The sequence below is a fragment of the Argiope bruennichi genome, chromosome 4 (genome assembly GCF_947563725.1).
Source record: "Argiope bruennichi chromosome 4, qqArgBrue1.1, whole genome shotgun sequence".
Taxonomy (NCBI): domain Eukaryota; kingdom Metazoa; phylum Arthropoda; class Arachnida; order Araneae; family Araneidae; genus Argiope; species Argiope bruennichi.
Genome location: NC_079154.1, coordinates 133,813,543 through 133,957,721, shown reverse-complemented (window position 1 = coordinate 133,957,721; position 144,179 = coordinate 133,813,543). Strand labels below are relative to the sequence as shown.

General features: G+C 29.2%; 5 protein-coding genes across 5 annotated transcripts; 1 reads left to right on the top strand and 4 right to left on the bottom strand.

Annotated features, from left to right (window-relative positions):
* Positions 1 to 3,712: 3,712 nt before the first annotated feature.
* LOC129966177 (INO80 complex subunit B-like) lies at positions 3,713 to 21,845 on the bottom strand. Its single transcript, XM_056080580.1, has 9 exons — positions 21,707 to 21,845; positions 17,592 to 17,775; positions 12,517 to 12,569; positions 10,104 to 10,291; positions 8,595 to 8,649; positions 7,597 to 7,697; positions 7,388 to 7,444; positions 6,522 to 6,640; positions 3,713 to 4,119 (listed from the first exon to the last, which is right to left on the bottom strand). Exons 1-9 carry the CDS (start codon positions 21,747 to 21,749, stop codon positions 3,969 to 3,971), a joined length of 951 nt encoding a protein of 316 aa, XP_055936555.1. The 5' UTR covers positions 21,750 to 21,845; the 3' UTR covers positions 3,713 to 3,968.
* Positions 21,846 to 25,545: 3,700 nt separating this feature from the next.
* On the bottom strand, positions 25,546 to 35,869 carry LOC129966463 (uncharacterized). Its single transcript, XM_056080888.1, has 3 exons — positions 35,181 to 35,869; positions 34,781 to 35,075; positions 25,546 to 25,748 (listed from the first exon to the last, which is right to left on the bottom strand). The coding sequence occupies exons 1-3, from the start codon at positions 35,736 to 35,738 to the stop codon at positions 25,546 to 25,548; spliced, it is 1,056 nt and encodes a 351-aa protein (XP_055936863.1). The 5' UTR covers positions 35,739 to 35,869.
* Positions 35,870 to 46,955: 11,086 nt separating this feature from the next.
* On the top strand, positions 46,956 to 48,917 carry LOC129966462 (uncharacterized). The gene is made up of 3 exons (XM_056080887.1): positions 46,956 to 48,066; positions 48,166 to 48,609; positions 48,664 to 48,917. Exons 1-3 carry the CDS (start codon positions 46,956 to 46,958, stop codon positions 48,915 to 48,917), a joined length of 1,809 nt encoding a protein of 602 aa, XP_055936862.1.
* Positions 48,918 to 55,090: 6,173 nt separating this feature from the next.
* Positions 55,091 to 97,934, bottom strand: LOC129965382 (protein SSUH2 homolog). The gene is made up of 11 exons (XM_056079216.1): positions 96,701 to 97,934; positions 88,787 to 88,879; positions 79,600 to 79,675; positions 77,662 to 77,791; positions 67,267 to 67,327; positions 64,860 to 65,050; positions 63,835 to 63,929; positions 61,385 to 61,477; positions 59,616 to 59,724; positions 56,752 to 56,853; positions 55,091 to 55,486 (listed from the first exon to the last, which is right to left on the bottom strand). Exons 1-11 carry the CDS (start codon positions 96,834 to 96,836, stop codon positions 55,340 to 55,342), a joined length of 1,233 nt encoding a protein of 410 aa, XP_055935191.1. The 5' UTR covers positions 96,837 to 97,934; the 3' UTR covers positions 55,091 to 55,339.
* A 4,780-nt stretch (positions 97,935 to 102,714) lies between these two features.
* On the bottom strand, positions 102,715 to 119,566 carry LOC129966642 (pre-mRNA-splicing factor CWC25 homolog). Its single transcript, XM_056081142.1, has 9 exons — positions 119,328 to 119,566; positions 117,736 to 117,908; positions 114,976 to 115,121; positions 112,966 to 113,065; positions 111,688 to 111,757; positions 109,010 to 109,183; positions 106,298 to 106,692; positions 103,901 to 104,053; positions 102,715 to 102,894 (listed from the first exon to the last, which is right to left on the bottom strand). Exons 1-9 carry the CDS (start codon positions 119,343 to 119,345, stop codon positions 102,777 to 102,779), a joined length of 1,347 nt encoding a protein of 448 aa, XP_055937117.1. The 5' UTR covers positions 119,346 to 119,566; the 3' UTR covers positions 102,715 to 102,776.
* Between the last annotated feature and the right edge of the window lie 24,613 nt (positions 119,567 to 144,179).

The window sequence follows — 144,179 nt, the reverse complement described above, 5'->3', positions numbered from 1 at the left end:
TAATGTCAAACAGTATGTAATTATAAAACTATTTGAAATGTCAGGTTTTTTTAAAAAGAAATCTGCATGTCATAATACAAATTTTCAATAGTCTCTTTTGCATCTAAAAATTTATAATTGCATCTATAATTTTGCAATATAATTTAACAAAAAAAGAAAAAGCATTGTTTTATAAAAGCATAGAATATCTAATACAAAGTAAATTTCAAAATTATCAAATTACTTAAATTTAACCGATTGTGTAGTAAAAGTGATGAAACAACAGTAAAGCCCTCATATGTTTATACACAGAAATGTTAGTTGGTAGATAAAGAATTTTTTTCATTGTAATAGTTAGTTACATTAACTAATATCTAAACAGAAGGAATTGTGATTCAAAATATGTCACAAAAGAAAGAAAAGCAGACATTCAACCTTCAAACAAAAACTTTATAAAAGGTCCAAATATATTTTCAATTTTTTTTAAAAAAATAATTTTTTTTTTTTTTTATGATGAAAAAGAATCAAAACAGCAACATTATGAGTGCACTTATGGAATGAGTTATATTATTGCTATGAATATACATTTATTATTATCATACATTTCAATTCCATCTCATTAAAAACTATTCAAATTACAAATATGGGCTTCTTCTTCTTCACAGGTTTCTAACAACTATTTGACAGATTTCTTTCATTTTCCTAGATATTTTGAAACTGGAAATAGCAAAATATTTATTTTAAAAATAGAATTACCTACTTATTTTCCAAGATTTTTAACAAGCATTAACAGTATTTTTATCTAAAGCATTACAATGCAATGCAATGCAAAAAAAAAAAAAAAAAGTATTCCAACTTTTATAGAAATGTGAATATAGAAAGACAGACACCAAAAATTAAATTAAAAGTAGATTTATAAGAAATTTTTACATTAACCAACTTTAAAAGAACCTGACACCCCTAATTCCCCGCCTCCTACAATTTCAACAAAATTTGCTTTGTTTTTCTGAGATAAATATAAACTGCTTAGAAGATTTTTTTATTATTTATTTATATATATATATATATATTGCCTGTACAAAAATTTACAGATGATTTTTTTGTTAAAAAAATTGCTAGTCTTTTTTTTATATAAGTTTTCCCCGATTTTCAATATTTGTTGATCAAATTGTTTTTCAAGAATCCTTTAAATGAATTTCATGGAATTAAACATCCAATTTTGGATATCTAAATTAGTTTTGGAGGAAAAAAAAATTGTACTCAAAAATTTTTGTGAATTTTTTTTAGAAAATATCTGGTATTTCGCTTATATTATTTTTAAAAAAAAATTCTAATCAATATTTTAAGAAATCGATGTTTAATTCCATTATTTCTAAGTTTCCCTCTCAAATGTTTGTTAATGTAACTTTACACGATTTGAATAAAATATAAATTGAAAAAAAAATTGAAGAAAGTAAAAGTTTCTAGAAAAAAGTAATGGAAAAAAATGGGTATAAACACAAATACAAACATTAATCTATACAAATATTAATAATCAATATTTTTTACATAAAACAAAATTATATTTTAAAAAGCAGTTGAAAATTCGACTTTGTTGAAATTAAAATGTTTCAGTAACATGCATAGCCATTAATTTTGTAAATCACTAATGATTTTAGGAAATCTGACCTATGCATTCTACACCATAATAAAATAATGTGCCTTCCTGTTAATTTGTAGCGTTCTCAAATTTAATACAATTTTTACAAGAAATATATTATGATGCAATTTAAAAAAAAGCTGACTTTCTTTTCAAAACAGGTCGAAACTAGATGGGCAGATATTAACACAGAAATATGATGAAATGATCAAATTTACAAATGAAAATTGAATAAATTATAAAGATTTAGAAAAGAGATTTATTTTACTTCAAAATAAAGAATTTTATGCTTTCCAGTAAAAATATAAAATAAAACAGTGGAATAGAAACAGTGTGATTCGTGATACTGTATCTGTCAAAAAAAAACAAAAAAAAACCTTTCTATTTTATAAAATAATTGTCATATCCTTTTGAAATTTTTGAAACAGGTCCATATTTTAAACACAAAATTCAAAAATCAGCATTTTTATCACTTCTAGGGTACATTAAATTCCTTTAAATACATATAAAAAATCAAAATAGGCAAATAAAACATTTATAAAATAAAAGTGAAGTAAATAATATACATGCATAATAAAATAAAACAGGTCTTATTAATGTTTTGTATAAAACTGGCATTTTTAAACTAGTATTTTCTTATTTTAAATATTAAGATATTTAAATTTATTAATCCTTTTTTTATTATAATTAAAATACAAATATAACTATCTATACATTTGCAAACACTGTTATAATACAAAAGTTTACATACTATTTACATTATTTTACATAAAATATATAATAAAAAGACTATACATCATTAACTTATAAAAATAATGTGTCAAAGTATAGAAAACAGAGGAAATAAATTGTTTATATAATGACAAATGTAAATCAAATGAAAAGTAGATGAATTAAAGGAACAGTTAATTTTAAATGTAAGCCATTAATAATACAGAAAATTCATGACTCTTTCTATAAAGTTAGGCCAAGAAAACGTCAAAGGTAGGAAAATACTATTACTGAATATATAATAAATATTATATTATATATATATTGAAGAATTGTTTTAACACCTTTCAGTACACTATCTAAGCCTTCTTTCTATCTCTATAAGAATAAAGTAACATAATTTGAAACATTTCAGAGTTTTTCGTTCTCCTTTGAAGGAGTACAAGCTTGTTATCAAAAATTAAAAAGTGGATTTAAAATAACTGAAATACACATAACAAAAAGAAGCAAAATCAAAATTTGCTTGAAAAATGTAAAATTAATTTGTAAATAAAACATATTAAAGCTACTTTAAAAAAATGACCACCAATATAAAACCAATAATGATATAATAGTGCATATAACCTAAAAAACTTTATGGTGGTCAAAAAGAGAGACACCCCCCCCCCTCTGACAATTAAATTGATATGCAATGGAAAGTGCTAAATTGTCTTGTACATACATGCACATATACTTGTACATACATATATGCACATAAGCTTGCACATATATAAACGATCAATCTTGCTGTTATTTAAATTGGAAAAAGTCAAAACCTATTGAAATAAGTTTTAGAAGTAAGAAAGGAGTTTTATACATTATTTACAGTAACCGATTAAAAAATAGACCTTATATTTATTTATGAATAATCTAGATATTACAAAACATTATATATAATACTGAATTTTAGAACTGAAAACAAATGCAACATAGTAAAGTAAACAAATTCCGTTAGTATACAAATATATATTGTATTAGCTTTACAAGGAAATTAATAGAGTAGAGTAAGTAGTTTAATTAAGATAAATGAAAAAAAGTATTATTTAAAAAATTAACAACTACTTTAAAAAATACTTTCCACTGAAATGTAAAAATTGAATCCTAATGGTAAAAATTATACTTTCATATAAAGATATATATAAAATCAGATAAGATGCAACTTCAGCACAATTTAAAAAACAGCAATGAAAATTCAATTTTTAGTTATATCTGGCTATGCATTTAGCAAAACAAACAGAAAAAATTGTATTTTCTATACATTAAAGTTTATTTATCATGTAAATTATATAAATATATAAGAATATCTTCAAGACAACATCAATTTAAGCAGTGCATTTGGAAATGAAGAGTGAAAAAAGCAAAGTTTTCACTTTAATATATATAAAAAATATTGTTTTTACAAATGAAATAGCTATACAAAAGCATTGAATTTTACAAATTAACTAGTGCAAAGATGAAATAAAACTGTACAGTTGCACATATCTGATGCTACAGATATCCAATTCATCTATATAAAAAATTTACATATGAACATGACAATGGCATAATCAATTTAATACAATATCAACAGATAATATATTTTTAAATTTGATCAAACAAATTATGTAACAGTTATTGGTTGGTTGGTGGTAGTGTAAAGTAGATTTTTCTTGTAGCAACTTAAGCTACAAAGTGGAACTCCAGTTTTGGAACATGAGTACTTTTTTCTGTTTCCACATCCCTGTATACCACACAAAATTGGTGCAGGAGACCTATTGTAAGAAAAAGAGGCTTAAGTATCTTCTAAAAAAATCTACAAGTTATAGAAAAACATTTTATAAATGAATCAAATAACACAAAATGAAAATTTTTGCAAATCAGTCACATAACTATTTATAATGGCAAATAATTGTTATTCAATTATTTAATGTTCTTTAACCAATAATAGGTTAAAAGGTTAGGTTATGAAAGAATAAGTTAGTTTATTATTTAACCTACAATCAGAAGGTTATGTAATTTAGAATGTGTATCAATAAAGAAATAGGCAAGCAATTAATCAAAAAATAATGAATAAAAAAAAGCTTATAGATTTTTTTCCCCATAGAATAATATTACCTTACTCAGAATTTTTAATTACAGACTGAATTCCTCAACACAAATCTCATTCAATATTTTGCTATTGATGGCACTTAATCTTCGAAATTATAAAATGGCCACATAGTAATAAATAAATAAAATAAAATAAATGGAATTCTAGTCCAAAACATTCCTTCCTCTAAATCAAAATTATTCAAAAGTTCATTAAAATTATTGTCAAGTTACACAAAAAACACAATTAATATAGCTGAAAAGCTATTTATCTCTGATACAAAAATACTCTAATGTTATTGAGCAGAAAACACTAAAAATTTTATTAGTTTTTAATCACTTATAAATATAATTAAAATTCTTAAAAACCTTTTTCTGAATATCTATTTACAGGAGGAAACTATTGAAGAGTTGCATTTTATTCTTTATGTTTTTTACTAATAGTATGCCAGCTAAAAACATCACCATGCAAAAAAGTTTTAGAAATATTAAGGGAATGAAGCAAAAATGATGTCTTGAGTTCTGAAAATGTTCATGCATTGCTACGAAAGGAGAAATCTTTTAGCTATCCACACAAAAGTAGATTTAGAAATTTTGGAAACTTCAGCAATATACATTGTGAAACCCCTACTTTAAAATAAACTAGTCAATTTAGTATAATCTTTCTGCATGTTTTAAACTTAATCATCATTTTAAGAAATTTTAGACAATTTTTTTTTTTTATTTTAGTAATTTTGAGAAAAATGAATATTTCTATTTATTTATTTATAATGACTCCCGACTGTAAGGCAGCAATTATAAATGTTATAGTAATCAAGTGAAAATAATCAAAACAAATAAGAATTTGATCAATTGTATTTTACAAAATGCTTATCTAATTTTTTATTAATAAAATGTATATTTTTTTACATATTAATTAATTTGGCAAGTAGGCTATAACATTTCCTTAGTGAGCATCTACAGACTCAAAAAACATAGTACCCAGATCTGGTATTCAGCAAGGAAGACAAAACAAAAGTTACAACAGATAACTTTTAAAAAAAATTCCCTGAAGACCTTTACAATGTAAATGCTACATCTAGTTTGAAAACTGGTGAGTGGGAATGACATGAAAATGATATAAGGATGTACAATATTTTTTAATTTTTAAGCATGTCACCAAACTTTTTAGTATTCATTCCACAAAAAGAAAAGGGGGGGGGGAGTGAGGATAAATAATGCATAAAATAAACACTTTGGGAGAAGTATCAACAAGAATATCAAATACATTATAATCAAAATAATATTTATAATTAAAACATACAAAATGCAAAGGATAAAAATGTAGCCATTTATCTCTTGATATTCAGAAAAAGCAGTTAAAATCTCAATTTTCAGTAAAATATTCTAACAATATAGATATTTTTGTTTAAGCTGTCTTACACCAAAATGAAAATTTAAATTTTTGTAACATTAGAGTATCAAGAAAACAATTCTACACTATCTACCTATAAGTATATGGACACCCATGCTAATGAGGTAATTCTACTGTCCTGATCTATGTCATGATTCCTGTGCTTGAATATCATGTAGGAAACAGCATTATCATTATTTGCATGCAAGATACTATGAAATTCAGAGCTGCCTGACTTCGAGAAAGGTGCAAATGTTGGATATCATAGAAATGATCAATTTTTAAGGGACATAACATTAGAGTATCAAGAAAACAATTGAGTGAGTTAAACATTCCAAATTGACAGTGGCTTTTGTGAGTAAGAAGTAGAAGGTGAGTGGTGGTTGATAGAATGTGCTTCAACCTGGCAGACTCACAAAATTGAGAGACAAAGACCGACGAGTGCTGTCCAAATAAGTTTGCAAAAACTGCGCTATGGCCGTGCTACCACCTATAAGCCTTTGATTACAAAATCCAATCACACTGCTCAGTTGAGGTGTGTAAGGCACATCAAAATTGGACCGAAACTGGTTCTCTTGAGAGGTCAATTCAAATATCCTTCATATTAAAATCAATCTTTTAGTTTTAACATTATTAACAGTGAAACTTCTGTACTGAGATTTATTTAATTAGACACTAAAATATAATGCTTACTGTTTGGCCACTTGAGGTTTTAGAGGAAAGTTGAAACCTTGTGGTATTGACAGAGAACAACCTTTTATTTCGCTGTTAATATATCTCATCCTAGGAACATCAGCCTTTTTAACCACTTTCTACCAATGGAAGAATACATTAAAATGAAATTTTGTAGAAAACAATTAGATTATTTAAAAATAAACTTTTATAAGTTGATATTTTTATGAATACTAAGCTTTGAAACTCAAGTTTATGAACAATTTTATTCAAGGTTCTGAAATTAATGCAATGATTACTTTGAATTTTATTATTAAAAAAAATTAAATTAACGTTGGAGGATAATATAAAAGATTTTCAAAATCCTTTTAGAAAAAAACTCAATAATTAATAAAAATTTCAAAAATAAAATTTAAAAAACTTTGTTATCATCAACTTTCTTTACCTTCTTTCATATTCAGAAGCTTAGATATTATTTGGTTATAGTAACCAAAATAAAAATCAGCAGAACTACATTTTAAAAAGTCAATTGTTTTGAAGTAAAAATGTGTTTTAAAATAATAAATATGCCAACAGAACTCATTATATGCAACATAAAAACATGTTAAAGTTACAATGTATGATACAGCAAGAGAAAATCATCTGTAACATTGGGACCTTAAAACTTGTTATGGATACATTCTCAATTAAGAATAAAAAGATTTGAAATAAAATGTTTTCTCAAATTATTTAAAAGCATACAGACAATTCCGCATTGATTCACGATTAAAAGATTGTATTCACTTTCAAACTACTATTAAAAGTTTGAAACTCAAACCAAAATTTATGAATAAACAAAAAAATAACCCCAAAAATTTTTATATGCCCTAAAATGCACAATTACTTACTTTTACTGTTCTTGGTTTTGCATCAGATTTCTTCAAAAGTCTTTCCAATGTTTGTTTCTATAAATAAGAATTAGTGCAATGTATAACATATTTAATAATAAAAAAGAACATTCAGACAATTTGATTTGAAAAATATTAAAATTCTAAAAGGTTCCTGAAAGCAAACCTATGAGGTTTAAAATAAGGACAATATCAATCTAACATAATACCTTATCCTTCTGTAACTTCTCTTCTGCTTGTTCCTTTCGCTTTTTGGCCTTTATAATCTTTTTCTGAATCATCTCTTCGCTCAGAACTACTGTTTCAGCAACTGATAAATTAAACAGAAGAAATTTCTAGATTAGAACCATATCAATATATACTGAATAAAGGAATATAAATAACAAATATTTTAAGTGATAAATAAAATTTTTAAACCTTTCTTTTCATTTTAAGGCTTTAAAAACCTTAGCAGAATTTAATTTTAAAAGGGAAATTTTTAATGGTGTGTCAGAAGTAATAATTATCTTAATATTACTGAATATTTATAAAACAAATTTTACTGAAATTTTTAGGATTTTGATAAAATTATCTTATAAATACAAGCTAAGAGAAACTTACTAAAGACAATGGTTACTCTACAAAGAATTCTCCGCTATTTAGCAACATTCGGGAGCACCTACATTATATACTAGTCTAAAACCCCACTGCTTTTTAACCAGACTGAATTTTGTGAAAAAGTTATACAACACTGCCTTGGTATTATTGAATATAATGTACATGCATTTAAAAGAATCTAATTTTTTTTATCATATTTGTTACTGCATAAAACTACATCACAGATTTTGATACTAACCATGTTATATCAAATTATCATGCATTATCTTTGCCTGTAACAATGTTTTCAATATCATCACACAAAAAATATTACCTTAACTCTTTATACTTCTAAATAAATTAGAGAATAAGATTTCACAAACTCAGATTTGGAAAATTGTCAGGCCATTATAAAAGGTTTGTTGATCTGGGAATTATTATATCAACATGCGAAAAAAAAAAAAAAAGCAACAACAAATTGTAAGCACAAATGAGATATTACAATTGTTTCAACTCGTACAGAACATTTCCCCCCATTGCAACAAAATTATATAGTATTGTGAATAATAATAACGATTACAGCTTCTAAATGAATTTATTGCCAAAGTCAGAAAATAAAAATTTCACTTACCCACAGGTGTCAATTCTTCCTTCTCCTTTTGAGCCTTACTTTCCAATAATGAACGCTAAAGATAATACAAACAAATAATTTTATAAAGTTTTTAAAAAGAATTTCTAAATTTAATTTCATTATACAACTCGCACCTAAAATGACCAAGTTTTTCATTTCCACTATTAGTTTTATTTCATTTCAATCAAATCACTTCTATAACTATGTATGAAAATAAATTAAACAGCCTGCCTAGGCACCTTAAATATTATTTGAGTTTAGGTCTTTGAACACTTGGATTTTTTTTAAACACAAGATTTAATGTGTTCCCCCTTCCCCTTTCTTTTCCCTGAAGGCAAACAGATTTTATATAACTGCAAAATTACTTAATTAAGCATTTAAGGTGTTAAATAAAGTTTCATGAAAATTAAATAGTTTAATCTGAAATAATGGAGACTCAAAAAGAGAATAATGATATATCAAAGAACCGATTAAAAAAAATCAAAGCATAGTATTGATCAAATTTTGCTGTAACTACTGTAAACATGCATATAAATTCTGATTTTTAAAAATTAGCAAAAAGTGAGATTATTTTTCCATTAGCTCTATAGCAGCAAGAGAATGTACCAATTGGAACAAATGGCGCAAAAGTTGTAATCTCACATCAACTTCATGTTATACAATTGTAGTACTGAGCACACTTACAATAGATGTCTGCTAATTATTATTACTGCAAAAAACTGTTGTCAAGTTAATGGAAATTTACTGATATAAAAGTCCTATTTTTTCAAAATCAGCATTAAAAGAATAAATAAGCAAACAAAGTCTTAGTTTCAGCAATATAAAAAAGTTACATAAAGTATTTTAATGTCAGACATGACACAGTCTTAAAAATAAATAAATAAAATAAAACCAAACATAAACAGTGTGAAATAAAATAAGCATAATTAATTGAACAATAAAATAATTTATACAAAAAGTGTTTGGCATACAAAATATAGCAGAATTATTACTTAAAGTTTCAAAAATATAGTAGAATTATTACACTAAAGAAAATTAATTAATCTCAAGATTGATAAAATTCGTTTCTGAAAAGGCTGAAGTTTGTGTTTTCACAGAAATATGTCATGTCTATAATTCCACTTTAACTAGTAATAAATGCTTCTTAGTTACAACATTCATAGAGCATTAAAAAAATTTATAAATGTGAAAACAAATCACTTATATTTTTCATAAATATATTATAGAAAGAAAATACTTCTATTCCAAAAGTAACTTTCTACAATTTAAAATAGAAAAACAATTCTTTTTTACAACAAATTCTTCCAGAAATAATGGAAAAATTAGTAAAAATGTCAAAATTTTGATTGGTTTTTAATTATTTAAAAAATTAAAATTATTTTGATTACCTAGTATCTGTAGTCAATATAATTGATAAAAAAAATTAATAAGAATTTCGATCTAATATTCTGTTTTATGGCACACAAATCTTTAATATGTTGAAGGTCAGAGAACAGAATCGCAACAAACCTGACGGGCTGTCATTAAATTCGGATCTTTCATACGTCTTAATTCATCATCTACCTCCTCTAAACGTCCTGCTTCCAGAGCTGCTAGCCAAGCTTCTTCTTCATCCATTTTCTTTCCCTTTTTGGAGGAATTACTAGCATTTGCTGAAGAATCAAGTAATGGAGCAGCAGGTGATGCACCTACTACATCTAAGACAAAATGAATAAATTGAATTTTTTAAAGTAAAGTAGAGAGGGGGGTAAATAACAAATCTGAATCAGTGATTTAAAAAAAAATGTCAGAATGTTAATGTTCTAAATAAATGTTAAGAATTACTTTAATATCATTTTTAAGAGATTTGATGAAAATTCATTATAATGTAAAAATTGCTTTTAAAATTTAAATCTAATTTTGAATTAATATTTTACTAAATAAATTAATTGAAAAAAACAACAACTTCCAAGCAGTAAGTAAAACCTTCATCAAGTAAGCTTCTCCTGTAAATGCCTAAACTTAAAAATTAATTACCAAAAAATATTAAAAATTTTGAATTTGTAACATATAAATAAAAACAAAATCCACAAGTAGTAAAAAAAGAAGAAAAAAAAACATTAATAAAATATAGAAGTATATACAAAGTGATATAAAATAAATAAACTGTTAGAATGAAAAATTTTTAATAAAATTAATATATTTTTATTTTAAGCAACCAGCATATCTCTTAAGTATAATAAAACAGTTAGCTAATTTGACAGGTATTCTTATTTAGTAAACAAAGAAAATATTTCTTAAAGAAAAGTTACAATTTATGAGCAAAATAATCAACTTGACTAAAAAGGAATTATTCAGAGAAAAAGTCATTAATATATATATATATATATATATATATATATATATATATATATATATATATATATATATATATATATATATATATATATATATATATATGATAAGCAGATGCAGAATGACAATAAAATGAAGATCATTTATATAGTACTATATTTAGACTTGATGAAGCACCAAACTGACTGGCATTCGGCATCCTTTATATTAAATATATAAAACACAAGTTAACATGGGCAATTTTTCTACGCACTTCTAACTATAGCTTGTACAGCTTATATGTAAATATGGCACTACAGTCATATATATAACTTGCAAATGATTGATAAAGATTTATAATGCAACAGTCAATAGTGATTAATAAGAGAATCTTTAAGCTTTATTTAATTGATATTATGAAAGTGAAAAATTATGTAATATGTGATTATATTATTCTAACAAAAATGATATTATGAAATGTAGTTAGATTATATTTTAATAAAGTTTACAAGAATCAATAAATTAAAAAGTGAGTATATTATTTGTAAAAAAATTACATTCTATTTTATTCAAACCATGATAAATCTGCTTATAAACATTATTAAATAGATAATTTAATCCTCACATCAAACTATACCAAAGAAGACATTAAAGAAGACCAATTTCAATTTAACTTAATCAAATAATTTACATATGGAGAAAAAATAATATAACAAAATTGCATTATCGAGAGAGATATTTCCAATTAATCAATGAATAATTAATTGCAATACTTAACAAGAATACAGTGGGTAATCTGCAATGCATTTTTTGGAAAATGACTAAAATATATAGCAAACAACTTATAAAAATAAAACAGCGTTTATGATTTGTAAATCTTGCAATCTGTTAATTAAATGTTATGTTTTGTAAATCTTGCAATTAAAAAGATAACATTGTGAAACCCAAAGTTAACAAGAATAGTAGCAACAAGTGGCAATGTAAATGAAACATATTAAGAGTGACAATTACAAGTAAGTTTACACATCTATGAATATTTGGAAATAGATTGAAATAAATGCATACATAACTTTCTTTTGGTGTATTATGCAAATGATTTCAATTCTCCCCAATTTTAATAAATGCTTTTTTAAATGGCTTACCAGCAATTAGCCTAAAAATAATTAGTAAATCTGAAAAAATAATGCTCATTATGAAAATCAAGCAAAAGGTGATTATCATTGTTATTCAATTATATTAAACAGAAAGAATTCTATACTTATTTAGATTTTTAACCTATTTTAAACTAATAAAATTAATTGGCTTCACTGTAATTATCTGCTATCATATATTTCCAATTTCATATAGGGTTGGAGAGAATTTTAAGAGGTTTTTTTAAATAACAGCATGGGAACAAATTAATCATAAATTTTAAACATGAATTATTTCTAAGTTGTTTTTAAATTTGTTTTAACAATAGATAATAATGACCATCTTACAATAATATTTCAGAAAATAATATAAAGTTTCAGGATCATATTGTTACATACACAATGAATGAAAATATAATAACTAGCAAATAAATGTAAAATGTTGCAGACATCAAAAATACAAAAGAGGTTTTATTTACCTATGTTAGCAGACTCGTCACTAGAAGCTTCATTAATCTCCGATTTGCTCAACCTAAAAAAAAAATGTTTTTAAAAAATAAGATTTCAACAATGATAATAAACCCTAAGATCATTTTGATCTTACAGTTTAACCATAATTATCTTACAATTTTATCATAATTCATAATAACCAGCATTAACTGCCTTAATAATTACATTCCTACAGATAATATTATGAAAAGGATTACCCAAAAGTGAATAAATTATTTTCAAATTTGAAATATATCTGTTTTCTACTTTAAAGTCACAGGCTACGTATTAAAAAATTAATACTCCACTTAAAAGAAAAGAAGAAAAAAACTATCTTCCTGCAATATATTCAATGTAAAGAATAAAGAAACAAAGTTTTAAGAAGTTTAAGTTTAACAAGTTTAAGTTTAAGAAGAAACAAAGTTTTAAGTTTATTCAAAAAGAACATATAACTAATACTGCTTTTGTTATGCACAATCTAATCTTTTATGAAAATTCAATTATTATTAAAAATGACATATTAAATGGTAATTTTTCTTTCTTTTTCTTAAAAAAGAAAACAGCAAAGTAGTAGTAAACTTGCAGAAAAGCAGATAAAAATATTCATATTAACTCATAAAAATTAGTGTTATAGCTTATGATGAATCAACAATCACAGATACCAAATCAAACACAAAGATTAGTTTTTGAGACAATCAAAACAAGCAAAATATGTAACAAAAGAGGAAAACTAATTTATGCAGATATTAATATTTTGGAAAGAAATATTTATGCCAGAAAAAGACAATTCCCAATAACCGATTTTTGAAAACATTAATATGTAAAATACCTAAATAATATTCGTAAAATTTTAAAATAATACTAACAAAATTCTAAGATGATCACTGTCATATTTTACTTCAGTTCTGTTCCCTAGGGAAAACATTTAATATATTATCCGAAACACAATATTCTTAGCAGATAATATTAGACATATAACAATAATTTTACATAATAAAATTTTTTCTTTTTGCCAAATATGCCAAATTTCTAATAACATAAAATAAAGTTAGTATGCTGATAAATAATAAGACAATATTCAGGAGGTTTGAAAGTATTCAAAAGGTAATATAAAATTAATAAGATGGCATAAATAGCTGTGACACAGTTTTCATTAAATGTAATTAAAAATAAAATTTAGAAGTTTGCTAAGTACTTATTAATAATCACATTATTTATTAGATAAAGGAAAAAATAAAATATAATAAAAATCACGAGGAAGAATTACATATGTATGTATGGAATATACTATAATTTGTGAATGAAATTAATTACTTAGAATTAGGGATTGCAATACCAGTATACCGGGATACCGAATACCGGTATTTTGAGCCATTTTACAATTTTGTAATACCGGTATTCACAAGTTTAAATACCGGTTTTACGGTATTTACTAAAAATTTTTAAAATTGTCTCCACTATATGTTCAGGGATTGCCAACATAGCAAAATAGTATACGTTTTTGTTTTTAATGTCTCCCTAACAGGTGAAATTAATTAGCTAATTAATTGCTTAAATCTAAATTAGCGAAACATGGATTATCCCTGAAAGAAGATATTGTATCCATAACGACTAATGGAGCAACAGTTATGAAAAAAGTTGGAAAGTTGATTGCTGCAAATCAGCAATTGTGCTATGCTCATGGAATTCAATTAGGAGTAATAGATGTATTATACCAAAAAAATAAATAAATAAAAAAACAGAAGAATCCAAATGCTGTGGATATAGAAACTTCAGATTCCAACTTTGAAAAGAGTGAGAGTGATATTGACAATGAAGATAATGACAATGTAATTGTTGAAGAAGATATTGTTAATGAGGATGAAATATTAACCCATGAAGAATTGCTCCCTATAATTTATAAAGTTCGAGAAATTGTTACGATATTTAAATTTTCCCCTACAAAAAATGCCATATTACAAAAATATATACTAATTGAAAATAAAACAGAATATATTTTAATAATAGATTCTAAGAAACGTTGGAGCAGTTTACTCCTAATGATGGAACGATATTTGAAATTTAGAAATCCAATCCAAAAAGCAATAATCGACTTAAACCTGTAAATTAATTTTTCAGATAGTGAATTCGACTTAATATCCAGAACTATATCAGCTTTACTTCCAATAAAACTGACTATAGAGGCATTATGTCGGAGAGATTTTAATTTATTAACAGCTAATGCAACAATAAATTTCATGTTGCAGTCATGAAAGAACAGCACACATCACTATCTGAAGAATTACATATTACATTGAAAAATCGCACAGAAGAAAGGCATACCGAAATAGAAAATGCCTTATGGTATTTACATAATTATAATGATTTTAAAAATGAAAAAGAAGAAAAGAAAATAATCAATTCAAATCTGATTAAGTTTATAGTAAATTTTCTTAAAATTTTGTACCCACAAATCTATTTACATTCAGAAGAATTTGGTTCAGTTATCAAAGATTATGATGACACTAATGTCGATAGTGAAAAGGAATTGTCTCTTGAGCAAAAATTAGAATTAGCGACAAATAAAAAAAAATTCAATGAACCAAAATACAATACAGAAATCAGCTATATCCAAAGCCATCTGACGAGAAATTGATTTATTTGAAGATGAGGGATTTAGAGGTAATTACTTGGAAAAAGTACATCGTGTATTGGTAACAGTATCGCCAACTAGCTTAGATGACGAAAGAGCGTTTTTGACAGCTGGTAATTTTCACACAAAATTATTTTTCAGGCTTAAAGACAATACAATTGATGCATTATGTTTTTTAAGATCACATTTCAAAAATTTGTATTAGTACCACAAACTGAATAGTGATATTTACACTTTTTTTGTGATTTAAATAAATAAGTTGTTCCTTTACTTTTTTGTGAATCTTTATAGACTGTTATAATTTATAAGCTACATATTATTTTTTGTGATATTTACACTCTCTTACAAAATTGGCAAATAAAACAAAGAAACACCTCTGTTTTCTTTCTTTTCCTAAAATTTCTAATACCGGCATTAAAACCAGTATCCCAGTATTAAGATCTAAAAAATACCGAAGACCGGTATTGAAATTTTGGTCCGATATTGCAATCCCTACTTAGAATAAATTAATACTAACAATGATTTGCACTCATAAATTATGATCAAATTTTAATACATTTGATTATATAATCATATTTATAAAAGTGATATTTTTTATCATGAAGTTATCATATTAATTAGAGAGCAAGTAAATGAGTCTTAAAAATTAGAATGGAGATCTTCGAAAAGGAATTTTTAAAAAATCCTTTTATTTACTAAAAGATAAAGTCCAAGGTTCATCAAAACTATATGAGCAATCTTTCATTCAAATGCATCATCAACAAATTTAAAAAATAATGAAATAAGACTAGAAAGTAAACTATATATAAGATGATTAGAGAAGAGGAAAAAGACTATTTTTACAAAGGAAAATGAAGTCATAATGGTTTAGTGTTATAACATATTAAATAGTTCTGTAGGGGAAAAAAGAAATAATTTTATTGATACAGTATTTGTATTATTCAATAAGGAATATATTAAGATTTATTTAATGCCATTTATATTTTTCTCTTTAGTTCAGCAAACAACAACTTTACCAACAGCAAATCTTAATGACATTTTCATATTTATAATTATTCATTTTGAATTTAAAATTAAAAAACTACTATTTTTATAAGTGTAAAAAGAATTTGTTGATATCTTTATACTATAAGCATTAGTGAAGGATAGTAAATATGCAAAAAATATTGACAACAAAAACATGTCAATGTAACCTACAATTTCAGTAACATAATTTTAGATGATTATGATGACATGAAAATCATGAGAAAGGATATTAATAAAAAACCATATTAATGGGGAAAAAAAAAAAAAAAGCCTTTTCATTCAAAATATTTTACCTACAAACTAAACTGCGAAATGATTTTTCAGAAATTTAAAGAGCAATTATATATTTCTCAGATGAAATATATGTAATTATCACAGAGTTTTATTTTAAATTCAAAGACAAAATGCTTTGCAATTAAAGTGAATAAAAGAATATGAATGACATTCTGAAATATTTTCTTTAGTTTGACAATGGACAAAATATGAGCTAAATTAACATCAGACAGCAAAAAATTAATAAATACTGAATTTGCAGGTATAGAACCATTTTGTGCCCTTTATGTATGTTATAGGATAATAATAGTAAAAAAAAATTAAGCGTAATTGAAAGAGATCTAGCATTTTATAATATACCATTTTAACTGGAAAATTAGCTAGCATTTTCCAATCAGCATGATATTCATTAGGCACTTTAGAATGTGAATTCATGCACCTTTTAATGGTAATTAAAATGCATTAAAAATAAATTTTTAATGCATTTTGCATTTATAAATAAATTTTTCTAAAACTTTTCTTCCTTTTTTATAGGCTTTTGATAAGTTATCAGATACCGATAAATAAAAATAATATACTATTACAACATAATTTTCATGTTAATATCTTTACAATGTAAAATAGAATTATATAACTATTGTTTAAACTAAAAAAGTCATTAATTGTAAGTTGTGTGTAAAAAATTGTTAAAGAAAGAAATGAATACTGAAAGAATAATAGCATTTTATATGCATATGCTGTTAATAGTCTCATATGATGTATTATTTATCACAGCAAACCTTGTTGAAGTCAAAATTGAACAATAAACTATTTTCTAACTAGCCAACAGGTGTAAGGGCTGCAATAAGTCTAAAAAATATTAGTCTATTTGGAAAATGATCAATGATTTTTCATTCAGCTTGGCAACACATTAGTCTACACAATAATAGTTTCCACATTAATCAAAGCACAAGTACAGACTTAGAATACAGATTAAAAAATACCATATCTTTTTTAAAGATAAATTTAAGCACTTTCAAGAAATATATTTATTGTACTTATTACTTTTCCCATCACTAAATCAAGCAACTATAAGCAAATGCATTAAAAACACATTCAGAATTAATGAAAAGAAAAAAGGGGATAAAATTTTACCTAGCTTCCCCAAATGTTTGGCCTCCAATTTTTATTTTAAGCTTCAAACCTGGCTTAAATTTTTCGCCCGGAGTTCCAGGACTATTGCCACCTGATCCATCATCAGCATCATCAATGCCTCGTTTCTTCTTATGTTTCTTATGCTTGTGCTTCTTATGTTTTTTGTGGGGTAATCCAAGGACATCTAAAAAAAGAGAAAGAAATGTTATAAATTATACATAGTGTAATTATGATAATTTGATTAAAAAATTCCAACTTTTACTGTTCCAAAATAATTCCAATTAAGTACTGGTAAGTCTTTAAATATAGAGAGCATTGATTGAAACACTTTTCATTAGTGCACAAATATAATAAGGCTCCATATATAAATTATCAAATTTGAATAATGAAGGTAAAAGAAAAACAGCAAACGATAAGCAGCAACTGAGGTCTGCTTATTGTCTGTTGTTCAAAACAGATATAGTCGCATAATTACATATCATGTATCAGCAATTTCAGTATATGAAATATCTAGATTGCACTACATTAAGAAAACAAGCATTATCTTTCATGACAATCCCATCAAAAAACATTAAGCAAAAATTCATAATAATAAAAAGTTTTAAACAAATGAATATTTAATCTACTTGATTCTTTAAATTAAGCTCTATAAGACAGTAACATTTTCAACTACAATAATAAAAGATATATATCAATATATTAAAACATTCTAAATTTATAATAGATGTTATGCATAAATTGTTACCTACTTAAAGCAGCCTAATAACCTAATTGTTCATTAGAAAATAAGGAAATTTTTAATTCATATTAATGATATATAAAATATATATTTAGTAACAAAAAGAAGGAAAAAAAAACTGTAATAAGCACTGCTACTACAGGATGTATAAAATATTAACATACAAACAAATTTTAGTATCTATGTGACATATTTGTTTACAAACAAGAAAACAAACTTATACCATTTAAACTGTTTTTATTCTCATATTTTTTTGCTCGGGAAATTGTTTTATCACTGTGGCAAACCCACATTTAAATTTTTGAAGATATTATAAAATTTGAAAAAGTATCCCAGAAATCTAATGAATACAAATAGATAATAAAAAATAATATATATATATACACACACACACAAGGAAAAGATTCTTGAGTTATTATTTTGGAAGGAGTTTCTGTAACAGATATTAAAATACTGTCTCCATGATAGAAAAGACTTATTTTGAAATCTTACAGGTAGTACTTATATAGTTGCAATAGTATTAGGTGAATCATATTTGCTAATTAGTAGCAAAAGCAATTCTTTAAAATTCCACCTGTCCACTAATATTATCATTGATTATTACTCTATTTGATTAATATTTCATAAGGAAGGCTGGTGTGGGTACAACACATTTTCATCTATAGCTTGGCAAATATATAAAACTACTGAAAATGTGAAAAAGAAAATCCTTATTCAATTTTGGAAGTTCTATAACACTTTCAGAAAAGTATAGTTTTACTGCATTGATCATGCTAAATTTGGATTTTGAATGTTAAATCAAGGAGAGATCAGGTAAGAAATAAACTAAGTGGAGAACTTCATGCATCATTATTAAAGAATGAAATTGTCTGATTCTTGCAAGCATGAAATTGTCCTGACTGACGAATCTTTTTACAAGATAAAGATACTTCATACATGGCTATTTGTATGAAAAAAGTGTACAAAAGAGAGCATCAGTTATACTATGTGTGCCAAGTTTGGCATACCTGATTCAAAAATTTGAATGTCTACAAATTTTAGCAATGGGTCAGATTTGAGAATGTAAGTATTTCAATAAGAAGACAAATTCAAAAAAAGTATTTTGTACCATGCCCTTAATATTTCAAATAATTTGTTTTGTTTGACTGCTGAACATGCGATTCCTGATTATCAAAATGAGGGGATCGTAATACCGTCTTGATAAATTATTATACATAGAAATTGATAAGATTTGTATTGATAAATTATCATATGTTGAAGTCAAGAAAAAACTGGCAAAGAGAATCTATGCAAAATAAATAACTATGCATAACTGATCATGACCATGAGTAGTAGGAAAAACAGCATCATATGATAGGCACGTAATATTTTTGCAAATAAAATTGAGACATAGAGCTAAGTGTTTCACTTGGAACAATAACATTGATACTTCATAATTGAAAATATGTATCATGATTTAACAAAAAGTATTTCTAACTGTATCAGGTTAGGATTCATCTGTTGCACAAACCATATTGATGCAGTGTACTCATCAAATCAATGGGAGATTCTACTGGATGTATGCGTCATACCAGTTACAACTCAACTCCAAATGGAATAATTCAATTCAGATTCTTTTCTTCTTTTTTTTTTCGAAGTAAATATGCTTTCAGAATTTTTTATGTAAATATTCACAATTAAAGTGCGCTTTCATATCACATCCATAGTAATCAATGAGGATTTTTTACAAATTGGCATCCATAACAAGATTATGGATTATTTAAAATGGGACAAAACACAGCTTAGGTGATTATTTACTAAATCGTTGTGAAAATGGAATCAGTAAGTAAGATTGAATTGACACTCGTATTTAATATTTTAAATGATAAAGCTGATAAGTTATTTGAATTAGATGAAAAAATTAGAGTAATATGGTCTGAAATGGAAAATGTTGAATTTTCTAATGACATTGATTTAACGGAATATTATTCCAATCAATGTATTGCTATGAAAACGAAAGTTGATTTTACTGTAGCAATGAAAGAAGAAAATAGTAATATTTCAGATGTATTAAATGAAACAAAATGAATTGTGGCCAGTTTCTATCACTAAAACCTATGCATTCTTCCCTCGGGGGAGCCTGTATCCCCTAGAGGGAGCATCCCTAGGTAGCGGATAGGGGAATGCCTCTCCATTGGTTGACCAACGGGCAGTAGGAGTGAAATGAAATAGCTCCCGTGGATCAATAGGCAGAAGTCCAACCTCTCGAGGCTCTGACAAATATATTTCTATGATGAGTCGAATTGCAGAAGCAGTAATCAGGACTCATGGATGCATTTGATTCGGCTATGTCATAGACACAACAATAAAAAAAAGCAAAAAAAAAAAAAAAAAAAAAAAGCATTCTTTATTTAAAATCTTAAAGAAGAAAAGAGAAAACGAATTAAAGAAATAAAAACGATACTACACAATATGATTAAGCAGGAAATGCACCAAAATTACTAACTTATAATAGTTTATAAGTCACCTCCCCCTCTTTCTTGTTTTAAAGTATTTATAGAATAACTTTAATTCATTTATTTATATTTCAGTTTCGCAGTAAACAAGATTTAGACTCAGAAAAAAAAATCAATACAGAATATACCAAAATTTTATAAAAATTTCTAAATTTACCTGAAATTTCCATTTTGAAAAATATTTTTTAATTGGAAAGTGAATTCAATAAAAAATACTTATCATAGAGCAAACAAAGTTGAAAACAGAATCTGTCAAAATTAAAATATGAAAATAGTTAATTTAAAAACTTTCTAATAATTTAAATAAAAATGCTACTACTGTAATTTTAATCAACCGTTAAATATAATCAAAACATTCTCACAGATAGGAAATAATCTTAACACATCATAATACTGAAAAGAAATTCCTCCCTGAGAAATAAAATGGAACAACCCGCGCAAAATCATTTTTCTGCGCAGGTATGTTATTTTTATAATAAGCTAAATTTTTAAAATTTGTCACTGCGCACACAAGAATGTATATTTTAAATCCTTGATTCATAATTAAACTAAATAAATAGCTCGAACATTTATAAATATGAAGTGTTTAGTTAATTCATTAAAATAATTAAATAGTCAAATACTAAATTAAAATTCTAAGACTTAATTTTTGTCACCGTCCATATTAATAATAATAAACTTAGATATCAGAAATTCTTCTGATTTTCATTCGCATCGGAAACTAAAGTGTCAATTTATAACACAAGAAGTACACAAATTAATTTTATTATTCGAAGAGGAATTTCTAACTATTAAAATGAACAAACAGTTAACAAAAAGTTGAACACAAATTACCAACAAGTTAATAAAAAGAATATTTTTTTAAAAATCAATATACTCACCAACAGATTCATCTTCAGTAAGAGGTTCTTTCCTTTTAGGCATTTTTAATAAAAACTCAAAACATTATACTAAACGATATCAAGATGACTTAAAAAAACAATAACTATATACCAATTTTTTTCAAGATACAAAAGTAACCGAAGTAACATGAACAAAATCAACAAACAAAAGTATTGTTGCCGTTTTGGATGCACTAAACTCATGAAGGAAAATAATACTCAAGTAGCAAAAGAACGTTCTAGAAAACTGTCGTGATGTTTTTTTTGCCATTTTGCTTAAATATTACAAACACCTCTCCACTCCTAAATTCTAAATAAAGTGTAGTGTCGCCTTGATTCCAATGATTTATTGTATCATCATTCATTTTTAATTAAATTAACTTTAAAATAAGTGGCAACACTAAATAACCATGGTGAACGAGGAAGATTGGAGGAAATGTGTACCCCAGAATGTGTACCAAAATTCACTTTTCTTATTGACCAATCCCAGCCCGCGGAAGAAAGCCGCTACGTATATCCATGTATATGAGCAATGCAATCGTACATGTGATTGGCTAACGTGCCAACGTGATTGATTGTGTATGTTTACATTTTGGAAATGAACAGCAAACGTGTGTCAGATTCTGTCTGGTTAATCTTTGAAAATTCACAGGTGGTTTGAGACACAGAAGTGTGAAAGAATTTATGAGCAATTGTTGATATATGTGGGATAGTAAACATGAAAATATAGTTCTTTTTATCATGTACATAATGTTATTCCATTTACATTAACTTACAAATCTTCAGTAACATGTGAGATGATTATGATTTAAAGTATATTTGTATGTATCACCAAATAAGTAGCATATTTAGATAAATGATTTTTTTTTAAATATATTTCAAAGATTTTATTTTCTAGTAATTTTTTTTTTTTCTTTTTTCGTGCAGAACATGCAAAGAAGGCTTTCTATCAATATCATGTTTTCACAAGTATTGAGTCATAATTTTTAACAATGATTATCATGTTCATATTTAACTATCAGAATTTTATTGCTGCAGATATTCATATTTCCTCAATTTTAAATACTTTCATCTCTTTACTTTTTGTTTCAATAACACTTAAGCCCAACTAATGATTGACATTCTTATTAAATACTAATTTTACCTAATTGTTACATGACAAGTCGTAATAAGCATTGCCCTTTTTTTGTTTATTTATTTATTTTGCATTGAAATGGAATATGTAGGGGAAAAAATACTCATATATTGAACATATTCAAAGTGAAAAGGAAAATTTGTATTTTAAAAATATAAAATTGGTTGTTTTTTTTACTTCTTAAAATCAACTACATAGACTTAGACATTGATTTCTATTTATATAGCAATTTCAGCAGAATTAGTCAAACAAATGTCTTTCTCAAACTATAATGCCACGACAATTTGTGCAATTCTTAATTGCCATTCCTTCGATATAAATTTTGAAGATCAAGCAACTCATATATGTGTGAATTTTTTAATTGTTTGTGTGTGAATTTACATTGAAATATTTTAATACCATCTGCTTTTACTTTATTTCATATTAACCATTTTAAAATATATCCAAATTTCAATAAAAGACATACTTCTAATAACACGTTTTCTGTATTTTACTCAATATTTTGCTATACATATATATATAATGTAATTTTAAATAGCCATGTTATATTTCTTTAAAAAAAATTTCAGAATTTTTTTTTCTGAATTGGTTTGAATTAGTTCTTTCAATAACATATATATCCAATACAAAAACTTTCACATTCCAATGAAGGTAAAATATGCCAATCTATTGAATACCTTTTTTCGTGTAAAGGTGAATATTTTAAAATCCTTTTATGGAAGGCTTTATACAGATGTATGAGGCCTCATATAATGCACTTAGAATTTTAATACAATATTTTACTCGTTAAAGAAATATAATGATCATTGTATGATATTAAAATGCATACATGTTATATTTTTTTTAAAGGATTGAGAAATTATGTATATTTAAAATAAGCTATACAGAAGTTTCATGCAAGCATAATAAATAGTACTTAGTCAGCTCCTAATGAATTTGTTTAATTATTAATGAATTAGTGAATTTGTTTTAAATACAATTAAAGTTGGTACCATTCAGCAACTACATTTGTTGATTATCTCAGTGTCAAATAAATGTTTTAAGATTTAAGTTCTTAAAATATCTCTAATTTTATATAAACCTTGTCCTGGTTTTATATTAATCTTCAGTTTCCAAACTTTTACATTACATTGCAACTTCATCTCTTCACATAATATAGTGAAGCAAAAAAAGAGTAATATTTATTTTTCATTCCTTTTAACAATTTGCTATTTTGTTAAAATTTATTTTTAAATTAAAATAGCTTTCTAACAAATAAGATGCCAAAATTCTTTCTCTTGAAACTTAGCAAAAATTAAATGCTTTGCTATTTCATTTTCTGGAAATATTTAATTTAAACAATATTAATAAATAAATGTTGTATAATCCTGGTTCAATGTAAACTGATTTTATGAAATATCTCTGATATTGCAAATTCAAAAAACAAATACTTATTGTAGGGAAATAATTAAAATTCTTCCCATGAAATTGCAAAATTGCTGATTTTTTAATGAGTAATTGATATGCTATTATTCATATACTACAGTTTAGAATTCGTTTTGTATTCAAAACATTTCAGATCCCCCTTCCCCAAAAAAAACTTGTATTGCTTGCCTATATGCCTCTACAGAGTTTAATTTTGACCTGCTATCCATTATTAGGTTCTAATCCATTCAATTTTTTTTTCATTTACTGCTTATTGTGCTAACAAAGAATATAATATTAATAAAATAAAAATGATACAACATGTAACACAAATTTAATGAACCCAAATGTGGTACATAGTGCAAAGATTTGGATTATATTTCTAACATGATAGCGTTTATAGACGTGTGTACTGTTTATAATTTCACCATGCATGACAAAAATCATTCAAAATGGTTTACAGAACAGATCATCGCATCTGCAACTACAAAAGTTACTTCTTACGTTGCTGATGCTCATTAACCCTTTCAAGAGATATGGAAAATATGCTTCCTCCCAAATATTTCAATTTTTGTGTGAAGTTATGTAGGTTTACTTAAGTTCTGACTCAAATTTTCTATAGTATGGTATGGTATAGTTTAGGTTTTCTGGCACAAGGTACAATTTAGGGCAAGTTGTGTCATCCACAAGGATATTTAAGCAGTTCCATCATAAAGGTGTAAATAAAACAAGGATACATTGTAAAACGTCAAAAGTTTAAAAGGTCTATGATTTATAATGATTTGGTACAAGAATAAAAATAAATTTTAAATGCTATGAAAGAAACCAGTAGGTTTTAAAAAGTAAAAAATTTTCAGTGAGGTTTCTCACCCACCAGGTCCTGTAAATTTGAAATAGGCGAATGAAAGTGAGTTAAACGATCAGAAGTAAAATTAGGACATTGAGTAAGAATATGTGCAATAGAATTGATCACTCCACAGTTCGTACAATGAGGAAGCTTCAACTTCAGGCTTGTTCACCAAACAGCAAATGTCTATGTGTGTCCAATGCATAGACGAATTAATTTCACATCTGCGCATCAGTGTGGTAAAACTGACTACAAAAGTAATTCGGTCTGAGAACAAGTACATTTTAATGTTGAACTTATGGCGGCACTATAATAAGGCCAGGTTTGGGTGTTCTGTCTAAAACAAATTTTTTCGCTTCTGCGTATGAAATATTTCTTCTAACTTTCAGGCTTTGAATTACTTTTTCCATTTAGGATAGTCACGGGAATAAGCAGGATGGAGCCCAGAGCAGTTTAAACATTTGAAGGTTTGTGAGCTACAAACTGAAGTTTCATGAACATCAGCTGAGCATTTGGCACATCGACGGCTGCCATGGCAAGTTCCCTGCGAATGTCCGAATCTCTGACATTTAAAGCAACGTAGAAGATTCGGTACATATGGTTTAACTTTGGATTGTATATAGCCAGCACGTATAAATTTCGGAAGTTCCGGACTACTGAAAGTTAGAATGACATGTTTTGTTTGGAATGAATGAACCATTACGTTTAATTTTTATGCGATGAGCTGCACAAACTTTTTGGGAATGCAATTCCCGAATGAGTTCATTTTCCGAACAATCAAAAAGATCTAAATCAGAGATGACTCCTCGAGAATAATTCAGTGTCCTGTGAGGAGTTACCTCTACAGGGAAGTCTTCAAGTTTTGTTAATTTCTGCATCGTAGCAATCTGTGTTTTTGATGAGGTCTCAATAAGAAGATTCCCGGATGGAAGTTTTTTAGTAGATTTCACATCACCAATAAATGAAGAAATCAATCTTTGAACTATGAAAGGTCTTTGGTGTGTGTAATATTAGAAATCTAGTATCTTCAGTGATAGGTAAACATGGCAAAGTGTCTGAAAACCCATGCAAAAAGGGGGAAAAAAATTCGGGCCACGACGACACCGCCTTCCACGGAGCCCAACAAGGGAAGGAGCCACTGGCTCCCATTCCCAGCCTTAGCGCTTATCATGGAGCTAGCTGGAACCTAGGAGCCTATACGCTGAGAGTCACCCCCGGGGACAGTGACCACCCTTAAAGCTAAGCCCAAGGAGTAACCCCTTCGCTTGATCTTCTTGAGCAGCCCAGTCAAATATCTGGGATACCGGCCGATTGATGCATCAAGGACCGAAATGTACCACCCGTTTAGACGGGTGGTACATTTCGGTTTAGACCCTTAGAGGGTCACCACGTACGGTGAACACGTGGAGTTTTTGGTTGTCCATGCGAAGCAAGAAGCAAACAGAGCGGCGACAGCTTCTCATGGCAAGCTCCCTCGCTTACCGTCGAGAGAATGAAGAAAACAGAAGGGGAAGGGGGGATTTTAAGTGAAAAGGGGATAAAGAAGAGAAAAGAGATAGAGGAGTAGGAAGAGAAAAGAAAGAGTAAAGATCCCTGGGTACCTCGGGATTGGAACACCTGTACCCACCTAAAGAAGGTGAGCCCCTGAGGGGACAAATTTTCTATAAGACAGGAACTTAGATGCTTCAGTTCCTTATTTCACATAAAATAGTGTGTCTTGATTTGTTACTTAATTATCAAGAAACCAAATTTAATTAATGTAATTAGCTAAATGAGTCACTTTTCTTAAGCCAAATTCAATCCTAAAAATATTTTAACAAATCATGATTGTGTAAAAAAAAAATGACCTTTTAAAAGATTAAGGAAGAGTTTTTCAAAATTTGAATTAGATTTTTCACCTAAACATTATTTAAAACTTTAAATTTTTCCTTCAATAATTTTGAAACATATCAGACACAAACCATTTTTTAAATTATTTTAAAAATACAAAAATGAGTTTTCCGATGAAATTTATTTTATTTCCGTGCGTGTTTTTACCTGTAATTTATATAAAATTTTAAAAATATTTTTTTTTAATATACTAATTATAATTAATTTATACTCACACACATTCCAAAGATATTAAGTATATTCGTTAGTAATTATTTTCGGTACAATAAAATCAGAGGAATCAAACATAAAATATTCCAGTCGAATTATCATGAAAAGTACCAAAATGTGGAGCAAGTTCGGGAAAAAAAAATTTAGGAGCAATAATCCCCTCTCCTTTCAACACGTCTCTGATCACAATGTATTCTTAAAGTCGAATTAAAGGACTTATTTGCAATTCTAAAAAATTCAATTGAAAACGATTTTCTATCATTGGGGCAATTGTGTTTTTTAGTAGTCAGACAGAATAACGTTTAGAAATTTAGAATGAAAGTCTTTAAAGGAGTGCTATGGAAAAATAAACCCATTCATCATAATAAAAATTCTTATAAAGAATATTTCCAAGAAGTTGAAGATCATAAGTCAGATAGTGAACCGGACTAAAACGAAGTCTTCGAATGCCAATTAAACCCTCAAGGGGTCGTTTCTCTTTTCCTCTCCTTAACAATATCTATATAAACAGTTTTAAGAAGAAAATGTCATCAAACTGAAATAACAAAAATTTTTATTGCGGATCACTTTCTAAAGTTCAGTATATCGCAATGCCAAATTAAATTTTCGAAGAATTCAACACAAAATAAGTTTTATGACTTTTTAAAGACAATCTAAATAATATTTAATTATAGATTTGATATATTTATTTTAAATTATAATGCAGCTTTTTTTTTAAATTATGGAACAACAAAATATAAAAGTTTCGGTAGAACAATGTTCTAAAAGTAAATAACGAACTGCTAGAAAAATATTCTAAAATTAATATCAATATTTATAATAATAATTAAGTTTGCACGGCTTTTGTACACTAGGCGACAGTACAAAATGAAACTATCGGAAATACCACACACAAAATAAAATATCTAGAGGGACCTAAGCAGTTGTCTATTTAATAAAAAGGTCATATTCAGGCACTGCAGAATTGTATTCAGACTATCAACATATACTCTGTTGAAGATATTTTTCATTAAAATGAACTTGTTTTTACACGAATAAAAACAATGCAAGGAACATAAGTTGCTAAACTATCAGATGTGAAAAATTATTAAAAGAAATAACCGCATGATTGACTTCTTAAAAATAAAAATTGCTTAATATTTCAGTGACAAGCTGTTTCATTCATCATTTAGATAAAAAGAAATAGTTTGTCTTCAATATTAGGATATAAATTTCTTGGATAAAAAATTCATACAATTATTAATTCTTCAGACTGGTTATGTGTTAAAAAAAACTTGTCAACACTATAATGAAACCTCATTTGTAAAAAAATGAAAATTACTTTAATTTTACAGAGTTTTTTACATCCAATATATTTAATTCACCCAAAAAAAAATTGCATGCAATAATATAGCCTTCAAATGAAATTTGGTAAGGAAAAACTAGTCCAAATATAGTGTTCATATATTATGAGAGGCTTCTTTTTTTACAGAATTTTAACACAGTTTAATTATTTTTTTTCTATAAATTTGGTACTCATTCTTTCTGAATTTCACAGAAAAAACGGAAAATCAGCTCTTCCCTAGAAAAGAAGAAAAAAAAAAAAAAAAAAAAGACAAGAACTTATTTTCTCAAGTTGAAAGTTTAAAAGTAGGAAGTATAGTCATAAAATCCAGTATTCACATTCTACCTTTCTTTTTTCCATTGAAATTTCCCATTCACACCCTATGAGCATAAACAATCAATATCAGCATTTGGCAGGAAAAGTTTTATAACTGAATGAGCTGATTTTTTAGTGATTCACTTGTCATTTTAAAATTAGGATTTATCACATACCTATTTTGCTTATAAAAAATCTTAACTCATAATTAAAATTTTTACAATATTTAACAAATATCTTCATTACCTTATGAAAAAAAGACTAAAAAAAGATGTTGTATATTTATTCTTAATTTCATAGACATGGCCTTTTATGTTGGATATTGGCAATAACCTAGTCACATTTTCCAAAAAATATTCAGTCAACTGTCTCCAAGCAAGACACTGCAAAAATGTGCTGTGTAGTAAATTATATAAAACATAAAATCAGGAAACAGTACTTTTTTTCTTTTCTTTTTTTACCTTGCTAGATAGTTTATTGCCACTCTATAATTAATTTTTTTAAAATACAAATCTTCAAAATCATAAATAATTTTGTTAAATATAAAATTTGTTTCTATTTTGACATTTTTATTTTATTCTTTCAAGTTATAATGATATTCTCTCAGTACTCCAATGTGCCAAAGAAATAGATGAATTTTATTAAGTTCACTAATTTTATATACTATTCCAAGCACTTATAAATTTGTTTCATTTGCAAAATGAAGAAAAGAAAACTGTATCTGGGAGACATTTATTAAATTAATTGATAACCAAAGATTAATTATATTTATTAACTATGTAAAAAGAAATCATTAAGTAATAGGTATAAATGGAAAAATAAAATAACATAGAATCATTAAAAATCTGTAATTTGTGAAAAGTAATAATGTAGCATATTCTTATTGTTTTGTTTCACTTCAGAATGTGAGAACTATACATCTTTATATGAGCTGAAAGAAGAAAAATCAAGCTCAGCAATATCCTTGCAGATTTTCCACAAGCATGGCAAAGTGATGAAATATGCAGACAATGAATAGATAATATAACATTATAAATTTCTACATATATTTCAACCATCTACATCTAAATAATTTTTATACAGATTTCTATGCCCCCCCCCTTATAAGAATGTACACTAAACAAATGAAATATAATTATTTTCATATTATCTAAATGATCTATTTTAATTTTAAATACAACGCAGCTATAGCATGGAAAATGTTCCATTTCTTAGCTGTCACTTACTGCTTTATTTCTTGAATTCTTGTTTGGATATATTTGTTAGTTCAGAGCCAGGGTCACCAATGAGGAAGATTGATGAGGACGAGGAGCAAACTCGTGACGTTGGGATTTGTAGCCGAGTAACAAGACCCCTGGACAAAAGTGTACACTCTTTCCAGAGGCTGTTATCTGGCTTGTAAGCTTCACCACAATTTCTGGTATGGATTTATCCTGATACTAAATTTTTTTTTTCATAAAGGAACTTCCTAAAAGTTAAAAGCTTAAAAAGAAAGCCAGAAATTTCTGGACAATCTTTTCAGCTAAACCATTGGGAATTTGTTCCTTTATTTTAAGACAGGAGAAAATAAATAAACTGAAATATATACAATATAACAATATAAACTGCAGTATAAAAAATTAATTTATTTTTCTTATAAAAATATATACTATTTTGGTAACAGTGAGCTTTTATTGATATACTGATTCAAATTACATTCACTAAATAACAAACAACATTTAATAAACCCATTAAAATGAGACAAGAACAATTTAAAGTAACACAATCATATACTTATATTAAGTCGTTTTTAGTATGTTGCTTCCATTATGAGCTTGTTTCTTCCTGTTTTGAATATGTGATTAACTTAAATTTTTGAATTTAGTCACTTACCTTTTCTTGACACCATCAAGGCACTCCATTTCCAAAATTATCTATTCTCACTGAGATTAGCAATCATAACTTGCATTAAATCTTCTGTGAAACTAATAATAAAAGAACTTCCTAAAAGTTAAGCTTAAGAGAAAGCTAAAAAACTTTAGACAATCACTTAAAATTAACCATTGGGAATTATTTGTTCATGGTGTTTAAAATTTAGAAGGGATAAGGGATAAATAATTCCCATTAAGTAAGGTTAACAATTAATCAAATTTATTATTTTTAAATTAATAAAAAAATTAAAATTTTCACAATAAAAGATTTAAAAAATTTAAGTTTTTAGTAATCTGTTCAAACATTAGGGCTCTAAATGAAAGTATGTTGAAGTCCTGAGTTAAAGAAAATTTATTCAATTTTTGATGTGCATAAAAACTTATATAAACTCCACAATTAAAATCATCAGTTTGTTTTATATGAGGTGGAAAAAGTATCTGCCAGTGGCTTTTTGAATTAAGCAATTTATTTAAAATCTTAGACCACTTCCTAACCAAAATTGCAGTATTATTATCTGGTCTGCCAACAAGTGGATCAAAATATTCAAATGTTTTAAGTTTTATATTAACAATAATCAAAGTCCAATGACAATTTAAATTGACAGGGATAATTAATAAATCTAGATTTGGCAACTCTTGAATCCAAGAAAATTTAAGAATATCCTTCTGATTAAAAATTAAAACTGATTGCAAGGATTCTATTGCTTTACAATTTCTGAATTTCTCGGTTAACAGAAAAAGAAAAGCATCAATAGCAGAATCATAAAGCCAACCCTTCTTAAAGCTCGGTGACACAGACTTTAGATAATTCTCTTCTTTCCGAGTAACAAAAGGATCTAAAGATTTTAATATATAAAAAGAAAGATTGATATTATTAATAGTTACTACTGTTGCAGTAGGGTTACCCACATTCATCTTACTAAATTTATTGAATATATTAAGGCTAGTACATACAGAATTTTCTCTAGCAGAATAAGCTTTTAAAGGAATAATTTCCTTTTTATGACCATCAGGATCATCATTACTTTTTTCATCACGACTAAAGCATTTAGAAATTTCTCCCGCATGATACGATTGTAAAGGTGCAATCTCATCTATAATACTGTCAGGTTCATCAATATTTTTTTCATTTAATCTTTGCCGTTTCCTATTTTTTTCCTGAAATGATTTTCTCCTCTTTTGTCTTTGAGAAGTTTTATAAAATTTAATCAGAGGGGGAATTTTTTGATTGGGAGCAACATATACGCGAGGCGTGACAGGAGCAGGATCATCTTTGTGACAGACAACTCCACACATACCAGATACTAAAGTATTTAAAAAATTTACTACATTAGTTAGCATAGTTTCTTGAATACGAGGAATTTTAATTAATTCCAAAATCTCGGAGCATAGTTTTTTGCATTCAGCTTCTTTTGTGTTAAAACATTCAGACGAAACATTACCTTTCAATTCCAAATTTAAGATTTGGGGCTCAATTCCTTGTGCATTTCTTTCATTTTCAACAGCATAAAAATCATCTGTTATGTATGTTTTCATTTCAGAATACAATAAATGTACTTTATGAATATGTTTGCAAAGGTTACTATTGTCTTCACAAGAACACACATACAAATGACTACATAGTACTGTACAGTTAATATCAGTACATTTAAAACAGCAATGATCTAATAAAAGACAAACATCTGTAATTTTTTTTATTGAGTATACTATTCCCTTTTTCGTCTATGAATTTACTTACCATTGATCATCATGTTTAACTGTATCATTAATAGGAATTTTTACACCCATTTCATGCTTTTCTTTAATAGTTTTATTGAAATTTGAATTTAATGGAACATTATTTACAACATTAGAAGAATATTTTAAAAACCTATCTGTTTCCATCTTTAAAAGAGTTAAAATTAGCTCATCTATGCGCCTATTAAATTTACGCTCAAAATATACAGTTTTTAACTGATTATGAAACGATTCACAGTAATTATTTGTATTGGTACCACCATGTGGAAACTGTCTATAGCAGGTAGAATAATTTTTTACAAAATAATCAACAAAATTTTGGCATTCATTTAAATATTTACTAATAAAAATTGAAACTTTATTATCAAAATCCTCTAGAGACTTTTCATTCATTATATTTAATAATTCATACGACATCTTCATACGGAGACATTTATCATGGACTTTAACAGTCAACTGCCTTTTCCAAGCACGGTATACATGCCATTGACACAATAGATGCTTGATATCGGGACCAAATACAGAATTAAAAGTAAAACCATCATCATCAGTCATGACTGTATTAACTTTCAAATTAGGAATGCGACAATGTAAACTAGAAAATAAAGCCACTAATGTACGAAAATCTAAATCATTTGTAATAAAATGCGCAACAGGATATCCCTGACCATATTCATCTTGCACATGCAATGAAAGAAGAAAAAAATCATAATGGTTTGTGCCATGGGTAGCATCAATACAAAGGATTTTATGGGAATGTTTCATAAGCATGTCTTTTTGAGCTTCAGTTTGAAAACCTAATGCAAAAGAATTTTCACAATTTGGTAAGCTATCCAAATAAGAAGGTCCAAAGATAGTATCCGACATTAGTAATTTGAAAATTAAAATGGGATTATATTTTTCATTTTTTAATTTCTCCACAGTACAGAAAACAGACATGGCATCATTAATCGGCTTTATTGTATTATGTAGATGCCTTGAATAAGACTGTATAGTCTTCCGAGAAATAAAAACTTCTTTTGTTGGGCAAATTTCTTTTATCCCGACAGCCTGCATCACCACGAATTAAGCTTACTATTTTTGAAACAGGAAATGATAGCAATAAATAAGATTTGATTAAATTACGTGTATTTTCTTTAAGTGGGTGGTATCTTTTAGCATGTCGTTCTACTCTTGATTGAATCCTTGACAGATATGAAGAATAAAAAAATTGGTAAACATAATAATGAAATGTTTTATCACCCAAAACTTTTTTGCCTGTTGATTTCCGGAAAAAAGTATAAGTAGAAGAACTTGCAGCTTCTAACCAAATCTTAAAATTCTTAAAAGAATCAAAAGAAAATGTTTTGACATTCTGAATTTGATGCACAGCACTATGATGTTTATTTAAATACCATAGATTAGAAAAGACTTGATTGCACTCAGATTGTACACAAAAAAACAGTTCATTTTTCTTGGTAAAATTGCAAGTTTCTTGACGACTTTTAAAAGGTTTTACAGGAATAATGCTACCACATTTTAAACTTTTTGGGGATTTTTCATAATTATCACTCATAAATTGAGAATTATGTACATTTTGATTTATTCCTACATCTGCAATGGGGTTTATTATTGATTCCTTGTGAGAGTTATTATCCAATACAATACAGTTACTTTTAACTGGCAAACATGATACAGTTTGAACCTCAGATTTACAGCTACGCTTTAAATGATAGCTAAAAGAGGATTTAGAAGAATAAGACTTTAAACATAATTTACAAATTCTAGGATATGTATTTTTAACTTTGGAAGGACGTTTAAATTTTTGACAAATATCTGAAACTGAAGATGTTAATTTAATATCTCTACTTGCTTGTAGATCCTTTGCAGGTCCTGCCACTGATTCTGTCAGACATGCATTTGTTTCCAAAACCCTACTGAAATTTTTTCCAGATGGGGATAAGAAAACACGAGTTTTTGATTTGTTGCATTGATTTAAATGGTTTGAAAAAGAAGATTTAGAGGAATAGGACTTCAAACATTTTTCACATAGTTTAGGATAACAGTCTTTGACAGGTTGAGGGCATTTAAATTTCTTCAGGTGATTTGAAAACGAGGACCGCATAGAATATGTTTTCCCACAATAAACACAGTTTTTAGAATAGGAACAATTTTGAGCGAGCGAATATTCCACCATGCAATATTTTACAATTTGTTGGCAAAACTGAAAATTTATTTGATGTGGGAATACTACTAAAAACATTTTCACTAAACTGACTGAATGGAATGCATGGGATCACAGGCAGTACAAATTGAGTATTACCTTTAGAAGATGGCAGAGAAGAAATATCTTTCGTCAGCAGAGCAGCTGACTGTTGCACGGGTGTAGAAATTAGCCTTGTAGACTCTTGCTTTGGCCTAGCAGGTTGCACGGGCCTAGGAACTGGCTTGGCAGACTCTTGCTTTGGCCTAGCAGGTTGCACAGGCCTAGAAACTGGCTTGCCAGACTCTTGCTTTGGCCTAGCAGAAGAAACAAATGCTGCGGGAAAAAATGGCAATAGAGGAAACTCGGAATCATCAAAAGAAAAACCAGAGTTGGAAGACTGCGTCTTTGCAATCTGCAAAAATAAAACAAAAACCAATTATAAATTATCGACTTCAGGCTTGCAAAAAATTTTTAAAATCATTGTGAGAAAAAAAAAAAAAAACGTATTCATGCTTACCTTTTTAGATGCTGTATCTGCTGAGATGCATCCTGTTAAGGATTCAAGAAAACAACCTGCAAGCAGCTTATTACCCCATCTGTTTAAATGCAAGCCATCTCTTGCAAGATAGTTTTTCCAAGATGGCTGGAAAGAACTGCAAAAGAAAAACATTTGAAAATAACATAGTTCTTTAAGTGCACAGTTTATGGCTCGAACCTTATAGTTTAGTGTCTGTAAATAATACTCCGATTCCTTATACTCCTTTCTGTGGAAATCAAAATCTCTTGGAACAATACTCGAGAAAATTATTCTTGCACCTGGGTCATGAAGTAATACCTCAGTGGCCAAAGCTCTATATTTTTTAAGTATTACTTCAATAGTATCCAAAGATGCATTATTTGTGCCAACATGCACTAAGACCCAGTCATAATTTTTGTGTACAGAAATATTGCTAGCTAATCTTTCAATAGTTGCACCAGGATAGGAAACAATGTCCAAATGAAAGTCAAGTGATTCAACAGATACATACTTATGCAAGTATTTGATCATGGAATCGCCAATAAAGAGAGCCCTCATTGTAAAACAGTGAGATAAAATGGAATTCTTTCAAAAGCTAGTAATAGTAACAAAATTCTGTACAAACTGCCAAAAAAGCATACAGCAAAACAGAAAACAATTATAAGATTCAATATACAGAAGATGTTAAAGATTATTATTAGATACCACAAATAAATTTGAAACTATCAAGTTCAATACACCACTGAATAATTAAAAAATTGAAATAATACACAAATTAAATGTAAAAAAAAAAACAATTTCCCAAGTTAGCACTAATCTGGAAATTAAAATCTTTCAGATTATAGATAATAATAAGATATAATTAATCTACGGAAAAACAAATAGTAAAATTAAATATAAAAGTTTATAATATAAAATACAAGCACAAAGAAACTTTTTTGTTTCCTAGCTAACCCTAATTAGTATGTTCAGTGATACTAATTCTAATTAAGTTAAGTAAAGTAAAAAAAAACCCTAAATAATATAAATAAATAATGAAAGATAAATAAACAATATAGATTAATAATATATAAAAGAACAAAATGAATTCTTATCTCCACAAGCAAATAAAAGGTGTAAGAGATTCAATACACACGTCTCACGTACAGCAGGGCAAAAAAAAAAAGGATTAGTCACTAAATATTGCTAGATAAAGCCCGCGCTAAATGACCAGTATGACGTCAACAAAGTGTTACGTCATATCCGATGAATTTTGGTTCACATCCGGTAGAATCAGGGGTATACTTCCGGTGGCAACGACTTACTCCAATCTGTAAAAACCGAAAAAGAACAACGCTCATTTTTTTTGAAATATTCATTGTGAATAAACGTAAAAAAATGTTAATTTTATTGGAGTCAGAGGAGCACTGGATAGGCAGGGAGGGGGAGATGACAAATCCAACAGGAGGCAAATACACTTTTTCGAATTTAGCTTAAAAATAGCTGGTAATAATTAATTTCGCACTTAATTAAAATCAATTTAGTAACAATTATCTCTGTAAAATTATTCACTCTTTTAATTTTAATTTATATTCAGATGCTATCCCTAATTTTTCTCTCATTGCTAAAAAATTTACTTTTACTGACTATCTAAACATTGTCAATATTAATTATTTTTACTATTTTTACTATAAATATTACTATTTTTTATGAGGCTCTTGAGATTTAATTGCTCTATCTAATTCTAGAAAAAAATAACTATATTTCGTTCTAGGTTTTAATATATAGATTGAAACACAAGATGGAGAAATAAGTCACCTCAATTTGTGATAGCATGATCATGTAAATATTTAAATGAATTTTAACAAGGAATACGTTTCCTATTACCATAAGATATTGTACGACATCTCCACGATGTTGTATGATATTTTGGATGTTGGTCAAAATTGTTGTGATATCATAACAATGTTAAAGGGCATTTTGTGGTAATAGTCTTTAGTTATTGTGAATTTGGTTCTAATTTAACAAAATTCTTAATCTTCTGCATTTTTTTTGTTGTTGTTTCTTATGACACTTTTCATAGACAAGCCGGCTGCCGAAGGCACCGATTTTAAGCCGAGAGATTATCTCTTGTTTTTCGGTAGCACCATCTAGGGTCAAGAGTACGTCTCAGCTATTCATGCGTCATATTCGCTTTCACAACCCCTTTTTACCGGGGGAATGGAGCACATTCACACATCTCAAAGAAAAAACACAAATGAAAAACAACCATTCCCTAACCGGGACTCGAACCCGGGAACCCCAGATTAGGAGGAACACGCGCTATCCCTATGCCAGAACGCCGGCCTTCTGCGTCTTTTTTTTTTTTAATACCAATGAAATATTTCAATTTCAGCAAAAATGAATCAATCGAACAGGGGTACACCGATTTATAAGTGTTTAATACTGGATCCAGTGTTATCATTATCGATAATGCTAACATAAGCATAACATATTAGCTACATTTCTTGAAGGTGAACAAAGTTCCTTGCTACATTTCTTGAAAGTTTCAACAATATATAATTATTGGAAAAGAATAAATACATAAGATGCTATCGACTCAAAAGAAAACAAGAAAAAAGTAAATATATGCTTATTCGTATAAATCTTCCAATTCAGAAGAAAGGGGGTGCAGGGATCATTTATTTTTGAAAGCGGTTCCTTGAAGATAATTAGAGTTTCTTTCGCCTCCAAGCGAGGGACTTTGATAAAATGGATAAATTCTTCCTTTCCTTCCTTCTTATTTCTAAGATCGGAGCTATCTGATGTTGTTGCTCGAAATGTGATTCGGGAATTCACACTCGTGTGTCTTAACATAATTAGCTCAAATACATTCTTGACAATGAACGCAATCAACTATGTATCGATTGTGCCTGAATGACATGTATATATGCTCTTGTAATGAAGACTATATAAAATGGACATTGAAACTAATTTAAACTGTTTTATCTTTTCAGAAATCCAGAATAAGTAATAAAAAATATTCGACATTTTCACTAAAATCCGATTTTTTTAATCGTGATCAAGTACTTAGAATTTTCGAATAAATATTGCAACAACGAGAAGATGTGGTACGAGTCTGTCTGAAGCGAATAAACACAGTTGTTTAAAAATTTGCTATTGTTTGTACACATATAATATAGAATACAGAAAAGATATGATGGCATTGTTTTTTTAAGAAAGCTGTATTTTGTAAATATATGTACAAAGGTATTCTTTTAAGCATTACTTAGTAAGATATAAAAATGCACATGGTTAAAATGAATTACTTAAACATTAGTTTCCCCAAGTGCTTATTGATACGTGTATATTTAGAACTGAAAACCAATGCATTTTCTACTAAAGCAATCCCATCGTGAAATTTAACTCCTAAGTACTGAGACCTTCATCTAATAAGATCGGCATCTAATTACATCGGCATGCAATTAGATCTGCATCTAATTATATATGCTTCCAACTATACTCTGTTTCACCCTAACTTGGCAGTAGTGTATATTCTAGGCATGCCGAATCACAGTCTCTGTCAGGGGAACTGGGTTACTTTAAAGTACAAAGTTACTAGAAATGTAGATCGCTGGCGAAACTTTATCTCGCCAATTTTTCGCCAATTAGTAAATATTTATTTACTTTATTATATTATCACTTTATCGCAGAATTAATTGTGTCCTTATTTTCATTATTTTTTCAATATTATCGATACATTATTTTAATAAAACATTAATGTTATTTCATTTCGTTTCATCGTTTCTCAAAAGAAAACCCTAAATCTTTCAATATTCGGTAAAGCGTAGTTCGGCTAATGTTTTTCGAAAAGATATCTGTATAATCGTTCACATCTTTTAAAACTTTATCTAATGTTGGGATCTCATTTCTACGAAAATATGCATGGATTTTTCGTCAAATACAGGATAATGTAAAATCATCCTATTTTACAAGACCTGAATGTTTACCTACTGAGCCTGATCATTTCTTTCCAGGGGTACTTAAAGAACTGGATGCCTTTATTTCTTTTTTCAAAAGGAAAACTGTTCATTGCGAAACACCTGTAAGGTGCGAAACTTTATCGACGATTTGATTGATAGAATCTTGAGGGTTTTCTCGGAGTCGAGAATAAACGTTTAATATGTTTCTGCATGCTGCACTTATTGTTGGTTTCACTCGTCTTGAAGGTGTGCACAGCGTAGTCGGTGATAACACTTTCTCTTTTTCAGACATTTTAGAAGTGAATAAAAATAACGAATCGAATAAATATTCAACAATCAAAACTAATAACTACTAATGTGATTAATAGTATCAAAAATATCAGCTGGTAAAAAAGCGAAATAAAAAAGTACGAAAGATTATAACGGTTGCGAACTGAATGAAGCTGAGTTGGCGGAGACGTAAAAGAAAAACGCGCCAAATATTTGACCTTGAAGACCGGTTCTAGCCAAAGTGGAATTCATTATGTCAATTTTTTAGCTTTATTCGTTCGCTTTATTTACAAAATACTTAACATATAAGCACTTCTAACTTGAGAATAATTTTAAATACATATTGATAAAAAAAGGATTTCTGTAATTTATGATATTACTTGATAAATTTCTGCGCATTTTAACTATTTTAAAGTCGGAATTGATGGGGAACTCTTTCCCAACGCGGAGCGTCACATTTTCTACCTTTTACAATACTGCCAAGTTAGGGTGAAACAGAGTATAGATGTGCATCTAATAAGATCTGTATCAGATCTGCATCTAATTACATCTGCATGTAATTAGGCCTGCAGCTAACTAAATCGCCATCAGATCTGCATGTAATTAGATCTGCATCCAATTAGATCTGCTTCTAGTTACATCGGCATCAAATTAGCTCTGCATCAGATTTGCATCTAATTAAAAACTATTTTTGAGTAAAAATGTTAAAGGAGAATTTCTGCTATTATTTTACTTTTTAGTTTGAAATATTGGTACTACTTTTAATATTATGATTTTTTAGGTTATGTTTTAGTGTTTGTACATTAAAATTGCTAATAAATTCTTATTTTGTATTCGCTTTCTGTTTATTTGTTATTATAATTTATAAGCTCCATATTTTATAAAAACATCAAATTTGTGAACATATTCGAAATTTGTGAACATTGTCGAAGTTCATGAATATCGTGTAATATTTAAATTGACTACACGTTCTTAAATATTACCAGGAAATATATTTGAAATGCAAAAGCTGAATATAAGCATGTACGATAAATGAATTAATTTTTGATTGCATTTTGATTGAATTTTTGATTTTAATCTTAGAAACCATGTATATGATTAAGAATAGGTATAAGAATTTGTTAGTAAAACTGTACACATGCGGAAAATTATCAAGCTACATTCGGTACCATAACTGAATTTTGTCATTCAATCGTCGCTAGAATAAAATTAGCAATGAAAAATGTTTTGAAGATTTAGCTTGCAGTTTCAATTACATACAGCAATTCATTACTTATTCCATAATATATTATACTGCAACATGAAATAATACATTTACCCATCTGAAATGTTCAGAACTGTAATTATCAGATGACAGTGACATCGTGTAAATTGAATTTTGCAACTGCAACTTGACAATTCTTCGATTTCAGTAAATTTGTAAAAAGTTTAGTTGCATATCTTACCTTTAAACTCTATATTTATTAAAAGTTGCTTAGATATACCTATAAAATAGGTTTCAGTCACTGAAGTTTGGATTTTTACAACAGGCTTTTCTTCAAAATTCAAGCACTGAGTGCTTTATTTGAATACTTTATTATTTTAAGCAATGAAATCATTGAATTTTCTTTTCTTTTCTTTTTTTTTCAGTTTTACTGGATATTAAATATTAAGAAAATTAAAAATATATTATTTCATTTTTATTAATCTGGAGATATTTTTTAGCAAACTCACTTCTGGTGTCGCTTTGTTACTTAAACCAAATACACAATGATTAACTAATAACTGATTTGTGCCATTTTAAGGTCTTCTGCAGAGTCATGAAGGATACACAAGTGATAAATCTGAAAAATTTAGTATCTTGGTACGAAAGGATAAAATTGATTATAAAATTTCGTCTTTGTTAAATAAGTCGGGTTTGTTAAAAGTTTCTTTTACAACTATTTCAATAATTTTTTATATACCAAGTATTTAAAACAGAATTAAAAATATAAAATAATTTCTCTTAATCTCATACAGATTTATAATCTCATAAAGATGATCCTGAAATTTTATATTTGTCTATTATAGGGCTATAAAATTGCATGAAAACAATATACCGGGTGCAGCAAATTCGTGCAAACTTCAAAAAATCATAATAAAAAAAGTAATGCTCGAAAAAAAAAAAATTGCGGTTTGTGGGAATATGTTCAGAGAGCCTTTGGATTTCGTTTTTTCCATTAAAAAATGTATTTAAAAATGACCGATGGATGGCGCTCACACGGTCATACCGAGACGGTTTATGCAAATCAGGAAAACAGAGTACAGTAACATTATAGTACGTTTTATTTTAAATCAAAAGATGACAACATGACCGCCAACACAAGGCATTAAGCAAGTGAGGCGTGTAACTACGCCTATTACATCTGCTTGTAACATGTCGGCATCGATGCCACTAAAGACCAATGGGGTCAATTCATGTGACGTAAAAGTCACATGTCATGAGCTATCCGCGCATGGCATTTAAGTTTTATCCGCACCGCTTTCGTCGATTAGTCTGCCATTAACGTTCTCCGCCGAGTATGAAGCGGATTTTTTTGTTTACATTTGAAGTTATAATTTTTGAGTCATTTTCTTTCCTCTTATTATTTGTTAAAAGAGGAAATACTGGTGTGCTGATGGATGCTTTAATGCGAAACACAAGAGTGACTGTCATGATAAAATGTTTTCTTATTTTCCTTTCAACAATCCTGCCTAGGATTGGTATCTTTGGTATAGATTTTTTCAAGCCTTCGAAGTCGGTGATATGCTTCGATCATTTTGAAGAATTCATTCAGTGTGTGTTCATTTATTAAATCGTAAATGGAATTCCAGTAATAGCAAATGTTTCTGTAATTTTTTAAAAAAATTCTTCGAAAAAAAGTAATCGGTAAGCTATTTGCCAACAAAAAAAATCAAACAAAATCGTGAGAGCATTTCTAATTCACTTTATTGATATTTGATGAAATTTCTGATAATTTTGAATATGCTTAGAAGGTTTTAAAATGCTTACATGAATATTACATTGCATTTTCTAAAAAATCTTATCTAAATTTAATTAATGTAAGTAAACAAACTCCTGCTGCAAAAATTACAACTGCTATAATACTAAACTTAGGTGGAAGTGAATAAATTTCTTAAAGATTTATTTAATAAGTAAAATCTTTACTAACTACTGAAAATTGAATTTTCTATTGACTGTTATAATATATATATAATTGATGTATTTTATTAAATGTGCTCTTAATTTGATAAATTGAGTGCTATATATAAGAAATATATATATTTAAGTTTTGAAAAAACATGCCATTTAATTAAGTATATAAATTAGTTAAGTATAAAAACCATTAATTAACATCAAATAATTTTTACATTTGATTTTTAGTTTTTGGCATTATAATAAAATGCATTATGAGGTTTTACTTTTTTATTATGAACCGTAAAGTTTTCTTTATCTTTTAATAATTCATGTTATTCAGTTATTGCTGGGTAATCATGTCTAATAACAAAAGAGTAAAATGGATGGCTCCAGAAAGCATTATTACTAGTTTTCTAATTACATTTGCAGATTTGTGATGGATTCAAAGTGAATTTATATCAAACAACTCTTCTATTGTTAAAAATGAAATGTCAATAGTTTATTGTATTTAAACAGAAATTGACTTTTATCATAATATCATGTTATACCATTTTGCACCTCAGTGATTTCTGTTTTAATAAATACAGGTCTTTTCATTAAAAATCAATTTCCATATCAGCATTTATTATATAATTTTTATTTCCAATTTCACTGCTACATGCATGTCTCACTTTTTTTTTCCTATTTTTTTAACATATCAATTTTGAATTATAAAATTCTGTAAAATCATAAAAGCGTCTCTTCTAACTGATCTTTATATTGTTACAAAATTTTTCTATACAGCAAAATATCGTCTATCAATCGTAATGACGCAGCACATTTAATTGCTATAGTTCCACAGCTTTCTTGCTGTCTAATCCTCCAATACCTTATTTTGTCGGCGACTCCGACTGCTCACCACACACCGCCTCTTTTTACGATCCACACGACTTCTCACTATCCATACAACTTCTTCAGATACACACGACACGACTCGGACGATCCACACAACAACAACAACAACTACCCCGTAGCTTCTGAGTGCCCGTCGTTTATAGTTCCGGGAGGCGGGGCTAGAATCTTCTGACCAATCAGGGCGTACCTGGCTGCATCTCGGTTGTTAGTGGATGGATCTTGAAAGTTCTCGAACTTTCCGGTACTATCCATTTAGTCGCCAAACTCGCCAAATTTATCGCCAAGCCGCCAAATGCTCGCCAAGTCTGTCGCCAAGCTCTAAGTTCATTGATCTCAGCACGTACAGGACCGATCGTACAACGGTCTTTCTTACGATGACTCTATTCGTGCCGGGTAGCAATATTATAGGTTCGTAACATTGCTCCCCTCTTTAAAGACTGACGTCCCGGCAGTTCACTTCAATCCAGCAGCTGGCGTAGGCTTCCGAACGATGTGATGATGTTGATGCATTTGGCGACTTTTGCACTTTCGAAGATGACATCATTCGCTAATTTGGCGGCGACTAACGATCCATCCGAACCTTCTCAATGCTTTTGACACGGACCTCTTCGTCGTTTCGGATTGTACACCCAGACTTGATCCCGCTCCTTAAAATGCAGGATGTCCCATGGAGCCAAACATCGTATTGCAACGGATTTCTCCGGAACGAATTCTTGCCAGGATGGTCGGTTGGTCATTTTGAACTTCCTCCATCGAACCAATCGACTATCAGGAAGGTCCAACAGTGCCCACTGGAGTCCACTTGAAAGCCAGGGATTCAACTTTGTCGACAGAGCTCTCACGGGAATACGTCCACCCTTTCCCGGCCCATTCTCAACACTCGAGAATTGTCCGCCGTCCTCCACACAGGAACTTCTGAAGAGCGCATCTGTCTTTGCGGGAAGGGTCCTTTTGCGACGACGTAGCTTGACCAGATACACAGGCGATTCTTCGGCTTCTATTTGCATCACACCACTTTGCAGATCCACAGCAAAGCCGAATTCTTGAAGGAAATTGGGGCCAAGACTGCAGAGATCAGCGATTCGAGCCACGTAGTCTTCATCCGTGTCATTATGCAAGGAGACACTAAGAGGCTTGCTAAGAGATTGTCCCATCGACCTTCGGGATGAATCCAGTCCAAACAGGGTCTCTTTAACAGATGCATTCATAGGCATTGAGCACGGGTCGCCACTAACAGACCCGTCCAAACAGAGTTCATCTTCTCCATCCCCAAGTGTTTGCACCTTCGATTCCACTTCAGGGGACTCGTTCGGAGAAGCCTGTTTCAGCCCTGCAGATATTTGACAGTCTCTCTGTTCGTGCATCTCCTCATTGAACTTCGGTTCACCCTCCGGATGGCTAAGCTCCATTTCGGTGACACTGGTCTCCATTCGATCTTCAGTCTTTTCTTCCACTTGGCTCTCGCTGTTTCCTTCAATTTCTTCTGTGATATCATGGACGTCTTCGGTTTTGTTACTTTTATTTTCTAAAATTTCTATCTTGAATTCATTCATCAATTCCTCTTGTCCTTTCTTTATCTCTGCCATCATGGCAAATAACAATGCGAATTTTTCATCCATTTTTCTGGTTCAAGGCATACACAGGAAAGTCCAACTAATCCCACTTCTGACACCAAATGTTACAAAATTTTTCTATACAGCAAAATATCGTCGATCAATCGTAATGACGCAGCACATTTAATTGCTATAGTTCCACAGCTTTCTTGCTGTCTAATCCTCCAATACCTTATTTTGTCGGCGACTCCGACTGCTCACCACACACCGCCTCTTTTTACGATCCACACGACTTCTCACTATCCACACAACTTCTTCAGATACACACGACACGACTCGGACGATCCACACAACAACAACAACAACTACCCCGTAGCTTCTGAGTGCCCGTCTTTTATAGTTCCGGGAGGCGGGGCTAGAATCTTCTGACCAATCAGGGCGTACCTGGCTGCATCTCGGTTGTTAGTGGATGGATCTTGAAAGTTCTCGAACTTTCCGGTACTATCCATTTAGTCGCCAAACTCGCCAAATTTATCGCCAAGCCGCCAAATGCTCGCCAAGTCTGTCGCCAAGCTCTAAGTTCATTGATCTCAGCACGTACAGGACCGATCGTACAACGGTCTTTCTTACGATGACTCTATTCGTGCCGGGTAGCAATATTATAGGTTCGTAACAATATCCTATTTAACTTCTCTCTCTCTCTCTCTCTCTCTCTCTATATATATATATATATATCTTAATATATATAAATGACGTGTCACGTTGTTTGTCCGCGATGGACTCCTAAACTACTAAACCGATTTTAATCAAATTTGCACACCGTGTGCAGTTTGATCTAACTTAAAAGATAGGATAGCCCTTTTTTTGAATTTTTAATTAGAATTTTAATTTTTAATTAAAAACTAACTTTCCCGCCAAAAAAACACTTTTCATTTTTTCCATCGCCAAATGAGTACCACTTCAGTTTTTTTTCCCAACCGGATAAAGTATCACGAGCTTATGTTTGAATTTTGTTTTACTGTGCAAGGTGGCAATTCTCAGAAATAAGATATTTTATTTGAAAATGATTAATTCAAACGTTTTAACGGATCACTGATTAATATAACATACTAAAATTCTGCTTTTTTTAATTATAAAGAAGTTTGGAAAAATACTTGGAGGTGCACAAGGATAATTATTACTTTTCGTTTTGAATGAATTCCGATTCTTTATCTGACTGTTTACTAAGAAAAATGCTGTACGGCAATAACATTTGTTACCTTCATTGAATTTTCAATTAAATGATTTTATCTCTTCTGTTAAGGATATCGTAAAAAAGGTAAGTGAATAAGTTCCTCTAATAGGATAATAAAAAAATATTAACTCATTTGTATGCTAAATGAAATGTAATCTTTTTTTATATAAATTATTGAAGATATGATAAAAAATAATGGTTACAATAATCGTTTCAGTTTTTCATTTCTTTACTAATAAACTGCATGTACGTATCAAGTTATGTCAGCTATCATTCACTTCAGCTACAATGCTTATCATTATTTAATAAATGTTTCTGAAACTGATTTCATTTTGTAAATGAATTTTGAATTATTGCAACAGACAAATGTATCAATGACGGAATAAATCTGATGGCAACTTCATGTGTGGAATATAGCTGAGGAAGCCAGAATCTGTATCACTGAAGTTAGAGGATTTAATATACATCATAAAGGGTTTATACTAAGAAGGAAGGTATTAAGAAGGAACAAATTATTTGTTCATTATTTGACAGTCACAATTATCTGTTAGCTCCAAGCGATTCTATGAAAAAGTAGTATAAAGCTTCTCACACTTTTTCAATAATTGTACAAATATTTTTTTTTCCATTATTTTTATTCAACCTCTATTAAAAATTATTTTGCACTCCTCATTTCAATGTGTTATAATAGCACGTTTTTCAGTTTTTTTTAAATATTTGAACATTTAAATTATTATTTTCAGTCGAATGCCACCGAAAAAATCTAACCTCAACAACGAGCGGAGCAGAGAGGCACGGCGCAAACGTGTTGAAAGAGCTCATAAGTCGGCAGAACAAATCACAACAAGAAATGTAGCTCAAAGAATCAGGACAGCAGAGGGTCGTACACAAGAATCTCAAGAACAGCATGAAGAACGTCTGCGACAGACTATTACGAGAACAAGAGCGGCACGAGAACGAACCATAGCTGCAGCACGAGTACAAGAGCGACAGAGGCAGCAGACCAGCCGCTCATTAATACGTGCATCATTTGTTCGTCTTGCTTTCGAATATGCACCAGATATTAACTACTCTGCGCATCCAAAAATTGGTATCGGTGCAATGGATAAAGTATGTCAATATTGTCAGGCATTGAAATTTCGGAATGAAACACCCGGCATGTGCTGCGCATCAGGAAAAGTTGTGCTGTCACCTCTACCCACTCCGCCAGAACCTTTATTATCCCTTCTTGCTGGCGAGTCAGACGATTCAAAATTATTTTTGCGTAAGATACGCAAATTTAATTCTTGCTTCCAAATGACGTCATTTGGGGCAACTAAAATTTGCGATCCCACATCCAATGGGCGTAATTTTGAAACTACATTCAAAGTACAAGGCCAGGTGTACCATAAAATCGGATCATTGTTGCCAATGCCTGATGATGATCCAAAATTTCTTCAAATTTATTTTATGGGCAATTGTGAAGAGCACGTGACAACTCGGTGCCAGTATAATTTCATTGACCAAGCATCGGAAAGAGGGATTGTGATATTGCTGGAAAATTTTTTAGACGATCAGAATCAACTAATTCGATTGTTTAAAAGAGTTTCGCCACGATTGCAAAATGACAACTATCAAATCGTCATAAAAGCAGACAAAGTACCATTAGGTGAACATGCTGGCAGATTCAACGCTCCAACTGTTGATGAGGTTGCCGTTATTATGGTTGGTGATCCAGTTGACAAAAGAGCTATAAAAATTACACGGCGAGACAACACTGTCAGTACGATTTCGGATCTACACCGCTCATATGAAGCACTGCAATATCCATTAATATTTTGGCAAGGACAGGATGAATATCACCTTAACATCAAACAGTGTAATTCAAATACCAGCAAATTTGAGAATTAACTATTTATTTTCTTACTGTATGTACGAATTTTAATTTTTTACTCCATTTTATTTTTTATGTTTTTAGGTGCTGAAGGAGATAAAAAAGTTAGTTCATACAGATTGATGGTTAGACTAAATCAGAAGAACTATATCCTTCGATATCGTCAGCTATTCCATCAATACATTGTTGATATGTATGCTAAGGTTGAAAGTGAACGATTGCGGTTCATTCGATACAACCAGGCTAAATTACGATCGGAAGAATACATTCACTTACGAGATGCTGTTGTTGGAAATATCGATGGAAATTTAAACCCCAATGATATCGGTAATGCTTTCATTTTATCTTCAAGCTACATCGGCGGTCCACGGAACATGCAGGAATACATACAAGATGCAATGACTTACGTACGTCATTACGGCCGACCAGATTTGTTCATTACATTCACATGCAATCCGAATTGGAAAGAGATACAAACTTTACTATTACCAGGACAACAAACAATTCATCGTCATGATATAACTGCACGTGTGTTCAAACAAAAATTGAAATCTTTAATTGATTTTATTGTTAAATATTCAGTTTTTGGTATCACACGTTGTTGGCTGTATTCGATTGAGTGGCAAAAGCGAGGTTTGCCTCATGCCCACATTTTAATTTGGCTTCAAGATAAAATCCGTTCTGAAGAAATTGATCAAATAATTTCAGCCGAAATTCCAGACCCATCAATTGATCAAAAATTGTTCGATATTGTTACCAAACACATGATCCACGGGCCGTGCGGTGCTTTCAACATGACGTCACCATGCATGGAAAATGCAAGAAAAATTTCCTAAAGCCGTATACGAATGACACTATCACGGATATTGATGGTTATCCAATGTATAGCCGCAGAAATACTGATAATGGTGGCCACACATTCACAATGCGACTGCCGAATTTTACAAATCAAGTAGAATTTGACAATCAGTGGGTGGTACCATACTCACCATTACTTTCAAAAACTTATGAGGCTCATATCAATGTCGAGCTTTGCAGTTCTGTAAAATCAATTAAATACATTTGTAAATATGCAATTAAAGGCAGTGATTTGGCCATATTTGAAGTACAAAATATAAATAAAAATGACGAAATAACACGATACCAAATGGGTAGATACATTAGCAGCAACGAAGCTATTTGGCATATTCTTAGCTTTCCCATACACGAAAGAGACCCTTCTGTCCAGAATCTAGCAACACATCTTGAAAACGGTCAACGAGTATACTTCACTGAAGAAAATGTTTTCCAAAGAGCGCTTGAGGCTCCAAAAACGACACTAACTGAATTTTTTACATTGTGTAAAAAATCTGATATTTTTGGCCAATTCGCACAGACATTGATATATAGTGATGTTCCACGTCATTTCACATGGAACAAATTCGGTAAAAAATGGGAGCCACGAAAACAAGGAAAACCACATCCTTCCATTACAGGCATATTCAAAGCTAAGACATTGGGGCGGCTTTACACGGTACATCCGAAGCAACGTGAGTGCTTCTATTTACGTTTGTTATTGGTGAATGTTCCCGGACCAACGTCTTTTGAATTTTTGCTAACATTTAATGGCCGAGTATTCAATACATACCAAGATGCATGCCGTGAACTGCATTTGCTAGAAGACGATAACCATTGGGACTTAACGTTTGCTGATGCTGCGTTAACATCAACGCCCAATAACATTCGTCAGCTGTTTGCAATTATTTTGACGACATGTTATCCATCGCAAGCACAAACTTTGTGGGAAAAATATAAAAATTGTATGACAGAAGACATATTGCACCGAATTAGACAAACAGATCAATGCCAAAACATTGATTATACGACACAGATGTATAATGAAGCGTTAGTGCTGATCGAGGATTTATGTGTTTTAATTTCAAATTTACCACTTAATCATTATGGTATGCCATCACCTGATCGCCCAGCCACCGACTTAGTCAACACCGATTTACAACGAGAAAAACAATATGACCATTGTATTTTAGCAACTATTATCGTGAACAGTGAGCCATTATTGACAGCAGAACAAAAAATTATTTATGATCGGATTATGCTGACTGTTGCTGCTGAGCAATGCGGTTTTTTTTTTCTTGGACGCACCAGGTTGAACCGGTAAGACATTTTTAATATCATTGATTCTTGCCAAAATATGGTCACAAAGGAAAATCGCATTGGCAGTTGCATCGTCAGGCATTGTGGCTACTTTGCTAGATGGTGGGCGAACGGCACATTCAACATTCAAGCTGCCTTTGGACATTCATAATAAACCAAACGCAATATGTAACATAAAAAAGAATAGTGGAATAGCTGCAGTGTTGCGTAAGAGTTCAATCATAATTTGGGATGAGTGCACAATGGCTCACAAATATTCACTCGAAGCATTGCATAGAACTATGCAAGATTTAAACGGCAATGATAAACTTTTCGGTGGTGCTATCTTACTTTTGTCTGGTGATTTCCGTCCGACCTTACCTGTTATACATCGCTCTACTTTCGCGGATGAGGTTAATGCATGTTTAAAACAATCATTCTTATGGCGAAGTGTTGAAACACTTCGATTGGCCATAAACATGCGCGTACAATTGCAAAATGATCCATCAGCACAAATATTTTCTGAACAATTACTAGATATTGGGAACGGTAAAATAGAACTGCAACCAAATACGCAATGCATTAAACTGCCAGACAATTTCTGCACTGTTCTTCAGGGAAAAAATGAATTGATTCAGAGTATTTTTCCGGATATACAGAGTAATTACTTGAATCATAACTGGCTCAGTGATCGGGCTATTTTGGCAGCCAAAAATGTTGATGTTGACGAAATTAACTTCCAAATACAACAGTTGTTACCAGGAGATCTGATGTCTTTTAAATCAATCGATACTGTTGTTGATAAAAATGATAGTGTAAATTTTCCAATTAAATTTTTAAATTCACTAGATATACCTGGAATGCCACCACATAACCTTCGATTAAAGATTGGTTCACCTATTATTCTCCTGCGTAATTTAAATCCACCTCGATTATGCAACGGTACGCGTTTGGTCATCAAAACGATCACCGGAAATGTACTTGAAGCTATCATTTTAACTGGAACGTTTAAAGGAGAAGTGGTCCTGTTGCCACGTATTCCGATGATACCATCAGAATCTACGATACCCTTCAAAAGGTTACAGTTTCCAATTCGTTTAGTTTTTGCCATGTCTATAAATAAGTCTCAAGGCCAAACAATGTCCATTTGTGGTTTAGATTTGGAAAATCCATGTTTTTCTCATGGCAACTATATGTTGCATGTTCACGTGTAGGAAAACCGTCAAATCTATTTGTGTTAGCTAAAGACAGGTTAACCAAAAATATTGTGCACCGATTAGTGCTAAATTAAATTGAAATTAGAAGTATTTATAATTCAAAATAATAAACATTATTTTCAAAGATTTAAAACTATCTGCCCTACCTACCTCATTTATAAGTTTAAGTGTTACCTGTTTTTTACAAACAACTTTGTAATGCACTCATTTGTTACAAACTTGAATACAAAAAATAAAGAAATTTAATTTTTTTTGTATTGATTTTTGCTCAATATCAACGGTAGTAGAAAATCAATCATGAATGTCCCCATGTTTTTTAACAAATGGCATCTGTGTAAAAAAGCATGGTGGTCCCCATGACTGGTGTTCTCCTACCGTTTCTCTTGAATAGTTTACTACTATGTAATATAACAGAAACCTTAGCCACAGCAACGAGTGGCCGGGTCTGCTAGTATATATATATATATATATATATCATGACCTTATTTTTTTTATTAAATTTATTGTATTGTATGTTTTATTTTATGATATTCATTCAATGTAATTTTTATCAATGTAGCTTTAACATTTAAATAAAATTTCATAAATGTTCTGCTTTTAAAGTATATTGTTCAACTTAATGTTTTTATTCATGATAAAAAAAAAACTGTTGTTTAGTATTTAGATTGTTTCTGTTGAATAAAATTGATTTCATCATTTACATTGCCATTCTTGTCATACTGTGTTTAGGTTTTTTCTAAGTGTCTAGAAAAATAAATGTTGATAAATAGTTTTTTAGTTTTTTGAATTAGTGAGTACATTGAAACATCCATTTGATCACATTTTTTCAAATAATTATCATATATATTTTATCTATCTATCTATTTTTTTTTTGTAATGTGTAAACAAAAAATATGAAACTGTAATTTTGTTTGTTTTATTTTAATGATCTCTACAAATTAAAATGAAATAACTGATTCATAAGTTGCATAGATTTAAAAAAGGTATCTATACCTTTAATATTTCATAATTTGAAATTGTAAACATAATTTATTCAATATATACTAATTTGAATTTCATGTTCTTCCTTCTGAGCAAACTGAAAACATCAAAGTCTCAATATTAATAAAAATCATTGCATAAGAAAAAAAAATGCAATAATTTTATTAGTATGCTTTAAAATATTAACTTATCTAAGAGTAATAATTTATTTATAAAAAGAACTATATTGATAAGATTCAACATTCAATAATATTTAAAAAAAGAACATATGTAATTTTTCAATAACACTGCCATAGTCATTTGTCAAAATGTAACCTTTGTATAAAAAAAAAGGGGGTGAGGAAGGATATGGGAAAGGAAAGAATAAAGCAGCACCAAACGAATCAAAAAGTGACGTTAATTAATTATGCAAAAACAATAATTCCATTGAAAATTCTAATTAAAATTTTAATATAAGAAATAAAAATATATAACTACGAAAATTTGGAGAAAATAATTCAAAATAATATCTTTAAAAAAATAAATCAGAAGTTTTTAATAATTGATCGGCTAGTGTAACATTTACTAAACAATGTTTTCAGCGACGTTATCGGCAGACATCCCGACATGCGCAGAACGGTTGAAAATTGAACAGAAACGGTTTGTTTGGTACCTGACACGTGACCGTGAGTTGACCCCATTGAATGGCATCTTTCAGTTCCATCAAAGTGGTAGGAGAGCCCCGGTAGACACGAGACTTCAGGTATCCCCACAACCAAAAGTCCGCTGGAGAAAGATCTGGCGATCGTGAGGGCCACTCATTCTTACATCCTCGGCTTATCTCTCTGTCCTCAGTGAATGCGGACAGAGGAAAGTCTTAACGGAATTAGCAAAGTGGTGAGGGGCATCACGTTGCTTTATATATATATATATATATATATATATATATATATATATATATATATATATATATATATATATATATATATATATATAAATTCTAATTACAATTTAATTAATTTCCAAGATTGTATCTTAATTCAGCCCATAGTAACTTCATTCTAAAAATATTTTCTTATTTCGTGATCCCATTCCACTTTCGGTTTAATTAATCCCTTTGTAAAAATAATGCGACATTAGTACTACGTATCAAATGAAAGTGATACTTCCGTTGCCCTTCTCAAGGTCAACATATGTATTGAATTGGCCCGTGACCAGAAATCCCATGCTATAAAAATAATGTTACATATATATGCACCTTTCATTTCATCATATCTGTTTTATCGTTTTTCAAAATGATAATGATTTTGTATAATAATAAAAATGAGCGAATCCATTTATAAATATTGTTAGATTGAGTGTTATGCCGAAGTATCACACTATATTTGGAGATTTGACAACTGTTCAGAAGAAGTGGAACCTCTAATCAATTATTGGGAAGATACATATATAGGAAAAATGAGATGCAATCACGTAACAATGGTAACCATGGTTTGTAATACGTGTATGAAATTCCCTTGAGAGCGTCGTCCATTGTTTTCCGAGGACAAAATTTCGTTATGACTGTCCTCGCTGGGTAAAACCCACAGGGCGTTACGGCAAACTTTCTCCGAAGAGAGCAGTACACGGCAGAAATGTGCAAACAAAATAAAATATGTACAAATTAATCCATGCTTGGTAACATTAGTGGAAAATTACAGAAGAGCATTTACTTTTTTTCCAGACATTTCAAATAATCTTGAAATTGTAGCGCTGTATATTGATAAAAGCATGTATGCTTTCAACATTTCATTATGGATTATTTAGTTTTGGGCTATTTATTGATGCTTATAAGGCTTGTGCTACTTTGTTGAGATTATTGGCATTACTTCTTCATTAAATCAATGCGATTTGTTTATAAAATTACTGGTAATCTCTCAGATAGTATTTATGACAGATCATTTCATTTTTGAACAGTGTTTGTATTCATTGCAATTAGGGTAACATCCAATCAGTTTAATCAATTCAAGAATCTATAATTTATTTTGCTAGAAATTTTTACATTTTTAAAGGATACAAAAAATTTAAAGCAAATACAGAAACATTTAAATGGCACGCATATAAATAAAATGCATATTCTTAATATCTAACATTCGCTTGTGAGAAAGATAAACTTTTTTCAATTATAGCATTCATATTCAACGTATTTGCGAAATTCAAAATATGCAATCGCCCCAAAAAGCATGCGTATCTTATTTTTTGGACCTGTTACAAGTCTTTTTCTAATGGAAATATTTTATACAACTTGTTTTTGATAAAAAGTTGTTAATTTTAGATAGTTTTGAATGTAATGAAAGAAAAGAAATGATAAATTATTTCGACAAATTAACTTTTACTTTATTAGATTTTATTTTAAAAAATTACATAAAAAATGAAAAAAAATCTTGCCAGTACATTCTCCCAAAAAACTTCAGCATTTAATTTGAATTTCTAAATCAAAATTATCAAGATATTTGTTGAAATATCTTATTAACAATATTTAGTCAGAAAAAAATGTGAACTTTCATCAAATTTCAGTAAGTGTCCAAATACTTTAAGTAATTTTAACATTTTGAATGGAAAGGAAAAAAGTTATTTTTAGTTATTATTATTTAAAATTGATGCTAAATTTTAAATTATACTAAAAATTATGTTAAATTCTTATCATTGTTGATCTAATATTTAAAAAAATCTTCGTGGCTTTTTTTTTTAAATTCATATAAATTAAAAAGCTCAAACACTGTGTTTTATCTTAAAAATCATACTGAAATATGTGTGGCAAATAAAATATTACAGAAGGTTTTCAATGCATCCAAATGCATTTAGGGTGACTATAAATTAGATAATGTATTATTAATAGATTATAGTTTATAAAAGAGGGAGAAGTATCCTGGGAGGTTCACTTAAGGCCATGCAGTCTTAACGTTTTGTTATGATATGGCACAACAGCAGCACAGGCTCTCTGGAAAATCCGGTGCATATACTTCGTTTTTGGTACCGTAAATGAAGAATACGTCTTGCCTTTGTTTCCACTCGTATGTCACTTTATTTACTGGAATAGCCCACACGCCATGCCTCTGCAAATAATAATAATAATAATAATAATAAAAAACAGGTATAGAAATGCTTGCTGTTGGCTTATATCACAACTGTGCAGTCAAAAAATTCATAATATTTATAGTATTCTTTGAGCACAGTGAATATGTTTGTATGTTGAATTTCAAGAAAGATACATTTTTCATAAAAGCTGCTTTCTCAAAGTGAATGCGATTTATGTAAACTTAGTTTATAAAATGAACCTGTCACATCAGATTCTTGTAATACATAATTTTTGGACTTAATATAGATCTTATCCAAGATAGTAATACATGTTAAAGAATATTTATTTTGATGACTGACATGTTGTTTAGATTTAGTGACGCAAATACTGTATTTTGTCTAAACTGCGTCAAACATATGGTTTAAATATCTGAAGTAAATCTGAAAATATCGAAAATATTCTGCTCTAAAAATAATTACACTAAATGGTATTTAAGAAAAAGTTATCAATATAATAATTTGAATTCCATACGATTAAGTAAAAGTGAGAAAAGTCAGTAAAAAAACATTATTGAAATCTAAATATATCCATAAAAATCAATGGTTCTTAAAAATTTAAAAAAAAAAAAAATTCCTACGGATGTTCCCCGATAAATCCGTAAAAGTTCCGATAAAAGTTAACCAAGAAGATTTAAAAAAAAAAAAAATAGCTGTAATTAGAATTTCAACACTCTATCAATATATGTAGGGCGTGTAAATGCATTCTCTATTTATTATGATGAGGTAGACTACTGTCCTTATATCTGAACATGAACCATTATTAATGCTTATTTCACGCCTATGCAATCATGTTATCTTTGATTCATTAGCTAAAAGATATGCAATCAAAATACTTTTTTCAGCGAATTTATTAAAAACATCAACATTTTTTAAGTTTTATTTGCTAATTAGCTTGACAGTTCTTTCTTTCTATAGAAAGAATGGTACTTGTGAATTCGAATGACACTAGATTTTTATGATCAATACGGTGATGTGTAAATCAAATATAAAACGTGGTCACTGCTAACATGCATTCTATTAGATCACCTTTTTCTTAACCTTCTTTTTTTCTTTCGTATCGTTTGATAATTCTTTTTATTTTTGACATGTTAATTAACTGAACAAAATATTTTGCACTTTTTTATGGAATTTCGAATTGCATTATATGTGGAAATGATTTTTATTCTCTCTAGAAATTAAAAAATATATATCTTTTTCTTCAATCAACTAATACACAAATCCCTACATACTACATAGTACTTACTTGTAAAAGTAGTTTTTCTGAAAACGAAATGTTTCGATGTTTTTCGAGAATCGCTGTAGCAATCATTTGCAAGTCTTTCACAGGAAAATTCACAGATGGAATCTACAATTACAACATAAGAGAAAAAACTGTATTCTATATTCTACTCTAATTAAATTTTGCAAGATGTTTTAAATAAACATGCAGATTTCTATGAGAGTTAGAATAATACTGGGTTATTCAATTCATTAGATGGTTATAATGTTTGTGGCCAAATGATAAACCAATTTCACATTTGTTATCTGATAGAAAAATACATTAGAAAATTATAGATTTGAAAGTGGACAATTAGCTTGCAACAAACCATTTCAGAGCATTTCTAATAATATTTTGCAATTTTATTAATTACCTAAGCAATGAATTGTATTCAATGCAGTTGTAAAAACGTTGAATGAAGCTGTCTGAAATTCGTATGATGGTGTGTTTAAATTTGCTGTTGCCATTCAACAATAAGTAATAATACTAGAGATACTACCAGTATTACTAGATAGAGAAAATACTAGTAATACAGCAAGTAATGAATGTCCAACCACGAACAGGATGGTTGTAATTAAAGTGATGCAATTCAATCCCCTCTAAAATCCATTCTGCCTATCGGATTTTGATGAAACTTAATATATACGTTATATGGATCATGAGGAAAAGACTTCTGCAATAAGAAAAATAGTTCAAATTTTGACCACCAAGGGGAATTGTGCAGCTTAAAGATGGACAAAAAAATCTTTCAGAATAATTAAAATTTATTTAATTACAGAATGTATTCAATGCCTTCTCCATTGATATTAATTAAGTGTTGAAAATGCATTATAGTATTTTGGTGGAGCGAAAAAAAACCCTTGAGGGATTGCAGTAACATGGCGTATTATGCTGGTTTTCAACCCTCGTAAAGTCTGAATTCCTCCCCCATAAACACGGTCTTTTAGTAATCCCCACAACCAGAAATCGCAGGGATTTAAGTTGGGTGAATGAGGAGACCAAGAATCTGGAAAAGCTCAAGACATTTCTCGATTTTCTCCAAAGTTATCACGAAGCAGCTTTTTGACTTGGCACCCAACGCATGGAATTGCTCCATCTTGCACTAAGCAGTAGTCTTCAAACATTGCTATTCCTATAAAGCAAGAATGGCTTGGAAGGAGTTCGAAGGAGAGAATGGTTCAAAGGAGTTCACTACACCGTGCACTCGTGACAGAGCATGTTTTAGGACCTTGAGAGAAGGATCAAAGAAAAACGGTCCAAGGATAAAATAAGCAGTAAATTCACACCATGCAGTCACGCAATCAGTTGTTGTTGGTGCAGGTCATTAGGAATCCCCACACAATATCACACAATCCCCACAATTATTCACAACCCTATGTAAAGAGAAGTACGTCTCATCTGATTATAGAATTTATCAAGGCCACGCGTCATCAATTTTCCATTCTCGTCAAACTTCGGCTAACAAATTCATAGCGTGTTTGGTGGCAGCATTTGCACCACATGGATCTTATGCGAATATCATTTTAAAATGGATCGCAGAATTTTTAGTACTACCGACCACGGATTCGCCAACTCACACGACACCGATCGAGCATTTGCTGAAGAATAGCTGAAACTGGCGGCTCTTTTCATCACAACAGTGCGTCTTCTTCGACAGTTTCATTCGCAACAGGTTTCCGTCCTCTTCCTGGCAGACACCCAAATCTCCAGTCTCTTCAAATTTCCTAACCATCTTCATCAAACCTTTATTCGATATTGACCGTTTTCGCAATCCCTTAATATCGTTTCCAATGATTCTTACACAATGCAGCTAAGCTATTGTTGCCGTTTTTGTAACCCAGTTTTACCAGTAAAGCTCAATCTTACATCTGTACGGACATGATCAACAATGACAAAGGCACGCAGAATGATTTTCGGGTTTTGACTGCAAGTCTCTTTATAGATTTCACTTATTTGTAAGAGGAAGTATTAAAAAGTGACCTCTGATGGTCAAAATTTGAAATATTTTTTATTATAGAAATCTTTTTCCCATGATCAATATAACGCATATACTAAGTTTCATCAAAATCGATGGGTAGAGCTGACTCTTGAGGACTCTGAATAGGGTCATTTTAATTATAAGGCCATTCTGTATATTATATATATATATATGGAGAGAGAGAGATTTGAGTAGCTCATTTTACTCTGAAACTTTCATTGAAAAAGATCATTTATGGAAAATATCATTTTAATGAAATGGATAATGCTGTTTATTTAGAAAATTGGTGACACTGTTTAATTCGTATGCTTTGTTAATGCAATCGCTGGTGTTAGGGAAATTCTATGATTATATACTTTCTTGATTAGACGGAATATAAATTTGATATTTCTTGTTACGAATCATTCATATTGCTTCCCTGCGTAGTTTGTTGCATAGTAAGGAAGAGAGTTTTTTAGATATTGTAATGATTTTCAAATGAATGCAGACTCCGCAATCATTTGATAGCGAACGTGGTGACTTTAGAGACAAAAATGAAGGTTTCTGAATTCAAGGGTCAAGAATTTTGGCGCTGTCTCTGTTAGGGCTCGACTCCTGACAATCCTAACCGATGCTCTTGGCGAGCTTTCGTTGCCCTGTTAAGGGATCTGCTAAGTCGCAGAAAGTAAATCTGCGATTTTTAATAGATTCAGAAACCATATTATGATCGATTTATTTTTATGATATAAAAGTTTTTTTTTCACTTATGTGCTTCCCTTTCTCATTTTAAACCCTACTCTTTAATAATTTAGTTTCTATAACTCCCAGAAATTTATACCCGCTTCGATGAATTTGTAGTTGAATAAAAAAAATCGCATGGAAGTGTTAATACCGATGGTTTTTCATCCTGGAAAACTAAATATCCATTAGCATATTCCAGTTTTTCACTGACAGCCAAAGCGTCTGAAGGTTCCAAAATATCGCTGTCCATGTGATTCGACCTAAAATAAAATTGAGATATTATTGATTTCAATCATTTTTGTATCACAGAATACTATCTCAGAATGAAAGCCTTTTAAATAATGTAAATCATTTAAACCTACCAACGGTACTTCGTTTAGCATCATCTCAATACAACACACTTACTTTTCCATTTCTGTATTTTCTGTTTATTAAGTTTTATCTTATTAGAATATCAGTAAACATTACGAGTAAATTATTATACTTGTACCGGTGGTAAAATTAACTTATTCTAAAATTCACAAATTTTATAAAAATCTCTGGCTACGCATGTACTATGTAGCATTTGTTATCTATGTAGCCGATTATTTAATGAGGCAAAATTTCAATTTTGTAATAAATTTTCCACTTTCACGTGTCAAATTTTTTAATTAAACGACAAAATAGCAACTGGAGCAATAATGCAATCGACAAACAATCACCTCCTTATGGATTTTGCCTGTAAAATGGACAAATATTCAGCAGTTTATTAATCAAAAATTGAGCCAACTCATCTTCATCATCTCTCACACTCAGCAACCGTTGTCCCAACCGACTACTGATGATGCATAAATAAATTTTTATAATCATAAAGCATTAAAAATTCGTAATGTTTCGTAAATATCTCCCAATACAAATATTTGGAGACAATTCCATTGAAGATGACAAATAATATTTGAGTACTTGATGTCACAAAAGCAATATTCTCAACTTATATGACAGAAAATCGACGAATAAAAATTCAGTTAAAAAAGAAAACCGACCGACCATAAAGTTTTTGGAAAAATTGTTACATTTTTTTTTAACTTGGTCATTTAATCATTTCAAGAAGCAAGTAGCAGGAAACACAAAAATGGCGCATCATACCGACTTTGAAATCCATTGTATAATTGCTGCTAATTAATTTTACCAAATTTTACACTGAAATTGTTTACATCAGAAATAGATGCTGCTTTTCTTTTCTGCAAAAGTACAGGTTTTTCTTTTCTGTTTGATCGTTGAAGATGAAATTCAAGCACTATCTCATTGATAAAAATCTTATGTCTACCATAAAAAAACCCACACAAAATACAAACTGCCATAAAACATAATTCAATTCCATGTAAATCACGAGTATGTGCGTAACAAAGGTCTCACGGTCTAGCAAATAGGTAACAAAGGTCACAAACAGCTCACGGTTTAGCAAATATGGAAATATGTCAAAAGATTTATAATAATTTATTAATTAAATTTATTCAAATTGCCCGCTAGACATAAATATCAATAACCTACCTTTTAAAGCAGATGATTTCATCAAAGAGTATCTAACTAAACAGAAATTATTTGTCCTAACTTTTTCAAACAATCTATTGCTATCGAAGTACTTGCTACAGATTTGACCGGAGTTTAAGCGGTACAACATTTCTGGATTTCAAATTGAAACTGAAAGGAGGTCTGAACATTTTTTAAATTCCTGAAAGAAAATATATTTTTGTTTCTTCCATTCTCTTTACAGAAATAGAATAAGTACAATATAATCTTACGCAAATTGGCATAATGAAGATCTAATGTATTTCAGATTTGAAACCAAAATTCAATGAAATTGTGATGCCTAAATTTCATAAATATTTATTTGCCGAGTTTGACAACAATTTTTCTGCGTAGCAATGAGTCAGAACATACCACGATATTGTGATGTTTATGAAGCAACGAATTTGTCCAGTCCCGCTGCATGTTAAGCAAACCGCTATTGTTTCTCCATTGCATTTCCAACATCTGAAAAGAAAAAAGATTTGAAGATTTGAATTCATTTTTTTTAAATGAAATGTTCAGCAGAATTTGAGAACAAATATTTTGAACATTTTGCAATAAAAACTATAATAGAAATTTTGTTCCCTAAATTTGAATTTTCGCAAAATAATAAACTCATTTTTGAAATTTGCTGAAAAGCCAAAAAAACTGGTATATAGATGTGCATAAGCGCTAATGACGAAGCTATACAGCCACTCCGCGTAAGATGATGTGGTCTGTATAAGACAGTAGGCGTCTGGCAAAGCTGTTAGATCGGTTCTTAATGTTACAATGGCAGATTATTAAGATTTAAGTAATTTTGTATATGACGTTAAAGTAGACATACTAGAGATGAGACACGGCATATTCAAGGGTAGTGATGAAATTTGAATTCAAATCTACGACGACTTCACGAATGTACCATGAATATCGAATATCCGTTAAAATATCAAATCTCCGAAATTGTTGCAACCAGAAAAAGATGTTGAAAGAATAGGATAATCGACGATTGAGGAGAATCCTTAAATGGGATAGACTTGCAACATTTCCTCAAATTGCCGCGGATCTCAAAACTGGGCATCAACAAGTGTCAATTGCGAACTATTCAACAGACCATCATTGATATGGACTTTTGGAATCGAAAGTAGACTCGTGTACCATTTTAACTGAACGTCACAAAACTTTACGCCTTGCCTGGGATCTAAAACACTTCTATTGGACTCTTGATGGCCTGAAACATATAGAATTGCCTGACGAATCTTTTTTTCATTTGTATGGACTTTACATGTCTTTACTTCCATGGATTTTACATGTCAACAGAAAATGGTTCAGTTTGGTGTCTGAGAGGGTATGGGCAGTTGGCGTGACTTGGAGCCCTTGGTATGTCAAGAGATGAATCTCACAAGCGACAGGTATCCGTTTACTTACACATATTTATGTGTATGGTCACGGAAAAACAATGAAGGCAAAGCTCTTTTCCAGCTTTATCATAACAGGAGATAAGCCGAGGTCAGACACTCCTCCAACCAAATTCAATACAAGAACCACATCCAATTTCCATTGCGCAATTCGACGTGTTTAGACAATTCCAGCAATATAACACGACACAAGACGACAATTTCTTCTGAGTGACTCCAGGAACACTCTTCTGTCTTTATACATTTCTATTGGTCATCTAAAACCCCAGACACAAACAGTATTGAAAATATCTATAATGCCTAACAATGCGCTTTTCAGAAGAGTTGAATTGATTCAAAAGTTAGTCGAGTCCAAGCCATGCCAATTTGAGATTTCGTGGCGCTTACTCGTGCGTGTTTCTGCATGATATTAGGTAGGTGTACCAATTTTTCTGGTTCTTCAGTGTATACTGAGAAATGATAGCAAGCGCATATAATCTCCACCTAATATGGTAGCTTTGAATATTACATGTAAAAAATAGATTATTAAATTTCCACATTATATAATTTTTTGCAAATCGTTTGTTAACTCGATTGTTTACTAGGCAATAACAACAGCAAAATCTAAAGAGAATAGTATTTTAGAGAGACAGAGATTATTTAAAGGCAGAGTTTATAGAGTAATTTATAATATAGAAAGGCAGAAATTAAATATAGAGAGGCAGAGATGCATGCTACAAATTCGTTTGAAAGACATGAAAATCAGTGTACAGGAAATCCGATTAACAGTATCAACTTTTATTAATCTATTTTCTTTTTATCTAATACTCAAACAGACAGATGGACACACAATTAGAAATGAAATAAAGAAATGTTCCCTTGGATTTAAGAAAATTCATGAAGATAAGAATTTTTTGATGACTTTTAATGCTTTCATACATATACAAAAGAATAAATAGTGTAAAAGTCATATAAAATCGAAATGGTTGCATGCATTTTTTAAAATATTATTTCTCCTAAAACAGGCACTAGTTATACATGATTACGAAAGGAAAAAGACTTTTAAAAAATATTAAAATTAGTATCACTTCTTTATTTCCACAGAACATTTTTCAACATCCTGTGGAATTTCGATTAAAGAACAGTTTCAGTTATTATCTAATAAATTCTATGAACAATTAAATTATATCCGCTGCAGTTGTGACATATTTGGCATATTCAATAAGCACTGTTTGGAAGCTGTTGTATGCAAATAGAATATAATACACAAGAATAGAACTAGGAAACACAAGAATATAAGAAAATAAAATATAGAATAGAAGAGATGAAATATAGCTAAAAGTATACAGATTCGGATATACACGAAATTTGTAGATTCGAATACACAAGAATATAAGAAGCACTGTTTGGAAATGTCGACAAAATAAATGTGTGAAAAGGTCTTACTTTTTTCTTCCAGTGCCCAGACACCGATAGCAACGCTCTCTGTACCCTTGTAAGGATACTTTGTGTCCATCACCAAGACAAAGAGAGCATCTTTCCTAGAGCAAAAATTGATATGGTCTTATAAATTTGGTATTATACCTGTGCTTAACATTTAAAATTGACGTGACGTGGATTATATTCTTTATGCGCCAGCGAAATTAAGACCTGATTTTGCCATTCACCAAATAAACTTCCATAGTTAAGAGCATTAAAATGTCTGTATGCATGCTTAGAAATTACCATTTCGGCGTTTTTGCAAGCTAAAATTTTAGAAAATCGCTGTTCAGTTGTTTTAAATTTATGTAATAATATGCTAATTCCTCTGTAAATATTTTCTATTAAATACGTTGAAAAAAATGTCTTGTAACTCCTAAAATTTAATTTAAAGAATACTAGCTTTAAAAGTGGCTAATTAATTCAAAACTATTAAGTTTCTGAACTCTTTATCCCCCCTCAAATTAATAATTCAAAAATTATTTATAAAAATTGAGAAAATATTTATACAGAGTGACCCTATTCGCTGATGTTAACAGGAATTTTGGTTAACAAGTATTTTATTAAAGAAATTCATTACTGACATTTATAGGCCTTATGATATAATAATTGATAAATATATATATGATATATAAATGATTATGTAGGGAACATCAGTATTTGATAGAAATTTTAAAAAATGGTGTAAAGCCTAAATACCAAATTTCATCCGCAAATATCAAAGTGTTTTCGGGTTATCTTTGTTACAGGCAGATATTTTACAAAAATGTGTTTTTCGAACTCAGGGAGCTTTAAAATGCAGATTCACCAAAATCTTGAGTTTGAGTTATTTGATGATTATAATACCTTTTCTATGCTTCAAATAAGAAACATAAATAGCAATATCGCATGTAAGTAGATTTTGCCATGATTTGTTTTCTTCCATAATTCCATATTTCATGTGAATGTAATGACACACAACATTTACATTTACTTTTTGTTATGAAACTCACCCATCCTGCAGCAGAGCAGGCCGTGCACCTTTTGCTTCCAATACCACCGCATACGTGACACGTCATCAAGACGTCGGTGTGTGGAATATCTATAGTCATGGAATGTACTTGGAAAGGTTTGGGCAAAGGACATTCAATATCCCAAGGTTCAGGAGGAGGATCGGATTCATTCACTTCGTCTAGAGGCCCACCTTTTAAAAAAATGACAGAAATAAATTCCATCAGTCAAAAGAGGAAACCAGCTGAATCCCATATTCATTCGTCACATATTAAAATTATTGAAACTGAACTAAATTTTGTTCAATCTTATTATTTAACTTCGTCCATCTTTATGAAATAGAAAATTTGGAATCGATTTTTCATTCAATTTCTGATGCAATATAATTATAAGGAGGGGAAAAAGAAGAAAAGGAGCAATAATGTAACATTATTCAAATAATAGCATATTAAAAGACGGTTTATATTTACATACAGATAGAAAAACTTTATTTATTATCAAGAATTTCGCAAAGCAAAATTTATATATTAAGGGGGGGGATATGTTACAAATCACGATGATATATATATATTCTATAACACCTTAATAAATGCGACTAAATATTTCTAATCAAAATATTTTAATGGATTGCATTAAATTACTGTAAACACCTTGTGTGTAAAATGAATCTAAGCATCGAAAAAATCGGCAGAAATCGCGCGTCAGATGGAAAGAAAGGAAACGTCAGCTTGGCGCTTAATGTGTTAACAATGGCAAAAATTCATAGCTGCTCGAGATAGCGACTTCACAGAAAGCATGATGAAACATACTGTATTCATAGTCATTCTTCCATAATAAATTAAGTTCCCTGAACCCGAGATAAAATCACCGAGTTCAGCTGCTAGGTGGCAGTTGCCTGGAATAGAGGAGAGCGGGGTGGGGGTGGGGGGGGGGTAAACTATACACCAATATATCAAATAACATGAAATTTAAATTATGACGGTTTGAAGTCCTTTTTAATCAAAAGTATTTTCTTAAATTCAAATTGGAAATACAAGCGAATTCGGTAAAAAGAGGAATGACGGTCTTATTTTGACAGAAATGTGGCTAAAAGGGCGGGCAGACAGTATAAAAATCTCTATTCCACAAAATGTTTAACAGAAAAATGTAACAACATAGTGATGTAGGTAACAAGAAATATAACACATAATAAAAGAATTATAATTAATGCTTTATTTAATTTAAAGTATTTTTTTTACTGAAATATATACCTATTTCTAACAACTTTGCTATTTGGCTATTAGAATGGACACCCTGTAGAGTCAAATTTTTAACAAGCACTTTGTATAACGAGCAAAACAAAATCGAAAAATGTGACCCGCTTAACGATCGTGGTTCGCAGAATGAATAGCGAGGAGATAGACACCGTCACATACTGGATTAGTCTGTATCAGTCTGTATTGAGCACTTTATTGAAGTGAATCTCATATCAGCATGGAAGAAATTTAGATCGGATAGGGTTGTCGAACGTGATTCCGAAGAGCAAATACCTATCTAATCGACGAGATTTTATATTTGGCCAACATTTTTTTACTTGGGGCTTGAGATAGCAACAGCATTAATGAGCTGATAGAAGAACATATTGAGAATTATCGAAGAGTTTATGGTCAAAGAGAATTCTGTGACCATAAGCCCACAGCAAAAAACTGCGGGCGTTGGTCAGGAAAAGAAAGAACAATAAATACAACAGATCAATGGGGAGATGTTGAAAGCACAGGAACTTATTCCATCGTACGTTGAGAATCTTCACCTTAATAAGCTAGTGCTATATGCTACTACAAATTCATTTAACGATATTGCTGAATCTCATTTCTCCAAATTTTTAAACATAAAAACAAATGTATTTAAATAATTTTTTGTCAAAAGCTTGCATTATAAACAATAAAGTACTTTATTATAAATTTTTTTTTCAGAATGGTACATATTGTTCTTTTTTGCGTGGATTCCTACGAAAAAAAAAGTTGTTTCACTAACGAGCAAGATTCAGGAACGAATTATGTTTGTTAAGCGAGGTTCCATTGTGTAATGTTTTCTTTTCTGTATTAGAGTAGCCAATACCCCTTCAGGCCTCTCTAATCACATACATAATGTGCGAAAAGAAATCCCTTTTCTCTTCACATTTAAGATTTAATTTAATATTCTCTTTTCGTAAACTGGGATATACATAAGCACGCCGGCTTCAGAAAACAGACTTCTCACTTTTCCATCAACACAGCCATTACGAAATCTGAAAGAGCCGACGAATCATCTGAATGGACCGCCGTTTTTCAACATGCCGCGTCAACCTTCCAGCCAAGGTATATTTAAATGAAATGTTTTTAAAAAAATATTTTCTGGATAAACAATCTTACTGGAAGAATATACACTCACCCGTGTAGGGTTCGAAACTCCAAGATACTTGACGCATTTCGGTGAAGCTCTCCAGAGTGTACTGAAAATATAAAACAAAAACAAAAATACATAAACAATCTAAAGCAAATAAACTTGCGAAAACCGTAAAAATCCTTTAGCCGATAACCGCTGCCAAGATCACCTTGTATTTTTGGAAAAGATGACAGTGACCCCTTTTATCTTGGGCATATCATGCCAAATTTATTTGCGTACACCCCCAACTATCCTATCCCTTTCCTTTGGATATGAGAGCGTGGCAAATGCTGAGAGGCTTTTGCCTTCACGAACGAGATCTATTGCTTCAGACGTTTGAAATCAAAAGCCAAACTTTTCTTTTAGCTTCAAAATATTTTTTCTTCACTTAATGCTATTAAAAGAAAAAGTTAATGTATGTTATTTTTTTCTTCTTAAGTCTTCAGACTTCGAGGTTTTTCACCTTTTGCTCCGACTTGAAAAAGATGGTCTTTCATTTGAATAAAAAATTTCGGGTTCGTCCAATGTTTAAATTAAGGATAACTAATGGGCATAGCCTCCTCAAAACTTTCCCGCATTCTCGCTAATAAAGAAGAATTTATATTTTAGACGCGGTTTTTTTCTCATCCAATTGAAACTAAATTCGACACAGAACTACAAATGAAGTTATAAAATCAAATAGCATAATTGATATATTTGACATTGCGTTTACATGCTTCTGAAAATACATATTCATAGGCGTTCGACTACTCATTGAATTCGGCTCTAAATTCGATATAGATGTTAAATCTTTGTACCGAATCTTATTCATCAAGCTCTTTTCGTTTTGAAGATTATATATATTGATATAAGTTAACATAATGCTAACTTATATCCGAACAGTAAGACCGATAGACTTCTCCTGAATTTTGTTCAAAATTTGATAGAAATTTGGTGTCAACACCGTACACCAATTTTATTAATCTAGTTCAAAGCGTTTCCAGTTATCTTTGTCAAGGTCAGATAGATAAAAAGGCAGAGAGACATTTTCCAAAAATGTGTTTTTCGAACCTATGGAAGTGTAAAACGTAGACATTGATCAAAATTTGTGAGTTCGAATTTTTTTTTGTAACTATTTAAATGCTTTTCCTATACTTTTATACTTTTTCCATACTCGACACTTTTTCTATACTTAGTTTTATTTCTCCAAAAGTACATTAAAATTTCAACGTTCCAAATTAAACAGGGAACGGTCAGATTCGAACTATTCTATACGGACATTTAGACGACGCGGTGAAGTTTAAAAATTTAGCAAAAGCTATATCAGAATGTAAAAACAATTTTAATCCATAAAATTAAGTTCAACAAATATTATCAGTATTAGTATAGAGTGTAAGCACTATAAAATGTACATTAAAAATAAACGACGAATTAAATTGCGCGTGAACCTCCATTACATACACATTTACTAAAATTGCGTATAAATTATATAATATGTATGTACAATACTTTAGTTTATATCACTTACATTATTATTTTTCAGATTTTGATATTTTTCTTTATTTTTTCCTTATTTCTCCTAATCGATAGGAATAAATAATTAAAAATTCTCGTAAATGATTTCAAACAATTGAAGTTCTACTGTAATCAAATTTAATTTTTAAAAAGTAATTTCCTGAAGGAGTCCATTTTCCCAACATTTATGGTATAATGAATTTCATTATTTTGTTTTGAATTATATTATCATTAAAATAATACCATTAATGTTCCAGTTTGAAATGATTATACTTTCTGGATGGGTGCATACCTAGTTTTAAATTCATTCTGGGCCTCATTCAGATACGTAGAGTGAGTCTAGTTGTAATTCAGAAAATCTATTTGCTTTATTTTTTCAAAAGAAATTTTATGATGTACATATCAATGCATATTGCGTATAAATAAATATTGCACAATTCAGTGTTATTGCTACGCTCTTTCTCTCTCTCTCATTCATAAAAATATAGGCTGCTAAATAGATTCGTCCCTCAGAAGTTTTCGCATAAATATATAAGAATTTGCATCTAAAACATAAACTACTTTCTGTGATAATAAATATTTATCCTGCTAATATCCATAATAATGCTTTATGAAATGGTACAGCTGGCAAATTAGTCCATTGCAATTGGAGTTAAAAAGAGAAAATAGGATAAAAATAATAGGTAAATTGCTCTTTTACACTAAAAAAATCGAAGAAAATCATATCTCTGATCATTTCAAAATGTGCCAAAACATACAGTTATTATACCGAGTATATATAAAAAAAACTAATAGAAATATTTTTAACTACACTAAACTTTTACTTCTAGAAATAACCCTGTTATATGTAACCCTATACTGATCGGGGTTTTCTTTTTAAAAAATAGGAGAAAAGAAATCTCGTAGAATTGTAGTTGCTTCATTCGAATAAGATAAAACATAAGAAAAATTTATAAAGCTGTTCAGGCTTCCAGGAAACTCTTAAACTGAAGAATTTTTTGACTTAAGTTGGGTGTGAGAAGTTACCTCTCCAGAAATTTCGTAGTAATTAAATCTTAAAGGATTGTATTCAGTTTAAAAAAAGGAGATATAACTATTTTTTAAAAATATAACTCAATAAATTATTGCGAATTATTATATGAGTTTAAGCTCATATTTTGCATAGTTTTTATATTAAAACATATTTTTAAAAAAATTAAAATTATCAAAGCTATTTTTTTTATTTTAAACTTTTTTTCTAAGTGAACAAAATAAACGTTTTGAATTTAAGTGCAATATGCAGGGTGTTGCCGAATTCGACCAACGAATTCAGAGGGGTGACAGTAGGCATCAAGAGGATAAGGAATCACCATACAACAGTGGTTCTTAACCTTTTTAAGCTGCGACCCAAATTTGAGAAATATGTTCATGTCGCGACTCAAAAAAAAGTCAAAATTTTTTCATTGCTTTATTTTAGATCGTATTTTTAAAAAATCTTCAATCCTACGATGATGATTTTTTTCAACTTACAAATTTTTTATTTATTTTTTTAATAATAAAGATAAACAAAAGTACTTTTCGATCCAAGAAAAATTTAATTAATAATCAAGTTTTTTTAATAATTTTTATTGACCAAATTAAAATATATTTATAACTTTTTGAAAATAATTGACATTTTAACTTATTCCTAAAAAAAAAGAAATATCAATACATATGTTAAGTCTTTTAAATTTTAAAGGTAAGTCATACAGTTTTAATGAGAACCTTGTGCTTGAATACATTTTGAAAGATCTTCGAATCTTCTCTTGTACGCCCTCACCAGCTTTGCTCCATTTAGTTCTCACCGTTATTATCATCACACGTACTTTTTTTGCTCTCGCTTTTTAATCAGCTGATATTTTTTGATCTTGTTAATCACATTCATTTTCGATTGTTGATATTTATTCAAGTCGTCATTTCTAAAATGTCTGAAATTTGGTGTATTACTAACTTTTTTGGTTCGACTCAGCGCGACCCAAGAAATATGCTTCGCGACCCAATTTTGGGTCGCGACCCATAGGTTAAGAACCGCTGCCATACAAGATGGGGCCTCAAACGACGTTTAGTAGTTGAAAATCGCAAAAATATAGAGAGTAGGAGAACTGTTGGAAACTGTAAAAAATTAATAAAAGAATAACAAATGGTGTTTCAACTGTGATTTTTTAAAATTGAAAGCACATTCTTAAAAGTTCTTTTTCATGCTGGTAACATGTGGATTTGATGATCTAGAGGGTCGTAAATTACTGAAAAAAAAGTAGTTTAAAACCCATATTTGCAAAAATGTTAAAACTTGAAGAAAAATAAAAGCTTGAAAAGGTAAGGAATTTCATATTCTATAATTTGATATAAGCGTGTAGTGTGAGAACTGGGGAGTTTTAAAGATATTGCTTATTTTTTGATTTAGAGGAAGCAATTGTAAAAGTAGATGAAAAAATTTATTTCAGAAATGCTAATTAATTGAGTACATAAAAACTATCGTATGCAAATATTTATGTAGTAATAAATCATCCGATCAAAGAAGTTTAAGGATCAGTCAAAACGCTGTTCATTTTGATTGGAGAACGGATGAAGCATCAACTTAATATTTTTTTAAAAAAAGGGGAAAAGAAAGACGAGACACCGTGCATTTTAAGATATCTCTGAGAAATGTGGCTTTCCAGAGGTTCCCGCGTTGAATAGGTTTTTAAGAGCTGCAATTAATGTATTATCGTACCATTTTTTTAAAAATTCAATGAAAGTTAATACGTGCGTTATTATTTTCGGATTCTGCTCTTTTAATAATATTTCGTGATATGTACCCTTATTGTGTCTTAAACTGTGTGTGATATGTACCCTGTATTCCCTTAATGTTAAAAAGAAAGCGTCGCTCAAACACCTGTCAGAGGTATGGAAAAATGGTCACTAAAATTTATATTATGGTAAATGTGACTAGCGGGTGATTATATATAATTACTGGTGATTATTCATAATCTTTACTAAATAAATGTGATAAATTATTGAATATTTATGAAATTTACTGATTAGTTTATAAAATCCCCAACTCGTAACGGGAATGTAATAAATTCAGTTTATTTTATGGAGCAACGAGGTCTTAATTTTTAAAAAAAAATGAATATTTTGAAATAACACTAAACGCTGTTAAGAATGAGAAGAAAATCACGATGTTTATAAAAACTTACAACAATATTTCCATTTAAAAAATTAAATAAAAATGTCGCTTTGTACTTTACTTTCATTATATATATTAGATAATTGTATGAGTTATAAGTTTTGATCAAAATTGCTAAAGAAAAAATAAAGTTATGAATTTTTATTACATTTCCCCATTACGAGTTGAGGATTTTATAAACTAACCTGTAAATTTGATAAATATTAAATAGCCACCGATAATTATATATAAACTCCAGTTTATTACATTTATCGTAACACATATATATGTAAGAGAAATATATCTATCTAACTATTCAAGTAATATACTAATATATTTATGTTGACAAGTTTGTCTGCTTAAATAAACAAAATCAGGTTGTGTTTTTCACGACTCATAAAGTAGAAACAGTGAAGATTTTTAAATCCATTCTGTAAAGCAGAGTGAAAAATGGAATCGTTCCAAATTTTCCACATTGCATAGAAAAAAATTGGCTTCCATCCACAAAAATGATGCGAAAAAGAAAAGAAAAAAGGAAGAAAGAAACTGAATATCAATGAAGAAGAGGGGAGAGGAATACACCAGAAGTTGGATTGTTTTGTATGACAATTTAGAAGGAATGGAGACAAAAGTTGTCTTGTGATCCCGATAAATGGGAAGAAAAAGAAATTCTGTAATTATAATAATTTTCATTAGAATTTCCCTAATTTTCTACGAAGGAGACGGTATGCACTATGATATATTAAAATCAAAAATAAAAACCAAATGTTTTTGCAAGGAAGCGCATTATTATTTATATGTAATACTATAAAAGAATATTGCACCAAGTTGTATGAAATTATTGCGATTAATTTTACAAGTGAGCCAATGAAACATCTTTAATGACATTACTCAAATTTTTTTATGAATTCGGAAAACTTGCAGTGGTCATGAAAAAGATCAGTTCACAAATAGTATTTCCAAAAGCAGCAAGTATAATTATATTTCTAATTATTGCAAACACGAAACAGCATAAATCATACATTTCAATTCGTTATCTTATTAGCGTGAGTATATATATATATATATATATATATATATATATATATATATATATATATATATATATATATATATATATATATATATATATTGAAAAGAAGTATTTTCAATTTAGAAATAAAGAACATTTTGTTAGTAAATTAAATATTATTTTTAATGAGATCTCTAGAGTGATATAACTAGGATTACGCAAACAGGATAAATGATTACCAGGGGCTCAAAATGTAGAATAAAGAAGTTGAATTTAATAAAATGTACATCTTTTAACTTTTATTCGTTAGATTTAAAATGAAACTTCTTAAAAATAAAAATGAAATTTGCTGCCATTTTATTTTTTCTATATATTTAGTTATCTCAATTAATTTCTAACTTCAATTGCGCGCGAAGTTCCATACTCAAATATCGTATGGAAAAACGAGATGACTGTTTATATAAGTCAGTTATTTAAGAATATATATATATATGTGTGTGTGTGTGTGTGTGTGTGTGTGTGTGTAATGATATTTTAAACATTAATTTAAATCCAAATTAATTCGCAAATTTTTGACTTAATTTAGCCCATAGTAACTTCATTCTAAAATATTCTCTTATTTCCAAGATCCCATTCCACTTTTTCTATTTAATTAATGCAACAAAAGTTCTGTGAAAATACTTTCGTCACCGATTCCCACGTTCCGAGTGAAAGGATAAAAATTAATGCACAGAGATGGCGCCACAGGCTCTATTGATCAATCTATCGGGGGAGATCAACAATCAGGAAGAAGTGTCCGCATTATTCAAATTTATGGAAGAAATTGCGAAAATCGCTATCGAAATCTCATTGTATTTAAGGACTATGAAGAAGTATTTTCCCTGTCAATATCTCATGTTATATAAGACCAAGGATAATTTATTTCTGTCTTCTCTTACCTAATATGTTGCTGTGAGCGGACGTACTTTGTCCGCGCCTCTTGCAAATAAATTATATCTTCCCGGGATGGATTAAACCGAATTTAAAAATGCAAAGCGTCTTCACTCTCTTCGAAACAGCCTTCGGATTCAATTATATGTTTACATATTATATATATATATATATATATATATATATATATATATATATATATATATATATATATATATATATATATATATATATATATTAATGTGATAAATAATAAAGATAAATGTATGCGTATGTTGGCGGGTGCAAAGTGTGCAGGTATAAGCAATTTTTTTTTAAATTTTAACTAAAATTAATTTATTAAAAATTAAATGAGTTTTTTAAGTTTTTTCGAGACAACTTAAAATCTTATAACACAAAAATAAGTTTTATTCCATCTTAATCTTCAAAATATTATCTCAATTCAATGATACCAATGTTTTAACCTATAAGACAAATTTTCTATTTTTAATGAATTAAAAAATATTTTAATAATATTTGCAACAATTTACTTTGCACAAAATAAAAATAAAATTCATTCTACAAGAGCACGTTACACGAGCATGGGAAAAGTTGGCTTTCAACAATGTGTTGTTGTCACATTTCATCAGCTAAAATTAAAAGACTAAATTAACTCCTACTGCAAATTAAACATATAAAAGTATAATTTTTAACTCATGTCTGTATGAAATAAAAATGAACAGTGAAATTTTCTATAAAAATAAATGCAAGGAAAGTACTTTTGTAACCTTCTAAAATATTTATATTAATAATTCAGTTTTATTTAAGGTATATACATAGTTTAATATATACAGGATCAGGATCCAACCACTAATTTTCAAGCACTTAAAATTAGGCATGCACTTCTAATAGAAAAAATTATTTAAATGAAGTAAAAAAAAAAAAAAAAATACTATTTTATGCAGTTTGAGTTTAAAATGTTCTGACGGACAACGAATTTTACATTTTCAGACAAGATTATCCCGCCTGGGAGTCATATTTAATAAAAATATTTTTTAGACGCTAAGATTTTTAACACAAAAACTTCCACTCTTTTGAGACTAAAATTAATTGACTTAGAAAAATTTTAGCATCTCTACTCGATAAAAGCAGCCGATTAATAAAATTTCTCCATCGATCGACTTGAAGAAAACAAGTAAATCAGTACTCAAAGTTTCTCCAAGGCTGATTGATGTAAAAAAATGCCAGTTGTCCTAAAATAACAATATTCAAAGCTTTATAATTCAATCAAATTTGATCAGAGAAGATTGAAACGTTAAACTGCCTAGATCATTTTTTATTGTATATAATTCGTAGGATCGAAGAACTGCATAAAATTTAAGCTTCATAATTGTTTTCAGAGCTAGCCTTACTTAGAAAATTTTAGTTAGATTAATTGTTTAAACAATAAAAATTTAAATAAGAAAGTCAAGCAGTTATTTGTGTAAAAATTTTGAAATATTATATATATATAAGATCAATATGCAGTCAATTGATGGAGCCGGAATCAGCTCTTTGGGGGGGGGGGCTGGCACAGTTGTTCTATGGAGATTGTTTCTATAAAAATCACATATAATGTGTGTTTTTATTTTTTTCAGCCATTATGTTTTAAAATAGAACTTCAAATGCTTTTACATATGTTAACTATATTTTTGATAATAATTGCCATTATAACTTCTAAATTTTTATAAATAGTTTTTTATTAATCTGCTTGAATAATTAGGATGTATTGACCAACTGCTAAGCTATATATAGTTAAATAGGCTTAGTTTTAACTTTTTATCCCGGTATAACAGTTTTTAAAGGGATATGAGAGTTGAAATATTCAAAAAAAAAATGGGAATGGGGCGCTTTTTTGGTATTTGCTCTGAAAGCCATTTTATGCAGTTAGTACGCATGGATAAAATGGATCAGAGGTTTTAACTAATGTTTGGATGCATTTCATTTTTTTAATAAACATGTTTGGAGCAATATTTTTATATAGTCAAATGGTATTCATGCATAAACTTAATATATAGTACAAAATTATTTTATAATTTAGGGATTGATGCAGAGCTTTAATGCAGAATTTTTGGAAACTGCAAGATTTCAAGTGTAAAATGATAGATTTTTGTGGAATTTTATTTTTTTCTAAAGTTTAAAAGATGCATGACCTTACATTGGTTCACACTGCACTTATAATTTATTTATTCTTGAAATAGTATTAGAAACTATATGTATGCCAAATTTCAGACAAATTTTTAATAACATTTTAACAACCGTGTTTCGTCAAAGATGAAAATTTTTGAGAAATTATATTTTAAGAAAAATGATTTTGAAAATTTTGTTTTTAATATTCAACGAGAATAAAATAGAATTTTTCTTCATAATTTCCTAGATTTTTAAACTATTCCTTGTTTTTCTTGAACATAAATTTTCAATTTCGGAAATTCTTTTTTCGTTTCTCCCCTCTTTAGCGTATATCTTGTAATGATCTATGCAGCTGACATCAGACCATTTCATTTACTCAGTTTTTACTTTTTCACATAAGAACTATGAAAAGAGAAATTATTGTAATCGCAAAAATTTGGAACTTGAGATTTTAATGAATCTTCAAGTTCCAGAACTTTCCACGTTCGAAATGTTTTTCGAATTATTTTTGCATCTTTCCATCTATGGTTTGTAAACATAGCGACTCAAAAAAATTTTGAACTCAGCGGATGAAATTTGGCATATATTTTTTTAAACCATATTTGCAGATTTCTTCCAAATTTTGAACGAAAGGATTCAAAGACAGTCTGTCGTTCCGGCTATCCGAATATAAGTTAACACGATTACTACAAAATGAAGAGATTTGAATTGATAAAATTTGGTACACAAATTTAACATCCAAATTGTAGACATTTATCAAATTTTGAATCAAATTCTTCAAATGTTTGACCATCTATCAGACTGTATTTACATAAGCATGTAAACACGATAACCCAAAGAATGCAATGACTAAATATATGAAATATGATATGTAATTTTGTGTCTACGATAGTAATTCTACACCAAATTTTGGTTTAAGTCGGTCGAAAAAAGTCGAAAATATACATTCGGTGCTTTGCTGCTTGTGCAATAGCAGCATTCCAGGATTAATTACCAAAAAAATCACCAAGAACGTGTGTTAATAGGCTCTTTCGAACTATTAACATACGTGCGACAAAGTAACACACAAATACTTTTATTAGTAAGAATTCGAGAAAGTTTCGAGGTGACCATCCCCACAGATTTAATTTTAAAATGCATGTTAAATAATCTGAAGATAGTATTATCAATGCATTTAATTGTCATAATTACAGCATCAACGGAAAATCAATGTACTTATGTAACCTAAAATCATTTAAATTTACAGCAATAGCAATAGAAATAAGGAAATTAATCCTAAGAATATTCCAAAAAATTATCTAGGAAATGGTAAAAGAAATAGAAAAAAAAAAAAAACAATAGTTTTTAAATAATTTTTAAAAATGAAGGAGATTAAACTAACTGAAGACATCACATATTATTTAGGTTTAGAAATTTTTAAAAAAGATAATTTTTCTGCAAAATAAATAAATTTCTTATTTATCTTCAAAGTTTTCCCAGAATTGATTCTATGTGAAAATATTTTGTGATATCAAACTAAATTTCCTCGCTTGTAGCTGAAATCGATAAATAGGATGTCTTTGTTATATAAAAACAAAGGTATTTTTTCAAAATCATATTGGCGAAAGGAAGACGACACTTCAAGAAAATAATCAAATATCGTTTCACTCACTTTGTAGCCCGGCCTGTAATCGATGTTGATTATGTCCATGTCTCTTGGCGCGTTTTTGTCGAATGCACATTTTGAGTCTGCGTACCGTATCATGATGCTGCGAACTTCACTCTTAGACAAACGGGGCAATCTGGAAATAGAATAAGTAACGCCTTTCATTCCAATCCAATCATTTAATGTGACAAATGGAACCATTCACTCATCAAATTTATATTTTATTAATTTTAGCAAACTGCAAAAATGCGGAAATGTGAAGTTATACAATATTATCTATCCACAGGAAAACCCATCTGAACATTAAAAAAAAAGAAAGAAACTTTCTCTAACGGTCATGAACAATCAATTGGTTTTTCCCTGTGTTCTGTCTGTGAGGTGTGTCCCTGTAAATGTGTTTTTCCATGTGTTCTATCTGAGAGCCACCCAGTAAAAAGGGGTTGTGCAAGCGGGTGTGTGAGTTTCATCTTCATATGACCCAGAAGTCAGACTTCTGCCCTCACGTGCTCAGGGGTCTTTACCCTCAGAAGCTACTGCACCCCTCTTTCCCCGATTTCTTACTTGGTTTGAAATGGAGTTCAATCCAAGAGAGATAAGCAACAACAACAACACAATCACCTGTAAATAGATTGGTAATGTATATTTTTAATCTTAACTGCCATTTGTCAAGAAGGAAATGTCTTATTGAATGCACGTAGCATAATTTTGGAGAGGATTGCAGACTCAGATGCTGCTCTCGTCATCTGACCACGATTCAAAATGATGAGGTCCGTTCCAAAGTAACTTTCTTCTTGTTTAAAAATGAGACGTAAACACTCAGAGAAATAATAAAATAACTATGGGGTTTTAATATGATTTAATTTTTAAAATATTATTTACATTCATCAATGCTAATGACAGGAAGAGAAAAAAGTTGTTAATTTTTTTTTCTTCCATACATTTACTTTTTCACATGAACCACCAGTTGTAGCATAAACACTTTATCGTGTCCAGCCGTAAAAAGAAAATGGATATTACTTGTATCAAGAGACACTGGACCAACAGATTAATTTAGATTATTTTATACAGGTGGTTCAGAGAATCACTTCTCTTAAAGTTTTTTTAAAGCACTGTGTACATGCCACCCTTGCCAGATATTTCAAACCTTGCTTCCGATGCTTTCTGAGATATGAAGAATGACATCTCAAAAGCTTCTGGAGAGCAACGGATTATCATAATACGACATTCGGCCATTACGCACATTAGAGTCAATATTATTGACTTAAATTTGTTTAATGAAAGAAAATTTTATAGAAATTATGCACTTACTTGAGAGATAAAAAATACTCCCACTTTTTTGTGAGGACACATTATTTTATAATTGCAATATTCCTTGAAATATTGTGAATTAAAATCAGATTATTATTTTGTAATTATTCTGTATACTCAAACTAAAGTGTCAAATTGTCCGTCCAATTGTTTGTATGATTTTCATAAAATGTATTCACTCTTTTGCCTGCTTAACGAAATATCCATAGAAAGAAGTTATTTCTCTAGTACAGAGGAATAACTGCACTCCTTGTTTGAAACAAAAACCGATACGCCAATATAGAATTTGCACGGCCGATTGGGCTGGTTTAGTAGTGAAAGGGTTAAACGACTAGAAGTCACTCATTCGAGTGCCTAAAAATAATTATTGAATATTTCAGAACTTATCATCATAAAAATTATTAGTACTTCTTTTAAAGCATCAAAAGACTTCTCCTGCAAACCTTAGTGATTTGGTTAATTCAACGCTTTAAGTTGTCTAAAATTCTACATATATATGTAGGGTGAAAGTATCTTCATTTTTTATATTAAAAAATCTTTTACTGGAAAGAGTGTTTTTTTCCACTTTCTCTCTTAAAGTTATACACTCGCACACACAAGTCATAATATGGACATATAACTAAAAGGATAATTTACTCTGTGAATGGTTTCAAGTCTCCGGCTTCTTCTAAGGAATCGGCTGGAGTTAAAACAACAGGTGGGGGAACAGAGCCTGAAAAATACAGAAAAAAAGAATTGCTGAGATATCTCTAGTATAATAGACAAAATTAGATACAACTTCATTGGTGAAGAGAATGAACATCTTTCTAAGTATAATTTCTATCGTCTGTTATTTAATCAATAATCAGAAAATATATTCTAGTTTGAGAAAGAACCTGTTTGATTTTATGACCTGAAATGGACCATTTGAATCTTGAAATGTTTTAAATAATAAACGCTGAAAGATTGATTGAAAGGTATTGGTACGAACCTGTGATGCGGCTTCCCAGCATAGCTGGTTCCATAGGAGGTCCCAGAGCTTGGCGACAAACTTGGCGACGAATTTGGCGACTTTGGCGCCAAAATAGATTATACCCGAAACATCGAGAATTTTCCCGTTTCGTCCAGTAGGAACGGAGATACGCCTCGAACGTTCCTGATTGGTTGAGAGGCTTCTAGCCCCGCCTCCTGATGCCTATAAAAGGAAGCAGTCCTGCTGCTGCCGAGTGGTGGTTTAAACAACCTTATCAGAAGATTTTGTAACTGCCACTGGTATATGCCAAACACCAACATGTATAAAGCACTTGATTACCCTCCACTTAAAAAATTTATTAAAAAACTTGCTGAAAAATTCTTCAAAAATATTGACAATCATGATAACAAAGCAGTTCTAGATATTCCTAATCTCCGTATTAAAAGACCTCGTAATATTTTGATTTAGCCCTCCCTAATCTTTTGTTTTTTCCATATTAATTATTTCTAATTTTTACTTAACTTTATTTTTCATAAACTTAATAAATTGCTCGGCAGCGTTTTCCCAATCTATGTTGCACTTCTTATCACATCCTGACAGTCATTAGTCACCTTAGCTTCGTCATGCACCTCACTCCTCATCTCCTTCTGTTCCTGTAACCCAGTTCATCGGACTTTTTTGCGAAGATGATCACGTCAACTACTGAAAGCCAGGTCTTTTAAAAGTTTTCCATCTACCGGAGATTAAGCCCTAATCCTAGGGGCTAGGCGCTCCGTCAAACATATCATTACCGCTGCCGAGTGGTGGTGAACCAGTGGTGAAGTGAGAGTCGTGGACCAGTGGAGTCGAAGAGTAGTCGGAAGCGACGGTGAAAAACTCGTCTTCCAGGGACTAGCGGAGCAGCGATGGAGTGGAGCTGCTGTGTATACTGTTGTATGCTGCTGTGTATATTGTTGTATGCTGCACGTCTCGGCTGAAGATAATCGTCTTCTGTGCTGTATATAGTTGTCGTCTTTGTGCTGTCCTGTGTGTCTTCATGTAAATAAACGTCGTTGTTTTATTTTCTACTGCCGCCTGGTGATTGAGCGTTCTTCACACCATATAACCCCCACTATCCAAACGAATCCCGGAAATTTCGTAACAGTATTGTTATAAAGACACCGTTAAATCTTGATAAGAATAATACGATTTATATAAGAATGATATAAGAAATGAATCCTTTTTTATCAATAACCAACTCATTTCAGAATCGCTTTGTTAAGTATTTTCTGTTTTTTCCTCAAAACTAGTATTGAAAGTTTATTAAATGAGAAGGGAAAAAAAAAAAAAAAAAAAACACATTTTTAACTCGTCACGCAAGTTTTCTTTGAACTCAAGTATTTTTTCTACTTTTCGTTCAATAATTTTTGTACTTAATGTGAAAGGAATAATTGCTACCTAACACTACATTCTTTCACTTGCTACTTGTGATGCTACCAAATGTATGATGCTTATCTACGTTAAATGAATATGATGCTAACTTTGATACCTGTATGATGCTTGGCTATTTGAAGATTTGGAACTATTAACTGTTTGAAGATTCAGTTTAAGAATAGTAAAATACGAATTTGTATTCTTCGTGTCTCTTGCGCAAAATGCAAAAAATAACGCTATAAATCTACGAAATCATATCATAATATTCCACCATATCACTAAATGAACATTAGAAGGCTGTGAAATCATATCAAAAACGGTCACTAAAGGCGGCCAGTTTGTTCGCTGAGATTATTGACTTTTTAAGCTGCTAAATGAGTAATATGGAATACATTTTAAAAAGGAAGCATTTCACCTTGTTATTTGATTGGACTGAAAAATAGAATATAATTGAATCAACTTATTGCAGATTAAAAGGTGTATAAATTACAAAATAAAAGATGGAGTGAAAATATGAAATGAAATAAAATTTGAAATGAAGTGAATGATTGGTAAAAGCATGCGATTGAATATTTTGATGGATGAGTTCGAATCCCTTCATAGCATTTAAAAATATTGTTACATATAGTGTTCCAAATTGAATAAAAAATTAAGGAGAAATTGTACAGAAATGAAACTGATGTCATTAGAAAAGTATGTGACAGTTTGAGTCTTAAGATAATACAAAGACTAATTTTGTAAGATAATTGTTTTGGAAGATATGAACATCATTTTCTGTAAGCATATCTTAACGATTACTTATCTGGTGATGTTTAAACCCATTTTAGCGCTCGAGTAAACTTTCTGTTAGAAGCCTATTTCTTGATTCGATTTTCATTTAATGGTGAATCAACACCGTAACATTTCTAATATTTTGCTGTTCCATTAATTAGCCGAGAGAAGCTTTAAATTCAATGCACTGTAAAAGCATTCAATGAAACAGTTTGAAATCCGTATGGTTTATTTACATTTGATAGCTGCCATTAGGCAGTAAGTAATAAACGCAATTTCTGTGCTCCGTTCTTTAGCGTCTTATATACGTAGATACACCACCATATCACGAATATATATGGTGCACTTGAATGACAAAATGACAAAATTATTGTTGACAAAAAATGAGTTTTGTGAGCTACGAAAGGTAGCTCTAATTCTATGTTTCTGAACAAAGAAGTACATTTCGTCGATGACGATGGCATAGCTAGCCAGGACACCAATTTCCATAGCAATGTGGGAAATGAAACCTCCTTTTAGACAGCCCACATTCTAGGAAATACTAAATACGAATATTCTTAGGATGCGAATTCGTTTTCGCTTTGTTTTTCTGCGTTTTATTTTATTTTACAATTTGCAAATGTGTCAGAAATACGAATTATCATTACGCTCACGAAAACGTAAAATAAAAAATAAAAAAATCTACATCTATGTCTTTATGTATAAATAAAGATGAATGTGTGTTGGCGCACTACAGGCCACTCCGTATGATCTACCAAATTTGACAAATGTAGAACTTGGAGATCAGGAATGTGCACCTCGGAGCGATTTTTTTTAATTTTTAATTAGAATCTTAATTAAAATTTAAGCGTTCTTCGTTTTTTCGCTGTAGCTTTCGAAAGTGTTACAGCACAAAACTGATTTTTACATAATCTTTCCCATGATACTAATATTTTAACCTATAAATTAAATTTCTATTTTTAAAGAATGTTTTAAAAAGTTAATCATATTTTCCAACAATTTATTTCACACAAAATAAAAATAAAATTTAAACTACATAAGCACATTACGCGTCAAAGGGGGGGGAAGAGAATCAGCTTTTATTAACGTGTTGCTACCACATTGATAAAAGCTCAAATTAAACATAAATTAACTGTTAGTGGAAATTAAATCTAAAAAAAATGTTATTTTCAACAACGTTTCTTTATAAATTGAAATAAATATGGAACATGATATTTTCTAAAAAATTAATGCAAGGAAAAGTTTTCTATGACTTTTTATAATATCTATATAATTAATTCAATAAATAAGTTTTATTTAAGGCAAATGTGGTTTAATATATATACAATATCTACTCTAATCAAGGCTGAATATCTATTTTGTAAATCGTTAATAATATATATACACCTGATAATAAAATGGTCTAAATGAAATAAATATTTATATTTTATGTAACTTCAGTCAATGAATGTTCTGATGAATTACGAATTCTAAGTTTTTAAATCAATCTTCTGCCCTTTGAATCATATTTAAAAAAATATTTTTGAGATACTAATATTTAAAATAAAGATTTGCGCTCCAGACAACTAAATCAATCGCTAAAATGGACTGATTTATGAAAAATTTGAATATTTCTATTCTATAAAAATGTATCCTATTTTAGATCCTTCCATCTACCGTCTCAAAGAAAATACGCCATTCAGCGCCCGGAGTTTCTCCATTGCTGATTATATGATGCCTGCGTGTTTGTGTATGTGTGCATGTGCTGGCGCTCAACTCGCCAAACCATCTGACCTAGAGCTACCAAACTTGACTCATATATACTTTGGAGGATGAAACTATGCACCTTAGAGAACATTTTTGAAATTTTAATTCATTAAAAATTAAGAAAAAGTCTGGCATTTTTCCGCAATAACTTACAAACTGATAATAAATAAATATTACAACAATAAAATAAATATTACAAATAAATATTGATAAATAAATATTACAACACAAAACTGATTTTTACATCATCTTAAAGTCCAAAAAATTATTTTTCAATGATACAAATATTTTAAGTTATAAATTGTTTCTATTTTTAATGAAAATATTTTAATAATATTTTCCACAATTTATTTCGCACAAAATGGAAATAAAATTTAGTCCGCCCTGGCAATTTAGCTTTCATCAGCGCGTTGCTATCACGTGGACAAAAACTCAAATTGAAAGATTAAGTTAACTCTTACATCAATTTAAACCTAATATCCAATCTAATCATAGCTAAGTGTAATGTTCAGCATGTATGTAATGTTTGTATAAAATAAAATAAATATAAATGTATAGCAATTAATCCAATCCAATCAAGCTAAGTTCAACAGTTAATTTCTAAAACTTTATTAATTAGCCTATATAACTAATAAAAATGCTGTAAATGAAATAAATAATTATATTTTACCTAGTTTGAAACAAGAAATGTTTTGATGAGCTGCGAATTTTAAATTTTTATACAGATCCGCTGTTCTGTGAGTCATATTTAATAAAATATTTTCGAGACATATTTTAAAGAAATGAAATTATACTTTTTCGCAATTAAAACAGAGTTATGAACATTTGAAAGTCTCTATTCTATAAAAACGAGCGATTTTACACCTCACCATCGACCGTCTTAAAGAAAATGCACAATAGGGCTTGGGTTATCCCAAGGATGACCGTCTAAAGTAATATAATTATTAATTGTCCTAAATTAATAATATTTAAATTTTATCTTAAAGCTTTATCTCAAAAGATTAGAAAGTTAGACTGTTAAGATAATTTTACGGAATATGAGTTATAGGATGGAAGGACTAAATAAAATATAGACTTTAAATTTGTTTTCAGAAGTACATTTATTGATTGAAATAAAATATTATTTACTATATTTAAATCTTTTTGGAGGTAAAATTGAATTTTATGATCAATCAAAAAAAATTTTATTGAATAATTCTTGAGAATATTGCATAAATTATAAAAATATATTGTGGAATACATAAAATTACAATGCTAAAGGATTCGATTTTCTATAGCCATATTTTTAAAAAATATATTTGGTTTCAGCAAAAAAATTTTTTGAAGTTTTATCTCTTCCATATCAAATTCAAATTTAAATCTTACGGAAGGTAATAAAAAATTAGAGAGATATATAAAATACAATGTATAGAATATCGTAAAATTTCTATAATAGTATGAGTTACATGAATATAAAAATATTTTGTTGAAGAAGTTATAAGGCCAAGGTACATAAATACATAAAATAAATGTTAGAAAACATTACTCCTGGCCATCTATCTGGTCTCCAAAAATGAGTAGTAAGAAATAAAATCTCAATTTGTATACTATATAAGGTATATTATTAGGAAAAATTGTTCGTTAGTTGTCTTTTGTTATTTGCCTATTTAATTTTGTGGCATGATAAAATCAGATTTCACGAATTTTAAGTAAATTAACTGCAATCATTATCTCTTCGTGATAGCTTTCATGCTCTTATTCTATCACATTTTTCTCGTTCCTTTAACGCTGTTGCTTTGACACGTGCGCAACTCGACCCAAGTACCATCGTTTTGCTCATTATAAAAAGATTCGTTTTTCAACGAGACATTTAGACTACACAGTCTGTTGGGCGATAACCTAAGAATAAATATCTTGCTTAAAGCGCTTCAAAGCCTAACCCCAGTAGCTATTAATCATTTTAAATAAAGCGCAACTGACGCTGACACGGCCAACATTCATTTTTGAGTCTAGACACATACACTTTCAATGACTGTTGATACGGTTTATGATGACAATTTAAAATACTAATATCCCTTAATTACATCGGTTAATTAATTCTTACTGCTCGTCCCAACCATGAAAACATATCATTCTATGGGATTAATTAGAATAATTGCATTCCATCTTTAAAAAAAATAAGTGCTCAAATAATTTATTTCTAACGATGGCGTGCACATTTTATCACAAGTTTCATTTAACATTAAGGTTGAACAAGGAAACAAAAATTACATAAACATAGATTTGTTGAATTTATTGAAAGTCTGAGCATTAAACTAGGCCTCAAAATCCAGTGAGTAGCGCTCAATTTGTCACACACGTCCGTCTGGTTGACAGGACACTCAATCAAGATTTATTTTTGGATCCAAGATTTCTGCTTGATTTCATAATTGCAGCAAACTCTCTACCATATGCAATTTTCGTCACTGGAATTGTTAAAAATCTTCAAACATCCCACATTTTTTTTATAAGTAAGCTGACAGATTTATATGGACAGATATCTTTCTATCTGCTACTCTCTAATTCCTTATTATAGGTATAAGCTCCCTACTGATTATAAAAAGTTTCCACCAAGAGCGCTTTCATATACATTTATGCCTTTTTTTTTTGGTCATTTTTGAGCTGTATGGGTTATTGCGCTACGCAAAACTGCAAAAAATCGGGAATTAATTGTAGAAGCTCTATACTAAATAATTAAAATTAATATTTTTTCTTGTCTGACAATTGTTATCCAATTATTAATAAATTAGGTTTTTTTTTAACATTTATTATTAGTGTTGGAAGCATTCATAAACGAAACATTTAATATTGATTTAATAATGTGTTTTTGTTAAAAGAGGATTATTTCTTAAACCAAAGTTATTATAGTATTTAAAAATAAATAAAAAAAAATTTTAAAAATAAAATATAATTAAAATAAAGTAAAAATTATATTTATACACATTTCCACACTGTTGTTGATTTTAAGTATTAGCTTATGGATTGGAGGATGTACCTTAATTATTGCTCAAAGCAATAACTAGAAATATAGTTCTAATTGATGCTTTCAGCTAATAATGAATAGAGACCATGCTTAAGGGGAAAAAAAAATTATTATATATAGCAATTGTTGTTTCCTGTATTTATACTATTTTTCCTTTACCTATTTACAATGTTTTCATTTTTAATGCATAGAATACATTAAATTCACAATTATATTCGGAATAGTATCATACTCCACCCGCTGATTTCAAAGAAAATCTGCAAAATGGCTCGAACGGGATACAAATAAAAACGAAAACACTTTTGAATACTGTTTATTTACAATAAGAGCTTGTACATATAATTAGTACTTAATAAAAATATTTCTTAATGCACGCAAATTTGTTTGTTTATTTTTACAACAAATATGTAAGTGCAAAAATCTATTATTCATTAAGTTATTGACTTATTTTCAATAACTTGAACAGGGTACAAAAATCTATTATTCATTAAGTTATTGACTGATTTTTTCCCCAAAAATTTATTCAATTAATTTTTATTTTAGCGCTAAAACATTTTTTTTTTTAGTTGAAATTTACTCACTATGTTTTTTTTTTTTTTATTATTATGTAAGGCGACGTCTTGTTCTTCCATGTAATAAATGAACCTATGAAAGTTTGATAAAATTGCTTTATGTCTTTATTTCGTGACTTTTCCTAGATTCCCCTCTAAATAGATATCAAATGTTCTTCCTACGACTTATTCATCCCACCATGTTCAAAGCATGAAACATCGGCAGTACAATTAATTCATTCAACGATGATATTTAAAATTTTTCGATTAATTTTTAAATTTCTTCACAATAAAAGATTTTACCAATCTGTTCTTAAGCAGATTCTGTCGGTTGTCACTCATACATTTTCTCTCAATACGTGTATTCCATTTCTATAAATTCTTATTATCGAAGTGAACAGTCAAATGTAAATCAAAAGTCATACAAAAGCTTCAGATTGCTTCATTTTATAGTTGCACTTAATTCAACACTTAGGCTACAAAATATTATTAGAATTTCTCGGATGTGGACTTGCTATTTCATTAAAAACTTCATTCAGTCAAAGGAAAGAATGTGTGAAAGAAGTCAAGATGACAGAAAAAAGCGCCAGGCAAAGTTTAATTGATCGCGAAAATAGACGTGACTATCGCCTATGGGTAATCGCTACGATTTACCTATGAAAACCGATGTTCGTATCTTCCAAAACTATTATTTCCCAAAAATTTGTTTTGTATTATCTTAAAATTTAAAACATTACCTTATCAATAACATTAATTTATTTTCAGTGGAATTTTTTTCTTTATTTTTAATATATATATTTTAAAAATTTACATTGGTTTCAGACTGCAACAATGCTCTGTTGGAATTTTAAATTCATCCATCAAAAAATTCAATCGCGTGCTTTCGCGAGCTTTAAAATCAAGATTAGAAAATAGTCTTCTTCTGACACGGCGGAAAGTGAGTCTGAAGAAGTTGTCTGTCTGTCACTTCACACTTTAATAAAGTGGAAGTGAAAAGTGGATTTTCACTTCCACTTTTATAAGTCAATGCGAATAAGCATTTTTAATTTGTATCGTAGTAACTTGTACTAGACTGATTCAATTAAATTCATTTCTTTTAGTCGTATCACGGGATTTTTTAATGCATTCCGTATTAGGCTTTCACTGCCTAAAAAATCAATCTGGTGGCTATTTTATATAAACGTCTTACTTTATCTCCGCAAAAAAGAAAAGAAAGATGACGAATAATCCGTATGAAATATGCTCGCAAATAATCGTTAGTTTACTGTACTAAGCGGCATTTATTTATGCGTCCCGAAGATATCTATAGTTAATAAAAAATGTATTTCCTTCTGCATTGTGAGGTTTAATAATTCAAATGAAAATAGAGCAAAAGATTATAAATCTTACATAGTTCAAAGGTTGCTTCTTCATATCCTTTGATTTCAGGCATTTCTTCAAGAGGCGGCAAAAAGAGTTCGATGTCATCTTCACCAACATAACCTTAGAAAAAGGAGAAAAAAGTATTTAAGTAGTAAAAAATCTATTTATTTAGCCTTTCTTTTTTTTTTTTTATTCGTTTGTTCTTGAAGAAATAAAAGCACACAGCCTTAGTTTTTCTATTGTTTGGTATCTTTTTGTATTAATTCTTTGCTTTAGTTTTTTCCAATTAAAATTAATGATAATGGTAATAATTGCTTTCTGAGAGCTGCGATAGACTTCTTGATCTGAGCATCAAATTCAGGAAATAATTTTAATTCCATTTTAAGCCGCTTTTGGAGAAACTCCTCCCCCTCCCAAAAAAAGAATAACCTAACCTTATCTTTAAAGTATTTGAATTAAATTATACTGTAATAAGTACTAAACCGTGGTCAATAAAATTTACTCTCAAAGCATATAAGATGTTTTGTTACTTAATTTCAAGCGGTTTAAACTCTGTCTTTCCTTTGTCAAAGCATATAACATATTTTCATATGTTAAATATGAAATGTTTCTTATGTTTTCAAAGCATATAACATGTCAAAGCATATAACATACTTTCATTACATTTTTAAAAAAACAGAAAGGTATTGTATTAATAAAAGTACTTAAAGATTGGTTCCAAATTAACACCTTCAACACCTATACAGAACTGTATATACTATTACATTACAAAGGTATTAAATCAAGTTAATAGGAAAATCAAATAAACCAAATAAAAAAATATTATGAAGTTTTTCCAGTTCCTTTTTTGGTTTTAGTTTGAATAAGAAATAATTTTTAGTTGCGATTCCGAAACTATTTCGTTTCGTTTTCAAAATATTTCTTACTTTTGATTGGTTACTATTACATTACATTATACATACTATTGAATTATCTTAATAATACTTGGGCATATGTCATTGAGTTCATGTGTCATAAAGACTGGCTTTTTGAGTTCGTCAGCAAAGATTTATCAAATATCCACTGATAAAGTTAATTCATTTCTTAGTTCAGATATAATCCCAATAAAAATTAACTGAATGTATCGGTACCATACAGTATACTTTTGTAGAAAATCAGACCATCTGATAAACTTCTAAAAACGGCAGCATGTAACATATGAACAGAAAACTGCGAGTGATGATGAGTATTTTGCACGAAGAATTGTTTTCACTTTTCCAAACGTGAAATTTTTTTAAATTGATGTTTCTATCTAGATCAAGGCAACATTCGTCTCTCCAAACAATATTTTTCAGAAAAGAAAATTTTGATCTTGCACAAGAAAGGGCTTATTTGTTTGATTTTAGACGCCGATCTTGTATTCTATATGAATGCCACTTATTAAAGTTGAAATATTCTCTACACGATCAATTTTGGAATGTTGAGCTCTGGACTGCCTGTTCCTAATCTAGCAAAAGGGTAATCTAAAAAATAGAGACAAATGTGTCAATTTTTTTCATCACATATATGACACTTCATTCTCACTTCTCTCCGGTTGAATTAAGGATCCTACAATTTTTAATTACTAACCCCTTACCTGCCGAGGATAACTTGCGAGATTCGGTCCCCAGTGCCACAAATATATATATATATATACGTATACAGTTGCGAGATGTATATATACGGCAGGGGCAGTTAACACATTCACTTAGGAGACGTATATATATGCCCGCGGCAGGCAAGGGGCTAAATCACAAAGCCTATTAAAATGTTGGGAATATATATATATATATATATATATATATATATATATATATATATATATATATATATATATATATATATATATATATATATATATATATATATATATATATATATATATATATATATATATATATATATATATATATATATATATATATATAATTTCTTGCAGAGTATACCAGTAAGTCTCTGAGATGTCTTAAATGTTCAGTTCCCCAAGTTTATTTTTCCTTCTTATAAAGACGATTGTGCAACTGCCTGACAAAGAAAGTGAACAGCGTTATGCCTGATCATCAAACTTTTTTGAGGCCATAATGATTGGATGATGTACTAGTTGCATTCCAAAATAAATGCTTTCTTCCACATTTGTGGCCAGCCCTTCGAAATTTAAAACTAAACATATCGCTGGAAATTTTCTAGAGAGAAATGTGAAATTTTTTACGTATAGATGAAAATAAGAGAAAATATATACTAATTCACACTTGAAATTATGATGGATATATAAAAATTTAATTTCTGCAATTTTTGTTAAATTGCCTACTTTATTTAATGAAATTTTGTAATTGGAAGGCTTGTTTGTATATAGATACTACAAGCTGATACTTGAAATGAGCTAATATATTTTTTACGTTAAAGCTGTCCACATAAGTTGCATTTTTTTCTGTTTATTTATTTATTTATTTTTTTGCAAAATACTAAGCGCTTTGTCTAAAATAAATAAGATAGGAATCATATTAATAATTTTAAAAATAACTGCTGGTTAATTCTCAGGAAAAAAAAACATATATTCAATAAGAAAATGTTGATAATTACTGAAATTCCTTCAAATATGAAATATATTACCTCATTTTCTAGCTTATTTGCATTCAGATTTCACTATACATAATCCAATGTACAGCAATCGACATGTAAATCTATACGTACTACATTAAAACGTTTCATTCTCAGAAACAGTATCATGAGCTAAAGTTTTATTTGCAGGTAATGTAGTAGCGAATTTCTACCTATTTTCTTAAAAGCGCTGCCAATGATTTATTTCTAATTTTCAATTTGTCTTAAATCTCTGCACGAAAGAAAGCTAGAAATAAAATGAATTATTTTATATTTTATTCGGGTTTTTTTTCTTTTCTTTTTTCGCCCTCAATTTTTTGCCAAAAGTTTGGATTCATATAGATTGGACCTTTATCGCAATCAAAATTGAAATTACAATAGTAAATATTTAAATATTAGGCCGTACGATAATACTGATTTCACAGCTATGTAAGCGTGGTTTCCGAAGTCACTTTTTTTCTTTCTAAAAAGCATTAAGGGGTTGCACTTAGGAACACGTTTTTGTTTTTTTTAAATATTGCATATGTATATATATTGAAAGGACTAAACATTATTGATATCCATTTAAATTTGAATTAAAGCACTTTCCATGTATTTTTTTTCCTTTTGTTAAATAAAGTTAAACCGTAAGAGATATAAAGATTAAATCCCCATAAAACTAAAAATTATACTTCAGACTTATTAGATTAAATTTTTATTATGCACATCAAAATTATAATTTTTATAAATGTCTTCTATATGGGAAAATTATAAACGTGTTCCTTTATAATAAACTTTTAAAGCAAATTTCTCACATTTCACTTATTACTTTCAACACTCGTCTGAAAAGCGGTAAGGGTCATCAGCATTTTTCTCACTGAAGCTTCGTTTCATTATCAGAGACAAGGAGTATCATTCTTATTCTGATAGTTATTATGACAGTTATCTGATTACTTTATGACGTACATTGTAAAATCGCCATATCTTACATGCAAGGATAAAAGTTATAATGTGGTAACCTTTTTAAGGCTTGAGCGCAAAAGACTCTTTTTAATGAGTTAGCGCAAATGCAACTGAATGCAAGTTCCACACAACCATTTATCTTTAAGTATTCTTTCCGGGCATCCTTCATATTTTAAAAGATATATTACACGAACATATCCTCTGTTATTCTGTCGTTAACAAACTGCGTAATCTTTTCTTGGCAATCAAGTATATGCAAAAACTTCGTATCTCTTTTTATCACAACTGCATCAATATGACTTGATTCAATGTTCTGAATATCCTATACTTTTATAATAGACATTTATTTCGAATAAAATTAATGAATCTATGTGTGTGTGTGTGTGTGTGTGTGTGTGTGAATTGACGCCCCTTTATGTTTTAATGATCACACTCTTGTAATATGCAACTCATGTTAATTTATGACGAGGCTTTTCTGCACTTTTTGTATACTTTATAATTGCACTTTAACCAACGAATCGAAAATATTTCTCAAAGAATCTGTAAATATGTTGTAAATATTAGAATGCAATTTCAAAATCAAGTAATATATTCCTTGGATTTTACTTCACATATAACAGGTTTCAGAATAATCCTATTATAACGAATTTCTGATGGAATTACTTGATACTACTACTTATTTGTTATTTTCAACTACAACAATGCAACATAACCGACAGAACGGAAATTTTATATTTTATTGACCTTGAATTTGAATTCTTCTCTTTTATCACAAATATTCAACACAATGACTTTATTATAAAAATCTATTTTGATATCTAAGTAATTATCTTTAAATTGATTTTGGTTAACCTTATTTAAATTTAGTACCTTCGGGTAGCAGTGCCTATAAAATTATAATTATCATTGTTCAATCTCAATTATCAGCATTTTATAAAAATGAAGTATCGATATGTCCAAATCTGTTTATTAGATTTTCATAGTAAATGAGAAATATTAATTAAAACACTAGAAATTGCCATTCTTATTGAAATTCCCTTTACTTATTGATAAAAATAAATTCTGCTAAAAGACAATTTTTTACAATGCTAAATTTACAAAATTTGTTTCAAATCGTTTTTTATTAATATACAAATATTTGTTATGCTTAATTCGATTCCATTGACTTCTAATAATTTTCTTTTTTTTCTAAGAATCATATGTTTTCTGGTTATTAATTATATTATTATTAAGAATGCTCAGAATACCTTTGTTGCTTTTAAAAATTAAATTTTTCTCTTCTGCTAATCGTAAATGGAATTATATTCAGTAATTTAAAAAATAATTTCCATGTATTATTTGTACTTTACGTTCTTTTTCTAAAATTTAAAATAAATAAGAATAATTTAAAGAACACGTTCTCGCCTCAGTCCCTTTTACAAAACCAGATCTTATTATCTTATTTCGTTTTGAAACAGTTAATTAAACTATAAGTTGTATTAACTTAAAACTTATTCTTAAATTAAAATTTTTTGCAATAATATTTACATATTAATTAGTTACAGCCTTGTTCTGACGGTAACTACAAACTTTTCTTTTATATTTTAAAATCTTTTTTCATTAACTTATTAATTGTTAATAGTGATTAATAAATAATAAATTAACAAACTAATAATAAATAATATTAATAAATAATAAATTAACAAACTAATAATAAATAATATTAATAAATAATAAATTAACAAACTAATAATAAATAATATTAATAAATAATAAATTAATAAATTGTTCTCTCTCAAACTCTCCTGTCTTTATTTATCCCATTTTTAATTGAGTATTTTAATAATAAGTGCCAGTTTAATACCTTTCACGCCGTTTCAAGTTCTTTCACTTCGGATTTCTTTTTATAATCTTATTAGTATTAAATGTGTCCATCTTAATGGGCTGCTATCAAGTTAATAATATCTCAGATAGACTATCACAGATTAACTAATGAAAGGTGCAAAATATCTCATAAACATTGGCAGAATTTTAAAAAATTAAAAGAATTATTATTTACAAGCAATTCAGATAAAATATTCAGTAACCTTAAAAATTAACAATAAACCCAGAAATCCGTAATTAAAAAAATCCATGATAGAAATAAAATTAATTCATTAAAAGCAAATGGTTCGAAATAAATATAAAATAATATAAATTGCAGACCTCCACCTTTGACCTTTGTTACAATTTAGCATAAAATAATCTAAATAAAAGTGTTACTAAGATTTATTCACGCTTAGGTTTCTATGCATGCCGATAAATCAGTCACTTTAAACATTCAAAAAATCTCTCTGAAGCCAAAACGGAAGTTCGGATTTGCGCATCCGATATGACGTGGATAAAAGGAACGAATATTTTAAAACTCCATAAGGCGTTACGGAAAATCGATAAAATTTTCAATGTATTACAACATAAAGAGATAGATTTTGCATTAGAGACAGAATTTTAAAGTTATATGACAGTGTGCATACTATGATAACCAATTTCATAATTCGAGTAAATAAAATTCATGTTATTACATAGCAGCCTGTGATATGACCAATTTTGATTCTTAAAGTTTGTATTGTATTTTCCGTATTAAAATGATTTATGTAGAAATCAAATTTCAAACTATAATTAAATGCAAGATGATTCCGATTTTCATGTTGGGATTTATTTTACTCTTCTATTAATAATTATTTCAGAAATTATTTTACTTTTTTGCTAATATTCTCTGAATCTTGCTTATTTTCTTCCTTTCCAGACTCTTTTTCAAAGTTCAATCACCACAGAATATTATTACCATTATTGTTTTCAAAAATTAAATTTGTCGCCCTCCTTCCATCTGTTTGTGGCATAAATGGAAAAACATACTGAAGTTAATTGAAACATCGAGATGAAAAAAATGAAATTAATAATATTAGTTCAGTAATTTATCGCGAAAAACACTCTTAAAAATCCAAAAACTTGCTTGGAAAATATAAATATAATTCCCTGGACCTAGGAAAAAATGTTTTTTCATATTCAATAAAAATAAGGAATAGTTGAATGAAATGGAGTCGTTTTCAATGAATTTCTATAGTGTATATTTCAAATTAGAGTTAGGAACAGTCTAATAAATAAAAGAATAATAAAGTACAACACATCTAAATTAAGAAAAATTAATAATTAATGAATTAAAATATTAATATGTAAATAGCAAATTAGTATTTTCAATGCCTAGAGACTTTTAGTATTTTTTGAAATATTTTTTCATTGATCTATTAGCAAGTGCTGACAACATTTGCAATTTCACTTAGATTCGCAGAATCAATACTCTGACTTTCTGCTTAAAACGCTAAATTGAAAGAACAAATACTTATCACTCCAAATGGTTTCATAATGTTTTAGCATTTTAAAAAAAGTCATCAGAATCCTTATCAAGAGTAAGTTCTTATCATTATCAGCATTTAGAAAAGTTTAAAAAAAATATTTTATTTATATTTATGAAACATATCAGAATGAAACATAGAAGTATTAAATACGGAAATAAATATTAAATGGTAATACCTAAGACTGATTAATGATGTGAGGAATGAACTTGCTTAATTGTAATCAATTTTGTTACGCCATACGTTATATTCATTATTTTTAAAAATAAATCAGTTTCAAGTTGTCCTATATTTTTGAATTATAGAATGGCTGATAATATAATTTCGTAAAGATATGAATTTTTCAAAAATATTAAAAATTCGTCGCTTTTTCGGAAATATATTCATATCCTTATTTTAACCAAAAATTGCATCAACATTCGTAAAATTTATGTCACATGAAATACCTTTAAAATTTACTTCCTACTGGAGTTTAAGCATTATTCTGTCCACCATAATATCACCAATAAAGACACATAGACCATGGTTTTTAAAATTTTTTTATAAACAATTTGTTTTTATTATTACTTGTAAATCATATTTCACTTTGGCTTTTATTTTTATAAATTGCCATGTCATGCTTTACGACGATGTTATTTTATAGAAATTTTCATCATTAATAAAAAAAAGTTATTTTAAATTTTTTTAAAGATAGCTTTTCCTCACACTGCAGTTTAGCACAGCGTGGCTAAATTAATAAATTTGGTTTTTTATTGCTAATAAACTTAGTTTAATCAATCTGTACTTCTATATTACATTAACTTTTATTGATGAAAGTTAAGTTACAATCTGAAAATTCAAAAGATTAAAATGCTTAGTGACGTAAATTAAACTAATTTGCTTGGGAAAAATTATATATATATATATATATATATATATATATATATATATATATATATATATATATACTAATGCATTTGCATACAATAAACTCAAACATCATGAAATAAGATTACGATAAGATTTTAGTTACCTTTAGATCCAGATCGAATTCTATTAGAAGCTGCAATGCTGCATCGTCTTGCAGTTGCAGATAAAAATGCGCCACTGCTTCTACGCCTGCCTCCCCCTTTGAGACAAGGAGCACTTGCTCTTCTGTACCAACTCATCCTTCAGAATATGCTGCAATAAACAGTGTCTACAGCTAAAGTAGAATACGTATTTTACAAATAGATTTGTTAACAATAAAATGCAATGAATCACATCGATGGTGATGACAAGAGCTTCCTTCAAAAATTAATAAGCACTTTCTATATATTATAAGCCTTTAAAATTATTTAAAAAGCACTGTATTTAATGTTTTTAGCCTTGAATTAGGTGATCCTTCAAACAGGTTAATTAATTATCAGTTCCATCTTCAATAAAACATTCACTGTTCAAAGTACTTCTAATGAAGACTAAGGTATTAAAACAGAAGTGTAAGATTTTGTTCCATAAAATTAAATTGTTTGGTTTAATAGGAGCAATGATAAAAATCCAGAAACATTGGCTTTATTTTATCAGATCCAAGTATTCGAATAATTCACTTATTTAATCCGTCACTCTTTTACAAATTTATATTTGCCATCAAGGATAAGGTATCCTTGCCGATCTTTCACTCCAGTTTTGTTCTAATAGGCCAAAATATTCAAACTAAATTACTTGCAAAAATCATCACAATGATCACAACAAAAAAGTCGGCAACAGATCACCTGCAGATTACATCAATATAGACGCATTTAAGCACTTTCACTATTCTAAAAAGAAACAATATTTGATAAACGGTCCTAAGACGCTAAAGCACGGAATTCAAACAGTCGCTGCTTGTCAATCGGTCAGAGCTGGAAAGGCGAAAATCCATCTCAATGAAAGAAACTGCTGTCTGAGAATATTGAAGAAGTGTTGTAACTTTCGCTCCAAAAAGGCGCCGAAAAGTGGTAAGCTGGCACCGACTGACCTTAGAGCTGAAAATATCCCGAAATCACCACACGCCTTCAACTCCAGGATAATTTCGCAAATACTGAATGTTTTTACATCTGCTTATGTTTGAGAGTTCCCAAGTGCCCGTATTTCCTGTTACTTTCCCATCGGAGTGGTAAACGTTCCAAATTTGCCGCCATCATTCTTTTTTCTCTCTTCGCTCTCACCGTTTTCCAATTTTTGTTTCATTTCTTCCGCTTTTTTCTAACCATAATCTTTCCTCGTAATTCTTGCTTCTGCTTTCTTCACTCAGAGAGAATCGGAAAGCTGACTGACGTTTTGTTCTTTCCAAAAAAAAAAGTGGGGGTGCAAAGCAGTATTTTTAGATTTTGTTTAAATCTCTTATAGCCTTAAATAGAGCAAGCAGATGATAATGCTCCGCGATACATAAAAGAAAGCAAAATAGGTTGTATGAATGAAGGAATGCCTTGATTAATGCGGTTAATATCCGATGCATTAAATAATACATGTTAAAACCGCATATTCGAAGTTAAGATCCAAAGCACATCATTCAGTACAAAGGCATAAAAAGTTACATGATTTAAGTTGTATAGCGATCTATACAAACTGCACATATTTAACGATTCTATGCGCTGTTTTCCACATCCACATTTGAGCGAGCTCAGTGCTAGTGGATTGAGATAAAGTAAAATATGTGACAGGATTAAAGAAATCTTCATTGACGCATCCAATTCTATCTAATATTCTAACTAAGGAGCGTAATGATTAGTCCGTTTCATTAAAGTTAAAATTTAAAAGATTGAATTAAAAAAGAGGCTTGCGAGTACAAAAAAAAATTATGTAATTTACTTTTTCTTACTACATATATAAATTGCAAGTTAATGGATCAAGATAAAATATAATGCCTGTGTGATTGGATGAATATCTTGACTGACGCGACTGATATTCGATGTACGTAGCATATTCAACCGCATAACCAAAATTTAGAATTAATTGGCATAGTTATAAATATATTTTGCTAGTATAAAATATCAAACATATTTTTTTATTGCTGACTTTATGAAATCACAGACTTAAATATTAAGATATTTTACTAGACCGTAGTTGCCATTCGCGACCAGTTTGTTTGCCATGATTATTAAGCTAATTTAATTTTCATTCTTTCTTTGATCATAATCCTCAACCAAATATTTTTGAACTTTAAATTGAAATAAACATTTCTACAATGGTGTTTGAATACCCTTACACTTCTTTTGTTCGCATTATGAATCGACTTCTCTAATGGAATTAAGTCACATGAAATCAGTCGCATGAAAAACGTAATTATTTGTATCGTCTTGTATTTAACGCCTTGTCTTACAGCATACTATAATTTTCCTTTTTTATTCTAAATGCGAAATACTCAATTGTTTTCTAACATTAAATTTGCACAGCACAATTTGCATGCATTATGTGAATGTTTCCGATAGCATGTTAGCCTGATGAAAACATATTGAAAAAAAGGTGTAAAAATATCAAATGTAATCATTCAGTTTGACGGATGTTTCCTAAAACAACAGAGAGATTTCTTTCGTTGTAATCAAGAAAGTTTTAAAAGAACAGGCTTGCCTACATCCTTGTAGGCCTGCACTTCTTCTTTTTCTTAATCCTTTTTTAATAAACCTAATTCTTTCCATAACCCTAAATTTCAGATTTGATTTTATATCTTAAAAAATGTTGTTATTCTGATATCACTGGTTATATGGATACCGTTTACAAATGATTCTTTGGTGCTATATATATATATATATATATATATATATATATATATATATATATATATATATATATATATATATATATATATACAGGTGTCTCAAAAATATATATACGGCTTTTATTTCTGAAATATTGATCGTAGACATATACTGCAAATTATAAAGTTGCGTAAAAAAAGGTGCAAATTGCTATGAAATCAATTAAAGTTTTCAGGGGATTAAACTTTAAAAAATACAAAATTTAAATTTTTATAGGATTCCGTACAAAAAAAAAAATCCCAATAAATAAAATGTGCCGCATCCTCCAATAAGGTCATGTACCTTGCATGGGGCTGGATATTTCCAGAAGGACAGTGTGTTTTTAAATATATTGATTCAATATTTTTCATTTTAACTATTTTTGATTTCGACTTTTGGTTTTTTCCACTTTATCCACAGTTTCCGTACAAATTTTCTATGTTAGGAAGACCTATTAAAATTCATTCAATCATATTTTCCAAGATGTTACTAGGTTTATGAAAATATCATTAGTCACAAATCTAATTTCTATTAATAAAGATATTTATTCATATTAAAAGAGAGATTTTTCACAACTAAACTACAAACACCCCGAAAATTTTTACCAGTTTTTAAATTTATAATAAAAAAAATAATTAAAAAAAAATAGTTAAATTTAAATTTCTTCTCTCAGAAGAGAGGAAAGTGACAAAGAATTTTAATCTCACCCAGAAAAAAATAACACCAAAAATTCTTATTTATAAGAATTTATTTACCTCTTCTCTTAGAATAAAAACTTTCGAATAACCACTCATTTCTTTCATTTTTATTGTAATAATTATTATGTTATGGTAGCAGTATATTAACTTAAGGTATCCAACAAGGTTAAAAACAGGAATTTCCTCGAAAATTCGTACTTTTATTTTTTGCAGTCTTAAAAAATAAGTACATTTCTATTTCCAGTGATATCTTTAGTGGTCTCTATGTTAATTAGAACCAAAGTTATAGCAAATTATTGACATTTAATTAATGCTTAATTATATGCATTTAAAAATAAGCATTACTACATTACTTAAATTTTCTGAGGAACGAGTTTTTTCATAGTGCCACTGTATGAGCATTGTTCATATCTCAAAAAATAATAAAGTTAATCTTAATGACATTTATAATTAGTGCTCGCTATGATATGCAGAATGTTTTAAAAATTTATTTGATGGTGAATGCTTTATAAATAGACTTATGATAGTTTAATATAAATAATGGTAAAAAAATTCCAAAATATCATTGATAATTTCATATATTATACACAAAAATCTTTTTTTAAATATAATTCTTAAACAATAGTTAGATACACTCTAAGACACATTAAACATGTAATGATGCAAAGAAAAATGAAAAACTGTAATACATTTAGATCTGCATCACTTGGTTCAATGAAATATTGGTTGCATTTTATTCCAATTAAATCCCTTTCAACTCATTTTGTACATGATTCCCTGAAAAAAGTAATTTTAAGCATCAAATTAAGATAGGCATTATTACCTTCTAATAACAGCGTACTTGCTCTGTTTATTGTGTAAAAGAAACATCTTAATAGAGACATATTCCATAGCGTCACTGCATTGCTGAATAATGTATCTTCTAATTGTATATCCTTTTTCACTACTCTGCAACTTAACTTTCTAATTTCTCATATAATTTGGCGGGTAATAAATAGAATCTTTCTTTAGCTCTCATTGATAGAAGAAACCCATAAAATTAAATATCGAAGAAACCATAAAAATGATTTTAATCTCACAGGAACAATAAATTTATTGCTGAAAATTACATATACGTATGAAAAAAACAATAACTCAAAACCCAAAAAATAATTACACAAAAAATAAACGGTATTATTAAAAGGATAATATGGATGATGTAAAAATAATTTTTGTACAATTACAATTTTGGAAATTACAAATCAGATCAAAATATTGCTCCCAAAAATACTCCATCACCCATTGTCCAAAATATTCCATCTTCAATCGCTGTCTAAAGTCCTGACTTTTCTTAAGTATTAAATAGAGCATTATTAACAGAGTTGAATTCATTGGTTATACCACTTTTGTTTTGGTAAATAAAATAAATTTGAAGTTTTCCATTGGAGATCATTATGCTTTTTTATAACATATAAATATAAACGATACATAAATAAATTTAAAAATGGCACTTTATTGTAATGTATTTTTAAAACAGAAACTCAAAAAATACTTGTCAAATATATATATATATATATATATATATATATATATATATATATTTTATCGAGCTGGTATACATAAATGTTTATTAAAGAATTAACAAATTTTGTGAAGAATAATAAACCATAAATTATATTGCAATTAACAGATATACATAGGAAAATCACCATAAAAGATTTTGAATCATCCTTATCATGAAGTAATAATATTTTTAATTTATCTTTTAACTCCCTAATTGACTGAACTGACCTTTTCCATTTTTCACATTCAATATCTGTAATTCATGCTTGATAATAAACATATAAATATACATAATTTTTTAAAAAAAATATAGTTTTCATATTATTGTACATTTTCTAAAATAATTTATTTCTAAAGTAAATAGTTTCTTTTTTAAAAAAAGAGAACTGTTAAAGCCTTACAGTTATTAAATCAAAACAGTTTGGCATTTACATAAATAAACTTGATTTGTATTAATTAAATATTAAAATATAAATCTATTTAATTATGCTATGGGAAAACTATTAAATCTTACCTTTAATAAATGATTACAATTTCAAAGTTATCAATTAACCTTAGACAAGATCTGGTGATGTTGCAATATTATCATCATTCAGCTTTAGTTAGAATTAAAGAAACACTTTCATTATATATATAAATCTGTGCAATTTTAAAGTTCCAAGATAGGTTTTCTTTTTCCTACCTTTTCTTTTCGTTTTCTCTCTCTCTCTCTCTCTTTTTTAAGCTTTTTTTTTCTTGAAATTGTAACATCCATTAATGATTAACAACACAAATGTCTTTCAATATTTAAATATGATTTCCATCAATGTTTTTACTCTGAATTTATTGATTTTAATATAAATATGAAAATAAGATATATGATTACTGATAATCAGTGAAAACTGCTACAAGGTGTAAAGCAATTAAAGCAAGAAATATCAACTAAATAACAAAAATGGATAATTTGAGATTTATTTTTTAAATAAAAATTTTAATGTGAAACAAGTCTATTTAAACATCTAATAAATATGAAAGATTGTAAATATAAAATAAATATAGTTATAATTCCAGAATGTTCTTGCATAAAATTTATTTTGTACAAATAATTTACAAAATTGATTTCAAGAAAAAGTGGTCAGTCACGTCTGGCAAAATTCTTATCCATAGCTCTATCGCTTCTCTGAATGGTAAATATCTTTTGCTTGATACGGTTTTCAAGGCTCCCCTTGCCGGCAGTTTTGGAAAGCATAGGCCTGAAAGGAGAGAAAAGAAAAGAAACATTTCAAATTACAAAGGTAATTATAAAAATGTTTCCCATATTGTACATATATAAATAATTTCAAAGATTTGGTTTAACAACTTTAAAATCAATATAAAGTGGAGTTTCTACTTTTTTGAAAACTATTAAAAACATCAAAAGAAATTTGAGCTCTATATTTCAATGAACCTACATAATTAAAAAAAATAAAACCTTATGGAAATTATATTTGTCTCTGGATATGAGAATACAATATTTCAAAAATGCAAAAATCTTATCTTTACATAAAAGTCTAGATTTCAACTATAATTTATTCACACTATGGTAAAAATCTACATTTCTATACAAAGACCATTTATCCAATCCTGTGGATGTGAAAATTCACACATCCACAGAATTATGCATTATGATATTTATGACATTTAGGAACAGAATTTTGTCACCAGAGTTGCATTCAAATATCAATTTTGAATAAAATCCATCAACAAGATGACCACCACCTATTGGCCTGTCAAGTTGTGAAAAGATAATTCAAAATTATAATTAAGATAAATGAAATTCAGTGCGTGAAAATTACAACTTTGCTTACATGCAAAAAAAGATAATTCAAAATTATTATTAAGATAAATGAAATTCAATATATGAAAATTACAACTATAATCAATGAATCAGAAAAAATCTGGAAGGAATTTCTATTTTATTGAAATAAAAAAGCTTAATATAAAATGAAATAAATATTCAGATTCATTTGGAGAATATACTGAAAAAAAGCCTCATGCTGTTAAAAAAATTTTAATATGCATTTTTTTTCCCCATCATTTTTTACTCAAGTACAACTTACTTTGGGATTCATTTACGAACTCTGCTTATAAATAAACAAACAGACAAACAGAAAAATCTGAAAAATTCAAAAAAGAATTTATCAGATCTATTATTTATCAGTAACATAACCATTTTGGAGAGAATAAAAATTTACAGATATTTTTTCGAAAGTTACTCACTTGAGGAAGTCTGATGTGTCGATTCTGTTCATTTCTTCCTTCTCATCTTCCTCCTTATACCTTTGAGTGTTCCTTTTGCGCTGCTCTTCTCTCCACACTGCATTATCTTGCATTTCCTGCAGGAGACGTTCCCTTTCCTCATTGCTTAGTTTTCTGAAAGCAATTCATTATTATTACACATGTTTATTTAGTTTAAATAGTTTCATGTTACAGTGACTGAAATTCGGCATCAACTTTCAAACACTTCCTGATATGCTGAATTTTCAAATTTTGTGCCCTGCTGCACAAAACAAAGAAGACAAAGCAATTTTTCAGTATTTCCAGACCATAATTGCTAGTTAATGCATTAATATAAGTCATTTTTTTTATTCCATTTGAGTAATATCATCTGACAATAAATTTGAGAAAAAATTGATTTCACAATTCTATATTATGTAGAATAATGAATTATAGTCAAAAACTAAAAACAGAAAATAATTTAATTTTAATTTCAAGCGCATTAATAAAAAAAAATGTTTCAGAAAACTGTCTTTAATATATTTAAGAATCAATATCTTACTCTTAACTTTCTTATAAAATTCCAAAAAAGAGTGTCATAATTCATAATTAAAAATTTCTTCTTTTGTGTGATAATCAGCCTAATGTTTTTGAGTGGCTTCATTAAAAATACTCTATAAACATCCAATTATTAAATAAGCTGATGATAAATGGTTTAAAATTGCTTGTAGGTATAATTATTTTATAGTTCACTAATGACTACAATTTTTAATAATTTTTTGATATTCATATTTTCAAAAAAAAAAAAAATCATTCACTACAGAAAAAGTGCAAATTTTAAAACAGTTATTTATTACATGATTTTGCAATGTTACTCAGACCTTGGTTTTGCAATTTTTTTAAAAAAAATGCTGAATTCAGGTTACTTTGGGGGAAAAACATGAATCTTTGAGAATTTTTTATATTTTCTCAACTAATAAGTGAAAGTTCACTTTAATATAGGCAATACCTATCTTTTTCAATATACCATTAGAATCTAAATGTCTGTTAAAATTTCATATTAACTGGCATTAAAAAAGAGCAGAATCCAATTACAGGGAGCATTATGGAAAATAAAGAATTTTGATAAAATGCCATAGAAAAAATTATTCAATGAATTTTCTGTAAAATCTTGCCTAATGCAATTTTGTAGAATTCTTTGATCCCAAAACATCACTGTATTTTTGTTTAAAGAAAATAAATAATATTTTACTATTTGTACTGCATACAGATTATCCACTCTCAAAAATTCATTTATAAGAATATTATCCAAATAATTAAATGGACATTCAAAAATGGGACCTTGAAAAAATTAAAAGAAATTTATTTAGCTACATTTGTTAAGACTAGTTGTAAGACATAAGACTAGTAAGACATAATTGATTTTCATGTTTTTAGTTTGAATATTTCAGCCCCAACTTAAATATTTTCACTAATTTTGTAGGTGAACCTAAAAGTAAACAACATCAGTAATTTCAATTTCTGCTTAAGACTAACTGAATAACTTTTTGATTTCTTGATCTCAAAATTTTTCATCTAAGTAAATTATATTTAACAAATTATCTATCAAATATATCTAAGTAATAAAAATTGTTGCTTCACCATGTTCAACAAGATTCAAAGCTATTAAACTTGATAAAAATATTTCTTTAAAGATAATTTTTTAGCACATAATGCATCATTTAAATGCAAGCTTTTTAAAGAATTTATTTAATTTCTAATTTAATAAATTGAAATTGCCAAAATTTGTAGTAATATGATAATAAATATATTCATCATAAATATATATCATAATAAATACAATAATAATTAAATTAACAAGAAGATGACTCTTGGAATTCTAAACATACATGTTCAAAATTAAAATAAATATTACAATGATATATTTGTTCCGAATAGATTTAGAATTACAAAAAGGACTTGTCACCAAATTCATGAAATGTTTATTATCACAAAGATGGACAAAAATAAAAAATAAACTACTAAATTTTCTTAAAAACAAACAAACAAAAAAAAAAACCCTTCATTTTTTTAAAGATACAATTGAAACTGTCTGAGTTGTTACATCTGGCGAGTTTCACTATAAAAAATTTTTAATTTGATAATGATAATGATAAAGAAATCTTAAATCTAATAACAGAAAATTCAAGAATTCTGGATTTCAAATAGTAGAAAATTCAGAATTGTATAAAAATTCATAATATAATTGCCCCTGACTTTTATAAGTTACATTATTTTAATCAATAGGAATTCATTATTCTTATGAAATAAGCAGCTATGCATAACATAAAATAATAATGTTGATTTCAATAAAAATTTCAAAAAGTATACTCTATGCCAGTCATTCTATTGAAAGCTTACTTTTTTTTCTCTTCTTTTGCTTTCTGATCTTTGCTATGACTATGGCTTCTAGAATCAACTGAACCATTTTTGTAGGAATCTCTTTCTCTTAGATTGGATTCTTTAGATGCATGAAAATCAAATTGTCTAGAGGATTTCTTGTATGACTCTCTAGAAGAATGGTAAGGTTCTCTAGATGAATGATGATATGATTCTCTGGAAGAGTAATATTCAGACTCTCTGTAATCTGTGGGATGCCGAGATTTCTTTTCTTCATTTGATCTGTAGTTTTTATCTCTTTCACTGGATGGAACATAAGAACTCTTGTGTCTTCCCTCACTACCTGAAGGTTGTCTGACTTCATATTTTGGCTTTTTTCTTTCAGAAGAGAAATTGTTTTGGTCAGCTATTTTATGCTGCAAATTTCAAAAATAGTTTTAATAAAAAAAATCTTTAAGATATAATCAAATTTAAACTTTTTGCATTTTAATTTATAATTATTATAGTAGAAATTATGAAATTTTTCAATCAATTTTTTTTTTCCAAATAACTACCAAGTAATACTTTTTACATGGAATAAAACTGGTCTCTTATATGTTAATTGCATGCCAGGGATTAATTGCCAAAGATGCTATATTATTCTATTGATTACATTTACCATGTAGTTAAGTCTACAATTCATCAATAGCATAGTAATTAACATACAATTATCCAAAACTTAACTACGTGAATTAACTAATTGATAATTTTAGAACTATTAAACCACAGAGAAAATGTGAGTGCAAAATTTCCCTAGTCAGAAAGAAAATGAAAAATCAATAAGAAAATTTCATTTTTACAAACATTATGCTTTATAATGTTTATAAAACATTATAAAAGTGTTCAATAAAGATAATACATGAAGATACTAATTTTAAAAAATATTTATCTTAATTTTTAATCAAATGCTTTTTGTAATCTGAAATAATCTATCAACACTTATATGTACTTTTTTTTTCAATAATGAAAGAGGTCTGTTTGATGTCTGATGATTAATGTAAATTACTTTCAAGTATTATCAAATGGAATCTCAAAAATAATAATTTACTTGTTTTTCTATAGGCATAAGCACATATTATATTATATATATATATATATATATATATATATATATAGTCCTTTATTCAAATATCAGCATAGTTAAATTTGGAGGGAAATCACTCAAATAATTTATTCAGCTATTCAGGGAAGATCATTTACAAAAATTTATATTTTGTTTTCAATAAATCAATTCTGGTCTAAATTCTTCTTCTCTATTTCCTTCTATTTTAAAATATATTTTTTCCATTTTTCACAAAATCTGGTATTGTATTATCTACATGTTTATCAATTTCCTTTATAAAGAAAAATAATTACACTTTTATACCACTAAAAAGCTACACACATAATTATGAAACATGGAGTACAAGGGAAGAACACAAAAAAAAAATTTTAAAAAGTATATGAATCAAATCAGAAAGATACCTTAAAAAAGCAAAATATATCAATCAATAGACCCTTTTTAGCACTGAAATGTAAATCACAGACTTCTTAAAACCATTACAAAGATGTTATTAACTACTGAACTGTTAAGTACACAAATTAACCATTAGAAAACTGCAAATAGAACAAAGCAATCCTATTAAAAATTTCAGTCAAAATTGAAGTAAAATTATGAAATTATAATGATGTTTTAATTGACAATGCAATAATGTTCAATTATTTATTCTAACAAAAATGTTTGAATTGAAGAAAGAAGCACATTTCATTAAGCAGCATGTATACAAAATCTCACCATTGAAAAGAGAAGCAGATAGCAATAATTGATTACATGACAAAAAATAATGCAAATTTAAAAATATATAAAATTAATAATGTAAAATATGTATGATTAATTATGTATAATTGAATATTATATATACTTCTATATATTTTAATATTGTAAAAAAATTCAATGATTACAAATTTTTAAATTTTATATCACACATATATATAACATACTCTAGAATAATGATGTTAACACTAAATTCTGCAGAAATACATTAATTATTTTCAAATACAGGTTGCCCAATGATTACATTCATATTTTAAAAAAATAATTAAAAAAACAAACAAACAAGGATGTGAATGGGGTTGTAGCCAAAAAGCAACAAGCATTTTTTTTTTTTTTTTTTTTTTTTTGCAAATGTTTAGAATATTTATTGTGCCTACCATTTCAAGTAGTAATTTTTCAAATGCATACAGTAAATCACGGTAGTAATATATATATATCCATATTCTATGAGGAACTTGAGAATAGCTGTCATTCAATTCTATTACATTAGCCATAAAAGTGAATTTTGATACAAAGTAGCCTTGTATAGTATAGATTAACATTTGATAAATCATAAAACAATTTAAAGCTTTGGTTTGTTAGTTCATTGATATTGTCATGAATAAGAAAGACAATGAATTCAGCACTTAATGCTATTAAGTGCTTAATTCATTAGAAACAGATACATTATTTATTGAATGAAAAATGTTGACTTTATACTTTTAAAAATCATTAAAAAAAGAAAAAGAGATCTTTTAGTCATTCTTATAGAATACATTATTTTCCAGATAAACAGTCTTGAAACGCCATACATCTTTGTTCATACCATTATCTGAGTTGTCACTCAGTGTAGATAAAATGCTGAAATAATTTAGATATACAAGTTCAAAAATACTAAATACCTTTAAGTTATTCTTCATTTTCTTTGATAAAGAAATCTCCTCATCTGATTCAGATGAAGCATACTTTTGATGTTTCTTATGCTTCTTCTGTTCCTCTTCAGAGTCACTACCATGGTGCTTCTTTTTGCTCTTTTTGCTTTTTTTGCTCTTTTTATTACCAAGTGAGGCTTTCAGCTGAAAAGAGAGAGAAGAATTAAAATTAATAAATAGATGGGTGATATCTAACCATTTCATTTTCAGGAAAAATTATAGCATTATTTTGAAAATTCTGAAGTCTATCAATGTGTAAAAATCCAATATAAGCTTCAATAATTCAAAATAATTGATCCAATACACATACACATATTTTCAAAAAAAAAAAAAAAAAAATTCCAAAACAAGAAACAGAGCTATTGATACATACTAAAGATTATTCAAAATTTTCCCATTATTATCGTTAGTAAACATCTGAAAAGTAATTGGGTTTAGCTAGCCTTTTTAAGATGTCCAGAATAAGTTCTGAGCATTTGTTATTTTCTCTACTGGCAAATAAAAGATCAGTATGATCAATAAAATAATGTGATAAGATAATCCCTTCTTATTTAAAACTTTTTAGATTAGAACTAAACTGAAATGATATAGTGAGAATGATTCATGGACTACAGAGAAAAGCTATCATTAAAAAAGGGCCAAAATTCTTACAAATGAGGTACCTAAAAGAGAATTCTATTTCACAAACTTCAAATACACTTTTTAGCAAGTGAAAAATAATTTTTCAAGATTTCTATAGCATCTAAGAGATCAATATTCAAAGATGTCCCCTATTTAGTTATAATACCTCACACAATTAATCTTCATATGGTATCTTATGCAAAAAATAATGATTTGGGAAAAAAAAAAAAAAAAAAAAAAAGACATCTGGAAATTCCAAATTTAATGACAGATGAAAAAGAAAGAGAAAGAAAAAGGCAATGAATGATGTTTTGATGACAACATGTTAAAAGTATGTTTTTACTTTTTACATTAAACTTCTAAAATCTTGAAATAGTCAGCCTCTAATACCCAAGAAGTATCTTTCCAAATTTCATGTTCAATAGTTTACATCGTGCATTGCTCTGTCAATCACGATAAACCATTATATGTGAAGGGAGATTTAATTGGGGAAAAAAATTCTATAAGAGTTATAATAGATAGAAAGATGAAAAATGTTATAAAATAACAGAATCTAAGTACTAAAAAATAAAAGTTTTGAAAAGCTTCTTTTTTTATTTCTTTAAAAATTTTAAGTGTTAAAACTAGCATTTTTTTTTTTTTTCTTTTTTAGTAAAAACTAAAATTTGGCGAGACAAAATTCAACAGTTAAAATTCCTAAATAAAAAATCTTATGTACCGATATTAGTAATTTTTATTTCATATGAGAGATATTGCAAAATAGACTGAGCTACTGATTTCAACAGCTAAATCAAATTTGTTCAATTTTTGTCACTATTATTTTTTTATCCTTTACAAAAATCACTAATTATCTAGAAACTTATATCATTATTATGCAAATCATAATTTAAATTTTTTATTTTGTTTTGGGAATTTATATATTTTATCATTCTGAATGGTTAGCTATACTTCAAGAAGAAGTAGTTGTACACCAGCAATGGTTTGGTAAAGCAAAATTTCTTTATCTTAGATATTTCAGTAGCAAAATTAACTGGCAATAAAAAACAGAAAAATCACAGATTGAGGATACTATTCACTTAACAATATTTCTCAATTGGAGAAAGAAGAAGATATATGACCATTGATGATGCATTTAGGGGTCATAAACATTCATAAGAAAAAAGAATTTTTTTTTTTTTTTTTTTGAAAGTTGATACTATAGTTGTGTGACGCAAATTGTTGATGTTTCTCTCCAAAAAGAAATATTGAAATAATATTTTAAAGACTTTTTTTTTAAATGAAAAGCAGGGGGGGGGGGCAACCGATGATGACATACCTAAATATCAAGAGCTTTCATAATATTTTAAAATTGTTTCAAAGGTTGTAGTTGAAAGGTTTTAGTTTTGTCTTCTCTCTCTCTTAATGATTGAAAATGACATAGAACAATCAAACTTTTATGATTTATCTAGAGGGTCATTTACTTTCACATGAAATTCAAAACTGATTAATTATAGTTTTAGAAGTTTGAAGTTTCTCCCCCCAAAGAGAATGTAGAATGAAGTAGTAGTTTTGAACTTCTCTTAAAAATAAAGACAGATAGACATTGCTACCTAAAGATGAAGAGTTTTCATATGAAACAAAAATTAGTAAAATCAAACCAGCTGTTGTGGCTGGATGACAATAACTGTATTACTTCCTAAACTTTACTTATTATTCCAAATATATAAATATTAAATAACTCCATCAAAAATGAATAAAAATTGTAGTTCAGTGCACTAGACTATGTACCAATAACATGTATTAAACTAATGAAGATTATTTTAAATATTGCAAATATTTAAATGAGACACAAGAAAATATTCATTATACAGTAATAACCATTGTACATAAAATTACTTTCATATATTAATAACTTTTAAAAAAAAATCATCAGTCAGTTTTTTACAGAACCATCTGGACAGAAATACATAAATTGTGTTTTCATATTAAATCAAGCACAAATTTTTTATATTCTAAAATAAATATGTAGTGGCATGCATAATACATACTAATTGCTGCAGCTGCTTCATTTTTACAGGATTTGTCAGAAGATTTTTTCTCTCTTCTTTTTCCTTCTTCCTAATTAAATGATTAAAAATATAATTACTAAAAAATATATTTACAATAAACCATTACTTAATTTAAATTATTATGTCAATTCATTTTTCGGATAAATACAAACTAATCTTTATGAGATCAAAATGGTAACTTCATAATTTAAAAACATATTGGAAATGAAATAAGAAAAAACAATCTCTAGGCTCCAATGCCTAATAAAACCACATATTTGTTTGCTAAATATTTTGATCAGGAGCAGTTCTGAAAAAATTGTCAGAAAAAAAACAGCAAGTTTTTACATTAAATGAAATATACATACATTTTCTGGAAATGACATTTGTTCACATTTTTATATAAAATCCTAAAATTATAGAAAATATCAAAAAGTCCAAACTTCATTCAGCAGGTTTTTTTTTTTGTAAAATTGTGGGGGTTTTTTTGGAGAAAATATTTAGGTATGAATCATATACTGATTACATATGAATATTTTTCATTTGTAATCAGTATATGAATTGGTCATTTAAATTATAAAAATCATGAATGCACTTTTTACTTATGTATTTATATTTAATATTTTTTTAATTGAAACAACCTGCTATATTACAGATTCATTTTACAGTTTATCTGTCATTACTTATTTTTTTTTAACCTACACTCAGTTTTACCATGGTAAAAATCGGGTCCGAGATGGCACTCTATGACACTGTCAGTATGAGAGCAAATAGCAAAAGGTTCTAATGGTTATTAAAAAAATATTTGTGTGCAAAATTATTATTTTTTTTCCAGGAAAGTTACCTATACAGATAAGTTAAAAAAGCAAAAATATTGGATATAGGTACATAAGTAAAAAAAATTAAGTAAAAAGCACAACTTCAACTAAGGGCCCACAACACATGCATTACTTATGTTGTTCGGACCACTATACTGCACTGCCCACATTTCGAAGCTGAATATACTTTTAATAGTTAGTCATAAAAAATATTTTCTTTTTTGTAAAGTTGCATTTTTTCAGGAATGACGCCTATATAGATAAACTAAAAAGCAAAACCTAATCTAAGAATAAAATTTGATCCAAATCGTCAGAGCCATTTCCGAGATACGTGAAATAAATAAATTTATATATATACAAGAATTACTGGTTTAAAGTTATAAGATAATGATTCTTTTAAAGCATTTTCCTTGCATATGAGTTGATATTAAATTATATGCAGGAGTTTCAAACTACTCACATGATGTTAAACAAAGGGTCTTCTCTAATTTTATTTGCCAAATCAACAGTAGCAGTCCCAGTGAGATTTTGACAACTAAACGTGGTTCTATCTTCTGCACCTGTAAATAAATTAATGAATACAGCAGCTGAATACAATACTAATAAAAGACCTGGGTTCTTTTTTTCATCAAAAATGATTTTAAAACTAGAACTTAGTTATTCATTTTAATAGCTATCTGAATACAATTTTTTTAAAACATATTATCTGGAATACTTTTTTTACTGCATCAGAGTGGCCCTTATTTCTGTTTTGAATTTCTTTGACATTTCCAGGTTTTTTAAGAAATTTTCCTGACTTTCTTTAGATGCATCTAATATCCTCAGAATGAAGTTGCTTTATTTTCTTTTCCTTAACTATTGAACAATATGTACCCAACTTTATTTTAAAAATTGTTTTACTCTCTTAACTAAAATCAAAGTAAAACAAAAATTTTATGCTCAGAAAAAAAAATTCATTTATTGTATTTCAGATAAACTTTAATTTTGTAAAACCCTTCCCTCTTTTGGAAATATATAAATAGAAAATACCCATCTAGACCAACTTTTAGCTAGCCAGTGATATCTCAGAGCTGTTTGTCAAATTTACTCAAAAAATTGCAGCTCAAATACATAGGCATCTTGGCAGAGTGGTTAAGTATGAAATGAAATGATTCCTCCCAGTAGGTTCTCCCCAATTCATACCACTTACCAGCAAGCAAATCAGAGCTGAACAATAATCTTACTAACAGAAAAATAAATTCGTTTACAAATATAAAATCTGTATCAAAATAAGAAAAATTCTTCAATGATATAATTTAGATATGGTGGTTAATCACTCCTTTCCACCCTCATATGATGTTAAACAAAGGATTAATTAATTTAATCAATTTTACTGTACCCAAAAAACTTGGGCTAATGCTGAACCTACTCTCAATTGTAGCTGAATTTAAATACAATGAATTAACGAATTATAATACCATCAAGTTGTCATTGCAATACCAAAAGCAATGCAAAAAAATTTGACAAAAAAATAATTTTTTGATAAGTATATAGAATATAAAAGTAAGGCAAATAATAAACTTATTAATCAATAAAAAACAGTTAACACAATTTGAATCAGAATCCATTATAAGCTAGATAAACGAGAGTTGTTCTTCAGAAGTGATGGAACTTGGAAATATAGCATTGAAATACATACTCAAAATTTCAGACCCCCAAATGTAAATATAAATCTTCCTCACCCTGATACATGGGCAGAATCATGGATGGTCTCTGTTTAAGACAATCATTAAATGTTCGATTTGTATTAGTTGCCAATGATGTTTATCGATCTCCGGAATTAATTGGCAATTTCCGATTTTCCTGGTCAGCTGGCCAACTTATACATCTGACAAACATTATTCTTGGGAATTTTATTATCCATTTATATTATACATATATATAAATATTTCAAACAGTTCCCTGTGTATAAAATTACAGCGAAACATGATGTTTTGTAGATGCAATATTCAATTATCTCTATCAAAATGTATAATTCAATCAAAAGCAATTTAATAAATAGAGTAATTTAAGAATTGAATATTTCTTATAAAAAATTATAAGTGATTCATAACTATTAGTACATTAACAAAAATGCATAGCAGTAATAATAATATAAGATATGCTATATAATAATATAGTTGGCAATTATTTAATATACTACAAAAATTTATAGCATATATTTTTATATATGTTAAAAAATTTATGTTAATATATTTTTATATATGTTAGCAGGAATATATATTACTCTTTATATATATTTAACACATAAGAAATAATATCTAGATTATGCATACTTTAAGCTATTAACATATAAAGCTAAAGTAACAATGCCAAAATAGATACACATACAAAAGCAAATATTTTTAAATATTCACTAAAAATTCAAATTTGATGAATTACAGCAAATGGAATACAAGCCAACTTCAAATTACAAAATAGAATATGGTACCTTCATCTTTATGTGACTCTCCTCCATTTTCTATCATTTGAAGAGTTTCAAAAGTTTTGTCAATTTTACGCCCCATTAAATATTCTTCACGATTGACCATCGCAGCAGGACCTTGGTACATCCAATCTAATTTCTCTTCCTTTTTTCTAAATATACACATAATATGAAAAATTCATTTAAAAAGCTATTAGGATTAAAACAAACATATAAAAATCATTGATCATCACAACTTTAAAAAAAAATCATATATGCAGATGAAAATTCATATTTCTATCAATGAATCTAAACAGAACTTTAAATCTGTAACTATAGTGAATAATATTTGCAACACAATTAAGCTTTAAAAAAGCAACTGAATAATTAACAATGGTTTCTTAATAATCAACCATCATTTTCATATTAAATTAATATGTAAATATAAATATAAATATTAAGATACATAAGAATTCAGAAAGATTACACAAAGTTGTTAAAATTCACAATCAGAATTACAGATTAATTTATATATATATATTTCTGGCTGATACCAATATAAATATTATTTTTAAATGATGAACTGAGCAAATTAGTAAAATTAATATCTATCCTTAAGAATTAAGAGATCCAACAAAAAACATTAATATTTTCAAAAAGAATGTAATTTAAATCATTATTCTGTGATAAAATAAGATGTAACAATTCAGTTTGAAAACTGAAATGACTACTATTAATGAATGTTGCTTGATTCCTTTTCTTATTATATTGAATTTGTTTCCTGCTCCTATTGTCTGCAAAGCCATATGATGCTTTTTAATGTTTAAAAAAAGTTGTTTATTGGTCACTTCAGATACTACAAGTATAGTATGAAAAATTTTCAATCCAGGACAGCAACTAAATGACTTTTACCTTATTTATTTATTTGAAATTACAACATACATATTTTTCATAGCCTTTTAATTTGTTTGTAAGAAATTTTCAGTTTGAAATTAATTTTAAAACTGCACAAAAAATATTATCGTAATTTAAAATTTAGCCTGATAAAAGCTACCCTTTATTTCTATCCAGTACATATATCAGAAAAGTCATAGTTTTCATCATTTATATAAAAAGAGAACTTTTTTTTTTTGTTTAAATAGAAGCATTTTTAAGTGATTTTTTTTTTTTTTTTTTTTTTTTTTTTGTAAAGTGATGTTAAGATTCTAGCAGTAAGAAAAATAACTATTATTTTAAATGATAAAAATAATAACAATATCAACTACAAAATAGAAAAACAACAATAGACAGATTTTTCAATGCTCTACAAAATATTTTTTTAAAAAACTGAGCCAAAAATGCGAGATTGAGTTTGTATGCAATATTTTATAACATTAAACCTTCCAATAGCATGGTATTCTCCAGAATAATATATAGCAGAAATTGCAATAGCTTTATATAATACAGCAATCTCAGAATACTGTTTCCATAGAGCATGTTTTAAAAATAGAAATACTATTACAGTAACAAGAAATTGCTATCTGACATAACCAACAATTCTGCATTCTAACATTCATCACACAACATGGTTTTGATATGCACTAAACGAATTACACATGTTGCAAGACGGCTGAGTGCAGATATTAAAAAAAATATACATTTGCAATCTTTACATTTCAGATCTCCAAAGAAATCTATAGTAAAATATTGATAATCTAATAAACAATTATAATAGAGAACATTGTCAGTGGATTAATTACTAGCTGCCTTTTCGCGATCAGTTTGTTTGCACAGATCATTGATACTTTAGGTTGGCTATTAAATGATTTATGGAATGCATTTTTAAAAATATTTTATCCTTTTATTTCATACAATTGAAAAATATGAATTCAATCGAATCAGTTTACTGCAAATTAAAAAAGTACATAATGTGAAATAAAAATGGCAGAGAAAATCCTACAATGCAATTAATACTGGCAAAAAAACGCAATTGAATATTTTGACGGAAAAGTTTGAATTCTGTCATAGTTATTTAAAAATGTAGCTATACACAGTTTATCAAATTGAATTAAAAATATTAAAATTAAAGGGAAAATTCCACATAAATAAAACTGATATCATTAAAAAGGTTTTTCTTTTCTTTTAATCTTAAGATAATTTAAAGACTATTTTTGTAAGATAATTATTTCAGAAGATAACAAATATTAATTTTTCAGGCAGGCCATCTGAAGATGGTGAAGTCTATTTTTACACTCAATTAAGTTTTCAGTTTTGAATCCTATTTCTTGATTTCTTTTATATCATTTTTTTCTGAATAAAGTACTTTTTGGTGATACGGTGAATCATCTCCAAAACATTTCTAACAATATTTTACAATTATGTTAATTAGCTACACAAAGTGCTGGATTGAATGCAGCTGTAAAATTGTTTAGTGAAGTAGTTTGAAATTCATATGATGGTTTATATTTACTGTTGTCATCTGAAAATAAATAATAACAGCAATTTCTGTGCTAAATATATTAGTATTTCATAAAAATATAGACTAGTCAGTCTTTCTTCCCATATGAAACTATTAAAATGTTTGCCACTATTACATTACAAAATCTAAAGCACTCAAAATTGAATGCTGGGCTTTACATTAGATCAATAAAAAATAGCAAAGAAATTGCAGTGCTACGCATATTTTTTTGCCAGAGGCTTCACTAATAGAATTATATTAAAATTTCACACTCCTGAAAACTACATTCATAAGTTTTAGTTAAACTATGGGATTACAAATAACAAAAAAAGTAAGAATTTGTCCCCCACTTAATCACTCCTTGATCTTCTGCAAATTGTTGAATTTCTTCCCTGGCCCTTTCTTCAGCCAGCTCTTTCTGCAGCTGTTCAATTTTCTGCTTCTCTGCTTCATGCTTCTGCTCTGCTTTCCACACACGCTCTATATTTCTCAAGGTAGAAGGATGCCAAGACTTTTTTAAATTCTGTAAGAAATTAAACAATATATGTAACACAATATTCAGTATGCGAGATGATTTTATAACATAAAAACTAAAGACAAATTAAACTGAAATTCATATTATTACATTAAAAAAAAACCTCCTTTTGCATTATGCAAATGTATGCATTTACATAATTTAATGCTTTAAATGCTTCAAGTTTTAGCATATCAAATTTTAACATTTTCATACAAACTTTAATTTTCTATCATGTTTAAAAGTTGAAATTTTTTTATTTGATATTAATAAAGAAAAATATTTCATATTAATTATTTTTTTTAAATATGTAACAATTATTTTTGTCCACTTATTCTTTATACTTAATTAAACTCATTTTAAAATTTTTTAATTCAATTTTAATAAAAAATTTTAAATTGCACATCAATTATGAATGCATAAGAAATAAAAAAGTAATTTCATTGTATACTTAATATCAAATGATGAAAAATAGCTGGTTTGAGTTCAATTAATTGTATTAACTATTTTGTAATCCTTGGAAATTATAAAAGAGCTAATGCCAAAAATGAAAAGTGATATATTGAATAAAGAATTGATGCATTTAAAAAATAATTTAATTAGAATTATAATTCAAATTTTATTATTTATTAAATTTAATTTTCAACAAAGAGAAAAGGGGGCTTTTTTTCCTTAGACTTAAAAAACACAAGATATATTGGAGACATCGTCATCGTTAAGGTAAGACCACCAAGTCCAAAATCTTCAATTCTAAGATGTATAACATTTCCAATTAATTATCTACTTTCTGGCATAATTCATTAACTCCTTTGACTTATCGTTGCTCAATTCACATTTGTATATAATCAATAATACAAAACATTCATTATACAAATAAAGAAAAATTCATATTATAGTTGTGATAAATAATAGCATATGAATTGATATGCTATTATTGATATGATATGATAAGAAATAAGCATAAAGGAAAAGTTAAAAGGAAATATTAGTTCACCTTATTTTCTTGTCATTTATAGAGTTTGCAAATGAGGGGCTCAAAACAATTTAGCACCAGTGGCCTCATATTGTCAAAATCTGCCTCTGAAGATGCATTCAAAGTTTAAAAGCAGCTGATTTTTCAATAGTTATTTTCATTAAATACTAACAATAATTCAGCATTTTAGTTGAACAAACTCCATAAATGACAAGAAATTCCTTTAAAATGTAATTTGTGTGATGAAAGAGCAATTGACAATTCAAATCTTAGGCAAGAAATGCACATATAGTGTGACAATACGTCTAGATGCTAACTTAAAAATGATTTTTACAATTCATAATATGAATAGTATTAATTAAATCAAACACAAGCAAATTCTACGAAAATGCAAAAAAAAATTTCAAAATTTAAAAGAAATAGTGATATAAAACTGGAAAATGCATTCAACTTACCAAATCTCCACCTCCCATATTGTTCGTTCAAAAATTTTAAGAATATACAGCTTCTAACTGAAAATATTGCAAAGTATTTTACTATCTCGATTCAGATTTCACGAAAATGAATGGATTCAATTAGCAGTTCCTTCTGTTTATTTTTTGAAGAGAATAGCTATCGACAGTGAAAATGCGTCATCCTCTCCTGTTGTGATGTCACAGCTAATAACATCTTTCCTTCCTGTGATTCCATTTTTTTATAACTCCATCTCTCGCCGATGAATCTCTCGCCGATGCTCGTTAACCGAACTCGGCTTCTTCCGTTAGTAGTTGAAAGGGAGAAAGGAACTAGCTCAAAAGGAGGTGGTGATGAAAATGGGGATTGCATTATGATTGCTTGCAGTTTTTGACGCCAAAAAGGGAAAATGTACACACAAAAAATGAAGCGCATTTTTGTAAAGCAGGCTATGAAAGACTGTCGTACACAGGAGTAATGATTAAATTAACTCCTATTGCAAATTAAATCTGAAAAGTGTAATGTTCAACACATATTAAAATGAGAGTGTAACGTTATGGAATAAATATAAAATGCGATATTTCCTACAAAAAAAAATGAATGCGAAAAACGTTTTCGGTAACGTTTTAAAATAGCTATATTATTAATTACTTAAGTTTTATTTCAGGCTCACATAGTTAAATATATAAAATATATGCATTCTAGGCAGGGCTGAACAGCTAATTTCAAAAACTATGAATTAGTATATACATCTAATAAAAAATGGTATGAAATAAGAAAAGGATCTCTATAGATTTTGGCGTTGTTGACGTTAAAAGAGAACGAGATTTGAATTTTGAATAATTTTTTGCTGTTATTTTTGAAGCAAAAGAATTTTTCCTTATTCCTTTATTTTATTAGAAATTATGTTTTCAATTGGTGTGTGATATAGTGCTTTGTGGTTAGGTGAGACCTGTCCATTTTTCTTTTTGTATTCTCCTGTTTCAAAGCGTAGTCAAACTGAGCCATACAAATGTTACTGTAGTAGAAGAAAATGATATTTGCTATTCTGTAAATATCATGCAATCTGCAATGTCTGAAAAATTCTTCAAAAATGGAAAATCCAGAAATGAACTGGTTTTACGCCTTGGGTAAAACGAATACGAAGAAATTAATATTGTAATATCAAATGCGGACTCTAAATTACAAATTCCCCAAATAAACCCATTTACCCTACAATCTTTCATAAAAGAGGAAATAAAGCGTCATGAAACATACCAAATATGAAATTTACTCGTAGGGGAAAAATCCTGTTTACAATCCAGGATCCTGTTTGTGCAGCCCAATTACGTAATTTAGACAACATAGTAAATATCCAGTTGCGACGGATATTAATAATATAACCTCCCGATTTCCATTCTATAATATCCCAACAAAAGTCCCACTACTAGAAATTGCTGAAGAGTTAACAAAAAGTAACGAATTTGAAATTGTTGAGATGAGGCGATTTATAAAACAAAATGATTCCCGGGAGACATCACTGTTCTCATAACTAAACTTGGAACACTTTTGCCGATAGAAGTAAAGATTTGGTTTACAAATCAAGAAATACAATCATTTATTGACAAACCACGGCAGTGCACAAATTGCGTTAATTTCATGCACCCGTCAAGGGTATGTGAAAGACCAAAGATTTACATCTGTGTGGCGACATTCATGCAGGCATTTGTCAATCCCCACAGAAATGTATCAATTGTGAAGGCGGGCATTCGGCCACATCGAGAGGATGCCCATTTTATATCAGGGAGAAAGACATTTTAGAGCTCAAATGTAGAAGCAATATCACGACTACTGAGGCGAGACGAATCTACAATCAATCAAAGAAATCTAGTTACTCGACAGCTATCAAAATAAATGCTGCTATAAAAAATATCAAAGAATAAATAAGAGAAAAACAATGGAAACTGTGGTAATTAAAATTAATGAAAGGATAGAAACTGTCATTCATGAAAGAGCAAATTAACATGAACCTTGGAATGTTTGAAAAATTGGTGGAATCGCTGTCACATAACTTAACAACCATCAGTAACCTTGGCAGCGAAAATCTTTCTCCATCAAGGAAAAAAAACATTAGAAAAGAGTCACAAAGCATCTGCTATTCCAATGCAATTGGATGCAGGGGCTTTTGGTTAGTTCTTGCTCTCGCTCCTTCCCCTTCTTTTTCTTTTGTTTTTCTTGTGTGTCTTCAAATTTTTTTGTTTTCCCATAATTAATTTGGGACTGGTTTTTTCTGGGTTTCTGTCGTTTTCTTTTTTTACAATGACTTTCGTACAGTGGAACTGTAGACGTCTTTAAAAAAATTGGCTCAAAGTCCCTCCTTCTTCTTCATCCGAATTCTGGCTTTTTCAAGAAACATTCTTCAAGCATGAAGATCACTTTCTATGTTCAACGAAAAATTTGTTTTATTTCGACAGGTAAGATCGGCCTGGAGGTGGTTTAATTACCGGCATTCCAAAAAAACGCATCTGGTAGAATTATCCCAATTAGTGCTGCACACAATAGATAGCAACTATGAAATTCTTGCAGTTGAAATTTATCATAAAGGCTTAAATTTTATTATCATTAACTTATATGCTCCTCAAGGACTCAATATAGAAAATGTAAAAAGTTATTTGATTCTTTCTCCATTCCTGTTTTTATATTTGGTCACTTTAATCTCCTTCTTCCTCTTTGAGAATCAGATAAATCATCTCCTCTAAGCAATGATTTGGTAAAATGGCTTCAAAACTCCAGTTTTGTCCTCCTTAATACTTCGAACCCTACGTATGCCACTTGTACTAGATCGAATCCCTTTTGCTTTTTAAAGCTCCAAGCTGGGAGCAGATTTATAATAATCCTTTTTTTTAATGACCTTTTTGCAATGGAATTGCAGGAGAATTAAAGGGAAAAAGCTCTAGTCTTTACTCCTTTTTCTACCTCTTCCTTTTGGGTCTTTCAAGAGACTTTTCTTTCCAAAACTGAAATTTTTTCCTTTCCTAACAAAAAATTTTTCCGTACACATAGACAAAATAGACTGGGTGGTGGCCTTCTGCTAACATGTCCGGAAGAATAATTCCCAACAATATTAGAGAAGATTTTAACTTAGAACTTTTGGCAGTCGAAGTACAATTCCAGAATACCAAATTCAACATTATTAATTTATATGTTCCACAAGGTTTTGATATTGATCAAGCAAAACACTTCTTTAATTTTCTGACTTTACCTACTTTCATATTCGGCGATTTTAATTTGCACCACACTCTTTGGGCAGCATCCCGTTCATCGGCTCTGAGTAACGATTTCGTTTATTGGCTAGCTTATTCGCATTTCATAATTCTCAGTACAACTATTCCCATTCCTAGTTCCTTAAGAACTCAATCCATCTTATATCTTACTCTCTGTTCATCTGATATCCATAATCAAACCTCTTGCTATGTAATGGATTTAACTTTCGATACCCATCATAACCCGACAGTTGTTTCCTGGTGGTTTATAGAAAATGTCAGTCGCAACTTAAAAACAATTAATTAGACGAGGATCACACAAAAAACACACGAATTTTTTAATAATATCAACCGATGTTCCATTGAAGGAATTATGGTGAACGCAACTAAGATAATAACCCAAAATACTTCATTTGAACTATTGTCGCATAAATCTTGCCCTCCTTGGAAATTTTTGCGGATGATATCTTCGTCTTCTGCAGCCATCATTCCTGGGAAATAAGTATCAAAACATACAAAATATAATGGAAAACATATACAAGTGGTGCAATTACTGGAAACAAGAAATTACACCAGAAAAAAGTGCAATAGCTGAATTTTTCACGCATTTCTTATGCGGGACACCGCCCTTTAAAATGGAATGAAACGATTAAATTTCTTGGTATTCATTTTTTAAAAGGAATCAAAACTCAGTAATCTTTAAAAATCTTAGAAATCATGCACTTAAAAAGATAAATGGCCTCAAAATATTCCCATCAAAAAACCATGTCACCAAAACTAAAGATATTATCAATATCACAAATAATAGCATTTTCAGCCTATTTTACTATGGTTGCACCGTAATTAACTGGTTTTCCGAGACTCAGTTTGAAGCATGCAACTCTATCCAAACTATAGTTCTGAGAATTTCTTTAGGCCTCCCAAAATGGACCCGAATGTTGTCTTGAAAATTGCTTCTCAGGAAATTCTTTCAGAAAAAAAATCAAACGACTTGCTTCCAAGTTTTTTACTAAGCAAATAGCTAACAGCATTCCCTACTTCTAACAGAGCACTCCCATAATAATCAATAAATTCAATTAACTACCAAAGATAAAAAAAATTCATTTCGTTTATTCTCAAGAACTGAAACGCCTCCATCAACAAAATTATCACCTTGCCTGAAAACCCAACTACTTACTCTAATCACTTTGAAATTTTTCTTATGGATTTCAAATTTCAAAATAAAAATCTACCTTTGATTGAAATTAATAACTACTTTTAACTATTGACTATTAATAACTTTTAACTATTAATAACTATTTAAATTAATACTATGGAATTTTTTTCCTGATCATTTTATTATTGCTACTGATGCATCCAAAACTCTCCAGCACACCTCAATTGCTGGTTTTTCTTCTGTCCAAAAATTCATGTTTTGAGTCCATCCTGTCAATTCTATTTTTATTGCAGAAATTTTAGACATCGCTGAAGCACTAGATGTTCTGGTTGTTCCTGGAAAAGATTGTTTGATTCTTACAAATAGCTACTCTGCGCTCACATCGTTGAAGAATATTTCTCTCCAGTCGCCAAAAATTATCCAACCTATAGCATCCAAAGTTGAAACTTTAGCCAAACTAAATTTAAAAAAAATATCCTTCCTGTGGATACTGGTCATTCGAATATAATCTGGAACGAGTTTGCAAATCGCTTAGCCAAATAAATTACAGAAAATACACCTTGGATTGAATGGATCTCTCCTGAAGATATTATTTCAAGCCTCAAGGAAGAGACGCAGCAAATCACAATCAATAATTATAGAAACAGTAAATATTTCGTTTCCTTAGGTGACATCCCTAGCATTGAAGCACTGTCTTCCTGGTCCAAAAATCAAAGGGAAGATGTTGTCTTGGTCAGACTAATCAGCAAGACAATTATAATACCAGGACTGTTGAGTCGTTTTAACCTTCATAATGACCCCCTTCGTCACGAATGTAATAGCATTAATGTTATTGACCCCATAATTCCCTCTTGCATTCTCTCGTTTTTTGCTCTCTACATGTGGAAACGGGGGATAACAGCCATTGTTGCTATAAATCCCAATATTTTATTTCTTTCAAGTTCAAGTTTAATTGAAATAAACAGTTATATTTTAAGAAGTTTAAATCAATAAATTCTCTGATGAATTTTAAATTTTTGCATATATCCTCTGTTCTGGCAGCCATATTTAATAAAATATTCTTGAGACACTAATATTTTTAATAAAATAGCCGCAGTCAGAGCAATTAAAACTGATTGTTATGAAATTTTCAATATCTTTATTCTATAAAAATGCGCGATTTCAGACTACTTTATTGACCGTCTTGAAGGAAATATGTAAATCAGCGCTTGAACATTCCTCGAGACTGATTGTCTAAAATAATAAATTTGTTGATTGTCCTAATGATTTTCAAAGCTTTATAACTGACTCAGGCTTCGTCGCCAAAAATTGAAATGTTAGATTGTCAAAATAATTTTACTGAATTATTTTGGAGGATTGTACAAAATTAGACTCCATAATTATTTCCAGAATAACATTTATTAATTGAAATAAAATAAAACATCATTCACCGCGTTTAAATCCTTTTGAATATAAAATCCAATTTTATAATGAGCACAGAAATTTTTATTGAATAATTCCTTGAAATATTGCATAAATTATAAAACAAATATTCTGTGCGGCACATAAGATTACGATGCTGAAGGAATTCGATTTTCTGTAGTCATATTTTTTAAAAGTATGTTTGGTTTCAAATGTAAATTTTATGGCAGCTGGTGTATATAGTACAATAGAGAGATATATATAGTACAATCAAATTTCGTAAGGCTTCTATGATAATATGCGTTACTTGGCATTCGAAATTTGAGATCTATTTTTTGATCCTTTCCTTTGAGATCTATTTCTATATCTTTTTTTTTTGTTGTTGTTGTATTTGTTTTTGGAATATTATTATTATTAATAATAATAATTGTTTTGTATTTTCAGTCAGTTTTTAAATAATTGAAACATGTGTTTCAATAATATATTTGTATACATACACGCACACACAAACACACACAAGACATATAACATGCAAAAATGCATTATGCTTTTATGAAGGAAGGGTGGAAAAAATGATCTTTCAATGTTTTGCTATCATGTTAAGAAAAGCTGAAATTAATAGGTTATAAAAAAACTAAAACTAATAGGCTCACAAAATAAACTAAATCCAAGAAAATGTAATTCTTTAGACGTATCTATGAATTAAAATATGAAACATGATATTTTTTAGAAGAACAAATTTAAGAAATGGGTTTCTGTAACTTAAAATACCTTTTATTTATTCGATAGTTATAGTCAGGTCAATGCCTTTGGAGTTTTCTTTGACCTATTAATGTATATGTTTGCAATATAAATATTTACTGATATATATATATATATATATATATATAAACAGAGGCGGCAATTGCCCCCCCCCCCGTCGGCGAGAAATTCAGAGTTTCGTCGGCAAAAGTGTTCACCATTGCATAATGGTTGTAGAGAGTTGAGCATTATCGAATATGATTATTTTAAATCAATCTTAAAATTAATATATTGTAAACAATCGAAATATCCAAGTAATGGTTGAAGTGTTTTGGCTATATTTGGCAAAATCAATTGGACGGTTCGTCAATAATCGTTAGTGTATATGTTTGCAATATAGATATTTAATGATATATATATAAACTGATATTTTATGATTTGAAATGAAAATGTTAGCTTTTATTAACAAAAATACTTTTTAATATTTTTATTTGCTGAAAAAATTTGTAAATCAAAGGATTTTATGATGATGTTTTAGAACTCTAAATATTAATGTATAATCAGAAATTGATCAATGTAAAATCCAGCACATCTGAATAAAGTACAAATGCCAAAAGCTCTGATTTTATTCATCTAAGTTTAGTATAGAAATATAGCCAACAAAAAAATCATGTTAAAACTTAAAATTATCAATTTTATTATTTATTAGATGACTTTGCCGACATGGCTGGTTTGTAAGGATATTGGTTGTCCTTAATTTCAATTATGTCCCAAATTTGACACTGTAGGTCAAATGATGTGGCCGGTAGAGAATTTAAAGAAAACTTTTGCACGCATGCTAATAAATCACTCCAGCTGGCTTATTTAATTTCAAAATAAGATTTAATTTAAAAGAATGTTTTTATTAGACAGGGCCCTGTCTATATACGTAGTTTATTAGTATTCTCAAGTCCAATACGCAGATTATTTTGCAAACTTTCCGTACTTTTACCTTCACTTTAAAATTACTTTTTGACTGATTATCTGAAAGACATTGTAATGTTTACTTAATACATAAAAACCGTCCTCCTCAAAAAGATCACAAATGTAAATGTCCTAATTTTGGGGTAATTTCGAAATACATTTTTTATATTTTTGAACCAAAAACTTTTTTAAAAAAATTATTGGAAAAATAGAATATCTTGAATTATTTATTTATATGGGGAGTTTTAAAATATGCTGCAGGTTACACTTTCATATGCTTACCTTCATTTTCTACGCTTTTTCATAACAAATATTGCAACAATCGGTAATTAATGAATGAAAATGTTTGATATCTCTTTTCAAAGAGTCATTTGAATACAAAACAAGTATTTAAATAATACATATAATTATTAGTATAATCAAAAATATTATTTTATTATCATCGAAAGATTTTGTTCTAAATTAATAGAGTTTGCTGAAATTTTTAGTTTTAAAAATTTTGTTTCTTGTCTATAAATAATTTAATCGATAAAGTTTTATCAAAGTAGATGTAAAAAATATTAGATATTATTGATTAAAAATCGACATTCAATCGTTTCTTTGACGATCTATGCCATTTTTTTTTTTTTTTTTTGCATGTTTTATTCATTAATTTTTTAAAGGAAATTATACAGTCTTCCATTCAAGAAAATTATTTTTATTTTCATTAAATAGTTAAAATAATGGACTAGGAGTTATTTTATTGTTGTTGTTGTTGTTTATAATGGCACTTGCCATGGACAAGCTCGCTATTTTATTGTTTGAATTAATCACTTGATTATAAACTAAATTGGAATAAACTGAGTATAAAAATTTCTATCTCTAATTAAATCATCGAAATCTTCTCCCCGACGTGTAAAATTTTAATTTATTTTACTTTCCAATTATTCTTTTTTAAAAGAAAAAGTCCTCATTAAATTCACAATAATATCAATCGTCCATTTGGTTTAACTAGTGTTGACTTCATCCAGCTCTTAGAGATTTTTATTTATGTCAAAATAACAGTCTTGTCTACTGTAGAAGTGACCTTTGTTTTATTTTTTATATAGATAAATACAAACCCTAAATTCTTACGCATACGCTGAAAAGAGGACAACTTCCTTACTTTTACTTATTAAACGAACCCTCAAGCATAGCGAATGAGCGAGGATAGAACCTCGGACCTTGCGGTTTGCAGCCCAGTAGCATGACCACAACACAAAAGCAATTGCTCGGGTAGCGTAGCTGTTAACTGGTTTATAAGCTTTCACCACACGGTACATTTTGTCATCGGTCTGGGTACTTTTCCTATCGGGAATAGGCTTTGAGACATTTAGTTTTCGGGTATCAAACTCTATTTCCTTAAATATCCTCAATGTATAGAGAACTGGTGAAGATCTGATTTCCTTCTCCTGTGGAAATTGAAGCAGGTTTTTTTTTTTACGAATTCCTTTCCAAAATAAGTTTCGCACTTCTTTTAAAAGGGACCGAAATTCAGCTGCTTTAAATTCTTTAGAAGGCGACGGTGACTAAATGGGAATATCAGATATTTGAAAATTCTTGACACATAACGTAAACTGGATGATTTACAGTTTATGTGGGCCTTTTCAAAGTTAAATCTACCGTCCAGTTAATGAAGAATCAAACATCTTCGCAATGTGACAGAAAAGAGATTTGCTGACTAGTGTACCATCTCAGACAGCAGTGAGGTATCAACCAAGTATTTGAAGCAGTGCTTCAGTAACTTTTAACCCATCCAGAGCCGACTAAGAAATTGGCAGAACGTTCGTAAACCGGCCTGGTATGTTTTTGCTTTCCCCTGACCATTCACAACAGGGGGTAAACTTTCCCGCGTCTCGACCATCACCACCCCCTAAACACCGGGGATTTTGAATAGTACTGACTGATCAATCAAGTAATAAATCTGTCGACGCAGGGCAATTGCCATGTGGTTTTTCGACTAAGTTGGTTTTCGCTCTGAGAACTAAGGACTTGTCATTTAATCTGCAATGTTTACAGAAAATAGAATTTGTTCAAAAATAAATTAAAAAAAAAATTCCTCAATATGATTTTATAAATTTTTATTAGTAATAGAAAAATTTGTTTAATAAATTATTTAAAAGGAATTATCATTCATTAAATTGCATTACAAATATAATACATTCTTTTTACTGACATTCAGTGAATTTTAATTAAGTTTTTTTCTAATTTTTAGTTGTAAGCATTTTACTCGCATATTATATATATAATGGATGAATATATAGTTCTCTGATTAAAATAAATTATAAAAATTTATTATTAATAATTTAAAAATACTACATTCATTTCGGAAATAAATCTGTTATTGAAAATTATAAATAAATATTCGTATTATTTTTTTTTTGTTTGTTTTTAGATTTTTGTTTTTCATTCCATTTTTTTAAGTTCTGAAAATAATAAAACAATCTTTTGTCAATATATAGTAGGTGAATATTTAATTGATAATATGTTGATGAAAATATTATTAACTTGAATATTTTTGACTTATTATCTTATTTTGAAATAATTAAAAAAATAAGTTGAAATAATACATTTTTAAAGTTAATTTTAATACTTAAATAAGAAAACATATTAATGTAACCATTTACTCACGAGGCTTATATCTGATAAAAATCTTCATTTCATTCATATATTTAATAAGTGAATATTTTGAATGTCAATTTCTTATATCATTCCTAATCTTGTCACAAATCTTGGTAAAAATGACTCATAGTCAGTGCAGAAATATTTTCATAAATCCATGCATTTCTCTGCTGACAAATATTGCGAAGAATCTTTCCTTCATCTTACTCCATCAATGAAATCAAAATTTCAATTGTACCCATTTTATTAAATTACAATATTATGATTTTTTTATGAAAATTCGTAAATTATCTCGTAGATAAAAACGAGACTTAGCTGCATGTGTCCAGCAATTAAGAATTTCCCTTTCAGACCGTTGCTTCCATGCTCTTCATTTCTGAACAATTCAAACGAATTTCATTGGAAATATTTATAAGGTATTTCACTGCATGTGAATTTAAAAAGATGGATGCACAATAAAATAAAAGAAAAACAATCTAGAGTAAGTAATCATAACTTCAGCGAAGTTTAAAACCCGTGAGTGAAAAATAAGGTTTTTATTTCATTTCAACAATAACAATACTTGCTACAAATTTTGGCACATTAATTAAAATAAAACATAGATATTAATTAATCTGTAATAATTTTGCCAGTTTGTGGAGGAAGGGCAGAGTTCTTCATTTAAAGGATCTTATCCTACGGTCACAAAAATTGGATGGAAGAAAAGTGGCTTAACAATGACATTACATATTAAGAAGGTTGTGTTAAATCAGAAATAATATAGGTATAAGTTATTTTATATATATAAGAAAAATAGAGAAAAGCATGATTTTTTTACGTCATAGAATTAATTAGCAAAGACTGGGTTCGGAGAATCATGTTGGGGCGGTAAAGCAGGGAGTTATTTGTGGTCTAGTCACAGACAACTCATCGGGGTCTCATGATGTTAAAATATTCTTAGCATCTGTAACCATTTCTTATCAAAGCAAAAATAATATTCACAAATAGCTTTTAAAAAATGCAAAAGCTAATAATTTCATAAATTATTAATTTTTAAAGCATAGTAAAAATTTTAATTAAAATTTACTTTTTTAAAAAAATTTATTTTAGCCAGATTTCTCCATCATTCCTAGAGATAAATTGAATAATTCCAAATCATCTACGTCAAAAATAGAATTTAATATCAAAATATTTCTATATTTATTCGAAATTTTACGAGTCAAGTTCACGCACATGCGCAGAATTCATTCGTATTCTTAGCATTGTGCTTTTAGACCGGATTGACACCGTATTTAAAATTTTACTGGACAGTCGTAATGAGATTCTTAGACCCTTCAGAAGCTCTCGGGTTACGAGGCTTGGTGGCTGGATCGGTAGAGTGTAGCGCTTAGTTTTGCAGGTCTTCAGTTCGAGGCTCGAAGCCGACAAATATTTATATATATATATATATATATATATATATATATATATATATATATATATATATATATTTCTTTTTTAATTTATTTTAGCCAATTTTCTCCATCATTCCTAGAGATAAATTGAATAATTGAAAATCATCTACGTCAGAAATAGAATTTAATATCAAAATATTGCTATACTTATTCGAAATTTTACGAGGCAAGTTCGCGCACATGTGCAGAATTCATTCGTATTCTTAGCATTGTGCTTTTAGATCAGATTGACACCGTATATAAATTTTACTGGACAGTCGTAATGAGATACTTATACACTTCAGAATCTCGCAGGCTAAGAGGCTTGGTGGCTGGAACGGTAGAGTGTAGCGCTTAGTTTTGCAGGTCTTCAGTTCGAGGCTCGAAGCCGACAAATATTTTTATGTATATATATATTTTTTAAATTTAGTTTAGCCACTTTTCTCCATCATTCCTAGAGATAAATTGAATAATTCCAAATCATCTAAGACAAAAATAGAATTTAATATGAAAATATTTCTATATTTATTCCAAATTTTTCGAGTCAAGTTCGAGCACATGCGCAGAATTCATTAGTATTCTTAGCATTGTGTTGTTAGGCCAGATTGACACCGTATTTAAAATTTTACTGGACAGTCGTAATGAGAATCTTAGAAACTTCAGAAGCTGTCTGGTCCCGAGGCTTGGTGGCTGGATCGGTAGAGTGTAGCGCTTAGTTTTGCAGGTCTTCAGTTCGAGGCTCGAAGCCGACAAATATTTATAGATATATATATATTTTTAAATTTATTTTAGCCACTTTTCTCCTTCATTCCTAGAGGTAAATTGAATAATTCCAAATCATCTACGTCAAAAATAGAATTTAATATCAAAATAATTCTATATTTATTTGAAATTTTACGAGGCAAGTTCGCGCACATGCGCAGAATTCATTCGTATTCTTAGCATTGTGCTTTTAGACAAGATTGACACCGTATTTAAAATTTTACTGGACAGTCGTAATGAGATACTTATACACTTCAGAATCTCTCAGGCTATGAGGCTTGGTGGCTGGAACGGTAGAGTGTAGCGCTTAGTTTTGCAGGTCTTCAGTTCGACGCTCGAAGCCGACAAATATTTATATATATGTATATATTTTTTAAATTTATTTTAGCCACTTTTCTCCATCATTCCTAGAGGTAAATTGAATAATTCCAAATCATCTACGTCAAAAATAGAATTTAATATCAAAATATTTCTATATTTATTCGAAATTTTACGAGTCAAGTTCACGCACATGCGCAGAATTCATTCGTATTCTTAGCATTGTGCTTTTAGATCAGATTGACACCGTATATAAATTTTACTGGACAGTCGTAATGAGATACTTATACACTTCAGAATCTAGCAGGCTAAGACGCTTGGTGGCTGGAACGGTAGAGTGTAGCGCTTAGTTTTGCAGGTCTTCAGTTCGAGGCTCGAAGCCGGCAAATATTTATATATATATATATATATATTTTAAATTTATTTTAGCCACTTTTCTCCATCAATCCTAGAGGTAAATTGAATAATTCCAAATCATCTACGTCAAAAATAGAATTTAATATCAAAATATTTCTATATTTTTTCGAAATTTTACGAGGCAAGTTCGCGCACATGCGCAGAATTCATTAGTATTCTTAGCATTGTGTTGTTAGGCCAGATTGACATCGTATTTAAAATTTTACTGGACAGTCGTAATGAGATACTTATACACTTCAGACTGTCTCAAGTTACGAGGCTTGGTGGCTGGATCGGTAATGTGCAGCGCTTAGTTTTGCAGGTCTTCAGTTCGAGGCCCGAAGCCGGCAAATATTTATTTATATATATATATTTTTTAATTTATGTTAGCCATTTTCTAAATCATTGATAGAGATAAATAGAATAATTCCAAATCATCTAAGTCAAAAATAGAATTTAATATCAAAATATTTCTATATTTATTCGAAATTTTACGAGTCAAGTTCGCGCACATGCTCAGAATTCATTCGTATTCTTAGCATTGTGCTTTTAGACCAGAATGACACCGTATTTAAAATTTTAGTGGAGAGTCGTAATGAGATTCTTAGATACTTCGGAAGCGCTTAAGTTACGACGCTTGGTGGCTCGATCGGTAGAGTGTAGCGCTTAGTTTTGCAGGTCTTCAGTTCGAGGCTCGAAGCCGACAAATATTTTTATATATATATTTTTTTAATTTATGTTAGCCAGTTTTCTCCATCATTCCTAGAGATAAATTGAATAATTCCAAATCATCTACGTCAAAAATAGAATTTAATATCAAAATATTTCTATATTTATTCCAAATTTTTCGAGTCAAGTTCGCGCACATGCGCAGAATTCATTAGTATTCTTAGCATTGTGTTGTTAGGCCAGATTGACACCGTATTTAAAATTTTACTGGACAGTCGTAATGAGAATCTTAGACACTTCAGAAGCTGTCTGTTCCCGAGGCTTGGTGGCTGGATCGGTAGAGTGTAGCGCTTAGTTTTGCAGGTCTTCAGTTCGAGGCTCGAAGCCGACAAATATTTATATATATATATATATATATTTAAATTTATTTTAGCCACTTTTCTCCTTCATTCCTAGAGGTAAATTGAATAATTCCAAATCATCTACGTCAGAAATAGAATTTAATATCAAAATATTTCTATACTTATTCGAAATTTTCCGAGGCAAGTTCGCGCACATGCGCAGAATTCATTCGTATTCTTAGCATTGTGCTTTTAGATCAGATTGACACCGTATATAAATTTTACTGGACAGTCGTAATGAGATACTTATACACTTCAGAATCTCGCAGGCTAACACGCTTGGTGGCTGGAACGGTAGAGTGTAGCGCTTAGTTTTGCAGGTCTTCAGTTCGAGGATCGAAGCCGGCAAATATTTATATATATATATATATATATATATATATATATATATATATATATATATATATATATATATATATATATATATATATATATTTTAAATTTATTTTAGCCACTTTTCTCCATCAATCCTAGAGGTAAATTGAATAATTCCAAATCATCTACGTCAAAAATAGAATTTAATATCAAAATATTTCTATATTTATTCGAAATTTTACGAGGCAAGTTCGCGCACATGCGCAGAATTCATTAGTATTCTTAGCATTGTGTTGTTAGGCCAGATTGACATCGTATTTAAAATTTTACTGGACAGTCGTAATGAGATACTTATACACTTCAGACTGTCTCAAGTTACGAGGCTTGGTGGCTGGATCGGTAATGTGCAGCGCTTAGTTTTGCAGGTCTTCAGTTGGAGGCCCGAAGCCGGCAAATATTTATATATATATATATTTTTTAATTTATGTTAGCCATTTTCTAAATCATTCCTAGAGATAAATAGAATAATTCCAAATCATCTAAGTCAAAAATAGAATTTAATATCAAAATATTTCTATATTTATTCGAAATTTTACGAGTCAAGTTCGCGCACATGCTCAGAATTCATTCGTATTCTTAGCATTGTGCTTTTAGACCAGAATGACACCGTATTTAAAATTTTAGTGGAGAGTCGTAATGAGATTCTTAGATACTTCGGAAGCTCTTAAGTTACGACGCTTGGTGGCTCGATCGGTAGAGTGTAGCGCTTAGTTTTGCAGGTCTTCAGTTCGAGGCTCGAAGCCGACAAATATTTTTATATATATATTTTTTTAATTTATGTTAGCCAGTTTTATCCATCATTCCTAGAGATAAATTGAATAATTCCAAATCATCTACGTCAAAAATAGAATTTAATATCAAAATATTTCTATATTTATTCCAAATTTTTCGAGTCAAGTTCGCGCACATGCGCAGAATTCATTAGTATTCTTAGCATTGTGTTGTTAGGCCAGATTGACACTGTATTTAAAATTTTACTGGACAGTCGTAATGAGAATCTTAGACACTTCAGAAGCTGTCTGTTCCCGAGGCTTGGTGGCTGGATCGGTAGAGTGTAGCGCTTAGTTTTGCAGGTCTTCAGTTCGAGGCTCGAAGCCGACAAATATTTATATATATATATATATTTTTAAATTTATTTTAGCCACTTTTCTCCTTCATTCCTAGAGGTAAATTGAATAATTCCAAATCATCTACGTCAGAAATAGAATTTAATATCAAAATATTTCTATACTTATTCGAAATTTTACGAGGCAAGTTCGCGCACATGCGCAGAATTCATTCGTATTCTTAGCATTGTGCTTTTAGATCAGATTGACACCGTATATAAATTTTACTGGACAGTCGTAATGAGATACTTATACACTTCAGAATCTCGCAGGCTAACACGCTTGGTGGCTGGAACGGTAGAGTGTAGCGCTTAGTTTTGCAGGTCTTCAGTTCGAGGATCGAAGCCGGCAAATATTTATATATATATATATATATATATATATATATATATATATATATATATATATATATATATATATATATATATATATATATATATATATATATATTTTAAATTTATTTTAGCCACTTTTCTCCATCAATCCTAGAGGTAAATTGAATAATTCCAAATCATCTACGTCAAAAATAGAATTTAATATCAAAATATTTCTATATTTATTCGAAATTTTACGAGGCAAGTTCGCGCACATGCGCAGAATTCATTAGTATTCTTAGCATTGTGTTGTTAGGCCAGATTGACATCGTATTTAAAATTTTACTGGACAGTCGTAATGAGATACTTATACACTTCAGACTGTCTCAAGTTACGAGGCTTGGTGGCTCGATCGGTAGAGTGCAGCGCTTAGTTTTGCAGGTCTTCAGTTCGAGGCTCGAAGCCGACAAATATTTTTATATATATATATTTTTTAATTTATGTTAGCCATTTTCTAAATCATTCCTAGAGATAAATAGAATAATTCCAAATCATCTAAGTCAAAAATAGAATTTAATATCAAAATATTTCTATATTTATTCGAAATTTTACGAGTCAAGTTCGCGCACATGCTCAGAATTCATTCGTATTCTTAGCATTGTGCTTTTAGACCAGAATGACACCGTATTTAAAATTTTAGTGGAGAGTCGTAATGAGATTCTTAGATACTTCGGAAGCTCTTAAGTTACGACGCTTGGTGGCTCGATCGGTAGAGTGTAGCGCTTAGTTTTGCAGGTCTTCAGTTCGAGGCTCGAAGCCGACAAATATTTTTATATATATATTTTTTTAATTTATGTTAGCCAGTTTTCTCCATCATTCCTAGAGATAAATTGAATAATTCCAAATCATCTACGTCAAAAATAGAATTTAATATCAAAATATTTCTATATTTATTCCAAATTTTTCGAGTCAAGTTCGCGCACATGCGCAGAATTCATTAGTATTCTTAGCATTGTGTTGTTAGGCCAGATTGACACCGTATTTAAAATTTTACTGGACAGTCGTAATGAGAATCTTAGACACTTCAGAAGCTGTCTGTTCCCGAGGCTTTGTGGCTGGATCGGTAGAGTGTAGCGCTTAGTTTTGCAGGTCTTCAGTTCGAGGCTCGAAGCCGACAAATATTTATATATATATATATATTTTTAAATTTATTTTAGCCACTTTTCTCCTTCATTCCTAGAGGTAAATTGAATAATTCCAAATCATCTACGTCAGAAATAGAATTTAATATCAAAATATTTCTATACTTATTCGAAATTTTACGAGTCAAGTTCGCGCACATGCGCAGAATTCATTCGTATTCTTAGCATTGTGCTTTTAGATCAGATTGACACCGTATATAAATTTTACTGGACAGTCGTAATGAGATACTTATATACTTCAGAATCTCGCAGGCTAAGACGCTTGGTGGCTGGAACGGTAGAGTGTAGCGCTTAGTTTTGCAGGTCTTCAGTTCGAGGATCGAAGCCGGCAAATATTTATATATATATATATATATATATATATATATATATATATATATATATATATATATATTTTAAATTTATTTTAGCCACTTTTCTCCATCAATCCTAGAGGTAAATTGAATAATTCCAAATCATCTACGTCAAAAATAGAATTTAATATCAAAATTGTTCTATATTTATTCGAAATTTTACGAGGCAAGTTCGCGCACATGCGCAGAATTCATTAGTATTCTTAGCATTGTGTTGTTAGGCCAGATTGACATCGTATTTAAAATTTTACTGGGCAGTCGTAATGAGATACTTATACACTTCAGACTGTCTCAAGTTACGAGGCTTGGTGGCTGGATCGGTAATGTGCAGCGCTTAGTTTTGCAGGTCTTCAGTTCGAGGCCCGAAGCCGGCAAATATTTATATATATATATATTTTTTAATTTATGTTAGCCATTTTCTAAATCATTCCTAGAGATAAATAGAATAATTCCAAATCATCTAAGTCAAAAATAGAATTTTATATCAAAATATTTCTATATTTATTCGAAATTTTACGAGTCAAGTTCGCGCACATGCTCAGAATTCATTCGTATTCTTAGCATTGTGCTTTTAGACCAGAATGACACCGTATTTAAAATTTTAGTGGAGAGTCGTAATGAGATTCTTAGATACTTCGGAAGCTCTTAAGTTACGACGCTTGGTGGCTCGATCGGTAGAGTGTAGCGCTTAGTTTTGCAGGTCTTCAGTTCGACGCTCGAAGCCGACAAATATTTATATATATGTATATATTTTTTAAATTTATTTTAGCCACTTTTCTCCATCATTCCTAGAGGTAAATTGAATAATTCCAAATCATCTACGTCAAAAATAGAATTTAATATCAAAATATTTCTATATTTATTCCAAATTTTTCGAGTCAAGTTCGCGCACATGGATCGGTAATGTGTAGCGCTTAGTTTTGCAGGTCTTCAGTTCGACGCCCGAAGCCGGCAAATATTTTTATATATATATATTTTTTAAATTTAGTTTAGCCACTTTTCTCCATCATTCCTAGAGATAAATTGAATAATTCCAAATCATCTAAGACAAAAATAGAATTTAATATGAAAATATTTCTATATTTATTCCAAATTTTTCGAGTCAAGTTCGCGCACATGCGCAGAATTCATTAGTATTCTTAGCATTGTGTTGTTAGGCCAGATTGACACCGTATTTAAAATTTTACTGGACAGTCGTAATGAGATACTTATACACTTCAGAATGTCTCAAGTTACGAGGCTTGGTGGCTGGATCGGTAATGTGTAGCGCTTAGTTTTGCAGGTCTTCAGTTCGAGGCTCGAAGCCGACAAATATTTTTATATATATATATATTTTTAAATTTATTTTAGCCACTTTTCTCCTTCATTCCTAGAGGTAAATTGAATAATTCCAAATCATCTACGTCAAAAATAGAATTTAATATCAAAATAATTCTATATTTATTCGAAATTTTACGAGGCAAGTTCGCGCACATGCGCAGAATTCATTCGTATTCTTAGCATTGTGCTTTTAGACCAGATTGACACCGTATTTAAAAATTTACTGGACAGTCGTAATGAGATACTTATACACTTCAGAATCTCTCAGGCTACGAGGCTTGGTGGCTGGAACTGTAGAGTGTAGCGCTTAGTTTTGCAGGTCTTCAGTTCGACGCTCGAAGCCGACAAATATTTATATATATGTATATATTTTTTAAATTTATTTTAGCCACTTTTCTCCATCATTCCTAGAGGTAAATTGAATAATTCCAAATCATCTACGTCAAAAATAGAATTTAATATCAAAATATTTCTATATTTATTCCAAATTTTTCGAGTCAAGTTCGCGCACATGGATCGGTAATGTGTAGCGCTTAGTTTTGCAGGTCTTCAGTTCGAGGCCCGAAGCCGGCAAATATTTTTATATATATATATTTTTTAAATTTAGTTTAGCCACTTTTCTCCATCATTCCTAGAGATAAATTGAATAATTCCAAATCATCTAAGACAAAAATAGAATTTAATATGAAAATATTTCTATATTTATTCCAAATTTTTCGAGTCAAGTTCGCGCACATGCGCAGAATTCATTAGTATTCTTAGCATTGTGTTGTTACGCCAGATAGACACCGTATTTAAAATTTTACTGGACAGTCGTAATGAGATACTTATACACTTCAGAATGTCTCAAGTTACGAGGCTTGGTGGCTGGATCGGTAATGTGTAGCGCTTAGTTTTGCAGGTCTTCAGTTCGAGGCCCGCATCCGGCAAATATTTTTATATATATATATATATTTTTTAATTTATGTTAGCCAGTTTTCTAAATCATTCCTAGAGATAAATAGAATAATTCCAAATCATCTACGTCAAAAATAGAATTTAATATCAAAATATTTCTATATTTATTCCAAATATTACGAGTCAAGTTCGCGCACATGCGCAGAATTCATTAGTATTCTTGGCATTGTGTTGTTAGGCCAGATTGACACCGTATTTAAAATTTTACTGGACAGTCGTAATGAGAATCTTAGACACTTCAGAAGCTGTCTGGTCCCGAGGCTTGGTGGCTGGATCGGTAGAGTGTAGCGCTTAGTTTTGCAGGTCTTCAGTTCGAGGCTCGAAGCCGACAAATATTTATATATATATATATATATTTTTAAATTTATTTTAGCCACTTTTCTCCTTCATTCCTAGAGGTAAATTGAATAATTCCAAATCATCTACGTCAAAAATAGAATTTAATATCAAAATAATTCTATATTTATTTGAAATTTTACGAGGCAAGTTCGCGCACATGCGCAGAATTCATTCGTATTCTTAGCATTGTGCTTTTAGACCAGATTGACACCGTATTTAAAATTTTACTGGACAGTCGTAATGAGATACTTATACACTTCAGAATCTCTCAGGCTACGAGGCTTGGTGGCTGGAACGGTAGAGTGTAGCGCTTAGCTTTGCAGGTCTTCAGTTCGACGCTCGAAGCCGACAAATATTTATATATATGTATATATTTTTTAAATTTATTTTAGCCCCTTTTCTCCATCATTCCTAGAGGTAAATTGAATAATTCCAAATCATCTACGTCAAAAATAGAATTTAATATCAAAATATTTCTATATTTATTCGAAATTTTACGAGTCAAGTTCACGCACATGCGCAGAATTCATTCGTATTCTTAGCATTGTGCTTTTAGACCAGATTGACACCAAATTTAAAATTTTAGTGGAGAGTCGTAATGAGATTCTTAGATACTTCGGAAGCTCTTAAGTTACGACGCTTGGTGGCTCGATCGGTAGAGTGTAGCGCTTAGTTTTGCAGGTCTTCAGTTCGACGCTCGAAGCCGACAAATATTTATATATATGTATATATTTTTTAAATTTATTTTAGCCACTTTTCTCCATCATTCCTAGAGGTAAATTGAATAATTTCAAATCATCTACGTCAAAAATAGAATTTAATATCAAAATATTTCTATATTTATTCCAAATTTTTCGAGTCAAGTTCGCGCACATGGATCGGTAATGTGTAGCGCTTAGTTTTGCAGGTCTTCAGTTCGAGGCCCGAAGCCGGCAAATATTCTTATATATATATATTTTTTAAATTTAGTTTAGCCACTTTTCTCCATCATTCCTAGAGATAAATTGAATAATTCCAAATCATCTAAGACAAAAATAGAATTTAATATGAAAATATTTCTATATTTATTCCAAATTTTTCGAGTCAAGTTCGCGCACATGCGCAGAATTCATTAGTATTCTTAGCATTGTGTTGTTAGGCCAGATTGACACCGTATTTAAAATTTTACTGGAGAGTCGTAATGAGATACTTATACACTTCAGAATGTCTCAAGTTACGAGGCTTGGTGGCTGGATCGGTAATGTGTAGCGCTTAGTTTTGCAGGTCTTCAGTTCGAGGCCCGCATCCGGCAAATATTTTTATATATATATATATATATTTTTAATTTATGTTAGCCAGTTTTCTAAATCATTCCTAGAGATAAATAGAATAATTCCAAATCATCTACGTCAAAAATAGAATTTAATATCAAAATATTTCTATATTTATTCCAAATATTACGAGTCAAGTTCGCGCACATGCGCAGAATTCATTAGTATTCTTGGCATTGTGTTGTTAGGCCAGATTGACACCGTATTTAAAATTTTACTGGACAGTCGTAATGAGATTCTTAGACACTTCAGAATCTCTCAGGCTACGAGGCTTGGTGGCTGGATAGGTAGAGTGTAGCGCTTAGTTTTGCAGGTCTTCAGTTCGAGGCTCGAAGCCGACAAATATTTTTATATATATATATATTTTTAAATTTATTTTAGCCACTTATCTCCTTCATTCCTAGAGGTAAATTGAATAATTCCAAATCATCTACGTCAAAAATAGAATTTAATATCAAAATAATTCTATATTTATTCGAAATTTTCGAATTTCGGCCACATCGAGAGGATGCCCATTTTATATCAGGGAGAAAGACATTTTAGAGCTCAAATGTAGAAGCAATATCACGACTACTGAGGCGAGACGAATCTACAATCAATCAAAGAAATCTAGTTACTCGACAGCTATCAAAATAAATGCTGCTATAAAAAATATCAAAGAATAAATAAGAGAAAAACAATGGAAACTGTGGTAATTAAAATTAATGAAAGGATAGAAACTGTCATTCATGAAAGAGCAAATTAACATGAACCTTGGAATGTTTGAAAAATTGGTGGAATCGCTGTCACATAACTTAACAACCATCAGTAACCTTGGCAGCGAAAATCTTTCTCCATCAAGGAAAAAAAACATTAGAAAAGAGTCACAAAGCATCTGCTATTCCAATGCAATTGGATGCAGGGGCTTTTGGTTAGTTCTTGCTCTCGCTCCTTCCCCTTCTTTTTCTTTTGTTTTTCTTGTGTGTCTTCAAATTTTTTTGTTTTCCCATAATTAATTTGGGACTGGTTTTTTCTGGGTTTCTGTCGTTTTCTTTTTTTACAATGACTTTCGTACAGTGGAACTGTAGACGTCTTTAAAAAAATTGGCTCAAAGTCCCTCCTTCTTCTTCATCCGAATTCTGGCTTTTTCAAGAAACATTCTTCAAGCATGAAGATCACTTTCTATGTTCAACGAAAAATTTGTTTTATTTCGACAGGTAAGATCGGCCTGGAGGTGGTTTAATTACCGGCATTCCAAAAAAACGCATCTGGTAGAATTATCCCAATTAGTGCTGCACACAATAGATAGCAACTATGAAATTCTTGCAGTTGAAATTTATCATAAAGGCTTAAATTTTATTATCATTAACTTATATGCTCCTCAAGGACTCAATATAGAAAATGTAAAAAGTTATTTGATTCTTTCTCCATTCCTGTTTTTATATTTGGTCACTTTAATCTCCTTCTTCCTCTTTGAGAATCAGATAAATCATCTCCTCTAAGCAATGATTTGGTAAAATGGCTTCAAAACTCCAGTTTTGTCCTCCTTAATACTTCGAACCCTACGTATGCCACTTGTACTAGATCGAATCCCTTTTGCTTTTTAAAGCTCCAAGCTGGGAGCAGATTTATAATAATCCTTTTTTTTAATGACCTTTTTGCAATGGAATTGCAGGAGAATTAAAGGGAAAAAGCTCTAGTCTTTACTCCTTTTTCTACCTCTTCCTTTTGGGTCTTTCAAGAGACTTTTCTTTCCAAAACTGAAATTTTTTCCTTTCCTAACAAAAAATTTTTCCGTACACATAGACAAAATAGACTGGGTGGTGGCCTTCTGCTAACATGTCCGGAAGAATAATTCCCAACAATATTAGAGAAGATTTTAACTTAGAACTTTTGGCAGTCGAAGTACAATTCCAGAATACCAAATTCAACATTATTAATTTATATGTTCCACAAGGTTTTGATATTGATCAAGCAAAACACTTCTTTAATTTTCTGACTTTACCTACTTTCATATTCGGCGATTTTAATTTGCACCACACTCTTTGGGCAGCATCCCGTTCATCGGCTCTGAGTAACGATTTCGTTTATTGGCTAGCTTATTCGCATTTCATAATTCTCAGTACAACTATTCCCATTCCTAGTTCCTTAAGAACTCAATCCATCTTATATCTTACTCTCTGTTCATCTGATATCCATAATCAAACCTCTTGCTATGTAATGGATTTAACTTTCGATACCCATCATAACCCGACAGTTGTTTCCTGGTGGTTTATAGAAAATGTCAGTCGCAACTTAAAAACAATTAATTAGACGAGGATCACACAAAAAACACACGAATTTTTTAATAATATCAACCGATGTTCCATTGAAGGAATTATGGTGAACGCAACTAAGATAATAACCCAAAATACTTCATTTGAACTATTGTCGCATAAATCTTGCCCTCCTTGGAAATTTTTGCGGATGATATCTTCGTCTTCTGCAGCCATCATTCCTGGGAAATAAGTATCAAAACATACAAAATATAATGGAAAACATATACAAGTGGTGCAATTACTGGAAACAAGAAATTACACCAGAAAAAAGTGCAATAGCTGAATTTTTCACGCATTTCTTATGCGGGACACCGCCCTTTAAAATGGAATGAAACGATTAAATTTCTTGGTATTCATTTTTTAAAAGGAATCAAAACTCAGTAATCTTTAAAAATCTTAGAAATCATGCACTTAAAAAGATAAATGGCCTCAAAATATTCCCATCAAAAAACCATGTCACCAAAACTAAAGATATTATCAATATCACAAATAATAGCATTTTCAGCCTATTTTACTATGGTTGCACCGTAATTAACTGGTTTTCCGAGACTCAGTTTGAAGCATGCAACTCTATCCAAACTATAGTTCTGAGAATTTCTTTAGGCCTCCCAAAATGGACCCGAATGTTGTCTTGAAAATTGCTTCTCAGGAAATTCTTTCAGAAAAAAAATCAAACGACTTGCTTCCAAGTTTTTTACTAAGCAAATAGCTAACAGCATTCCCTACTTCTAACAGAGCACTCCCATAATAATCAATAAATTCAATTAACTACCAAAGATAAAAAAAATTCATTTCGTTTATTCTCAAGAACTGAAACGCCTCCATCAACAAAATTATCACCTTGCCTGAAAACCCAACTACTTACTCTAATCACTTTGAAATTTTTCTTATGGATTTCAAATTTCAAAATAAAAATCTACCTTTGATTGAAATTAATAACTACTTTTAACTATTGACTATTAATAACTTTTAACTATTAATAACTATTTAAATTAATACTATGGAATTTTTTTCCTGATCATTTTATTATTGCTACTGATGCATCCAAAACTCTCCAGCACACCTCAATTGCTGGTTTTTCTTCTGTCCAAAAATTCATGTTTTGAGTCCATCCTGTCAATTCTATTTTTATTGCAGAAATTTTAGACATCGCTGAAGCACTAGATGTTCTGGTTGTTCC

Excerpts from the sequence above, each read along its gene's own strand:
- LOC129966177 (XM_056080580.1), bottom strand. The coding sequence starts at position 21,749 with ATGCCTAAAAGGAAAGAACCTCTTACTGAAGATGAATCTGTTG. Across the intron at positions 8,650-10,103 it reads ATTTAATGACAGCCCGTCAG|CGTTCATTATTGGAAAGTAA; the intron begins GTTTGTTGCGAT and ends TATTATCTTTAG. Across the intron at positions 7,445-7,596 it reads AGAAGTTACAGAAGGATAAG|AAACAAACATTGGAAAGACT; the intron begins GTATTATGTTAG and ends TCTTATTTATAG.
- LOC129966463 (XM_056080888.1), bottom strand. The coding sequence starts at position 35,738 with ATGAGGGCTCTCTTTATTGGCGATTCCATGATCAAATACTTGCATAAG. Across the intron at positions 35,076-35,180 it reads CAGATACAGCATCTAAAAAG|ATTGCAAAGACGCAGTCTTC; the intron begins GTAAGCATGAAT and ends TTATTTTTGCAG. Across the intron at positions 25,749-34,780 it reads TTCTCTGCCATCTTCTAAAG|TAGTCCGGAACTTCCGAAAT; the intron begins GTAATACTCAAT and ends TCTAACTTTCAG.
- LOC129966462 (XM_056080887.1), top strand. The coding sequence starts at position 46,956 with ATGCCACCGAAAAAATCTAACCTCAACAACGAGCGGAGCAGAGAGGCA. Across the intron at positions 48,067-48,165 it reads TCACCTTAACATCAAACAGT|GTGCTGAAGGAGATAAAAAA; the intron begins GTAATTCAAATA and ends TTATGTTTTTAG. Across the intron at positions 48,610-48,663 it reads TCGTCATGATATAACTGCAC|TTTTTGGTATCACACGTTGT; the intron begins GTGTGTTCAAAC and ends TTAAATATTCAG.
- LOC129965382 (XM_056079216.1), bottom strand. The coding sequence starts at position 96,836 with ATGAGTTGGTACAGAAGAGCAAGTGCTCCTTGTCTCAAAGGGGGAGGC. Across the intron at positions 67,328-77,661 it reads ATTACAGGCCGGGCTACAAA|TACACTCTGGAGAGCTTCAC; the intron begins GTGAGTGAAACG and ends TTATATTTTCAG. Across the intron at positions 63,930-64,859 it reads CCTGCTCTGCTGCAGGATGG|GAAAGATGCTCTCTTTGTCT; the intron begins GTGAGTTTCATA and ends TTTTTGCTCTAG.
- LOC129966642 (XM_056081142.1), bottom strand. Across the intron at positions 106,693-109,009 it reads AAATGAAGAATAACTTAAAG|CATAAAATAGCTGACCAAAA; the intron begins GTATTTAGTATT and ends TGAAATTTGCAG. Across the intron at positions 102,895-103,900 it reads GACACATCAGACTTCCTCAA|GCCTATGCTTTCCAAAACTG; the intron begins GTGAGTAACTTT and ends CTCTCCTTTCAG.